General features: G+C 44.8%; 5 protein-coding genes across 9 annotated transcripts; 3 read left to right on the top strand and 2 right to left on the bottom strand.

The window, feature by feature from the left end:
- Positions 1 to 1,309: 1,309 nt before the first annotated feature.
- UBE2B (ubiquitin conjugating enzyme E2 B) lies at positions 1,310 to 10,126 on the bottom strand. The gene is made up of 6 exons (XM_088536938.1): positions 10,020 to 10,126; positions 6,602 to 6,682; positions 5,869 to 5,894; positions 4,769 to 4,858; positions 3,177 to 3,265; positions 1,310 to 2,326 (listed from the first exon to the last, which is right to left on the bottom strand). Exons 1-6 carry the CDS (start codon positions 10,061 to 10,063, stop codon positions 2,198 to 2,200), a joined length of 459 nt encoding a protein of 152 aa, XP_088393064.1. The 5' UTR covers positions 10,064 to 10,126; the 3' UTR covers positions 1,310 to 2,197.
- Positions 10,127 to 13,705: 3,579 nt separating this feature from the next.
- On the top strand, positions 13,706 to 27,643 carry CDKL3 (cyclin dependent kinase like 3). Its single transcript, XM_088536909.1, is given in 10 exon segments — positions 13,706 to 13,885; positions 15,580 to 15,774; positions 16,512 to 16,690; positions 17,077 to 17,189; positions 17,772 to 17,911; positions 20,838 to 20,926; positions 22,752 to 22,905; positions 25,153 to 25,260; positions 26,913 to 27,075; positions 27,438 to 27,643. Coding segments are annotated over 10 exon segments (1,512 nt in total). The 5' UTR covers positions 13,706 to 13,720.
- A 13,848-nt stretch (positions 27,644 to 41,491) lies between these two features.
- PPP2CA (protein phosphatase 2 catalytic subunit alpha) lies at positions 41,492 to 56,230 on the top strand. Its single transcript, XM_088536906.1, has 7 exons — positions 41,492 to 41,793; positions 52,111 to 52,320; positions 53,031 to 53,204; positions 53,368 to 53,457; positions 53,864 to 54,025; positions 54,790 to 54,908; positions 55,480 to 56,230. The coding sequence occupies exons 1-7, from the start codon at positions 41,692 to 41,694 to the stop codon at positions 55,550 to 55,552; spliced, it is 930 nt and encodes a 309-aa protein (XP_088393032.1). The 5' UTR covers positions 41,492 to 41,691; the 3' UTR covers positions 55,553 to 56,230.
- Positions 56,231 to 64,791: 8,561 nt separating this feature from the next.
- On the top strand, positions 64,792 to 73,863 carry SKP1 (S-phase kinase associated protein 1). The gene is made up of 6 exons (XM_088536907.1): positions 64,792 to 64,822; positions 67,159 to 67,255; positions 69,602 to 69,675; positions 70,707 to 70,850; positions 71,545 to 71,685; positions 72,522 to 73,863. Exons 2-6 carry the CDS (start codon positions 67,159 to 67,161, stop codon positions 72,555 to 72,557), a joined length of 492 nt encoding a protein of 163 aa, XP_088393033.1. The 5' UTR covers positions 64,792 to 64,822; the 3' UTR covers positions 72,558 to 73,863.
- Positions 73,864 to 78,546: 4,683 nt separating this feature from the next.
- Positions 78,547 to 124,563, bottom strand: TCF7 (transcription factor 7). Of its 5 annotated transcripts, XM_088536901.1 has the most exons (12): positions 124,309 to 124,563; positions 124,147 to 124,213; positions 123,873 to 123,979; positions 89,427 to 89,559; positions 87,684 to 87,774; positions 85,803 to 85,889; positions 85,019 to 85,129; positions 84,758 to 84,920; positions 84,501 to 84,608; positions 83,653 to 83,701; positions 82,130 to 82,202; positions 78,547 to 78,793 (listed from the first exon to the last, which is right to left on the bottom strand). In XM_088536901.1, the coding sequence occupies exons 1-12, from the start codon at positions 124,507 to 124,509 to the stop codon at positions 78,571 to 78,573; spliced, it is 1,413 nt and encodes a 470-aa protein (XP_088393027.1). In that variant the 5' UTR covers positions 124,510 to 124,563; the 3' UTR covers positions 78,547 to 78,570. The 5 variants fall into 5 exon arrangements, with proteins under 5 accessions (XP_088393027.1, XP_088393028.1, XP_088393030.1 ...); XM_088536902.1 differs by lacking the exon at positions 85,803 to 85,889; XM_088536904.1 differs by lacking the exon at positions 82,130 to 82,202 and having other exon boundaries at positions 78,667 to 78,816.
- Positions 124,564 to 142,218: the final 17,655 nt, after the last annotated feature.

Raw genomic sequence — 142,218 nt, 5'->3', positions numbered from 1 at the left:
GTCGGAGAGCTCGGTTGTTCTTCTCCACCCAGACTGCTTCCCTGGGAAGCTGTGGCTGTTTCAGTACCTTTTCCCAGCCTGTTTAGGGTGTTTGCTCGGGCAGGGGCTGCGCAAGTCCCCGAGCGCCTCCCACTGCACACCGTGTTGGGGACGTGGTGCAGGGTCCTGCGCTCTCCAGAAATCGCACCTCAACAAAGACTGTGTTTTGCCCTACACACAAAGCCCAGGTGACCATTGAAAACTCAATTACCCCCATCCTGGCAGCATTAAGGCCCGGATCCTATAGTCACCGCACAGTACGTTAGTCACCATACAAGAGTTGGTCAGACAAGGGAAGTTTCCCTCAAACACTACAAATGTAACAACCAGATCTGTCCCCAGGAAGTCATCCTTGGCCACCAGCCGGCAGGACATTTTTCATTATGACTTTAAATACTTAAATACTAGCTCTAGGTTCCAAATAGTGTCTGTAGGAACCTGCTGCTCTGCATTCAGACACATGTGCACGTATACACTGGTGTATACCTGGAAAGACCTTCTGTGAACTTTATTTAATGAATGGAAAATCAATGCAGCCCAGCTGTAAATGAAACAAAATTAATAGTAAGGGAGGTGGCAGAGTGAAAAAACTTCTGGAATTTAAGCAATACCTTAAAAGCCTTCTGTTTGTCAGAAATGCATTTGTAACAAAGCCCACTGTGGTTATAGCAATTTATACTTGGTAACACTATTTCTCTGGACTACAGCTTTACTGTAATTGCATCTCAGTAAAAAAGTAGATTAGATCCTGTAGTGTTTCTGTTAATAACCACATCTAGACCATTCACTAAGTCCTCAGAAAACTGACACTTCAGTTTGGTGAAGGTATTTTTGCACAGTGTTAATTGTAAAACCCTTGCAAGCTAGTTTTCTAAAAATTCTCATGTATAGTATGATAGTTTTGTTGCAACAGCTACTACTACAGTTTTTAAGCCTAGAATTTGCTTTGGGTTTACTATGTCTAATGCTGGTTGGAGCCAAGACCAAAGGATTACAGTTTTGTTGCTGGGAGAGAAAAGGCCTAGTTTTTTGCTATATTCATCCACCCTGGCTTTCCACATACAGCAAGAAGTTAGCAAACCAGCATTTACAAGAACAAAATTGAACACCTTTAGAAGCAGAAGCTCCAAGAATGGCTGGAAGCTCTGAGACACAGAGAGGAACCCTGACCACCTGTGTGACACAGGTAAAGCCCAAATAACAACTCTGTTTCAATCTGCAAGCATTTTCTTTTCTTCTGTTGATGATTAATTTGTTCCCTACCCCAAGGGGAGACTGAAGGGAGACCTCTTTAATTATTAGAAAAATATTCAAAACCATATTACAGTATCAGGACAAATTTAGATGACAACATATTACAACTTAGTAAAATACAATCTCCCTGAAAAATAAAAGTTAGAAGAATACATTATTTCAAGTCTGGTGATCCACACCCCATTTGCAACTTATGCCACGGGTTTATAGTGGGATTTTTTAGCAAAACATTTACATCTGTTTCCCCATTTATAAGGTGGCAGCCACCAATACTTCTCTTCCTCATACAACTGAGGATGCATAATCAAGTTAAGCTCTGGTGCAGATGCAGAGAAATCCAGTGAACACGGTTACACCATAAGATTAACTTTTCTGATTGTAAAGTGCACGGTATAATTAGCATGTATCAAAAGGAAAAACAGACTAAAAATGAATCCTATTAATGAGATACAGAGTGAGAGAAGAATGTCTTGCACTGAGGTTATGTATTTAACAGTTTTACATGAAATATTTATATATAAAAACTTTAAGTGCTTTTCTCCAATTTAAAAATCTAAAGAATTCAAAAATAAGGCATTCAGTATTTGAAAAAGTACAGATTTACAAAATGTGTATATTCTGTCATGAAAACTCCACACCAACATTATACACTTGGAAAAAAAATACAAACAGGATATATTACAAATTTATGTAGCAATAACTTAGTTCATACCATGCAATAAAAAGAACGTTAATCAAGATACACAAGCTTTTAAGTTCTCTAAACTGGAGGGCTTAATTTTGTTTGCAAATGAGTTTTTACGCAAATTCTTAGAACTGTGGCACTTGAAATTTCTGGTAGCCTTTCTATTGAGAGTTAAATTGTACATAATGATTATGAGGATGAAGAGGAACAAAGGAACTGTTACGAATCATTCCAACTTTGTTCAACAATAGCTGAAACTCTTTTCTCATATTCACGTTTGTTCTCCTGATAAAGTTGTGCTGCCTGACTGTTTGCTGGACTGTTTGGGTTAGGTTCATCGAGCAGAGACTGTAAAAAAAAAAAAAAAAAAAGTGAGACAAATCCAAAATATATTGGATAAAGGCGGGACAGTTAAACAAAACTTTCAAATGGAGTCTGTAAAGAATCCACTTGAAAAAAACCCACAGCTTAAGCACCGATTAAATTACTGAACCTCAAATACCCATTGCTTAAGCACGAACTCTTGAGTACATTTCCTTACATCCTTCACAGAACTAACAGATGTGTGGTCAGTGCCAACTGGCAGTATGACGGTGACTGACTGTTGGGCAGTTACACTAATATTGTCATTCACATGTATTGAGAGGCTTGATATGCCTCCTAGAGAAATAAAACCTGTGACATAAGAAAAAAAAAAAAAAAAGGATATCAGAAATGGTAGTTGTATTTTTTTTTCCCCCCTCCTCAATTCAGGTAAAACAGATTTCAGCAATATTGTCTGTCTCCTTGAAGATTTCCTTGGCCAGGCCTTCAGGGTAAAATTACAATGTTTCAAACATTATGCTAGGCATATATGTATCTGTGTGTGTGCGTGCATATATATATATATATATATATATATATAAAAATTTTATATATGAGATGCCATATTATTGATTTTAAACAGTTAAAGAAGAATCTAAATGAAAAACTGCCTCCCTACACAAATTCTCTAATGGCACTTTGTATCTCAAAACCAGTAATTTCACAGTGTTCAATACCAAAGTCCTTAAATGAGCTAAAAAAAGCTACCTTTTAGTTCACAATTATTTAGAACTCCCTGCTGTGGATGACTGCTAGCTGTATCACCGAGCTCTGTGTAATCTGTGACAGAGACTCATCACACCATATTCCATTTGCTAAATAAATTCCAAGTTACCTGAATTGAAGTTAAAATAGATGAGACGTCATATGTTGGGCTCCAGCGATTCTGAAGAATATCTAAACATATGCTACCATCTGCATAAACTGTGAAGACAGCATAGATATCACTTAAAAACCATCTGATGTATTTTACATTTTGTTCATTAAATACTGCTCAAGGAAGAGTTGCTATTCCAATTCAGTCTGTGTTTAAATTAATGTTTTATGAAAAAGGACAGCAGTCACTGAAAACATTTAGTTACATCACACAGTCTTACGTAGTTTGACACCTCGTATACATTACTAGAAGTAACACAGCACTTCAGGTGAAAAGGAGGGAGGCACCAGCACAGGAGCTGGATGACCTAGACTCCATTTCTTTCTCCTCGGTGTAACCAGCTCATATTCACAGACAGATTTAATGCCTCCCAGGGAGCAGCGAGACATCTACTGCAGGAGCAGAATGCACAGCAGCAGCTAAGGGTCTCGCAGGCTCTACACCTTGAATGGGCACAGCTCCATATGTTGTTTTCACACATATACCACAGTTGACAAGATGAACAGGAGAGTCACTAAGGCAGGCAGTGGAAAAAGCTGAAAAGTGCCCCTGAAGTCCTACTCCTTTCCAGATACCCATCAGTGGTCTTCACATAAAAACGTACACAAAATTGGGATTTCCAACTCAAACTCCCACAGCCTGGTGTTCTAACTTGTTCCTGCCAGTAACAGTAATTGCACGTCCCTCCACTGCGTAGTCAGAGGTATGTTGGCCTGCATATTGTATGACAAATTTATGGTTCGACAGCATCTAAACAGTCTAAAAAGTCACAGAATTGAAGTCTAGGTCAGTCTCTGTTTAAAGAGGGGTTGACCTGTACCTTGCAAGAAAATCCTCAGGCACCAAGCTATGGTTCCATGGGTTTGTGCTTCAACCTTCAAAATGACTCTATACTCCTTTACAACAGAGAGGCTTGGAAAAGCAAAAGGCAACAATTATAATTTTCTATCAAGAATTAGCACTTCATAGGTTTTATCCAGGGAAATATCCAGTAGGAATATCCAGTAGGAATCAAAGCCTTCTCTCTCACAGGGCTACTTCCTAGCCAAGCTAGAGGCCACATCTCTGCAACTGCCCCAGCTATGACCACACATTCTCACCCTCTTCTCTGGGCCAGTGGGTACATTGAACCAAGAGAGACCATTGATGTGGCTAAAGACTCAGCTGTCACAGAAACGTTTAGCTCGATCAGTTCCCCACTGTAGTGCACGATGTGTCTGTACAACACAGGTGCTGCCACACAGGCAAGGGCAGCAACCCGCAATCAGAACTGCCCTTTTAAGCTGAGTGCAGCTGCTGCTGGAATTGCTCAAGGAACCACAGACTTGGCTACGGAGGCTACACATTGAGCAGAAGATGGATAACTGCTTCTCTTAATAGCATTGTATTTCTTAGCTTTTGATCAAGCAGCTAATGTCTTGGACATCTACTTAGGAAGTGGCAAGGGAGAGAGGGGAGAGCTGTTATGTATCCTGTGAAGCTGCAGAATGCATAACCCTACTGCAGTATCTGTTAGGTATTATGGATAAATAAAAATGAAAAATACTCACCATTTGGATGGAACATTTTTGATAAAAACCTAACAGTTGGAGGTTTATTTGGATATTCTTCTGAAAATTCTATTACTAGTTTAAAAGTACCTGTGCAAACAAACATAAATACAATCAGATAACTAACAGTGATAAAAACGCCTCTAGAAACATAAAACATAAGTTAATTCACATGCTCCACAAGCAGTATTTCCTCCCACCAATACATAAACGTACAACGTTACATCTGGCTTCTTTCCATATATTTCAAGTGGTAACAGAACTACTGTTTACTGCTAGTAGTAAAAGCAGGAGCATCTAGGTAAAAGTTTGGAGATTCAGTGAATACATAGAAAAAGTAGCTAGAGACGACATCAGTTATCCCGCTGCCTCCCCACTTCTTCAGGGGACCAGTGTGTCAGTTCCAGAGACTTCCATGGCTTTTCAGCATTTCATTAAGGTGTCAGTAACTAAAAACTGAACTTTCCTAATCAACAGTCTCAGTCTTCACAGCTCAGGGCTGATCACCAAAAACCTTTCTTAGGGATCAGTGAATAATTTAACTCCTCCATACCAAAACAGAGACAAATGCACCTGCTGCAGATTACCACAGTACTCCTATAATCACTAAAGTCATTATTTCTCATATGCCCACGGGAGGATCATTACACACATTAACTCTCATGTTTATCCACCAATTTGGTATTCTTCCCCTCCTTACTGAGCTTTATATTCAGAACAATTCATGATTTGCACCCGCTCATAGTAAGAAAAACATGCTCCAAAGATGAAAACAGAAAAAAACATACTATTTTGTTAAAATTAACTGTAGGAGGTACAAAAGCATCAGGTCACATAAGACCAACTTCCTCCACTAAGGTATAAACAAATCTAAATATAACTCTTGCTTCATAGCTTTGTAACTAACCGTCAACCACCTTGACAAGAGAATGTTTAGGTCAAAATATTGCATTTTCATAGACAACAAGACTATACTCATTTATTGCTTCTGCTTATTTTGTTTGTTCCAACTTTATAACACACCCCGCCCTCAAGCAAAACAGCATTTATACTGGCAACGTTTGTAGAAGTGACAGAAGTAATAAAAGTTAGCTGCTTACCATCTTCAAAAGGGGTTCCTTCTGGCCTGAAAGGTTTTAAAAAACTCCAGTTAAAAAAAAATTATCAATACCTAATTCTAAACCCATACAGGAAATAAATAATTCCTCCTCCCCTCTCTGCTTCTGAAGACACAAACAGAGACAAAGATTCAGAAAACTATTCAGATGTAATCTCTGGGAATTTGGTCAGATTTAAATTTTCCATAGCTAATCTTTCAGTCAAGAAATCTATCTTATCATCACCCTAAGCAATGAGTATATTATACATAGCTTGATTGGAATTGGTAGGAAAACTACTAGCAAGCCTACTTCAGTTTTAAAAAAACCTAAGCACTACGCTAGTTCCTATTCTATAGGCTACACAGTACTCCTAGACAGAACCTGGATCTAGTTCTATTGGGAATCCATCCAATCACAGCTGATACACCTGGATTTAACAGCCAAGGACAAGCAGTTCTTACCTCCTTTTAAAAGCAACACTACTTTTTCAAAATCCAACACAATCCATCCCATTATGCCAGATATGATTTTGAACAGGAGAGATATAAACTTCAATTCCTTTCCTAGATACTCTTAAAAAAGATTCTCCTATAACACACTTGGCCATTTTGACAATTTTTTGACCCTCTGTATACAAGTAAAGGGAATGCTGTAATGCATGTATATACACACATATATCGTTCTATTTACCCCTTAACTACAGGCCTTTATAGTGAGGAAAAAACCCTCTTACCCAAATATAACTGCATTCCATTGCATTATATTATTCTCAGACGGAGCACCACTGACACCCACAGGAGGGTCTTCTTGCAACCTATGAATAATAAAGAGAGAATGACAAGCCTTATATAAATGAAATGCCTACTCTAGAGGTAAGATACAGAGTCTGTAAATCTTCTAATTCCAAATTTGAGGTTACATGCAGATTAATAATACTACAGAAGACAAACCCCTTGAGGATATACACCAAGCTTTCTTCCAAGCATTACACTGAAGGCTCAAGAGGTTAGGTAAGTGTACAAGGAGCACAGCATCAACTGTCAGAATAAAGCACCACATACACTGGGACTGAGTAGTAAACTATGAAAGAGCAGAAAGAGCCTTTCCTGATGGCTGCGGCAATGAAGACGTAAACAGGTCAGAATCACAAATCAAAGCATTAGCTTTAGTATCAGAAAAAAAAAGAAAAAGGCCACTGATACTAATAGGACACACTTATTGAAATTAAGTGCAAAGAACCATCAATGGAGCTTTCCCTGCATTTTCAGTCTTGCACGTGAGATATGGCCGAACTAGTTATAAACCCATTCTGGCTGGTAGACTGATTGCTTTGAAAGGAATGGGGGGCAAGGGAAAAACCTCTGTGCTGCTCCCTGTTACCAGTTCAACAAATACAAATATTTATCTTTAAAGTAATCATGGAAGTGTTTTACATTCTTTTTAGTCCCGTAATCCTATGACTAGTTTCAAATGCACTACTTACTGAAAATCACAAACTTGGGCCAGGCAGGAATAGTTATCATAACTTAAGGAAAGATCCAAATACTCTCATTCTGCCCATCCTGTGGGCTACCAATGTTGCTACCTAAAGACTTCAAAGAGCCCTGGAAGACTGTAAAGCAGCAAGTCCCAGCCACACCACAAGATTCTGCCGCAGCAAACCCCTTCAGTGACAGCTCCTATCAATCTCATGTACTCAGCCTCACAATTATGAAAGGATAAAGAAAATGAAGCAACTGCCCTTGATTCAAAAGCAATTCTCAAGTAATAACATGAGGTCTAACCACATAACAGTACACTGTTATGGGCCAGTATTCGCTGAGAGGTCTGACAATTTGAGCGACAAATTCCAATTAGATGCATGTGTAAATACAGATTTATTCAGAGCTGACACTGGTCTGCAGTCCTAAGTTATGCCCTGTGTGTGTGTGTATTATACACACACACACATTTTAACAGGTATTTCCCAAGTCTATGATACAAAATGAGCTAAAACTGCACGTGTACATGGGCAGTGAGCAATGATGCTGCCCTAAAACAACAAGGCAGCAGAGAGTCCTCTCCGTTCAGCCCCTCTGAACTCTGTGTTTACATCCCTGTTCTCTGAGCACACACAGTTCAGACAGCTTAATATCAACAGCCTCAACTGCCAGCTATTTTGGTCAGCGAGAGCAGGAATGTAACTTCTCCCCACGCGATAGCCAGACGGCAAGCCAATAATAATGCCTACGCTTTCAGCCTAATAATGCACCAAAAGATGGGTTCGGTTCTTAGATCATTTAAAAAGCTCCCCTGCACCCCACTGTCCAAGAGTGCAAAAAAAGGTGTCAGGGAAAGAAACCAGACTAGGCCGAACAGAGCCCAGGAATATTCAAGAAAATGGCATAATGTCCTTTTCCAAGAGCAAAAACAAACCAAGTCAGCTTATTTTTGTTGCTTTAATAATAATAATAAAAACACTAAAAGCAAGATGGAAAAAAAAATAATCTGCTGAACTGTTCTTTCTTCATCAGTGTTGACGATTGCAGTATGCAGAGGGAATTTATATTTAACACACCCAATTAGACTTCATAGCACACACAGTCTGCTTCTTTCAGGATAAGGTAAGGTTAACATAAGGCTAAACAAAAATATAACTTGAGAGTAGGAGGGAGAAAATAAGAAAAAATGATATGAAAATGTTACATAAATTTTGAGGCATGGAAGTTCTTATAAGTGTATAAATAAACTGGAACTTGTTCCCTGTTTTGCTATATTTGTTTGGTTATACTTTTCTGTGATTTCAAGTCTTCTTCTCAAATTTTGCAGTTATCAAATCACTTCTAAGATAATCCCTTTCTACTACTGACTACAAAAAAATCACAGAAAACATGTCTGTCTGCAATCCTGAAAAATCTTTGTCCTTCACCCTGAACGAAGGACTACTTTGGCATTGGGTTACACAAGTGACAAGGGAAAAAAAAAAAAAAAAAAGTTTGAATACCTCATTTTAGTTCAAGCTGAATTCAAGTGACCTGCTGCTCACAAAGCCCTAAAACCCAAATAAAGCCTGACAACAAGGTAGGGGCCTCTCCTAAAAATCTCTGAGTTAGTAACCTGGTAGATTAAAAAAAAATAAACAAAGAAAACAAAATAAAAAAACAAAACACTTGTGATATTGTGGCTTTATATGGAGTCACATAAAACAACTACATGCAATATGCATGTGTCAACTGTTTACTGATGTATTTTCAGGTTCTGGTATAACATAGCTACGCTAAAAAAAGACAGTATCAAAGCTGACTCACCTCCAGCAACTTAGGAGATTCCAGACCAGGAAAACCATAATATACACCAGGAACCTCGCAAAAAAACCACCCACTATTTTTGCCCCCCCCACCACATTCTCAATTATGAACATATTTACATGGCAGACGAAGTATATTATTCCAGAGTGTGTGGTTCAGCCATTAGCACTTGAAAGCGCTAAGGAAGTAACCATGAGTTGCACTGCTTGTACATATTACAGATTCCTCGTTATGAAGGAGCACGCACAAACAGTGATTTTTGTTTGCCGTGTTGTCAGTCATGCCCGGCCTGGGTTTAGCAGCTTTCTGTGGGTCATTTTCAGATGTCCGCGGCGACGGACCCTTCGTCGGTGCCCGACGACCCAGGGAGGCTCACGCGGGCCCCGGCCGCCCTCCGCAGAGCGGGCCGACACCTCCAGGGCTCCACAGCCGCGTGGGGGGAGAGAGGGGGGCGCAGGGGAAAGGCTGGGCCTCAGCGGGAAGCCAAATGGAAACGGGGCCAAAATAAAAGGGCGGGCAGGGGGGAGTCTCTGGAAGAGACCTGGGCTCCGGGCGCGGACTGAGGGACTCAGCGGGAATGAGACCCCCCCGGGTCCCTGCGGCCGCAGCGGCGGGGTGGAATTCGGGAGGGGGCGGCCCTGGCTCTGCGGCATCGCCTCAACTTTTATCCTGAGGCGCCCCCGGGAGCTGCAGGAAGCGGCTCCCAACAAACAACAGCGCGAGCGGAGGAGTCCGCGCAACGGGGCGGGGGGGGGGGGGGGGGAGAAGGGCGGACATCTGCTTCCCTCCCCCTCCGCACGTAACGGCCGCCCCCGTCACGGGCCGGGCCCCGTCCCCACGCGCGCAGTCCCCGCGCCTCGTCACCTCTTGAAGTCGCGCATGAGCCTGCGGCGCGCCGGGGTGGACATGGCGAGCGGAGCGCGAGCAGCCGCCGCCGCTGCACAAACAAGCCGCAATGGCGTCGCCTCCGCGGGGCGGGGCGCGCACGCGCCGGAGGGGGGGGCGGAGCGGCCCATCCTCAACAGGGGGCGGGGGGCGCAGCGCTGGCACCGCCCCCCCGGCACGTACCATGTCCCGCCGCGGGGGGAGCCGCCTCCGAGCGGACACAGGCGCCGCAGGGCTCGGAGCAAAAGCGCGGCGCGAACGGCAAGTTCTGCTTTATAAATCGATTCCTGCAGCGCAAACAGAGCCCAAAGATTTGAATGGACGCAAAAAAGGTGCCTAGGAATTGAAGTACTTGTCTTAGGATGCTGGAAGGGTGTGCTTGTTTGGCTTAGGGAAATAAGGCTAAGAACAGGCACAAATGCCTTCTATAAATACATCAGAGAGGCTGAGGAGACAGCAGCTAATTTAAACTAAACGACAATACTGGCAGAAGAACAAATGGGCATGGAAGCTGCTCAGGAATCATTTTAGGGAGATGCTTCTGCTCCTATTACTTTCCAAAACAGGGTAGTGCAGAACCAGGAAGTTGTGCTGATTCCCTCCCCACACTTACACTTTTTTTTTTTTTTTTTTTTAAATCCACATTACTCCAGCAGACTCGAGCAGATCTCTTTGAAACCACAACCTTTTTCTTATTTGGAGCCTTGGAAGTCAGCCTTGGAACTGCGATTTGTGCAATTACATGTGCCTCCACAGTTTGCTTTCAGGAGTATTTAGGGAGATCATAAACATCACGAGACTCATAACAAAGTGACAGAAATAAATACTGTCTTCATCCTTTTGCCCATTTCTTTTGCTTACAGAGCACTGACCTTTGGTTTTGGATGGCACACAAGCTGCTAGCTGCTTTTCACTCGAGTGCAGGTTTCAGAACATCACGGACACAGGCTGCAGACTGAGCAGGGCATTGGCCTCAAGTGGTGCTGCCCATGCTTAAGGCTGAGCTTTTATCCTGCAAAAACTTAAGCTTTGAACATGTTTTTAACCCATTGTACCATCTCAGTGAAAACATTAAGATGCTTAAAAAGTGAGGCATAAGAATTCACAAAACAAAGATGATTTTACATAGGAGTGAGCAAGTGAGCTTGAAAGGGTCAGTAATGAGAAACTCCTGTTGGGCTGGTTAGTTCATCATTTTGCTCTCATCAAAACAGTATTACTCCCTGCACTAAAGAGAAGTGGTTCATAGCAAGCAGTCTCCTTTCCTAGATTGCCCTCCTTTGCCCATTACATGCACCCCATGCCAGTCCCCCATCTTCAAGCAGTTTATATTTAGCACTAGCATAAGGGAGATGGCAGACTGTACAAAACAAGAGCAAGCTTGGGCCTGTATAAATCATTAACACAGGTTTAACAGCATCATTATTTCGATATTAACATGCTCTCTGCCACAACTGCACAGACATGGCACTGAAAGCAGCCCCTGCCCAAAGGGCAGTTCTCTCCCCTTTGAAGCCCATGCCACCCACATGCATCCACACCTCTGCTCCAGGGCAACATTCACTCCCTGCACAGAAAAACCCTTATTGGACAAACTGAAACGTTAATCCCGAAATCCTAATACGTTTTATTGAATCACTCTGGCCCTTGCCAAGCCCCTATCCTTCTTTAAAAAGCCACAGGCGCTGGGTTGGGTGGGCAGCCTGAGATGTGTCCAAGCAGCAGAGGGCACTGATGAGCTGCCCAGCTCCGCACTGCCAAAGCAGAAGGGCTGGACACAAATGACGCAAAACAGGATGGTCTCACATGTACTGGCATTATCTAATAATCCTTTATAAGTTCAGAAGCTCAGAAAATAACAGTGAAACAAAACTACTTGCCTTTACATTTGTCAAGACAGTCCATCTTCCTAGTAACTTGGTTATTTTTTTTTTCCCCTTCCAGGTCACTCTCTGATGCTGCAGTGGCCCTCTGGGAACATTTATTATTAATGTTGGCCAAACCCTAGAACCTAAAATTAGAGAAATGAATAAGCCAAAATCTCCGTTAGAATCTGCTTCTGTTCTTGTTCCTTACACTGGCAGCTCAGCAACCACCTGCAGAGCTGCCAAACAGTCCTTAGGAGAGACTATTCTTGTTTCAAAGCTTTCCCCCAACAAAGATAACCCAGCGGGGCCCAGGGCAAAATAGCATCTGACTTGCTCACCCTTATCCCAATACAGGAAGGAGTTAGTATCAAACAAAAACAGATGCCAGAAAAGAAAGGAAAGCAGCTTATTTGGTCCCACAAAGCAGCAGAAACAGTTGCCAGCCTCTGAACCCCTGTAACCTACTGACTAAAGGGAGTTTCTCCATCTTATTCTGATTACCAGCCTTGCCTTTCAGGGTCTCTGAACCTCAGTTTGCCTGGTACTGTTACTCTAATCCTACTTCATTATTCAGGTTCTTAGAAAAAATACCATTTTCAGAAGAAATCTTTGTGCAGCCCTACTTACTGTATCCTCCTATTCTGACAGTAAACAGTTGATAATTCTTCTTCAAACATAATACAATTAGGTGTGTCCTCTCTTAAAAAATATATATATTATTTAAATATTAATTTAAAAAAACTCAAAACATACCACCTAGAAGAGCAGGAAGCATGACCAAAAATCCAGAAAGCAACAGATACCACACCTGCCTCCCCTAAACCAACAACGTGACCAAGATGACTGTTCAATGCTTGCTCATGGTGACTCTGCTCCAGGTTGCTCCCTCTGCTTTGCTCAACGTCCCCCTCACTGCAGTGCCTTTTCCAGAGACCTAAAGGAGGTTACTCAAACTTTAACCTTAGTGCGTATAAAAAAAAAAAAGGCAAGAAGAAAAAAGAAGAAAGAAAAGACAAAAAGCACAAGAGTAACTAAGATGTATATATGTGTTTCTGCCGCTGGGGGGAGCAGAAATCTCTCCTTTCACCCACTGCATGCCTAACGTCCCCGCCCGCTAACACAAGCGCGGCCACGTCCGCCTCATTAATAAGCAATCAGACAATTGCGCCTCATTAATAAGTAATCAGGTGATTACTTTTTAATGAGTAACCGTAAGCACACTTATGCGGTCCTGCCAAGTTCAGGTATGAGTAGGGGCGCTGCGGCCGCGCGCGCCTTCCCTCAGCGCCAACGGCCGCCGCGCGGATCGCGCTGACGCCACAGGGCGGCGCGGGCCGCCGTTGCCATGGGCGGGCGCGGGCTCCGCGCTGCCCCCGGGACGGGGCCGGGCCGCTCGTCGCCCCGCAGCCGCGGGAGGCGGCGCCGGGTCGCGCTGCTGCGGCGGTTTGTGAGGGCCCGCGGGGAGCCGGTGCAGCCGGTACGGCCGTCGCGGGGCCCGCAACTCGCTGTAACTCCCTTTGTGTTTAAAGTCGGGGCCTGTGGGCATCTCTGTGTGAGCGAGCGAGCTCCGGGCTGTTCTTGTACACGCATGTATTAAAATTGAGCTAAGGCTTGTGAGCCTTCACCTTGAGTGTGTGCAAAAATGTTCAGGAAGGGGATTACTGCCGTCTTCGGGAGCTAACCGTCCCCCCCCCCCGCCCCCCCAGAAAAAAAAAAATATATAGATAGATAGATATATACTTAAGAAATTGTGCATACCTCCAAGTAACCCCAGCTTTCTATCTTCCTACAAAGAAGTAAGACCCAGTGAAGATGGAGATGTACGACGTCCTCGACAAAGTAGGAGAGGGAAGTTACGGGACAGTGGTGAAATGCAGGCACAAGGACACGGGGCAGACAGTGGCCATTAAGATTTTATATGATAAATCGGGAAAAAGTGCTAACAAAACTGCGATGAGAGAAGTGAAGTTTCTGCAGGTTTGTTTCTTTAAATATTTAAAACAAATGGCTTGATAATGAGAGCTGCATTGTTAGCAGCTCCAATGTGGTTGCTTGTAGGCTGCTTCATGCACAAAAGAGTGAAAAAGTATTTGTTTGTGAAATACTGTGCTGCTAAATATCTAAAGTAAATCTCAAATGTGAAGATAAAGTTCTGAGATGTTGATGAGAAAAATAGTCTGTGTTTAAGTAGTGGAAGAATATCTGTGAGTTGCAGAGGATTTTTAACTGTTTTAACTTTGTAATGTTATTATTGGGTGTACTTACTTAAAAACTACAAAGTCAGGTGGATAAATCTTTCAGTGCAGTTTATGTGAATACTGCAAGGAAAAACTTGCCTGTGCCTTTCTCATGGCAGTTTTTAACTGAAAACATTTCAACAAAACATGAAACATGTCAACTTTTCCTACTAGTCTATACTTGTGAATGAATTAAATGCTCAATAAAAATGTGTAACTTGTTTAATACCTGGTTGCTTGTTGCATTTGCTGGTCACTGTCTTGCACTGTGACCCTAAGATGTCTATGTTCAAAGAGGTGGATCCTCAGCTCCATCAGGCCACTGAGGGAGAAAGCAAAAATATAAGACCAATTTTGCTGTTTTAAATTGCAGGCTGCTCTGACTTCCCAAGTGGCTTTTTTTTTTTTTTTTTTTTTTTCCTGCAGTTGTGGATTATATCACTTTGGCTCTCTTCCCAGGATACTCCATGCACATTGGCCACAAAAGGGGTGGTGTATTTCTTATACCAGTTCTGTGTTATCTGTAAACAGAAGGGGAATTATCTGCAAATATTTGCTTATAAAGACACTGTAGTACTTCTGTATTGCAGTGGGGAGATTTCCCTTCAATGCCCGGTGGTCATAATGGAGTCTAGACCTATGTCCATGAAGTTCCATAATTTATAGTGAAATTGCAGGGTTGCAAATTTTGATTCTCAGTTTTATGATGTATTCAGCCCCACTTTTGCTCTTTGTGGTCATGGGACACTTTTTAAAAATTCAGTTCTCATCAATTTTTAATTAGGCATAATGGCACATTTTGCCATAATGATGCTTCAGCTTCTCTTCAAGTTAGTCTAAGTAGAGGCCCTTAGCTCTAAAAGTGATCTAATTTCATAGACCTCAGTGGCATTAATGAGACTTGATATCACTGATGACCAGATTCTTTATACAGAGCTGAACTGCTTCCAAACATCAACAGATAGTAATGTAAAAACAAGTAGTAGGTGGAGCAGTTTCTGCAATAGTGCATGTTTTCAGTGTGATTCCCCTTATAAATATGTTGCTTCTTGTCTATGATTTAGTAACATAAAGTGTGCACAAAAGCCTATTTTTAAGCTATGAGAATAGCTGTTCATTCCAGTGTTGTATTTCTATTTTAGACTCCTGCAGGTGATAGAAGTTTTTGACTCAGCATTAATAATCTCACACAAAAGTGGTCAGTTCTGGATATTCACCATCAAAGAAGCAGTGTTTATGTATTTTTTAATTTCAATAACATATGTTGAAATACTGGAGAAAGAGTGAAGGCAAAGAAACAAAGATTTGTAGCATATTTTCAAAATAATGTAAATCTTTAAGGATTGATCTCGTTATGCATTTCTAGAAGAGAAAGCCTATCCAAAGAGATATAAAAAGCGATGGTAGAAAGTGCTTTTCCTCTTTTACCAACAGCAATTTCACCATGAGAATATGGTCAACCTGATTGACGTATTTAGGCAGAAAAAAAGAATTCACTTGGTGTTTGAATTTGTTGATCATACAATTTTAGATGAGCTCCAGCATTATTGCCGTGGATTGGATAACAAAAGGCTTAAAAAATACCTCTTCCAGATACTACGAGCAATTGAGTATCTCCACAACAATAATGTAAGTACTTACTGTAAAGATTGAGCATAAAACAGTACTATAACTTTCAGACCAAAATTATTTTTATAGTGCTTTGTTATAAAAGTATTGATGGTATTTTTTCTTGAGGGGAAAAAAAAAGGTTTTGTTTCTTTTTAATAGTTTTAAGTCTTTCTGGTTGGCTAGAAATTATCTGCAAATTTGAAACAAAGTAGTAAAGAGAAAGCTGATTAGACGATCAGTGTAGTATTTGGGCTCTTTAGTAACCGGACCAATCTCTGAAATTCTGAAAAGCTAAATGTGCTTAGTACTTCAATTGTTCTCCAGCCTATTTTGTTATTCTCAGTTAATCAACTGCCTTTTCAACTGTCATCCCTGGTGTTGCAGTGTTTCACAGAAGCTGAAAGCACCTTCCCTACTCCCACCTTGTCCTTTTCTTTGTACTGGTCTCATTTCTGCTAATCACTTTTGCTTAATTCTGCTGTGGAGAAGTAGGGCATTGTGCAGAAATCTCATTCACCTTCTCTCATCGCCTACATTAAGCAGTTGCTATTTACAGTAGTATTAGCACATGGATGACTTAGGAAAATTGGGGCATTCTGTCTTCCAGGGTCAATTCTGACACAGCAGGAGGGCGGAGGGGATTCAGCATTGGGTTTGTTTGTTTTCATTTTACAGAACAATAAGATACAGAACCTGTTTTATATTAAACTGATTTCTGTGTGCGTATTTTCTTATTTATTTATTTATTTCTTCAGATCATACACCGTGATATCAAACCTGAGAATATTTTGGTATCTCAAAGTGGAATCACCAAACTCTGTGACTTTGGGTTTGCTCGCACGTTAGCCAAAGCTGGTGATGTTTATACAGATTATGTGGCCACGCGATGGTACAGGGCTCCCGAACTGGTTTTAAAGGACCGGACGTATGGAAAGTACGTGGACTTGTTTTGTTTTGCCTCTTGCTCAGTTGGGATAGGGGAAGCATTCTTACCACATGGACTTTTGCTACAGCATAACATGAAAAAAGGAAAATCATTAGAACTGTATATAAACTGTAAGGAACTGTAAAGTAGAAGATACTGTAAAAGTTATGAAAGTTTTGTGCTTTCTGAGGTGTAACTTACGTGGTTGACAATATGATAACTTGGACATATCAGGGTTTTTTAGTGTGTAATTCTTGCTAAGTATTTTACTTTGTAATATTTACTTTTTTTTTAGTAATACTGATTTTTTTTTCTAAATATTTCTTTTAAATACTACTTCTCTTCATTTAACATCTCCTTGTTGCTGAGATCCTTATTCCTTTTTCTGATCATAGACCCGTTGACATCTGGGCTCTAGGTTGCATGATGATTGAGATGGCTACTGGCAATCCATATTTACGTAGCAGCTCTGACCTAGATTTACTTCATAAAATTGTGACTAAAGTAGGTGAGTATTCCTGTTCTGTAAATCAGACAGTATTTAGGGAAAAGCTTTTATATGACATTAATTTGATTCTTGTATAATCTGCTAACATGGATTCGTGCATAGCTTATTGAAGGGTCAGGATTATTAAGTAAACAATTACGTGTTTTTCTAATACAGTCCTGTCAGCAAGACAGATTTGGGATTGTAGATTCAATTCTGTATGTCATGTTGTTTGATATTGGTTAATAATAGTAGGAATTATTATGGTAATGTGAACTACAGACAGAGAAGCAAGTATCTTTTTCATAAGCTGGAACTATTTCTTTCTCAAACATTACATATAGTTTATAGGGCAGTAGAGTCAACTAGAAGGACCTGCTTTTATATTGCTGTTTTCTTTGAATGAGGAAGTTGGAGGAATAGAGCCATGTTTCATGGCTGAATAGATTTCAGCCTTGAAAACTGCCGGCTTTATGATGAGATTTTTTAAAAATGTATTTTAGCCATCTGCATGCAAATAACAGAATAAGATTATGGTGTATAATCTTTAGATCTGTTTTAACCAGCTAATTTATTATCTCTTCATAATGTACTTTTTTACAGGCAGTTTGACACCTCATCTTCAGAGTATTTTTATAAGAAGTCCAGTTTTTTCAGGGATGGTACTTCCTGAAGTCCAGCATCCTAAAAACGCAAGGAAAAAGTATCCCCAGCTCACTGCGTTGCTGGCTGATATGGTTCATGTATGTTAGAGGAGGCCTGAGTATCACACTGGATAATGATTATTACTTGCCATTGTGTATAATTGATAACCTTAACTGCCAAGAACCCTGTGTCTAACATGTAGTCACTGCAATCCATGGTAGCCTGTCTAAATCTGGGACAGGAATCTATTTTGGGGTGTGCAACTCCTCTATCCAGCTGCTGTGCCAGAATATCACTCCAGATAAGTTATCCTAGGATTTGCAGGAGTCTTTTCTGTTTTATAGAGTGATTTTTTTCCACTAAGTTGGAGCTTAGGACCTCAAGGTTTAGGATACAAGAACTACATACATCCAAAAGTACTTGATTTAAGATAATATTTCAGTATGTGTACAAAATTGAAATGAGTGTTTGAAATAAGTTTAACCTGTCAAATATGTTTTTTCTTCCTATCAGTACAACTGCATATGAGAATTCCTTTGTACATTATGCTAATTAATCTGCTCTATGGTATTTCCTATTGGAATTTCCATTCAATTCTGGCCTTTATCCTTAACTCATGAGAGTCAGTTTAATTGGGAATGTCCAAATATCAGGAATGTGGACCATTAGAGCTTGCTAATTAGAGAAGTTAAGATTTTCAGAAGTGCCAAGGAGATTCTGTAGAACATTCAGTCACATTTTTCATAAGCACTTAAGCTTATTTAAATTCATTATTGTTATAATTACTATATTCACTGAAATACAGTTGCAGGCAACAATACTTCAAAAAATAAATAAAAGCTTTGTATTCTGTTTGGTCATGAATCTTGTTTCCTGAAGTCAGTCAGAACAGGAATGGGCTTAGGTTTTACCACTTCCATTAAGAAAAACTAAAAATCCAATAATCAGTCAATTTTCTGTCATATAAAGATTTGAGAGCTGATGGAGGAGGAATAATCTAATTGTGGTGCATTTTCTTTCTCACTAGCTTATTCTGTCTCTTTGACAGCATACCTGAAATGTGCTCTTGCATATAGAGAGCTTGTTCATTAAGTCTTAAAATAACTGACAAGTGGAAAGCTTCTTTACAAACCCATAATGGTAGTGCTGATACCAGGCATTTCTAGTAATCTATTAGCATCATACAAATTTGAACAAAAGCTGTGAAGTACTTTGTTCTGTAAAGACCAGCGAAGCTTTTACTTAGCAGGGTTTCTAGCTAAAAATTCTTTCTTTGGCAATAGAAAAGACTGTTATTTTCAGAGAAGCGAAGGATCTCATTCACTTATTGGGGATTGGGAAAATGAAGGGCTGGCAGCACAGATTTCCTTCAGTGTCTGAACTGCAACGTTAACAAGGGCTGACTGCACAAGTTGAAGGGGACACTGCTACAGTTTTATTCCTTCCTTTTCTCTCTAGCTCTCTTATGTCTTTGCAAACCTCCCGCAAGTGAGGTTTGTACTATCCTGTAGTGATAGGTCTGTTTAAACCTCTCGCAAGAACACACTGATTTTGCTGATGATGGTTTGGCTTTGTGATAAAGGTGTTATGACAACTGGTTTCTTTACATAAGATGAAATGTAGCTTTGAACTGAAATGTATTAGAGAAGAAAGGGGAATTTTTTTTATCTGTGATTTTATTTGTTTCGAGGATTTTTTTTTTTTTTTTGATAAGGGAAGTTGACACTTTCTATGCATTTGGAAGGTATTAACCCATCTATTTTAGACATTGAGACATCTAGCTTCATTTGAAGACTGTTTTTCATCTGAACAGTCAATGGAGACAAGCTAGGGACACGAGGAGTACACTTCAGATCACCTTAATCAGGCAATAATTAAACTCTTAAATCAGAGGTTTTAGATTGCTTATGGAAGAAGCTCTGCTTCTTTTGGTATAGGGCTCCTACCTTTTTTACGCAGACCTTTAAGATGCTAAAGATGAGCAGCCTTAAAGTTAAGCAGTGAGACTTAACGTAATCTAGTTAAGGAAACAAAAGAATTTATGAATGTGATGTACAGTGGATATAGCAAGCTAAGATCTAGAATCACTGATGGCACTGTTAGCTGATTTGTCTACTAGTTGCAAAATTCTTGTATATTCTAATACACTCAGAGAAGTCTTCATATTTTGGAAATAATCTGTAGCCATAGATGCCATGTTCTCCTAAACAGCAAAAAGATCCAAGCTGATAACTTTATGGGAGCTTCTCTTGCATATTTCCTCTTCCATGCTCAAAAATTGCAAGACGGTAAGAACTTCAGGCTCTGTTTGTGTATATGGATAATAAGAAGTTTATAGCACACTTGAGTCCCAAAGAAGGAAGAAAATACTCCAATGAGGGGAGCTAAATGCAATTTGGAAATAAAGATATAGGGACAGATCATCGGCCACTGAGAAAAAGGCAGCACAGGAGTTCAGAGCATCCTGGGTTGATGTATGGTTGCCATGGCTGCACTGATGCTCCATTCATAAGCCCCACCTAGCAAATTAGAAAGTATTTGGGGACAGTTCTCAGCCAGCAGAGTGCTCCTACAGGGAATATTCTCTGCAGTATAATTTAACAAAAACTCTAGGGCCCCTACCTACCCTAGAATTAGGAGCTAAAATAGTAATTCACCTTCCAGCCACCCTCAAATTCAGTCCGGTGAGCCAAAAAAGTGAACTAGATTACACAGCAACAGAATAGGATCCAGACATCCTAGATGTTACTGAAACAGGTTCAATGATTAAAAAGAGATAATTCGAAGACAGAAATTGTGAATACTACCGGATGGAAAGTTTTCTTATAATGTAAGGATAAGTTTTGAAATGAAAACATATGAACTTGTAGCTATGCATACACTAATGTACTAATATTGCCTGTAAAATGTGAACTGATATTGGTTTATTACTACATTTGGTAATGCACAATTTCATATCCATTGTAGCCTACTATCTCATTATGAGATGCTTTCTTCTAAAGTAATCTTCCTGATATGTTGCAGGCTTGTTTACAAATAAACCCTGACGATAGGATCTCCTGTTCGGATCTGCTGAGGCATGACTATTTTACTAAGGATGGATTTGTTGAAAAGTAAGCATTTTATTAGTCTCTAGAATATAAGAAGCTCTGGCTTGCAGATTATTGAGCAGACTTTCACAAGTGCTGAGAACTCAGAAATATAACTAGAATAAGTAAGATACACAATTAAAAACTAAAATCCTGTACACTGCTAAGCACTTGAGAAGCTCATGTCCTAGATGTGTCAAGCACAGAATTAAGGAATCCTGTTTACAGCAATACTGTATGCTTCTATTTCTGTATCTTTTTGTAAAAAAGATACTTGCACTTGAGGCTTCACAAACTGCTACACTCCTTAATGTTATATTTGATAATGCTTGTGAAAAAATTGTGCTCTCCATTGATGAGTATCACTTAGCAATAACTGTTTGCAGGGGAAAAATCCGCATAGTGAGGGAAAATTGAGACATAGGATCATGCTCTGACTAATGAAGATGAAACTGCATACTGCCACCCACACAGAGGCTGTCCCATGCTCTGAATAAAACCTTAGTCAAAATGACATTCTTTGTGCAATTATAATGCATACAGAGAGGACAACAGATTATGGTTGCTCAGAAAATATTATTTCTGATGTTTAATTTGTCAAATTCTTGACTTTACTGCAAAAAACCCTTCATATGGCACTTTGTAAAATAATTTTAAAATATTTATTTAACATTACTCTTAACCTATTTAGGGCATCATAGTGTGATATAGTTTTAAGCATGATTTTGCAGTCATTTCTCTAAAAATTATGACTAGCTTTGTGTGAACAGCACTATCTTGTGTTCAGCTCGTTAGCCACCAGGTGTGGCTATAGAGCCTGGGCTGGTGCTTTGGAAATAGGTGGGATTTCTTTCATCAGTCTATACAGCAACCATTGCTGGCAAGGACATAATACTGCAGGCTTGCCTTCTTCCTTGGAAAGCCCAGGCCCTGCTCAGGAGCTGTAACTACTAACACAAGTGGCTGTTAGTACGTATGGAGTTTTTTTTTTATTCAGACATAGTGTAGGTTTTTCTTGTTTTTTTTTTTAATTTCTTTATTCTTTTTTTTTTTTTTTTTTTACCGCAAAGCACATAGAAGCATTTGCAGGTTACGTGTTCCTTTTTTCTAATTTCTGATCAGTAAGGGAAAGTGTGGCTTGTAGCATTTCCTGTTTTGGCCCCTGATAACCACACTTCTCAAAAATGTCTTCTAGCATGCACAATTTAAACTATATAATAGCTATATATAATAAAATTTAAACTATATATAATAAAAACTATATATAATATTTTGTAGTTAGAAATATTAAAATGCTAATTAGGACAATGGCCATATTAAATGCAATATAAAATCACTGAGACTTTTTTGTGAAATTCCCCTTTTCAGGCTTCATTTGACACTGTAGTGTCAAATATTTAGTAAAGGAGAACTGAAGCATAAAAACATTAGAGGGTGGCCAGTCATTTGGTGAACTGATCAAACTTCAGAGGCATTTTGTTTATATATGAAAGCTTCCTTGCTCTTTAGAGATAAATGAAACAGTTCATAATTTGTCAACATCAAAACTGTCAACATCAAAACTGAATAAAATTTGCATCATTAAATCCTTTTTTATAAGGAACAGAGTATTTACAGGTTTAAAAACATTTTAGCCTATTTGAAAAGCCAAGCATCAGTTGTGTGCTAGATATGTTGTTTATTGACACTCTATTTTTAACACAGACTTGGCATTACCGTTGGAACTACTCGTGAGGTATTTGGCACTCTAAGTTGTTAAATAATGGATTTAGTTTAGATGCTGACAGATTATTTTAAGAGAAATTATTATTTAATATAACTTAAAAGATTTTTTCCTTTTTCTTCTTAGGTTCTTACCAGAACTGAAAGCCAAATTCTTACAAGAAGCAAAAGTGAATTCTCTTCTAAAATTCACAGGGAGTAACAATAATGTTGGACTACTAAAAGATGAAAAGAGAAGTGCTCATATTAATGCCTGTCTGAATGACCCAGCATTTAGGAAGGTGAGAATCGATTTTCTTAAAATGTTTATTGCTGCATAAAATTTTCATTTTAACTACAACACTGTCTTATTAGATTAAATATTTGTCTTCATGCAGTTCAATCAAATCAGTGGCATTGCAGTGGAAAAGTGCATGTTGCTTGATCTGTTTTGGGAGATGGGTATTTCAAAATCAAAGAGAATGAAGGTGCATTGGATTCAAGCACACGCTCATACATTTTTATAGTAAGATGATGGATGATATGTTTAAACATTCTGCTGAGCAAGTGCTGAACAAGAGATAAAGTAGCTGCAGTTAGAGTAAATACAGTGGGGGTTAATGCGTGAAGGAGCAAACTTCAAAGACTTGTTTGGTATATTGCTACTTTCCTGCTTTTCCTGACGGCTGGTTCACTCGCACCATTTCAGGCTGCTTGTATTTTACAGGTGGTTTTTAAACAGCAGACTAAAAATATTTTCATTAGTAACAGATTCTTCCTCGTAGGGAGTATGGAACATTTCTGGTGATTTACCCATTGTTGCTTAGTATCTTGTCACAGTGACAGAACTGTGGCACTTCCTCAGTGATACAATTCTGTATATTCACCTGTTTCTGGAAAATTCAAGGACCAGTTAACTGAGAAACTGATGATGTGTAGTGCCCAGAAACACCACAAATGAGCAAGTGGCAGCACTGAGGTTACGCAGAGGAGCTGCCACGTCCTGGGAGGGACTGAGAACAAAGCAGGAACTGCAGTGATGGTGCATGGGGTTTGCATCAAGCCATTCTTAGCTATTTCATAATTCTAGTCCAACAATTCAGGATAATCCCAGTCTCCATGGTGGAAAAGTAAGAGCATCATACTAAAATTTTTTTTTTAAATACTATGTTAAAACACTACCAGAAATCTGTTCACTTTCCAGGTATAAAGTCCCTTTAGGTTTAAGCTGTGAATGTTGTAAAGCATTTTGAGTGCTTTTTTTTTTTCAACATGCTATCTGTAAACTTCTAAGTATTCTTCTTTATACTTCTACTTTCTATATGTATACTTCTTTATTCTGCAGAACAACCAAAGATTTGATTGTAGAGCAAGTGCTGTCAGATGCTCAAGACTGTTATTTTTTTCCTCTAGTTGCTTTTGATTGCAGGCATGCTCATTATCTCAGAAAACCACTCAAGCAGCACTGTAGTTTTTAAGCTAATAAGATGCTCCTTTAAAGAGTTCTTGGATCTATTTTCCCTTAACTGTGTTTTCTCAATATGAATAGATCCTTTAATTTCAGACTCCAAGAGCTATGTTAGAAGACAATGTTCAAATCAGCAGTGCATGCTGAGGTATTTCATCATTTCCAGGTCCCCATGTACTTTTTGTTGTGTTTTTTTCTTTTTTTGTGTGTGTTTTTTTCCTGCCCCTCTCTAAGACCCCACAAGGGTTAACAGAGAGAAGAATAACAACCCTAGGACCCGGGGAAGGAAAAAGCCAACATCTAGAGGAGCTCTCAGTAGAGTGGAAGTCACCAATAGGCTGTGTGAATGCTTCTCTTCGGAAAAGCATCCGGGGTGGGAACTGGCTTTTACTCCAGAATTGTTCCTTCCCCCTTTCTGGGGATGGCAAGAGTGGCCTACTTTCCTAACCGCTTTCTTCACCTGATGGAAGCTTGTTTGGGGAACATGGAATTTGTTGATGAGTGGAATAAATCTAGTTCTTTGTGAGTTACAAGAAATAGAAGTTTATTTCCACGTGTGAGGGCAGCTGGCAGGTCAGCAGTCCCCTATGCATGTCTGGTTCGTTTGGTCTCTATTCTTCAGCCCAGCTTTCAACTGCTACACCCCAAATGGCAAAAAACAAGACCAAAGACAAGGATAATGGTGGTGCAGAGAGAGGGCTGGCAGGTGCCAGCTTGGGTTAGGGGACGTGGGAGTGTCCCTTGTTTGCAGTGTCCCATGGTAGGACCCGGGGGGCACCAGAGCACCATTGCCTGGAAACCCCAGCTCCCAAAGGGAAAAGGTCTGGGAAAAGGAAAGCAATGTTGCTTATGAAACTATTGCATTTAATACAGCCATTGTCCTAATTAGTATTTTAATACTTCTACCTATAAAATACCATAACAATAAAAGCAATCGTGGTTAATGGCCAATTTTGAGACACTAAACCCTGAACTTCTGCTCTCAAGGAATACTTGGGCTCTAGTATGACTGAAAGCAAGAAAATATAAAACAGTATCTAATTTAGAGTGTGTATCTATTTTGACATAGTGTTTGTTCTAGGATGTCAGAAAGGACAAAAAATCAAGGAATCTAAAAGTAAAAGTTGCCAAAGTGAAAGGTAGGAAAAAAGCAATTGCAGAGATGGAAAAAACTAGTCAAGAAGACGCAGTTATTCAACAGGCTGCTTTCTCACGGCGTGGTTTTCCTGAAGAGGCCAACCCCAACCTACCCGATGTGCTGGGCTCTGCCAGGGCCAGCAGAGATCTGTCCAGGACGGAGGGTCCTCTGTCGCCGGGCAATTGTTCAGCAATGCCACCCATCCGTGCAACCTGCAGCAACCTCACCGCGGCAAACTTCAACTCGCACTTCCCAATTTCTAGTACCAGGTCAGCATCGCTGGGGCCTTTCTCTAAATGAGGCAGCTAGTAGTGGTTTTAACTTAAAAAAAAAAAAAAAAAAAAAAAAAAAAGTGGACTTACCAACTCTATTTTATCTGTTGTTAGGGTTGGCTCTAGGCTGGCTTTGGCAAAAATATCTGATGCAGTTCATGCTGCCTCCTTTTTAATGAAGATGTTCTGCCTGCTGAGATGGCTGGTCTTGGCATAATTGAGATTTCGCTGAAAAAAATGAGAAGGGACAAAAGCCACGTCAGACCACACTTTGCTTCTAAAATACTGTTTTTGCAGAAAGTTATCTTTTCTGAACTTCCGCAAGTGTGTCAGCAAAACGAGCATTATGAACCCTGCTCATTATAATACTCTCTTTCCTGATGTTGTTATGGTCCTGCTAAATTCTACTTCTCACATGTAAATATGGTTCCTTTTGTCTACAGCACTCACTGGCATGTTGGTCAAAAAGCTACAACATTCCTTTGCTCCATTTCACATGATATGTATCATTCTAAATGCAATCTGTTACCATTGGGGAGCATTATTTGAAGTATGCATTTATGTTCAAATTTCAGTATACTTTTATAACTGTGAGGGGGCTATATACTGCTACCTCCCAGCTCTTGAATGGCCCAGCTGTGTTGCATTTGTTTATCACAGGGCATCGGAAAAAACAAAGAAAATAAGTCCCTGGCAGCAAGTGGGACAGATGGGAACCAGTACCAAACAGGGGGAAGAGTCTGGGTGTCAGGTATGTGTATTTTCTTTGTTTTCTCATTTTGATTGACCTATATATTTTGAAATGTACCAGCCGGAGGTTATTTAAGGAGAGTCACAATGATCCTTATAGCTTGTCTATTGGTGGTGACAATTGTAACATGTTAGGTCCACCAAGAAGGAAACTGTAGTCCAGTAAAGCTGTTGGATTTTCATCCTGGACTTCACTGAAATTAGATATAGAACAAATCTTTCCTCACTGGAGTTTTTTTGGAGTGATTGTACAAACTTGGCTGCAGCTTCACTCTTTGGCATGTGCGAGCTCTCAGCGCATTCCCTGAAGACCTCCCCTCTCTGCTTCTTACTATTTTTTACTTCTAAAACTAAGATGATGAACAATGCAGGGTAAGAAGTAGCTCCATCCTTTCATGGCTAAGTGCACACTGGGGACCCACAATTATGACAGAACTTTCTAAGATTTGTGAATTATAAACGCTCTGGAGGTTCTCAATGGTGTTCATTTACGGTGTAAGAGAGCCGTATGTCTGGTACTTCAGAAGAGTGGATCTAGGGCCCCCACTGAAATATGAATTCTTAATATATTTTACTATGCTTAGCTGGCAGGAACCTTTAGAAAATAAAGCAGTAACTAACAGGCACACCACGCACACCTTCAGACATATTCTGATTTTTTTTTTTTTTTTTGGTATTTAGATGCAGTCGGGAAAGGTTGCGGCATATGAACCAACTGCTCAGATTGATCAAACGGTCAGCGTGAAGCAAAAGAAATGTGGTGTTGCAAAGCCAGAGAAAAAAGACATCCGCTTCCCAGAACTGTTAAGAACATCACAACACAAGGAGCTGAAAGGCCTGGAAGGTAGGAAACTCAAACTGGCTTTGCAGGTGCGCAAATTGGAAGCTGGTTCGAGCAGAGAAGTATGAGTGAGAACTAAGCCCTAAATAACCAATAAGAAGCTTTGGTAGAAAGTTCTTAGGTGAAAATATGCATCAGATTAGACAGGAAAAAAAAGTGTGAGTTTTTAGGCTTCAATAATATTTCTTGTAAACACATGAAAGGCGAGAAAATTATTACTCTATAACAATTATTTTTTAAGTGAAAAATCTCTAAAATAGTTCAGTTTCCAAATCAATCTATTTAGGCATAGAATTTGAAGGTAAATGGAGAATGTAGAAAAGAGGACAAACCCTAAAAAATAATTATGTATCTCTTTGTGAAAGCTAAACAGGTAAAAATGCTGAAGAGGGAGGCGAAGAATTCTGAAGTATCTAAAATACCTTCTTTACTCAATGCTGATCAGTGCTAAGAAAAACAAGAGGTAAATGAGCATGTTAGTGAAAAATATATGATGGATTATATAATTGTAGATGTAACAGTCAATCCACTAACTATCTGTTCTCAAAATGATTTTCAGACTGTGGAATAAAACACACAAAATAAACTCGAGCAATCTTTCCTGGAATAAGCAATGTACCAGCATGTGAAACTCTAGAATCTTTGTTCTGAATCTTTGACAAGTTAATATGTCTGTTTAATGATGTGGGGGATTTTAGAGGTTTGCTGTGGTATGTATGCATTCCGCAGGAGTGGTTTCAATGTGATCATGAAGCAGCTGATTTTTATTAAAAATCTGTATTTCCAAAGGTTCTGTTGCTTATTTCTCTTACATCTCTTGTATATTCTCTTGCTAATTTGTTGTTAGCTTCCTTCTAATGCATCTCCCAGCTGGTCCCTGGCATTGCTAGGAAGTTGTTAAAATGAGTACCTTGGAGATGAGTTTGGATTTGCATTTTTTTCCTATTTTCCTGTTTTATATTTTATGGTTTTATCTCTCTCTGCAGTAGATTTATGAGGAGCTTCTTTGCTTCCTCCCACCCTGTCTATGCAAACTGGTAAGTTCACAGTTGGAAGTCTGTTAAGTAACAACTGTTTTATCACAATAAATGTTTTTAGTTTATCCCCTTTCATGGTATGGAGAGAAGAAAAATATTCTGCATCTAAAGATTGACTCCCTCAATTTTTATTCTCATCAGTTGGGAAAAATTACAAACCACCTAAGATAGTAGGTGGTGGAAAGCTATGCAAAAGTAAAAGAAAAAGACTGAGTGTCTGAGTTCAAATGCTTTTCTCTTTATGGCTCAGATAGCTACTGAATGTCTTGAAAATATAAACAGACTTTTAGATACTACATTTTGTGTCAATAAAAAGTCACACCATCAAAAAATAGAATAATCTGTACATGGCTTGATTTCTTCATATTTAATCTTGCGTGGTTTATTAAACTTGTGAATATTGTGATTCATTCCCTTTTGCTGTCTGGCCTGTGATTTGTTGCCAACATGCTATGCAGGAATGATGCTGCTGCTGTTGGAAGCTCAGTAGAGTGTTGACTGATGTAGACAGACTGTAATGGATGTTTTAGTGGGCTATCTAAGCTTCACAGTGCACATGCGGAGGGGTGAAAAAGCAACGTTAGCCCTCTGAACAAAGCAGATTTACTACAGATAAATCTGTAATGACCTCAGCCGGGCATAACCAATTTACTAGTTAACCAGAATACTCCACAAATTTGTGTTTCAGTATTTATAAAGGGTATTCTATACATAGCTCTTCCTCACAGTAATAAACTAGTACATCTGCCTATCCTATATCCTTCAAGAGTGGCAAGAAGGAGGATCCAGGCAACTACAGGCCAGTCAGCCTCACCTCCACCCCTGGAAAATTGATGGAGCAGCTCATCCTGGCTGGTGTCTCCAGGCACGTGGAGGACAAGCAGGTGTCAGGAGTAGTCAGCATGGATTCACTGGGGGGAAATCATGCTTGTCTAACCTGACAGCCTTCTGGGATGGAATGACCGGCTGCATAGATGAGGGGAGGGTGGTGGATGTCACCCATTTGGATTTCAGCGAGGCTTTTGACCCTGTCCCTCACAACATCTTCCTGGGCAAGCTGCGCACTGTAGGTTAGATGAGCTGGACAGGGAGGTGCATTGATGATCTCCAACCTCACCCATTCTGTGATTCTACGCTCAAAGAGCCCTAAGAGATTACACTGAGATTTGGATGCCAGACTATTTCTAAAATCTTGTCCTCTGCCTCTTCTAATTCTCTTTTCCATACAATATTCTGTTAAAATCTCTCTCTATATATTCCTTATTACTGGAAGTAGGGAGCTGAGGTCTTAATTTCATCAATTTCAGAAAACAAACAAAAAACTTTAGATGGGCTAAGGGTTAATTACAGCCACGAAAAGTAGATTTGATTCAGTGCACTGCAACTCAGAAGGTAAAGATGCATTTCTTGAGGATCTCAAAGAAAAAAATGGTACCTACGAGGCTTTAAAAAAAGTGTAAAAGGGAGAAAGGAAATGCTTCAAGAATAAATAGTAAGGTATTTTCTATTTAAAGTGCCTGGATCTGGCACTAGTCTGGGAAACATCTGGACTGTGTTCCTTGCTGTGCTGCTGGCCAAGGTGATCTCAGTAAATAATCTTATTGCTGAACACTTCAGATTCCCCTTCTGTGAAGTGCTATCAACTTTTGAAAAGTTCTCTGAAATCCTGCTGATGGAAAACACTATTTATTTGAGTGTCTTTTTGGTTTTTGTCTGTGAGCTCTTTTAGAAATGTGCTAAGTCTGCTCATGTACAAGGTTTAAAAGGATGGTCAGAGAAGATCTAATAATCAACTAATCTCTGCTGTTAAAAAAAAATGCCCCAGGAAATGAGCAGGATTTTTCTCTTTTGGTCTGTAAGCCTCCCTCCCTCTACAGAGCTAACAAACCTAACACCGCTGAAACAAGAAATCACAACACAAGCAGGAACCTCCCGCAGGAGGACAACAGAAAAAATAATGTCTCTCTGAGTAATATGGAAATAACTCAGCTACTCAGAATTATCTATTACGCTTATTATTGCAGCTGCAGGGGCACGTTACAATCACAGGACTTCAGCCATGGGCTTAACAACAGTATCCAGCAGCTTCAGAGCAGTCATGCAGCGCTAACATTTTTGCTCTTTGCTATCTGCTTCATGGATCTTTCTGCTAAGGAACTGTTATGTGTTTTACCGCATATATGAATATGTAGATATGTATTTTGAAATAGAGTTGCTTAACTACAGAAATGCAATATAAATCACTATTTGTATGAGACAACGTAAACCCTACATCGGGCAATATGCTGAAGGGTTGCAAATGTTTTATTTGAGGTTGTTGTGGGAGGGTGAATTTCTGATGGTAACAGTTGTATTTTTTAAATCTTTGTCAGCATTCTTTTAAATTTAATGAGAAAAGACCAAGTTAGAATAGCTGTTGAAACAAAATAGTTATTTTCCAAGCATAAGTATTTTGGACTCATTGATTAATCCTCATCTTTGTTCTGTTGCATGGACAGCTCATACAGACTGTGATGATCCAAAATTGCATCAGATACAGAAACATCCCCTCAAAATTCAGAATTCGAATCTTCCCTTAAGCCACTTGTATACAGATGCTAGTTAGCTCATAGAATGCTTTTTATTGCAATTTGAAGAGCATCTTATGGCAAAGAAGGAACTGTTTTAGTAACACCACAGTCTTCACTTGATCTGTGTGGATGCTTCTCCCTCTCCTTTTAAGCATCCCTATCTCTTAAGTGGAGGCTAGTAGGTACAGAGGTTAGAAACAACAAGCACAGGTGACATTCCTGCAGTGAGAGTTCATAGGTGAGTGCAGATAAAGTTTCCTGACAAAGGAAAATGGGGAAGTGACTGATTTTTCCAGTTTCACGCAGTGGTAGATGCAGACTTAGGCACAGGAGAGGTCTCCTGACAACCCACTGCCATTAAAGCACCGTGTTCTGACAGAGATACAATGTGGTACAGGCTGAAACTATTAACCATCCTATTCTTTATTTCCATACAACGTGTAGAGAAGCTTCATTATGTCTGATATAATGTAGCAGTGTTTCAATGCTAGAAACTTTGAAAAATGGAGATTTTGATAGGACATGATAAATAGGTGTAGCTAATAAATTTATTATTCTCTCATGAGTCCTACAAGCAAATGAAGCATTACTGGGGATGGAAACAATTTTGTTGATATCACTGGAGCTAAACACACTTAAGCCAGAATGAAACATAAATGTCCACATAATCCTCTGTGACCTCTAAATTATTCCCCTGCAGCACAACAGTGATTTCAGATTACACTGAAGGGAAGTGTAATTTAAACTTTCGGTAGCATGTGTGCTCGTCCCCTTAATTTCCTTCTTCAGTAGTCATTGAGACAAGTTAATCTGCAGTGTGTTTTAATTGGAGGAAGGGTTGCAGCAGAGACACTTCGGCCCATTGTGAGTCTGTGTTCTTTCTAATACTGTTTTCCATAGTGATTTCATCGCTGTCCCAGGGTCTAATTACTAGAGGAATAGCCTTTGTGTGCAGAAGACAATGGGCTTATTGCTGCTCCTGGTGGAGCTTCCTGGGAGACAAATATTCTGTATTTACAGCTAGAGCTCACTAGAATTAAAGAATCAGTGGTACAAAAAGTTTGCTGTAACTTCCTACAGATCAAAAAAATCCTAAAATACAGGATTCCCAAAATGCAGCTCAGACAAGTTTCACTCGAATATTTAAGTATAGAATATTTTTTGACATTAAAAAAAAAATCCTAGAAGTGTTCCACTGCTGCGTATAAAATGTATGTTTCTGCTGTCAGAGTTTCTTTCCCTGTGTTAACCATAAAAATTGAAAACCCTGTCTCGGTTGGAATATTTGGGCAACAGAAAGCTTGTTAATTAACTTTGGAAGTTGCTTAGCATCCAAAAGTAGCATCTTGAGTCTTGTTGATTTTTATCAGTATCAGTGTTTGGTTTCTATTATCTGCTTTAACTCTGCTTTTGAAACCATGTCAAACCCAACTGCTTTTGTTGCACCCCTCTTAATACTAGGCCAGCTGGCTTGTGCTTTTTAATATCTACCCTGTTTACTTTTTAAATATATGCAGTCGGATGACATTGTCTTCCTTTGGTGTTACATAAAATCTGCAGGTGTAATAGGTGAAGAAAGGTTCATTTCAGAGTGGCATATGAGATATATTGACATGAAGAAACACCCTTTTTAACTGGCCTGGTCATATGATTGGTATTTGGCAGAGACTCAGAGCATGACTCAGTGAAATCTTTTAACAGTGAAGCTTCTCGTATAGTAAACATTCCCAAACAGTAAACTCTATAGTTTTATTTCACTTAAGTAAAATCCTATTATATTAAATTATAATGTGGAAACATTCTCTAGGTTAATTTTATGGATGAAGCTGTTTAAGTCTTCACCATCTGCTGCACCCTTTAATTACAAAACCAAAAAAGTACAATTCATAAACTCATCATAAAAAGAAGGCTAGAAGTGATTTGGATACATAGGTATATGTTATATCCAGACTGCTGGTACCTATTACCTACATGGTTTCACTTGACAGTAGCTGTATTTTGCTGGCAGCATTCCTACTTTAAAAATATATATTGGTAGTTTCAAGTGGATAAAGGGTTAGTCACTGTCTCACCTAGAAACCTCATTGTCCACTGGAGTGGTTCTGTTGTCATCTTAGATGTAGCTGGTTTTAAAGGGAAAGGAAATGATCTTTGTGCCTGCAGGCCATCGAACACTGCAGAATCTTTCTGCACAAAAGAGGGTACAGAAATATAGTAGATGAAAAGCCACATTATAGATGCACTTTGTTAGTGCTTTTTTATATCACAGGCTACTTTAAGAGTAATATTCATTTTTTTTCTTCTGGATGATATGTGGAAAGCATTTACGCTTAAAGTAGATGAGCAAAAGGCAAGTATTTGCATTCAGTGACACTGCCCCAGAAGCTTCTTCACTTATATCATAAACAGACGTAAGAAAGTAATTAGTTTGTTCACCTAATAGTTATGAGGATGGCTTTGCTTTCTATTAAAGGTACTTTGAATCAAATGTATTTTAGTCAAAAAACAAAAGAAAAATCAGCAGTGAATGTAAAACTAGCAAAATCTGTAAGAGCAGCTGTAACACTTCGCAAAAGGGAAGCACAAGCTGCAATGAACAGGTACAAGAGACATCTTCTGTCCTCTGATCTGTTCTCATCCTATGCTGCCTCTTGCTCTACTGGTTTCACAGTATAGAGTAAGAGCTAGAGTTATTTTCTTCAACACAAAAGTATATTAAATAGTCACATAAAACCAGAAGAACTTGTTTTGGAAGAAGTCAGCCCTATCTCACGGCTACTGTAATGCACACACCTTTCTTGTTGAAATTCTTTCACTGGGTATATTATCTACACATGACTAATTCCTGCCAGATTTGCCCAATTCTTTCTCCAATTGGAAACCATCAAAAATGAGAACACTTGTGTCCACAATGATTATATTTTTGGAACTACTAGAAATATGAATTATTTTCCCTTAATTTTTTTTAATAGAAGTGTAACTATATTTGGTAGAGAAAAGGTAAACATGAGAAGGTGCATTGAGAGACTTTATCTAGAAAACAGTTGCAACACAAAACAAGTAGATTTAATACTTAACGCTCTGTTAAGACTTTAATTTGTATTATAGCTCTGGTGCCCTGGAAGGTGCTGTCTCTGAATGAAACAAATGCATTCTTTGTAGGAAGTTCTGTCAGGTTTTCATATGACTACTTTGGTAGTAAAATGAGAATCACAGAGGTAAACTTTCTATGCAGTGTCCCAAAGCACAGGGCCAACGCGTTTTGTGGAGGACAGACACTTCTGTCAAACTGGCAAACCTCTCTTGTGCTGGGCACCAGACAATAGAGTTCAAATACTGCTAAAATGGTTCCTGCATCACCTCTCCGCTTATTCAGTCCTCTAATAAATATACAATAATTATGGAATGGAAAAAGATGACAGAGAAGCCTAATTGCCCAAGCTAATGACAGTTTTCTGAAACCAGTGCATTATCTGATAGTGCATTATTTAATTATGGAATGACTATTCGCCCAGCAAAAATAATAGTCTTAGAATTTCATTGATCTTTTCAGTTTGTAAATGGAGGAAGAAAACCACACTGAAATATCCAAATTAGCATTATACTTGTGCTAGATACGTACTCCTAGGAGCACCTCTGTGTGCACCATGGCAGCAAGCAACGTTAGGATTAACTTCTGGGTTTGATACATAGAGGCTGACAGCTCTCGGGCACCTTTACTGCCTGTGAGTGAAATTCAGCTGCTCGAGGAAGCCAACATAGCTCAAGTTCAGTGTGAACTTGCGTGTCCTTGACCAGCGTTTTGGCTTCAGCCAGCTCAATGTGTGTAGCATCTGTGTCACAGAAATGCTATACAATGTATTGGCACGTATCTAACGGAATATGTAGAGTTTGATCCAAGAGGGAGGACACAGCAAGCAGCAAGACAGAAGTTCAGTAATAATATGTGTCATTCAAATATAAGATATTAGGATTTGCTGTTACTCTGATCATCTGGGGAACTGGGGAGTTTATTATAGCTTCGGGGAGATTTTTGAAATTCCCTGGATTAACCACTGCTCCTTTCTGGGTATTTTTCATCCTTCCCAAATCATGTGATTTTGATGGAGATGATACAGAAAAGCAGGGGAAGGTGACTCGGCTTATGGCTGAAAGGCGACATAGTGTTACCTGTGAGAAACAGAGCCTGTACTTTGACTGTGAGCACAGTGCTACTAATGAACAAGCTCAGGTTTATATCAAGCTAGCTCCATCCACTTGGAGACACTCTCCTTCCTGATAGTTTACCATTGTTATTTCATTTTGAATATTTATTATTATTACACTCACAAATATTTTGACTGGCAGTGAGTTAGCATGACTAGTAGTTTCTGCTTGGGTAATATAGCATTACCAAGGATGCTTACAATTGAGGTGTGCTGACAACACATGATTTTACAACGTCAAAGCTGAGTCAGTCTTTACATATTTATTTTCATGAAAATTAAACTGTCTCAAATTTCTCAAAAAACAACAACAAAAAACTACCTAGGCTCTGCATAGCCCAGCTATGTTATCACAAATAATTTCAGGTTGCTACAGCAGTTCTTCCACTCCACCCTTAAAATCAGGCTTTTGGTGAGAACATTGTTATGTAAGGAAGCAAACGAGACTTGGAACAATAGTAATTATCCAACTTACCACCTATTTTTAACATCTAAGATGGAAGGCACTGAAATTCAGAATGATAATATTCAAAGAAGTGAACATAGCAATGAATCTGCCCATTACACTGAAATCTGACTCAATATTGGGTTAAAAATAAGGTCAGGTTATTATTTGTAGCTAGCTATTACTAATAATACATTTGTTAACCACAGTGAAATGAAATCATGATCTAAGAATAAGTGTTCCTGTGCAGCCAATATATCCAGGTTCTCCTTTGTCCTTTATCACGTACACAAATAGCTTTTGATGGAAATTTTCCCTGTTCAGAGAAAGCATTTGAGCACTGCATGGAACCAGCCTCGTGAACTGTTGCTGAGCCAGACGGTAAAGCAGTGGTTTAGCCAGGGCATTTTTAGCTGAGCTGGTGTGCGTCTCCCATCCCAACAAAACAGGGTTTTGCCATACAAAACCTGACTGTAACATGGTCAGAACAACATGGATATTAACATGATTCTAGAAGTCAGGGGTGCAGTTCACCCCGGCAGGGTCTGTGTTCACATCCTGGCAGAACTTTGAAGGAAACGTGCATTTACCTGTCAGGAAAGCAAGGGAGGAAAACTTTGCATTTTCTTGCTCCATCTTTTTATGCAGTCTCACTCCAATTTGACTCTCCAGCTGCTTTGCCCGGATGAAGGTCACTATGACAGTGACTGTGATGCAGAGGGCATAAATCTGGAAAAAAAAAATACCGTAATAATCAGAGAACCTCATCCACTCATAAAGAAATAGAAGACAAATTGGTTATATTAGTAGGATATTGCCTAAATTAACCATAACAGAAACTCCAGTGGATAGAGGAGAGAGACACAGAAATGAGTCCTTTTTGCTGCCTGAACTTCAGTGTGTTTTTCCATTATCCGCAGTACTGGATGCACAGCAAGGCTACAGTTACAGAGCAGAAACACTGTGAGGTGCATGGGCAATGTCTCAGAGAGCTCGAGCAATAGCATCCATAAGTCTGCACGTGCAGTACTTGCTCCTCCTAGATTTATAGGCATTTAATAGGACTGTGGTCTTGTTTCGAAGAAAACAATCCTCCTTGTAGCCATAAAACATCCCAGGGTATGTTAGCTGCCTTCTTTTTGATCAGTTATTGCGTTTTGCTCTGTCTATGCACTTTTCTTTCCTAAGTCTAGGAAAGAAAATATGTCCTGCAGAGGTTTTAGCCATAATTCGGCCATCACATTTTGTTTGAGATTGAACAGCAGTGAGCAGTGCTGTTACATCTTGAAAAAACACCTCTTACAAGCACTACATTTTGTTTGATTCCTAATCCTAACTATCTGAAAGCTTGAAAGAGCGGTGACTTCCTAGAGAACAAACAGGTAAAGCAATGATATATCCCCAGCCTAATGCAGGGAATGTTACATTGGAATTGGCTCCACAAGGCACGTGGGATGTGCCAAGTGTGCGCTAGTTACAGTAAAAAAAAAAATCCTGTAGCATATTATTTCCATGACAACTGCTTGCATTTACTAAGGATTTATTTTGTGCCTGAGTGCTTAAAAGTAACTTGTGGAAAGGAAAGGCTGAACAATAGGAAAGCTTTTCCAACAACAGTACTTGTGATGTGCAGTGCATGCCGAGTTGGGCATGATACCAGCAGTCAGCAAGCCATAAATTTCCTAGCACAGGTTTCCTTTCATCTGTGCTCTCACGAACCAGAGCGGAGGCAGCACCAAGTGTTCTGGATGCCCAGGCTGGAGGCAGCGCAAAGCCACGTTACTGCCTGCAGCTGAGTGTGCAGCGCCAGGAGCACACACTGCCACGTGCCCCTGCTGTCACCGCGGACAGTACGGGGCAAACACAAAAGTACGTGGTTCGGAATATTTTCCACTGAAAAACTTAAAGGATTTGAAAGATCTCAACAAGTGTCAAAGTGAGGCTTCTTCCCCTTGGAGGGCAGAGCGTTTATCTTTAAGATTTTTAAGTAATTTTTATACTTGGCGTTCTCACAGGACTGCATCTTTTCAGCTTTCATTTTACATAGCTTTAAATTTTATCTGCACTCTCATGGACAGATAATACCATATTGTGAAAAAGAATATATAATTACCTCTTAAATTACTGGTCATCTTAAATGTTAGTCCAACACCATTAATATGTTGAAAAAATATTGACATTTCCACAGCAGCACATTCTGTAAGGTGTGTTCAGTGCTCTACTAAATGGTTTGTGCAGGTAGTGGTGCATTGTCCTGCTTCCTTCAATCGTCTGTTGCTTCCAAGTAAAACAAAATCCCACTTTAATAGTCTTTGCTAGATGCTTAGAGTCTTTTTTTTTTTCTCTAAAGTTTCATAGTTCTCATCATTTTAGCAGGCCCATGTTTTTCTTTCCTGTGCCTAGAACATTTTTGATAACAAATTCACTGACTTCAGCTGTCAAGTCCATAGTTATGGAATAAATGTATTTCTAACACAGGCCACAGTATCCCTCCTGAAAGAAAAAAAAAATGTAACCAGGCTCCACGTGACATTTCTGTTCGTTACAACTATCGGTAGCTTCACAAAATATAAATCCAGAAAGGACCATTGGATCATCTAGCTCACCTCCTGCACATTATGGATCAGGGAATTGCCTGCAGATATTTCTACGCTAGGCAAAAGGTCTTAACTGAAGACTTTGGAGAGTTGATTTCAGTTCTCAAGAGAAGCAAGGTGAATTTGGGGTTAAATTTAAGACCTTATGATTTGTTTTTTTCAGCCTAGGGTTTTTTCAGCCTAGGAGGGATGCAGAGCTTCACACATTCTCCCTTAAAAAAAAATTAAAAAAGGATTTCAACATACTTTTTAAAGTGGAAATATCATTACTGGGCAGGAGTATGGATAACAGGCTAAACCCAATCAGGAAAGTCCCTTTTCTCACATGTGGCCGACTTACACCAAAACATGATTGTTTATATTCTTTCCTACAGAAGAATGTATTTATTAAAAAGAAGATAGTCCTACATCAAATGGAGGCAACTTAGAATTACAGTGATATAGTATGGCTATATTAGCATTTATTTATTTATTTAGCATTGAAATGCCATAGCAACAGGCACTTCAGGCATGCATTGATAGATAATTTAGAAGTAATAGGATATTTACATACATAAATACAAGAAAATCAATATATGCATTTCTTACTTTATGAAGGATATTCAGCACTGCATTTACTTAGTCATACAATGCCTAAAAATATAAATGTGCATAGTTAAATGCTAACTGATGTCTCTTTTCCTAAATGGTGAATGTTAGTGTTACTGCCATATCTGATGAAATTACTGGAAGTGCAAATACACCACCAGGGACTTTCAGATTGCTTTCAGAACACTAACACAGATTAGTTAGCATTAAGGGTGGTTTTGCCAAGAAGCTGAATAACCTACTGACTTGGTGCCTGCAAAGGTAAGCAGCTCGAATAGTCAACCTTTTTAAAGAATGCCATAAATATGAAACAGCTGTCACTGAGTCAGGCATTAGGATTGTGCCTGACTCAACCTCACAAACACACCCCGGTCCCCTTCGCTACGTAGCACTCACAAAACCCTGTCTTACATTCACATACTAAATATTAACTGTTATTACAGTTAATAGTTAAGACAGCTGTCCTCACACCTTAGGGTTTAATTTTACTGTCTATGTAACATACTGACAAATCCCCAACTGATGCAACCTGAGTATTCCTTTTTCACCTTTCTTTGAAGGTTCAGATAACTACTTGAGAAGGAAACGGAATCACAGCTCTCAACTCCTGGATTATGTCACTCAAGCAGGGGGAAGTTTAGATTGGACTTCTGATCCAAATACAGTGCATAGATTTTATTTGTAACAGTTTGAGGATAAAACACAGAGGTAATTGTCTGGGATGGAGATAGGATCCAAAATTTCCCCCTCCCGTGTGAGTGTCCAAGTAACCAAGTTACTGAATTTTGACTCTTTGTCAAGTCTTAAATTCTCTTCTGGTCAAGGGCCTGGTTTCAGCCACAAGCAGGGAGTGGTGCTGATCCCCCACCCCTTCTAAAGCAGCATTTGTTCTTGTGGTTAAGGGCTGTGTCCTTTGAATCTTCCCAAAAAAACAAACAAACAAAGTTCATTTCTTAGGTGAGCACTCTAATACCAGGCTTCTGCGAAACAAGGAAGATGTGGGAACCATCACATTTGCTTTAAAAGGACAAGAGTGATCATTACTACAATCCCTCAAGAGCCTAATCTGTGCTAACATTCACTTCTGCTACAATGCCTATAAGTAAGCAATTGTTTGATAATAAATTAAAGAGCAATTGAGGTTAACAGATATTTTACTCCTTCCTAAGACCTTGCAACAGTGAGGCCACAAACCCTTGAATCACACTACCAATGCACCATATGTATCCTCCTGTTTTCTTCTTGCCTTTGGCTTATGAATTTATTCACAGGGAATAATGTGTTTTTCTTCTCCTTCAGAAAAAAAATCTGAGAATATTGTGGATGTGCTTGAAAGTAAATACTATTTTATACTTTTAATGCTTTTTCTTAAACAGCCCTTACATGGATTTTATAGGCAGAAGCATAACTAATTGCAAGATGGTCACCAAGAGCAGTACAGAGACCCATGAAGTGAAAATATATTCAGAACTCAGGCCAACAGCTGTTAGAGGAAATAAATTTTAAGTTGGTGGGTTAAACAGGAAATGGCATTTTTGATTTATTTGCAATTATTTAGGATATTAATAAAAGACATGCTACAAGGTAAATTCTTGCAACTTATCATTGTTCAACAGGCAACACGTTTCATTCTACATCATAATCCAAGTACCAAACTAAGGACATTGGAAGATGCAAATCTACATAAAAATGTTGGGATATCTTGTAAAATGTTTTTGCCAGCATTAGTATATGCAACACCCAAGTTCGATTTTGACTTGCTTGACAACCGTGTGTGAGGAAATTCTGACGAGGAGAAACTGAGGCTGACACATGGGAACTAACATTCTTTCCCCCTTGCTCACTGTTTAATTGATAGTTTACTGCAGTAGCAGGCTAAGAATTTAACAGTTTAGGCTCCGTATTGGGCAATTTCTGCCCAAGACTTAACACTTATTAACTTAAAACAGGCTTCGTCAGCCTGAGAGTTACAACAGGGTATGTTTTGTCCAAACTTTGACCCTCGCAGTGAGGCAAAGACCAGGTTTGTGCGCTGACCTTTTCATGCCTTATGGAAATTATTTTGGAGAAACCTTGTAATAACTGGCATTGCTGGTAATAAAGATGTAAATGACAGCAAAACATGTAATATATCCCCAATTACAGAACTTATTTCTTTCATCCCTTTTTAAATGCATTTTCCTTTTATCTTACTATCTTAAAAGAAAAAAAAAAAGAAGTTCATGTGCACTAAAAAAGAACCTTAAGGTCACCCACTACTTCTCTGTATTTTGCCAAAAACTTCCTTTTTACCTCACTTATGCCTAAGAAAGTCATTAATTTTCCCAGGACTCTTAAGCATGAGCTGTTCTAAAGGAAAGAACTGCAACACAGCTCCAGCTACATCTTTTCTAACAAAGCACTGCACGGTAGCAAACCCAACCTGCTATTTACCGTTTATTTTTAAACTGAAAGGATTTATCTCTAAGCATTTAACACCAGCAAGTGCTCCCCCGCTTTTTCACAATTCGAATAGAGGGCAGCGCAGAGAAACTCCATTAAAACAAAACAAAATCAACAGCTCACAGATACGCAAGGCCTCTCACCCAGAGAGGAGCCCACAGACACGGGGAGGGGGGTCTCCTTCCCGCGAGAGAGGTCGCGGACCCCTCCCGATCCACCAACAGCTCAAAGGGGCCGCCGCAGCCGCCTCACAAAACGGGCGGGAAAACTCCGCGGGCGCCACCGCCCCCTCGCGCGCATGCGCGGTGGCAGCCGCCCCCCCCCCCCGCCCTCGCTCGCGAGCCGCCCCCCACCCCCAGCCCGTTGTTTTGCGCCGCGCAGGCGCAAACGCGCCCCGCTGCCCTCCCACCCGCCCGCCGGGTCCTACGCGGCCGCGGGCAGTGCGCATGCGCGGCACCGCCCGGCTTCTGCGCGTGCGCCGTGGCCGCCTCGGCGGAGTGGAAGCCTAGGTGGTGACGTCAGGCGCGGCGGCCATTACACGGTGTGGTGCGAGGGCGCGGGCGGCAGAGCTGCTGCTGCTGCGGAGAGCCCCGTTCCGGCCGCCGCCCCCGCAGCGTCCCGGGCCGCCCGCGCACGTCCCGCCGCCTCGTAGCTGCCGCTGTTGGGAGTGAGTCCGCGCGGCCGCCGGGGCGGTGCGCCAGGAGGAGGAGGAGGAGGAGGGGGCGAGCGGGCGGGATGGAGGAGAAGGTCTTCACCAAGGAGCTCGACCAGTGGGTGGAGCAGCTCAACGAGTGCAAGCAGCTCTCCGAGGGGCAGGTGAAGAGCCTCTGCGAGAAGGTGAGCGGGGACGGCGCGAGCCGCGGCGCGGTGGCTGCTGCCGCCGAGGAGGCAGCGGCGGCGGCCCTGGCGGGCGGGACGGCGGTTGTGAGGTGGCGGCAGCGGCGTTGGGAGAGCGGCGCGGGCGGCCCCGCGCCCCCCTGCCGCGGCGCTGGGCGCCGGGCTCCGCCTCCCGCCTGCTCAGCGGCCTCCTAAGATGGCGCCGCCGCCGCCGGGATGCTGGGCGAGAGACCCCCGAGCGCCGCCGCCATCCCGGGGCCGCGGCGGCGCCTTCCCGCCCGCGAAAGCGGCTCCCAGCCACCCCGGGCGGCCGCCGCCGGGACGCGAGGGGCCTGCGGGCGCCGGGACGCGGCCTCCGCGGTGCGGGCGGCTTCGGCGCTGCCGCCTCCCCTGGCGCCCCTCCAAGCGGCCCCCAAAACGAGGATGATTGCGATAAAAATAAAGTGTATGGGTATCAGCTTAGAACTGCTGCGGACGAAAAGCTCGATATTGCCTATAACGCTCTTTTATTTATATATGTATGTACATATAACATATATAAGTAGAAGCTTATTTATAACTGTTAATTGAAGCATAGATTAGCTTTCGGATGAAGTTTCTGTAAAGAAAATTGCTGGTTGCATGAAATAGAGAATGGACAATTTAGATGACATGTAGCTTTTTATTTCTGTGGCAATTGATTAAAAACACTGGGATTTGGTGTTGGAATACTGCATTTTCTGCTCTGCGTATCATTCAGAAAGGTCTTAATATCAGCCCAGGACAAATCATTTTTGACTAAGTTGGTGATGTAAGTGCTTGCTTATCTGTGTCAGTGTTTGTTTTTGTGAAGGTGAACTTGATTAAACTATTAGGGCAGATGGCCTTTCGATTTTCCTATTTAATGAAAATTTAGATGTTAATATTGTGTGCTAACAGCTGTTACTTATTTTGGTATGTCTTTAAAATAGTTTTTATAGTGTGTTGTTCCTGATCAGTTTGGCTGTGGACCTGAAGGAGAGGCTCTCATGTATGAAGATCTGTTCATTTCTCCATAATATCCTCTGCTCTAATAAAAGTCATGACCTATCTCTTCCAGCATTGCTTTTCTAATGACTGTCAGGCCACATTCTTGGACCTGCATGAATAAGGAGGTCTTTTGGATGTGTGGAAACACTTAATACAGCTCTGAGTATAAATAGCTTTGATTCTAGGAATGGAAATTAAGGGAAAATCAGTTCTGGTGTCATCAAACTTAATTTTCCAATTGAATTTTAATCCTGAATGTGATTAAAAATTAATAGCTGAAGACATGTCAATTGCTGGAGGTTTTCTGTGCTCATGTATTTCTAGGTAGAAGGAAGTAATAGTTGTGGGCTGTGTGGGAGCTAGAAATAGGGGAAGTCATGGAGGTACTCAGTTCTGAAGAAGCCTGTGTACCAACTCTGAGAAGTAATGAAATATTTTAAATTTGACATTGCATCCTCAAATGCTGTAGCATGCTGTCTTAGCATCAAGTCATTTCTATCTGGTTTGTTGCTTACCATTTTTTTTTCTTTCCTCAAAGAGGTAATTCCTTTTACCATCAGTTATAAGCAGATGTTCATACAGGTACCTGACCACTGCTTTAGTGGATATTTTTGTAAGGTTTTGTGATAGCTTGCAGAAGTGTGGGGCATATGTAAAAAGCTTTCAGTTTACTGGAGGCTTTGGGAAGATGAGGCAAGGCACACTATTCGAAATCGGAGACAAAAGATACTATAGTCCTATTCACTGTTGCTGTGCAAAGAAAACAGGCTGAGCTTTTTTTTTTTTTTTTTTTTTTTTTTTTTCTCCTTCCCCCCTCCCAATGAAGAATGAAAGTTAAGTGTATTTCTGGAAAATATAGGATGCTCATCACCAAAATAATTTCTTGACAGCAGGTAAGCGAAAGGGTCTAATCTCTGAAAGACTCAAGGGGTCATAAGACAGGTGTTTGGAAGAATCACCTTTTGATATGTAGATGTCCTACCTATTAACATCTGACTTGAAGACACAAGGAATAGAGAGTGGAGAAGGAAATGGTTTCTATTAAGTCTTACCTATCCTCTTGAAGTGGGAAGCTATTTTCTTGAAAGGGAGGCACCAGTTACGTTTTTCATTTCGGGGGAGGGGGGGGAAGGAGTTTAAGACACGTTTCCACTCTTCCAGATTGGGTCTGGAGTAGTTGGATGAATTGCACCCGGGGTTAATGTTTTTCTATAAACAGCTTGATGTGTTAAGGATAATATCAACTATTTTTACTATTCCAAGGGACAGATTAAAAATTCTACTAACCATAAATTGTTGTTTCCATTTCATGAAACTGTAGCTTGGACTGTTTAAAAATTCTTGTGTGATTGTTATGGGGGGGGAAAACTACAGACACTTCTGTTGAATGATCTTCCTGAGACTGGTATTTCAGGATTTGCTGGGCCTTTATGCCTGTGGACTGGTGCCTATCTAATAAGAATAAGCCTAAGGGCTCTGTTGCATTTCAGTGTTGATATCTGAAGAAGTTAACAGCTATTTACAAACTCTATATAATGTAGCATGATAACTTAAGTATGGTCACTTAGGTGTCCCAGTTACTTTGCTGATGTATTTCATGTTTTGCTTGGTTGCCTAGGTAATAATAGCAATGTTGTTAACTTGGCAGAAATGTCTTCTAAACCTAGCAATAACTTGTAACCATATCTGCTTTATACATAACTCTCTGCTTTCGTAAATGAATTAACAGCTGCACAGAAGTCCACATTAAGTTATTCTTAAAATATACAACACACATTAAGCTATCTCATTGGCAAATTGTTTGTTCCTTAATTACTTGGTTAGTATAAGTTCTGAGGAGTAAGTTCCAGATTTACACTATATAGACTGTGGATAAGTAATAGGGTGTTGGTAGTGCAGGTTCTGTAAAGCTTATTGCTGAATTCCTTCATGGCTGCCCTTTTCAGAAGAGAAGGGAAATCTTTTTTGCCAGGTGAGATTTTTTCCCTTGTTGATAATTTAAAGAAGGGGGAAAAATACTGTTTTGGAATGCTATCCTCTTTTTGCCTTGAGAGGGCAATGATCTCGTCTCCTTTCTCATCCTTTGTAAGTGCCCTTTATCGCAAAAGAGGTGGGTGTGTTGCATTGCTCAGGAAGGTAGGATGGCACTCTATGGATGCACAAAGGAATGAATTGAATTTGTGGATGGAATATCCACTGGTTGTTTTTAAAACTAGTTAGTACAGGTGGATGGAGAGTTAACAATCTTCCCTTGAAATATTAGTCTGTAATTGAGTGGTCTGAAGATAACAGTTTTTGGAAAGAGATATAAGCTACTGGTGTATGCTGTGTAGAAATCTTTTACTTTCCCCTGTTCTTGAGTTACTAGCAAAACCCTTCTGAATAGATACTATTGCCATCTAAAAAGGTAAAACTGAATGAAGAGCTGATACTGTCAAAGACTTCTAGAACACTTGGTTCAAACCTTGCTTTCTGCAGCTTTTGATCAATAACAAAGTTCTTGGTTACTCTTGCTGTTGGGCTTGTCATCAGTGTTAACTTCTGTAGCTTAAATCTGTTTTGAGGCTATACTGATCTCTAGCACATGTCTTATTAATGATGTGTTTCCAACTCTTGCACCCTCAGCGGCTTTCCATTGCTTTCAGGTCTGTAAAATTCTATATGACAGAGTTGTGCTGTTGCTTGTAAGGCTTTTTTCTTAATAAATTGGAAGTGAAAGATGCATATCTCTTAGTCTTGTTTTAAAGGTCATTTCAGGTGTAGTTTTAAGATAACATCGTTAAGACGAATACCCACTTGTTGTTGTTGTTTTTTTTTTTTTTTTTTTTTTTTTTTTTTTTTTTCTTTCTAGTTGAAGTCTAAAACCATGTTCCAAATCTACCTGTGGTAAAGCTATTGCCTCCTCAGGCCTTGCGGTAGAGCTGTTTCTATTATTGCTCCTTAGCCATTTTTGATTAGTCATCTGTCTTACCTTAAACAATGTAATAACACAACCTGTCTGGCTTTGGCTGTCCAGTGTCAAGGAGGACTCATAAAACAGCTGAGCTAAAAACTGAAGGAGCAATGGCAGAATTTTTGTCTTCATTTAGGGACTCTTAACCACTACCCATATATTCAATAACAATCGTTGCTGTGTTTCATTTCTTCAAGCAGTATACTAAGCTGGAAAAACAGGGAGTGTATTCCTGATCAAGGATAAATACTGGGGCTTGACTACTCAGTAATCAGATCTTCAGTATTTCAGCTGTGTGTATATAAAATACCATTATATAAGATTCAAGTACATTGCATTACATGCTTGCTAGTTAGTTTTGGAGTATACCTCTGTATTTGGAACACATGCCTATCCTGCAGCCTTCTAGTCAGTATCCTGGTTGTGCTTGTAACATAAATGTGTTTAGCTGTTTGGAGTTTAGAGCTTTGTGCAAAAGACAACCTTCTGAACTTACTGTCCCATGAGTACAGCCTAATGAAGCTGCACTGTAAAACCTTTGTTACTGCTAATGCTGTGTTTGATGAACATGAAGCTCCTTTAGTAAGTAGCTGACCAGCTATAGTAGTTAGCACAAATTCTTCTTAACCATTTTTGGATCCATTAGCCTTAAAACTGTGGTATTTACCTTCAACTAGGAAAGGTAACAGAGCTTGGGCACAGCTGGCTTTGAAATAAGTTTAGTCGTCTTTTTTTTTTTTTTTTCCTCCTTTCAATAAAGAATTCAAGCAACATTAAGCGAGTCCAGCTAACTCCTACAGACAGGACTTGAAGACCATCCCTGCGTAAAGGGTTGGCTTTGTGTCATCACTGTTATGATTCTTTAGAACTTTTGTGTAGAAAGAAAGGTATCTCTCTCTTCTGAGCATCTCCACAATTTTTAGAAAGATTTTTCTAGATTTTTTTAAAAAATTTCCTTTAATTCAAAGTTGAAGGCACCAGGATCTCTTGTATGGTCAAAAATAATGATGATGTTGAACAGAGCCTACTTCTGTCCCTCATATTTTCCATCTTGTCTGATCAGCTATTGATACTTGGCAATTCCCTTTCTTCTCCCAAGTCTGACTCCAAATAGCTCTGTATTAGAAAGCAAAGTCCACTGCCCGTTACTTCCTTTTAGAGCTTCTAGAATTCATGGGGAGAGAAGAAAGGCAGTTCTGAATCTTAGAACACTGGTACTAGGATTGATCTTTTGGTTACAGCAAGATTTTGTGTTTAATTGGTTTCCTTTTTAGCAATTTCTATTTTTGTAAGGTAGTTAAGGCTGTTGCTAAGTTGTGGAGCACTGCAGAAGGTAGTTATGTATGGTACAGGAATCTCATTAGATATTATGCACTTGGGGAGTTGGCCTTGTAGCACTTGCAAATAGTCAATGATGTATCTATAGGTCATTGTACTTCCATTTTAAATTGTTAGCTCTCTTTGTTACTTTGTTATTCTATTTTATTCCAGTCTTAATTACTGTTTTCTTTAGCATATACACCCCATATTTCAATCAGTATATTCTTATCAATACTATTTAAGAATATAAAGGGCTACAGATACCTAGGTACCACACTGTGACGCATGCATTCTCAGCAGCTGTATTGTGATGTGTTGTTCAGACATTCTTTGTTTGACTTCGTAGACTTCTAAATTTTCAATATTACTAGCAGTGAGCATTTTTTTTTTCCAGAATGCAGGCACAGGTATTGCTTATAAGCCCAGAGAAAAAGCAGATCAAGATATCTTCTAGTTCAACTCCAGTAATTTTTTTTTTGCTGCAGTTGCTCCTTCTATGTCTGGTGAAAACCTATTTTTATTATTCTAATTAGTAGTTAAATGCCAGTGTGGAACTTTTTGAATATTAATTTTATTCCTACATTCATTTTTTTCATTCAACTCTAATACCTTAGAAGATTCTGATGTTCAGTGCAAGTTAATTTCCTTTTTTTGTCTCATACGTAATTTAACCTCTTGCTTAACATCTTCTCAAAAGGGTGATATTGAAGGCTTGATTTCTCTCTCTTTTTAAGACATAAGGCTAAAGAAAATACCTTTTGCTTTAAAAGCAGGTAATACAGGCTTTGGTTTTAACATGGTTTCCTTCCTTCAGATGTGAGGAAAATAAGTTTTATGTTGAATGCATTTGTTGGCTTCACTTTACAGAAGACTTCCTAAGTGTAATGGGATGACCTCTTGTTTGGAATTGGAATCCATTCCAGGTCATGATTTTTGACCTGGTAAAACTAGTCTTCATCCCAATTAGCTGATCACTGTGGCTTTAGTCATATCCTGTGCACCTCAAATACAGGAAATTAGGGGTGTGGTTGAAGACTTCAATCTAGTTAAAATATGATAACTGCAAATACCTATTTTTTCTTTGCTGCAGCATGACGCCTCTCCAAGCCTACTTTGAGATAGAGTGGCAGTTTGTAAGTGTGAATTCTGGACTAAGAACAACACATTACAGATTGTAATTCTGAATTTGGAGTTATGTTGTATAATTAAAATAATGATATCTTCTTTCTTGAATTGCTGGTATCCCACCATTAACACTAAATCAATGCTCTAAAACACTTGCAGAGCAGCTTCACACCCTCTTTTACATCCCCACAAAGTCAAAATGGTGTTTATGAGAAGGAGTAGAAACTAATCGAGAACTATCTGGTATGTTCTGGCAATACAAAGGAGTTGGTGCAGAGGTGGATTTAGGGGAATTCTTCAGAAATGATCAGTGTAAACACATTGAGGTGTAGTGTTGAGGTACTCTGAGACAAATTTGCTTGTCCGCAACATGCAGTGAGTTGGGAATGATAGTGTTACTGCTAGATTGTAGCCCTTAAGGCCCTCGGTTTTGAGCCTTTAAAATCTCTGCCATATTAGCTAAAAATTGAAGTTGAGAACAAAGGAAATAGGAGGTACCTCTGCATGCGTGAAAGTCTTACCTTTTATTAAGGAAAACTGCAGAGATGAGAATTGCATGGTAGCAGCTTTAAAAGTCATAACTTTTTTTTAAAAACAAAAACAAAAAACTTCTGTTTACATACTATAAAAGGTAGAGGTGAATCCTGCATTGTCTAAAAATAATGAAGGTAGTCTTTTTTGTAGAAAATGTGATGGGCAAAGTCAACAAAACAATGCTTTGCTGCTTGTCCTATCATTATGAAATATGCAGCAGTTCAGGAACATTTAAGTACCAGATTGTGTTTTCATCCAGGAATACTTTAATTATAGTAAGGTGAAGATTTGCTGTTTTCTTGTCTGTTTAAACCATTGTTTTTATTATTGCTGTGTCTTGGGTTGCTCTGGGGTTCTATGAAGTCATGGTTTTTTTCCCTCAGAAAAAATGGCTGAGTAAGCAGATGTCTGGGATGGTGTGAATGAACTTCAGGTGCTGTGGCTGAGCTGAAGAGTATTTGATATGTGCTTAGTGCTTGAACTTTCAGGTTGCTTTGAGTAAAATGCATGGCTTTCCACCTTGGCGGTGATTATTTATGCTGACATTCTACTTGGTTCTGATGCTTACAATTTCACAAGAGAAGAGCATCTTCTCCAGGCATGTTTTTTTCCTATATTATGTATAGAACTTTGTAATGTAAAGTGTATGCTATTAATGTCAAGTTCTTGTTTAGGTTCATTCAACTTCTTAAATTTGTAGAATATTATCGTAAATGTGTGGGTCACTTACCAAGATTAGAAAATATTAACCAATACAGATATTCAGTGCTATCTTACCATTCAGAAATACGTGAAAAATGTTTAAGAAATGAAGACAGTGGTAAGTGCTCAAAAAAAAAAGTTCAGAATTGCGTAACTGTTTATCTAGTGATAGGCAGTGCAACTTGAATGTTGCAACATGCCAATGTCAAAATTTTGCTAAATATTGCACTGTTACCCATCTTGGCAATAGGTCACTGAGTCTGGGGTACAAGGAATCGAGTATTTTCTCCCTAATTCTGTCTCTGGAGGACCTGATCAAGGAGTACTTGTCTGCTGTGAAGGCTGCTGAAAGGCTATACTCCTTCCTTTCCATAGGGAAATGTAGGGGAGCTGCTGGCAGGGGGTCCTGTCGGTTTTGGAAGGAGACCTGACAGGGAGTTGGGTGAAGTGGCTGGGCAAGTTGCATCATCCCAGTGCTCTGGAAAAAGATGGGGAGAGGAGTAGAACCAGCTGAAGGTTGCACAGGGTGGTGTGTGATCCAGTACAAGGTCAGTGCTGCTGGTAACCCAGTTCAGTGTATTAACATGGGCTGTTGCTTTACCCCTCTGTAGGAAATGATTTACAGTAGAGATTGGGTTATGCATTATAAGATGTCATGGTAACTTGTTTTCTAGGATTTTTTTTTCCCTGCTTTCAGGTGCCGTAACATTTGTTTTAACAGGCAAGTACACTGCTTAAGCAATCCAGTGTAGCCATTGTTAATGGCAGGACTCGAATGGGCTCAGCAGTTCATGCAACAGTATTTCATAAGCTTTGCTTCAGAACATTAAAATATTTCAATCGCTACACTAACATTCTTGTGTTGTAGGATTTAAATAGATTGATATTTGCAAGTTGACCTGGAACAGTCTTTTTCCATCAGAGTAGCCGTCTGATGTAAGCATATGACCATATGTGTAAGATATCAGAGTGATTTAATTTTTCAAAAGCTGAGGAAGTGACAACCCTAATGCTGCAAGCAATGCCAGTCTAGTCCCTGTCAACATGAAAGTTGCATACCTTCGAAGATAAAAACAAATCTGTATTCTTTGTGCAGGGCTTCCAGTGTGGCAAGAGAATATGGGAGTAGAAAGCATTCTAATTAAACATTTTTTCCTACAGAGGTGCTGTAGGTGTCTACCTTTCTCTGTCAAAAGAATCACTATAAAAGCTTTCATGGATTCAGGTGGCTAATGCTTCTGTATGTGTATTAGGGGAGTATTAATAATGCTGAGAATGTTTTAACACCTTCAAAACATCCGGTGAGTGTCACTGCATTAAAATGAACTTAAGTCAGACTATCTTAAAATAAAACTAGGTTTTTAGTGTCTACCACAAGTCAGCAGTGACCTATCTTTAGCACTAGGCACAGCATGAGTGGAAACTGTCATCTGAGATTGACTTTTAATGTAAATATGTCTGCAAAATGATTTAACTGCTACTCATGCTTTAATATGTAAAGCTCTGTGCTCTACAGGATACTTACCATGATAGTGTTTTCTTCTCCCTTCCCCCAGTGTTGAATGAATCCCATTGAATTTCTTGCGTTTTCATCATTAAGTATGTGTTGCTGGCCCTTTCCTTGTTTGAAATAGTTACTGTGGTGGAAAACCTGGATAGTACCTAGGAAAAGAGATATGGGACAGGGGGGAGGACCATCATTCTCCAGCTAATGGATAGAATGGAAACTTGGACACAGCAGCATGGTTCATTCCAATACCCAGTATTTAATGGACTGATTAGATTTTAACTTCCAATGTTCCTTTCCTAAACTTTAAAATCTAATGCTGTGTAAACAATTCTGAATATATGCTACAGTTCTTTCGAAATACTTTGTGCTTGGCTTAGGAAAACAAAACCACAAGGTAGTATGCTGCTTAGCTGTTGCATTAGCTTTGAGAAAGTATTAAGAAAACTGACCCTAAAATGAATGTGACTTGTTCACGTGGCTCTTCCATCAGTATTATAATACTGACACATACTTCAGAATATTTTGGATTCAGCATGCATTATACATCGGTATGTGTACATACATAGGTATTTATTACTGTTTCTGGGAGCCTTGTAAACATCTTGGGTTATAAAACAGATTGTAGCTTTATGTATTCTTTTGTCATTCCAGTAATATGGTAAGGTTTTTTTTAAAAAAAAAGGTTTTTTGGGTAGGTAAGCTGGTGATTAAGAGACCTGAAAATCTTTGTGGAGACTAACCCCGAAAGTTGCTTCTATTTATGTTTCTGATATCCTCTTGATTTACAAATTTACTTTGGTATGCGTTTGGTGTCTGTTCTGAGAACAAACTAACAACCGGCAATGTGATGATATGATTAACAGGTTCTTGTGTTATTTTAAAATTACCTTTTTGATGCTATATTTAGCTGGTGCCTCTTCATCAAATTGCCGTTGTCTGCAACTTCTATGTAGGCAGTTTCAAAAAAAAAAAAAAAAAAAAAAGACAATCTGTGTCTCATAGGTATCCATTCAGCTTTTAAAGGCACAATACAGTTTCTTGCATGTACTTAAACTCGACTTGTTTCAAAAGGCTTTTGCAGATAATGTTTGGCAATTACTAATACCAGTCAGTGTAGTTTGCGTTCTGCTTGTGCTTTATTTCTTGTCTTTTTTTTCTTTTTCAGGCTAAAGAAATTTTGACAAAAGAATCTAATGTACAAGAAGTGCGATGTCCAGTCACAGTCTGTGGAGATGTCCACGGACAGTTTCACGATCTCATGGAACTTTTCAGAATTGGAGGCAAATCACCAGACACAAATTATTTGTTTATGGGGGACTATGTTGACAGAGGCTATTATTCAGTTGAAACGGTCACATTGCTTGTAGCTCTTAAGGTAACTTTTCCTCAACTGTATGATTCTAAATGACACTTATAACTACTTTGCTCTTTTAAGAATATACTATGCTTATTTTATAGATAAAATGAAATGCTAGCTTTCTTACTTTTCTAAAATATTTCTGAAAATATAACTTTCAGGTGCAAGCATATATAACTTTCTAAAATAAGTTCTCTGTATATATATGTGTGTGTTACTTAGGCTAGTATAAGTAAAGAAAGATACACAAACTTTGCATTCTAAGAAATATAGAAATAGCAGCTTTTTCAAACTTACAGACCTTGCCTTACCAAGCAAGGAATGCTGCATGGTTGTAGTGGGTGTAGATGTTATGCTTGGAAAGAGAAGCATAAGGCCTGTGGGATAAAAGAGCTGAAATATTTTAAGGATAAAGAATTAGGAGTTCTGCAAATGAGCTTCCACTATATACACAAGCACAAATGTAGTGTGTGTGTGTGTGTGTGTAGATATATAAAAAACATGGGAAAGTTTGCAATTCATCTCCAAGTACATGATATTAAATGTATTATTCTATTTCAGAGAGACATTGTAATTGAATCTTTATCCTTAAAAATATTTTTTGCTGCTTTATTGGCTTAACAAAGGGGAGAAAAAGCAAACTTGTTTTTTGGGGGGCTGGGGATATAGAATGGACTGGGCAGGGGTATGCCTGTTTTGCTGCCTCTAAAATAACGTGTTACGTTTAGGTCCGTTACCGTGAACGTATCACAATCCTTCGAGGGAACCATGAAAGCAGGCAAATCACACAAGTATATGGCTTCTATGATGAATGTTTAAGGAAATACGGAAATGCAAACGTTTGGAAATACTTTACAGATCTTTTTGATTATCTTCCTCTAACTGCCTTGGTGGATGGCCAGGTATGTTGAAGTTTAGAAATTAAATGTCACCAGTTGTAAAGGTAGCTGTTACTTTAAAGCTGTTAGAACACTGTATTAACTTTGCAGTTTTTCTTCTAATTGTTCAGTAGCTAAAATAGAGTAAATGGATTGGATAAATTCTCTCTGTATGCAACTCTTTCAGATTTTCTGTCTACATGGTGGTCTCTCTCCATCGATAGATACACTGGATCACATCAGAGCACTTGATCGCTTGCAGGAAGTTCCCCATGAGGTACTGAAAAAAATAGACTGTCTAAACTTGTGGTAGGACTCATGGTTCAGTGTATATCTTAATACATATGCAGGTTGAAAATGAAATTCAAAACAACTTAGCAGTATGAAAATGCCTATCTTCCTGTTTAGTTTTCTGAAGGAAACTTAAGAGGCATGTTCTTGCCTAAAATAAGAAACATTAACATAGCTGAGATCTCAACAACTAGGAGGTGAGAATGACTTTTTCACAGATTCTCCATTAACTTCCTAGTAGTATCTCAGGGGTTATCTGCAGTAGTTGTAGTTGATAGCCATTCTGTTCATTACTGTCTTAATGAGATGGTGTAGTAGGTTTGTTCAGCAGCACATGTGTTGCTTTTGATTATTTTCATGTTTAGTTTCTGAAATAACTTGCATTCTTACAGGGTCCAATGTGTGACTTGCTATGGTCAGATCCAGATGATCGTGGTGGCTGGGGAATTTCTCCTCGAGGTGCAGGCTATACATTTGGACAGGATATTTCAGAAACCTTTAATCATGCTAATGGCCTTACATTGGTTTCAAGAGCTCATCAGTTGGTAATGGAGGTAAGCAGTGTCACTGTCAAACTCTGGGTTCATTGGTTGATGCATTAATGCCATGTTTGGTATGTGTAAGATGTGCACGTGGGCTTCTGTGACAACATCTCATGATACAGGTGAGAATCTTCCTGAAACTCTTTATTTTGAAACTGTCGATTTCCTACTATGGGTTTCGCACTATCGGAGCTTCTCAACTTGGCAGTGGAGCAATTTCTTTTTCTTTCAAAAAGTTACCATGACATCACAAACTAGACTTTATTAGCAACTCTGGTATTACACTTCTATGCAGGTAGAAGGGCTGTTAGTGTTCAGTCTCTTGTTGGGAAGATACACCCAAGCATGTGTGCCTTAAAGACATCTTTATCCTCTTTAGGTATGGGCTTTTTGCCCTTAGGCTTCAGTTACACTCTTGACAATTAGTATTTTTAAATGTATCTGGGTTCTGGTTTTGACTGCAGCTTAAAATTGCAAGTGGGTTGTGCATTTTAGAATTGCTTTTACAACAGCAGTGCAACCAAAAAATCTTTCTGTCCATTTCAATGAGCTGAGCTTACGCTTGCTAATAAGCAACATGCATGGGCTATTTTCCCTACTCTTTTCCTTTCAATAAACGAAGACTTACCCTTGATGTTCTTTTTAAAATGGTGCTACAAATGCTACTGAGGATTTTGCACATGTAATAACCTATTAAAATGATTTTATATTAGGTAGAACAATGTGGCTGTCATTATCTTCTCCTCTTCATTTTCCTGTGCCCTCTCTCTCTCCAGGGATACAACTGGTGCCATGATCGGAATGTAGTAACAATTTTCAGTGCTCCAAACTATTGTTACCGTTGTGGCAATCAGGCTGCAATTATGGAACTTGATGATACTCTAAAATACTCCTTGTAAGTATCTTTAAAGATGAGATTCATGCTGAATGTGGTTGTTAGGACAGTTGTTCTAGCAAAATACCATTCAATTACTGTGTTCAGGTGTGTTTCTTCCCTATATATTCTTGGAGATTAAATGAGTATAAAACTGTCAGATTAGTCACATCTAAAATGCTACAGACCACCAAATCTGTGGAAGTGTTGAAATCTCTTGCTTGTTGAATTAGTGTGTATTCTTACTGAGTTTAGTGAAATTCTGTAGAAGTCTGAAGAAGAATTTGTAAGTAGGACAACCCTGTCATGTTTGAGATGATGCCAGTCTAGGGCAAGAAACAGTTCTTCAGACAAGGATTAATTCCTTTCCAATCAATAGTTCTTTGGTAACAATCATAAAACTAGTTTAAAATACAGGGATTAAAAGTACTTACTATCAGGAGAAGTGGAAGAAATTGTGCACTTGTTCTAGGAAATTTTTTGTTTGAAAAACTGACCTATATGTTAACACCATTGCTAGTGTGATCACATAGAAAATACATGAATGCAAACAGAGCTGTTGCAGTTTCATTAATGTTGGTGCTTTTTTCAGTTTGCAGTTTGATCCAGCACCACGTAGAGGTGAACCGCATGTTACTCGTCGCACCCCAGACTACTTCCTGTAAAGAGATTTTAGACCTGTACAGTATTGCCATGAACCATATGTTGACCTAAAGAAAATGGGAAGAGCAACAGTAACTCCAAAGTGTCAGAAAATATTTAACATTCAAACTTGTTTTCACATGGACCAAAAGACGTGCCATATTCAAATACAAAGCCTCTTGTCGTCAACAACTGTGACCACTTTAGAATGAACCAGTTCATTGCATGCTGAAGCAACATTGTTGGTCAAGAACCCAGTTTCTGGCATAGCGCTATTTGTAGTTACTTTTGCTTTCTCTGAGAGACTGCAAATAATAAGATGTAGACATTAACACCTCGTGAATACATTTAACTTTCCATTTAGCTATAGCTTTATTCAGCATGACTGTAGATAAGGATAGCAGCAAACAATCATTGAAGCTTAAAGAACATTTTTAAAATAAGTACCAAGGCCTCATATTTGTTCTGAAACTGTTTGTTTGTTTTATTTTCAGGGAATACTGTTTAATTTAATTGTATTGATTTTTTTTGTCTGCACTCAGTTCCCATTCCCATTCTCTGCCCTACCATATTGTCCTTTGTAATTGTCCAAGCATAGTGAATTACTTTGAACAGAACTGTTTTTTTCTGTAAAACAATGTTACTGCAGGAAAGAGCTGCAGTGTTTTTCATAATAAACTTGTGAACTAAGTATGGAAAAATGTCAAATTCTAATTGCATCTTAGGTCAGATCTGGTTTAATAAACTAGCACTTTGCTTGATGAGTTTTATAAACCCATCAATTTCCACCTTAAGGTAACTAAAAATGAGAAGTTCAAGTATGCTGAGAAACTGATTTACTGAATTTTATCCCAGGGAGCTGTCTGGTCACCTGCTGTCAGTGATGTGAGGATCAAGCTGGTTTGTTACTGGAATGTTGTTTAGTTTTCCCTCTTGGTGCTCTCTTCAAATATTCAGAAATAGACATTATCCTATATTCTTCTCTGATTATTGAAGCTTTTTTCCAAGTGTAAAGCTAAGATTGAGATATTTCCAATGTAGGTGCTAATACTGGATTTTTTTTCTGGAAAAAAAAAAAACAAGAATAAATCAATTTTCTAAATATTGAAGGAATAACTTGAAACTCAATAGTATATGTATTGCCCGAGCTTCCATTTTGAAACATAATGACATGGTTTATATTTCTGTTTAAGATTCTTTTACTTATTTCATGATTTGAATCCTGATTTATTTTAGTTAAAATGGTATAGAAATTTGAAAAGTTTGCGTTTCTAAAGCTTGCACTCTTATTGGGTGTATCTTCAAGAGACTTTGCAGGCTGTTTTGATGGAAGACTCGATATTCGTATTGCTTTTGAAACTTTATTACTCCCTTGGGCACAACGTAGACTTTGCTACAGGAAGGTTATTTAGCTGTATTTTGGAATTAAGCACTGTAAGCAATTTTGTGTATGTCTAGGTTACAGATTAAAAACATGGAGACATTATTGCAGACACACAGACACACTCTGGGTGCTTTCTTGCTTTTCTGCTGAAGGAACTGCTTCATTCCCTAATTTGTAATGAAGTTGCTTAGAAAAAGAGTGGTGCTTCTTTGTTCCGTTTCTGAAAATGCTGAGTGTTTACTTCTCTTAACCAAAAAAAATCTGACTTGTCCTGCAGGTTGGGCTCCAGACTACTTCTCTGGAGCCCTTCAGTCTTCTAAAGCTTGATCTTTTAAAGGAAGAAGCACCTACTAAAAATAGGTGCATTTGAGATCACCTTTTTTTAGTATAACAGGAGCTTTGCTTTGATCACTCTTTAAAAAAAAAAAAAAAAAAAAAAAAAAAAAAAAGAAAAAGTCGTCAGTTCTTCACTGTAGAAAATAGTTCACTCTAAATTGCTTTTGCTTGCCATTGTCTGTATGCATAAATATTTTTGTGGATAGAAGTTTGTGTCTTAATTGACACCACTCCTTCAAGAGCAGTTGCTTTGTCCCATTTTCTGTTTTCCTTGTTACTTCAGTAGGTCTGACTCATCTTTTCCAGTGGGTCAGCATGTAAACATGTAAACAGACAGTTTGTTACACTTCTCTGCTCAATGCAAGCAATTTTTAATGAAGTCAGAGGAAACTGTGCTGAAAGTCAATCCAATCTCTGCACTCTGCTTTTTTCCACATAATTGTGTTTGGATTGGCTGCTTGAAGATCTCATGGAGAATATGGCACTGAACAATGAATTTTCACTTGGATGGAGTTTGGCAACAAGCATTCCTAACAATTTGAAAGCATATCTAGAAAATGCTGAAGGAGCAGGTTTCTTCTCCTTCAAGAATAGAAGGAGAATTTAGGTGGTAATATTTCTTCAAGTAAACATAACTGTCTTGTTTCTTGGTAGCAGATTAAGTAGAAGAGCCCATTCATGTGCAAAGCTTTGCTCCCTTTAAACTGATGACACCTATGGCAGAGAAACCAGCACATGTAGGGTTTGTATTTCTCTGCTAGAGGTCCTTTTTTGATGGTTAATTAGTTTTCTTCTTCAGTGCAAAGAATAAATAATTCCATGAAAGGTGAATAGGGGCAGCTAGAAAGCCAGTATTATGGTAGCTGGTGTTGTGGGTTTTCTTTTTTAAAGAGGTTATTCTAGTTTTGAATGAGGGCTAACATTTGGTTTTAACTTGTCTGAAAGCAGCTTTCAATAAAACAGGATACTCTTCTACAGACCGATGTAAGCATTTACAGTGCCTTTTACCTTTCAAAATTGGCTGATACTGGAGAGGCAAGGGAGACTTTCAAGACTTCAGTATTGCATTTTACTTAACTCGACGTCCTGTGATCTGGACGTGTATGTAAATTCATGTGTCAGACAAGTAGATGTCTTTCATTTGTGGACACCTGCCCTTCTGGATTAAGGAGTCATCTAAGTTAAAAACAGTGAAGTTTTAGTTACATGTACTCCTTACAGGAAACCATTCAATAACTCATTGAAAGAAAAACTGGAAAGGATCTGGAATGTATTTCCCTGTCTTTTTCCTTCTTTGTGTTCTTTCTGCAAGCTTCTTTCCTGTCTCCTGTAAAACTTGGAGCTGTTGCCTCCTTCCCCTGCCTCCTGCTTCTCATCAGGTTCTAGCCAGCAGCCCTGAATTGTTTTTCTGCCGGTGAATCCAAGCAAACTGCTGTAGTGTAACCTGTTCTGCAGCGCTCATGAGAACTGGGTTGGCAGCTGCAACAGCACGTGTCGGGATATGTAAATATGCATTTTCCCCAAGGTAAATCAGTGCATATGTTTGTCAGTTCATGCTAATATCTGATTGCTTTAAACTGCTGGCCCTTGCACACAAGTCGAGGGTCACTGCCGTGAATGTTTTGGCAGCGTTACCCGTTCTAGGTTTTCTAATATTTCTGGAAGGATTTTTGACATGCAGACACGTGAGAATGAACAGAGCCAGTTAACTTATTACTCTCTCTTCTCCTGGATGATAACAGGATAAATTCTGCCTTGGGAAGAAGGCGACAAGAGCATGTATGTGTTCCTGAGGAAAGCTTTCCCGTTTCGTCTCACTGTTCCAATCTGGTTGCTGTCAAAGTCTTATTTGAAAACATTTACAGGTTTCTGGCTTCTTAAAGTTACAATTCTTGTTAGCCCATGTTCCGAGTTTCCAGTGACTTTAAAGAGTAAACCTTGAAACACTGACATCTAGTTTCATAAAATAATTGTGTGGTAAGACTATCCTGGGCCTAATTGCTCTGTCAACTAGCAATTCAGCCTTAATCGTACAAGCAAAGCATTTCCCCATGCAAATACAAAAATAAAGCTAAAACACCAATGTTAGGTTTATTTGGCACTTTTCATCGTGGTTCAGTAAATAGGCTACAATTCTTCCTGTAACGGTAATGTGTTTCAAGTGTTAATAGTATGGGAATAAAAGACTAGATGGTGGTGGAGGGGAAACAGGGATGTAAGAAGCGAACAGGGCTGCAGGATAAATGTACTTGCAGAGACTACAGTCCGTGCAACTGCTTAGCAGTGACATTTTTATTGCAACTGTACAGGTATGTAATTAGACTTGTATGTCAGGCCCACATAGGTTGAGGCAAACCTACATGACAGAAATGTCTCTAGCACTCTGCAACCACATCCCTGGGTTACAGAAACACAGATTGTTGAGCAAAAGTGCATTTAAGCAGTGAATTAAAATTCTTGTTGAATGCCTGTGCTGTTTGCTAAAGGGATTGTTCTAGAGAATTAACAATTCTTTGTGAGTTTCAGGAGAAAACAATTTGAAAGCAGATTAAGTTTTAAGCAAAGATTTGAGTGGATTGTGTAGAAGTATCTTTCAGTATATGTGAATAGGCATAAAAAAGCCACGCAGAGTAAGCAGTTCATGACTCTGCCCGCTGCGGTTTTCCAAAATGTTATTTTGGTGCTCTAATTCACTTGGCTGTGTTCCTTTTGGATGAGAATGAAGGCAAGTTGCTCTCTTGAGCAAGGGAGCAGAGTTCTTTGGCATATGTTCAGGAAGAAAAGGCTGAAACAACAACTCTGGCTTAAACCAAGCAGTGCTTCATGTTCCAGCCTTTGAAAACCTGTCCTATGGCTTAAAAGCATCATTACTCTAGATGGGGCGAGCTACAGTTCTTGATCTCATAGTTGTAAATGGAACCGATCTGGGATGAAGATTAAACTGATGGCCTATCCCATATAAAACATCCATCACATAGTACCTGAATACTACTTGTGTATAATTAGTCAACATGAGGGAAAATACTTGAGAGAAAATAAAAAAGACATAATTACATCTTTAGTGCTGTTAGTACTGCAGCGGGCTGCTAGAGAGGCTATGGAGTATCTGTCCTTGCAGCCTTCCAAACTGGGCTCAGCAGAGTCATGGCTGAGCTGGGACTGCTGCTGTTTCTAGCAAGAGATTGGGCTAAATGACTTCCTGAGGTCTCCTCCAAGCAACGTTTCTGTGATAAAACAAAATCCTACTGGGTTATAGTATACTTGAATTAAAATGTAGTCTTATTGTGGTAGCTTGCTAATCAAACTGAAGCTGTTAAGACTTCTTGATTTGTAAAACATGTAGAAAACAAAGGGGGAAAAAAGCTCAAGTAACTTCAGAGGGATTTCAGTCCCTTTTTGCTCAGTGATGGCATCGTGCCAATTTATTCTGCTTTGGGGTGCTGAGAAGGGAGCAATGGTGCAATTAAAGGTGAGTAGCCCTGATGACAACTTGTGGGCAAGTGCTTTTCATGAGGTAAGTGTAGATTTTTGCAGATACCTGGGTCATTGCATAAGGTTGTGTAAATCAAATTAAATGTTTGCTGTTTGGGCCTGTCACATGCAAATGTCTTGCTCATCTGATTTTCCTCATACTGAGTTGTTGCTTCTAGATAAGGTGTCTTCTGGATTGTGCATTTAAAATGAAGCGCTGAACTAGCACATGGGGATGTGCAGTTCAAACTCACAATCTCATGGTCGATTTGGACTGAAAGGCATTGACATGAGGAGGAAAGAAAACTTAACCATACAGTTCTTCATCAAAGAAAACATACTTTACAGTAGATTCTCTTCCTTTTGTTTTTTAATATGTTTTGTACTTTTGATGCTCATTTGACAGTTGAAGTTCAGTGAGTTGATACGAATTTCCTTGAAGTTAATGCTCACGGGGCCCTTCTGCATTCCCTGCCTAAAGGAGACGGCAGCGTCTTTGCCAAGGATGCTCACATCCTTCAATTTCTTTCTATTTCTTTGGAGATTTTTTTTTCTGTATTTATTTTTCCATCTTTAACTCAGTCATCTCACTTTGGAAAAAGTGGGTCCAGAACCCACTGAAGCCCTTTTTTTTAAAAAAAGTTGTGATTTAGCCTGACACCTGAACTGCAGCATGCTTATATCTCATGAAATTTCCTTTGAAATACCAAAGCCCTCGCACTTTATTGTCCATGGCATCAGTACCAGCCCAAGTTCTGTTCCCACTATGTAACCCTAGAAAGAAAACCTGATTTCACTAATACCACAATAGGTTATCAGGGATATTCACAATTTTATAAACAGCCACTTAGGGTAATTCTCAACTTAAAGCAAGTCTATTTGTATTTTTACTCGGCTCATAGAATAGTGGGAATGTTCTACCGTTCCTTCATGGAAGACTTCCCTTTGTTTGCAGCAGCTTTTTGCTGACGGCTCCGTATGTTCATTACGCTCATCTGCTATATCCCCTGGCAGAGACAACTCCAATTGCTGCATTGGAAAGGAGAACCCAGAAACAGGGCATGGATTTCAGTAACGGGAGCTGCCCTGATGTGCAGGGTCTCCCCTCTCTGGAGAGAAGTCCCTGAGCACCATGGAGGGGACAGTGATCCAGGGACTTGCCCGGAGCGTTTCCAGCGCTCCCTCCGGCACCACTCCCGGTCCTGCTCCGGCAGGAATGAGGCCTGGCACCATCTCGTGGCTGTGCTTGTATCAGGTGCTGCTCCTCTGCCTCGGTGCCCTTGCCCATCTGCTGCTCAGGGGCCCTGAGGAGGAAGATCACAGTGTTTCCCCTCTGCAGAAAAGCTCTTTCTACCAGAAAATATCAACACTGAGATCTGTGTTTTTACAGTGAACCAGTCCTCATTTTTTCCTGTTGATATGCCTTCTGGTTTTTGAAAACATTCCTGTTTTTATTCCTGAACAAGGAGCATGTTTTCCTGCAAGTCCTATCTCCCCTTTGTGTGGATTAAGTTCGTGTTGAGCTCTGACTCTTGCCTTCTCCCTTCCTTTCTGGCATATTCCACCTTGCTGTCCATGGATCTTGGGACTCTTGAGTTTGCAGGTCTGCCTTCTGTTCAGGATTTTATGAGCTTGGTATCAGAAGAATAAAGCTGAGATTCTTTAAGCCTGGTTCTGAGGCTTTGACAGCCTTGTGCCACACTCTGAATATTAAAAATAATCTTTTTTGCATTGTGTGAGCTCCATTGACTGTGAATTGCCAACAAAAACCAGTTCCTCTGCCTGTAAAAATGGATTTGGGGGCAGAGCCTTTTTTTTTTTTTTACCTAAGAGAAACAGCACTAAGAATAGAAGCCAGGGTTTTGGAGGAAATGCAGAACCCTCTCCATGAGGCTGCGCTCGTCCCTAGCACTGTGTCCGGGAGAAATCCCTTCCCCCTGCAGCCGCCGTGCTCGGGGATGTAGGTCAGCGCCGCGCGGATCTGATCAGTGTTAAATCGAGCTCATCCTCCTCTGGGTTGCTCCAGTCCTCTCAGGTATTTGCATTACAGCTAAGCTTCCCTCATCCCCTTTCCAGATCTGGATTCTCTGTGGTAAAAGGCCTTTAATTTTAATCTATCTGTGGCTGATACGGAGCACGATTATCTACGTGGCTCAGAATGGCAAATATTAGGTTCAGGATTATTTGCTTTGGGAAGATTACCGATCCATCTAACAATGGAAACTGGTGCTCCCACCCTCTGAAAAGGCTCCTTATTGGCCTTGCAGCGGGATGGATCTTTTGGGTTATTAATATTGACTCACATTACCTTACCAGTCAGCTCCGCAGCAGCACCTTCTTTTTCAGGGCAAACACGACGAGCATCCTGGCTAGCTTGGGAGGTTCATTCCGAGCTATGTAGGGCACAGTGGGAGGCAGCCGTCAGCGCGATCGTATCTATGACAATTTTACACCCCTTTTAGGGTGTGTGTTGTTTTTGTCATTAACTTTCCCAGACTTCTCATTCAACAGCAAAATTCAAAGGCCACGTGGATGGGATTTTATCTGTCACATCTTTAGAGCAACTGTACCAAATACAAAGCTCATGACCAGTATCACTCTAAATTTGTAACTCATTCATAGATTGTAATTAAACATGGGATTTAGCTTTCTGCCTGCTCCCAGATTTGTTTAGATTTGTCTTATGTAGAGAGCAGAAATCATTTGTGTTTGGTTCCCAGTCTGAGTGAGCCTGTAATTACCGATGACGAGCTGAATTAGAAACACTGATCTCCAGCAGCATCAGGAATTAGGATTACTGCTCCTGCAGATGCGTTGGCCCCAGACCACCTCCCGCCATCATGCGATCCTCTTAGCCCAGCAGTTTTAATGTAAATGAAAAAGAGCATCCAAGGGAAATGTTTTTAATGCAAATATAGTTCTCAGCATTGCTGTACAAGGAGTGACTGACGGGCAAAGAGGTAAGTGTGGTGTAATCAAAGATCACTTAAGGGTGAGATTGGAGGCTTTTTTTTTGGTTGATTAGGTCCTAATGAATTGTTAGCAGTTTGCCCAGTTACTAACACCAGGATATCTAGGAGCCCCCGTTAGTATCAAACGACTCCTCTGTAAGTGTCACCTGGTGCTTCCAGGTGCTCAGCCAGCTGCTGGGAATTGCGTTTCCCAGGTATCCTAGAGCCCTGCTGGTCCTCTGGACCAAGCTCCTGCTCAAAGCAGGGCCATGCCTGAATTTAGATCCATCCCAACAGCTGGAGCAGGTTGCAGAGTCATCTTCAAGTGCCTCATAACACCCTGAGGCCTGTACTTAGCTTCTCCAAACAGGCAGGTCCTCTCTAGCTCAACGGACTTTGTATAAAAACCTACATAAACGGTATGACACAGTACAAAAATAGCCCTGTTGTCACCCAGGCTCCAAAGCGTTCTTCCTGGTTGAAAATCCAACTTCATGAGCCTGCCCTCGGGCCCAGCTGCCTTCAAGGAGCACCGAAGCACCCCTGCTTTGGCATCGAACACTTCCACTACTTCCATTCTCCTCCCTTGCTGCTTTATGCAAAGCTGCACAGCTCTAAGAACCAAGACTCGGATCTACACTCCGAAATGAGCAAACATTCTGGGAATTTCCTTCGTTTATTAAGTGAAAGGCGTTCTCTGGTGCTGTTTTTAGGGCAAAACAGGGGCCAAGAAGCCAGCGGGGACCTAACACCCGCCCCCCACCCTGAGGGGCCGCGCGCCCCCGCGCCCCTCAGGGCGGGTTCGGCCGTTGGAGCCCGCGCGAGGCCCCCGCGGCCTGTTGCGAGGCTGCCGGCGCGCCTGCCAGAACGGCCCGCCCGCCGCCGCTCCCTGCCGCCTTCTTTCGGCTCCCTCCCATCCTCTAAAGAACCAGCGCGCGGCCGCTTTTATTTAACAACCACCTCCCCGCGCGGCGCGGAGGTCAAAGCTACGGGGTTCGGCTCAGGCGGGCGCCGCGGGCAGCCCGGCGGTTGCGAGGCAGCGGGAGGCGGGTCCTTGGCCCCCCCCGCCCTATAAAAGGCGCCGCCGCAGTCGTGCCCTGAGCGCTGCTGCTGTCGCGTCCTGCTCCGCGCGCCGGAACCGCCGCCTCACGGTGAGGCCCGGGGAGGAGGGATGAGGCCGTCGCCGCTGCGCGGGGAGCGGCGGCCCCAGGGAGCGGCTTGGGCCCGGGAAGGCCGCGCTGGGCACTGGGGGTGTTTGCGACCTGGGGCCTCCCCGCTCATGTGGCCGCTGTCGGCCCCGGGCCCGCGCTGGGGCCGCTGCGCGAGGCCTCGCGGCCTGCCGAGCTCCGCGGTTCAGCCCCCGCCGCGGCTCCGGGCCGTGTTTTTGAGCGGCTCCCGGCGCGTCTCGTTGTTGTCACCTGCTTAGTCACCCTGCGCCCTGTCCCCAGGATTGGGCTGCGGCTCCCCCGAAAGGGGCTGTTTGCCTGCGGAAGACTGGGCTGTGGGGCGAGAAACAACAACATGCGCGTGTTATCTTAGCTGTTACCAATAATAATGAAAAAAAAGGCAATAAACCGGCTTCCTCCTGTCTTATTCGTGTTCCTCACGAGAGCATTAATGCAAATGCTCTTGGGGAGGTTAAACTTGCCGGGGCAGCATCCCCGTCTCGCTGGCTCCGTTGTGTAGCATTATGTAATCCTGGCCCCACAGGAAAGCCAGAGCATCAAGCTAGATTTGCTCTTGAGGGCTCGCAGGGTGTCCCTGCGGGAACAGCTATGTTGGAGCTGAAATCTGCACCCAAGCTTCGCCTTTTCACAGTGTTCTTCAAGCTGCAAACTCAGTGCTCTGTGTTTTTCCCTGATTTTATTTATGTGTGTGTGTATATATATATAATGTACATATCTGGAACACTCATGACTGCATTCCTTCAAAATGTATATCTTAATTAGAAGAAGCACTGTCATATAAGGTTACATTACTGTATAAACATTAACTAGCCCCTGGCTCTGCCAAATGGAAATTAAAGCAATGAGGACTTGAAGCTGGTGTGAGCTGCTTAATAATGCTCCTTGGCTGCTCTCCATGGGCCTGGGCTCCTCGCGGTCCTGCCCAGCTCTGTGCTGCGAGGAGCTGCAGGAGGCTCTCCAAGGGGGATAAGGGGAGTCACCAGAAGGGGATGCAGCTTCCCTCAGGTTCTGTGGGTCAGGTTACAGCTCTAAGGAACTTGTGTGTAGAGATCTTCAGTGTGGCAGGGGATGAATGTATGAAAATGGTAATTCTTTGTACCTGCACTCTTGTCTTTAAAAGTGACTTGCAGGTTATATTTATAAATGTATATTTTAGGGACTTTTAAACAAGCAATTTGGAAAAGAAAGTGCTATTGTCTGCAGCTAAGAAATATTTTGAATAGTTAAAAAAAAATAAAATAAAAAATGCGTTACAGCATGCCTCCTGTTAGTCTGTCTAGATAAGACTTATAAGTTTTTTGTAACCAGGCAGTCATGAACATCGTGCATCCCTCTAGCCAGCTGAGTCAAGCGCGGTGATGGTTACACTTCGATGTGAAGCTTCAGCCAGAGGCTGTAACCTACTGGTTACTGAATCAAGTCTGTTAGTTCTGGTTTTGATTTGTGGAATATCTAGGAATATCTAGGAAGATGCATTTCAGTGAGACTCGACTGCTGTTTTAGCCATGGCATAATCTTCAAAGCCTGCTGCTGTTTGCATTGCAGCTCTTATCACAGTTTTTTCCTAAAAGCGTATTAAAATACTCATTTTAATGTTTCTTAATGCTAAGAAGGTACTGATGTAACTTTCTACTTCATAAAAGTAGTATAAGGTGCTGAAAGCCTTCCTGGTACTGGTATATTGTGCGAGTTCTGTTTTTGTTTTTAATCTCTCCAGAAAGCTAAACGTCCTTCTGAAGGAGAACTGTTGGATCCCAAATAACTGTTCGGTTGACCCTGCTTTGAATAGAGGTTAGGGGCTCCAGCCTGTCTTTGTAGGTCCCTCCCAACATCAAGTATGCTGTGATTTTGTTCCAGGAACTAGAAATTGAAAAATGCTTTTGGATCTGCGTTCAGCTGAGTAATTATGATGAGTACCAGCTGTTTGGATTTGCAAACAAGTAGTGTGCTTGTGTCACATAAAATCAAGAGAAAGATAGCTCTAGTGTTAGACTGCCAAACTATAAGTGTTACTGAGGCTAATCAGTTTTATGGCACTCATGCTTTTAAACTGGAGAGCCTTTTTTTATTGGGTGCTGGACTTCTTTCTATTTAATTCCATAATCATCTGAATTAATGAATTTAGTCCTGTTGATGATCCAAACACTGAATAGTTGAGCATGCATGAGTGACAGTGCACTACTCGCTGCAAGTAACAAGCAATATAAATAAGAAAGATAACTTACAGCCAAGGTAGTTAAACTTTGCTCTATAATGTGCCTGCAGTATGTCGTTCTAAAATAACTGTCCTTCTCTTGTAGATGCCTTCAATTAAACTGCAGAGTTCAGATGGAGAAATCTTTGAAGTTGATGTCGAAATTGCAAAGCAGTCTGTGACTATAAAGACTATGCTGGAAGGTAAGAGGGAGTAGCTGTGAGGACCACCAGTTTGTGGTGAGGTACCAGTGTGTTTGGGGAAGAATTCGGACCAAAGAGGACAAAGTAGTACTGTGCTGAATTGAATTCTGAGGATTATGAAATAGCTTGCTGTCTCATGCCAAAACAGCTGGAACAATCGCTGCTGTAGCTTAAATTTTGTTTTGAGTAAATGTGCGCTCTCAAAAACCTTAAAGTTCGTCTGCCTTGGTAAGTGCAATTATAGGGTGGTTGTTAAAATGCAAATCCTGATTGCTTTGCCTGCTTCAGTGTTGTTAAGCAAACTGAGCAAGCTGTATGTATATTAACACTTACTTAAAAATACAAATGAGTCTCATTGTTTCCACCTCTTTTCTCAAGTGGAATTGGGGGGTGGCCATAAACTAATGCGATCAATAAAGAACTGAAGTGAAACCAGTATTGTGAACTTATGGAGGCAGTTAAATTATTGGAGGTAAATACTTAGCGCTGATCTCTGTCTGACATAAATTTGAGACAAAAGAGCTTGTGGTGGGGGAGGGGAAATCCACCAGATGGCTGCGATACAGAGCAAACTGTGTCTAATCTGGCTAGTGCAAGTCCTCTTTGTTTACTGTTTTTTTTCAGTTTTTGTGTATATTCATGCATTAACAAAAAATCTTTCTGTAAATGTGCTGGAGTGTGAATCCTTCAGGCTTTTGGGGAGACTTAATACATTCAAATGGTAATAAAATAAGGTTAAAGTACTCCATCCGTCTGATATCTTCATTCTGTACCAGCATTTAAACCTTGGTTAATAAGGTGCTGTTGAATATGACCACTAAATACAGGTAGGCTGACCAGGAAGTGTAGCAGGCAGCTGGAACACGTTCCGGGGTGCGGCTCCTGCTGGGTTTCTTGGAGGAGCTGTGGAATGGGCAGTGTTCAGTGACACGCAGGTGCTTGTGAAAGGGAAGCTGCATGTGGTAAAGCACTGTAATCCAGGCACCGAAAGAGCAGTGGGACCTGCTTTTTGCATTGGATACAACAGCGAAGAGGAGCAGGGTTCACGGGTGGGCTTGTGTCGAGCATCATGACCTGACCCTTAAACTGTCAGCTTTCTGGTGAAACTGCCCTTTTGGAGGGGATGGGGCAGAGTGCAGGTACAGCTGGCTAAATTTCAGACATTGCTGGTGTTATTTCCCTACACCAGACAGTTGTGGACAGACCAACAGGTCATTTCTTATGGTGGTATCTGCCATTACTTTTGAAGTACCCATTTGAAATTTCCACTAATCAAGTAGTCTTTAGTGTCAGCATTTTAATCTGTCAGCCTTTGAAATTAGTTATTCCAAACAAAAAATAACACTAATTAATATTCTGCTAGTGACAGCAGTAGTGTACTTCTGTATTTAGGCAAGTCAATGCACTTTTGACTGTTGGAACAAATATGATTAGTTGTGTGGCAGTTGCTCTTAATTCTTAAGTTCATGTTGATGTAAAACTGGCCCATCCATGTGTGTCAATAAATGTCTGTTGTGCAGTTACTCCCTTTCAGAGCTGGTACAGTGTGCTCACCTAGGGCAGGTAGGGTCATATCCAATGACTAGCACATGTGTAAAAAGACTTGTGTGTTCCTACTGCAAGATAGATCCAAAGCACAGAATAAATAGTACATTAGCTGAATCCTAGTTTTTAAGCTTACTTCTCAGTCTAGAGTCAAAATCTAAACATTTCAATTGTCAAGAGGGCAAGCTGACAAAACTTATGCAGTTTTTCTTTAGGATGCTGACAGGCTTTTAAAATGGAAGTTATCAAAGCTTTGCTTTAAGTGCTTTGCTGCCTTAGCTTGTAAACTTACGTGGCTTGTAAAGCTCAATACGGATGCTTTGGAGGCCACATAATTAGCATCTTTATGGCTGCACTGTGTACTGTTCTGCGGGGACAAAACATTGTGCTTGACTCAGCAGCTCTAAGTGCCTATTTAATAATAAATTGAATGGGAGGTCTTAGCTGGAACGCTTGGTTTTAACTCGCGACTTGAAATCCTGAAAATGGTAAAAATACTTATATATTTACCTTCTAATTCTTCAGCACATTTGATTTCCAGAACATGAAACTAGGAAGTTCTACTTAAGCAAGTGATTGCTTAATAGGTTGCGGATATTCAGAGTATATCAACATCTTATTCACTTGGGTAGCCTTGTGAGTTACTCTGCTGCACTGAGGTCAGCCCAAAGTATGTGCAGTGCAGCCGTGGCCCTGAGGCTTTCAGAGGGATCCTGACTTCACTGTGTTAGTGAAGCAGTCCAGCTTGGAGAAAATAAATGGTTTAGCTACTCTGTTGCTTAGTTGTCTTTCCATTTCCAGATCTGGGAATGGATGATGAAGGTGATGATGACCCAGTCCCTCTTCCGAACGTTAATGCTGCTATTTTAAAAAAGGTAAGGTCCTGGAAATGGTAGTGTTGAATGAAAATGTGGAACTAGTGGCAGAGTTGCTGTTAAGGCATATTAGCATTTCATGATATTAAAACACCAATTTTAATTGGATTCTATGAATTGAGGTGGCTGTTCATGAGATCTGAATATTAGGAGAAAAGTTTAAGGAACAGACAGTGGCGAGTGTCACTGGCACTGAGTGCACAGTGTGGGTGTTGTGCTTGTGCTGCAGTTACAGACTGTAAATGCTTGCCTGTGTTAAATTTAATAATAGGCCATGGCTGCTCTTCGGTCAAATGAGGAAAGCAAAAACAAGAATATTGCTCTATTCTGAGATGCTTTTTGCTCTGTAGTGGAAAGCTTTGAGCCAAAGTAAATGCTAAAATGAATTGGGATAAGTACAGGGTTAAGAATTATTTTCTAGTGAAAATGTGCATAAATAACTTGGCTTCTGAAGTTGTGGTTTAGTTTGGCAGAATGCAAGAGGACTTTCCTTGGAGCTGATCCCTTGTCCTTTTAATTATCAGGATGATGAGACAGTGTAAAAATAAATACAATTCAAGTAACGTGGAAACATGCAAAGTTTTGTCAGGTGTCTTTTGTGCTGGAGTAAATGTGTCCTGCTGATGTGCTGCACCACTCCATGATCTTTCCATATGTAGTATTTTGCTTAACAAGAATTACTTGTTTCTTGTTCAGCAGACAGTTTAAACACCTCAAAATGAGGTTAAAGATTCATTTGCACACTGCCCTGTGTATTAGCCAGGACCTTTCCATCAGCAGCTACCTTTAGGATCCTAAGTAGCTGCTGTCTCCAGTGGGATTCTTCAAGGCCTGTGCATTCCAGGATTGGAATATGGAAGCTTGACTCTTCCAAGACCAAAACCGGATAAAGATAATAGAGCATGCTAGTACATCACTTCTGTAATACTAATCTAGAGAAAAAGGTGCAGTTCTTCTAAATCTGGAGTTGTGTTTGCATGTTAATGGTAGAATCTCTGGGATCAAACTTTTAATATTAATATCAAAATCAGGTGATTCAGTGGTGCACCCATCACAAAGATGATCCACCTCCTCCTGAGGATGATGAGAACAAAGAAAAAAGAACAGATGACATCCCTGTGTGGGATCAAGAATTCCTGAAAGTAGACCAAGGAACACTCTTTGAACTGATCCTGGTACGTGTGTTCAAGAAGTGTCAAGACAATATCTGCCCTCCACTTGTCTGCTTTAGTCATTAATACTTTTTAATAGTTTCTTACGGGGAGGATGTAGCAGGGGGAGGAGGGACACGTAGTTTTGGCAATTTCTATTTTACAGTTCAGAGTGGAATTGTTGAAGATAAAATGCCTGTTGACTTGATGCTAAGCGTTATTCTATGTGTTCACCTACCAATTTTCATTTCCTAAATTCTTTTGAATCTGGGAACCTACAGCTATACTCTTTTTATTTTTTCTACCCCTCCTTTTCTAGCTTTTAAATTTTAGTTGAGCACTTCTTTCTTGAAATTGAATCTTCAATGGTGATCTGAATATGAATATTGAAATCATTTTTGATTTTTTAAATGTGCCCCTTTGGTAGTACTATGACTTGTTATTACTTAGCAAGCTGACAGCATTTAAGATCGTGGGTGCTTGAAAGACTGAAAGCCCTTTCTAAACAGGGATCCCTTACGATGCAAATAACTTTTTTTTTTTGTTTGTTTAGCAGGAAGCTCTAGATACCTTTTATTTTAAAGTTATTTGAAAAAATTTATCAATGTGGAAATGGTCTGTTCAGTTTACAGCATTCTGTGCTCTCAGCGTAAGCATTTTTTTAGTAAACATCCAACATTGATATGAAGGCTTTAGATTTGGATTTTTTCCCCTACAGGCTGCAAATTACCTTGACATCAAGGGTTTGCTTGATGTCACATGCAAGACAGTTGCAAACATGATCAAGGGGAAGACTCCAGAAGAAATTCGCAAGACATTCAACATTAAGAATGACTTCACTGAGGAGGAAGAAGCACAGGTACGAGATTATCTGGGTTTAATTACAGTTTAGCTGGCTTACATAGTGAAGATGTAGTTCCAGCATACAGTAGTGAACATGTATTGTGCTTTCCAGACAGAATGAGGGCCTTAATTTTCATGATGAATTAATACATGGTGCTACACAAAAACTTAGTGTCTGATGCAACCAACGTGCTATTAACAGTATAAGCAGACTAATGTATTAATTCTCATAATTCAGTTGTAATTAGTAGAAGATCTTCTGGTGTCTACTGTGCCCATTACCTGAGGAAAGTCAAAACAAGCCCTTTGATTTCTTAGCTCAGATGTCTGTCTTGTAAGAAGAAATGCAGGATTGTTTGTGGCAGCCTCAGGATGCTGTTTTTGGAGCCCTAGTAACAATGCAGTGTCGTGTGAGGCTGCAAAGATGAGGTGCTCAGATTATACTCTTTAAGTGATGAACTCATTGATCCTACAGCTTGAACAAGGAAACAAATACAAACTGGCTAAATTGGAAGATCAGACCAAGACATTTAGATGGAAAAGGCAGTGGATTTTAGGCTTTGGTTTGTCCGCTTCATGACAGAGCACTTGAGACAATTTTTCAGCTGGTCATTTGCTTTTGACAGTTATGATGCCCAATACAGCAAGAGGCATAGCTTTTTCAATTTATATTGATAGAGGCCAGTGTGGAAGTTTGCTTTGATTGCTCATTTTTAAGTTACAAACACTGGGGAAAAAAGGTGCAGCCAGCTTCTAAGTCAGTGCCATCTTGCAGTATGTAATCCTGAAAGAGAACTTACAGCAACTGAAACTTAGCTGCAGCATAATAACTGTTAATGTAATATGTTTCAGGTACGTAAAGAGAACCAGTGGTGTGAAGAGAAGTGAAGAATTGTGCCTGATTCTCAAACACTGTAAGGATTGTTCCAAATACTAGTTGCACTGCTCTGTTCATAATTGTTAATATTAGACAAATGCAGCAGCAAATGAAGTTGTGTTAGCAGGATCTTGTTCCCTTTGCATGTGTAGTGTTTTTTGGGTACAAATTTAAATTCTCTGAGTTTTTACTAGTGTAATTGGATGTCTTTTTACTTTACTCTGCAATGAATAAAACTGAATTAAGTGTGGATTCTCTATGGAAAGTAGCACTTAAGGTTGTCATTTTCATTACACTTTTTAACTGTTCAAATCTAGTTACAATGTTAAGCATTGAGACCTTCCATTGTAAATAAAACCACCTGCATTTTTTTCCCTCAGACAGAACAAAACATTTTATTCACAGGGTATTGATAATTTTAAAAAGGCAGAGCAAAACTAGAAAGTGTCTCGGGGAACTAGTCAAAGTAAAAATGTTGCTGGATTTCTTCCAAAAGGATTACATGAGAGAAATAATCTTACTTAAAGTTTTGTAACTCTCAAGAGGGATGTTCTTCTGCATTTAAAAGAGTAAGGAAGGTGGAAGGAGGGAGGGAAGGAAATCTTTGACCACTCTCTTGTCGTGTTAGTCTTGCCTGATAGACTAGCAAGAAATACAGTCCCGAACGGAGCGAGCTCCTGACAGATACGTTGGAGTCTTTTGACCATGTCTTGAAGACCTGCCTCTAGCTGGTAGCAGATAAGTGCTTTGCTTTGTGCACAGGACAGGCTTGTTCTTTACACCCTTTAATGTTAACAGTGGAATCCAGGCTTGACCAAAAAATATGACTGACATTACCAAAGTTAATATTATTGACCTGTGCATGCCATTAGTGGCTGTTTTTAGGCAATTTTAAACAACCCTTGTGATGTAGCTCTTTAAAACATGGTTTCATGTGTCTACAGGAAATCCTTTTGCCTCTGTATGTGATATTTCAGCTTGTAGAGACTTGATTATTGCATATGAAGCTAATGCAATATTGAGCTTGACTTCTTTGGACAAAGCCACTTGCAACTAGTTGAATAGTAACTGGTTTTCTGATTATTTTTATTCTTTTTTTTTTTTTTTTTTTTTTTTTTTTTTTTTTTTACAGTTCCCTTATAGGGAGTATGGGATGGTTGTGTGGTAGATCTTTGAGGTGTGCTCTTAGCTTGTATTGCATTCCATTCTCTGTATAAACCTTAGAGTAGAATGAACCTTAATAAACATACTTATCTCACTTTAAATATCAGTGTTTCACTTTGGAATTAATAAAGGGCTTTTAAACTTGTATTTGCACATGGTTCTAGTTATTTGAAACTAGACAACCCAATTGCTATTCGTTACTGATTGTGCATTAAAGTAGCACTGAAATAAATGGATGTAAACATTTTACTGAACTCTCATGGAGGCCACTACACAGCCATAGATGGCAACTTCTCAAACTAATCCTGGAGCTGAGTAACATGAAATCCGGATGGATATTTACTCTTTTTACTGCCTTTCTAGCTTTTAGGTAATCAGTTTCCTGTGACTGCACCCCTTAGTGCTCCTGACTCTTCTGAAACTCCCCTGGGAACCACGTGTTGGATCCATCTGCCTGTTACATCTGCTTATTCATGTGGCTGCTGCACTTGTGTTTGTGCTGCTGTTAGCATTGGCAATGGCTTAAAATACGCCAGTGTTACAGATCTGGCTATAGGATGGAGCCTCTAATTAAAAAAAAAAAAAAAAAAAAAAAAAAACTTCATTTTAGAAGTACCACTAGAGAAAACTCATCATGACTGATCTTTGTGCTGAGAATCACACAGCTCTGACCTTGTAGCTCTGGTAAGACTGATTAGAGCAGCTTGCCTAGGAGAGGGCTGGCTGTGTCTGCTTTAACCACTGGTGGAGCAGGGGCTTTTGCCTCTGCTCCAGCCCCTGCATCCAGTCGCTTCCTCCTGTTGGTACTTCAAGCTCAATTCCATAACTAGGACAGTAAAGCATAGTAATGTGTTTATTAAAATAGCCTCTGCACTTTGTAAACCAAAGAAAGGATTTTAAAAATAGTTAAGGGGTTACATAGCTGTGACAAATCTCCGTGTTCTTAGTTGTCCTAGTAATTATGACTGCATACAGCATCTGTGCTCTAATAGAATTCCCACCGCAGCCTCTCTGAGGTGATACTGGATTCAAATCCTCAAGCTGCATGAAATGTGTGGGGTTAAAAAGAAGAAAAAAAATATCTGAGGAGCTGCTGGATAGGGGGTTTTTGCTCACTTGCTCCCTTCTAGCAACATTAGCCCTTGGCACCTTTCACAAAGGATGGATGTGCAGCTGACCATGGTAGCTGGCTGCTGCTGCTGCCATAGGTGCTTGGAACCCTTTGGAAATCCCTGGAAATCTCTCAAGAGGTGAGAGGCTGCCCTGTCTTCCATCTTGTTAAAAACTATGTCACCATTTAGCTTGAGTGCTGCTGCCTCATGTATTTCCACATCATGGCATGATCAAGGCAAAACCCATTAGATGGGGCTGGGGATAGACTGTCAGTAGTGATGGTTTTACCTCAAAGATACTTTTCTTAATCTTGACTTATGATTTTTAATTTATGAAACTTACCATTTCAGCCTTTCCTATGGGAGGCTTTGGGCAGTTATTCTGAAAAGTATGTAACATAAAACTGAAAAAATGTGGGACTCTTCTTCAATTCTATGAAATAATTATTTGACAGTGTTATAGGATTATAATTTCCAGTGGCCTAATTTGAACAGCCAGTCTGGCAATTACTTTATTTATAAAGCTATAAACATATTTTGAACATAAAAGCCAAAAAATACAAACTCAATGAAGTAAAAAAAATTACAACAAATGATGGATAGTCATTGGACAAATGAAAGTACAGCTGCAAAACATTTATCCCTGCTACATACATACAGTGGTTTTGCTTGGTTTAATGAAGTGGTATTTCCATGACTTCTACATTCAAACTGGTTTCAGGAATCCAAATGTGTAATTCTAAAGAGTTGAAAAGGCTGTAAAGGAACTTTAAAGAAAAGATTTTGTTGTGATAACATCTAAAGGGCAAAGTTTTCCTTCTATTTTTTTTTTTAACATTAACACAAAATAGTAACACTTCATATAGTATTTCTAAAGACACTTTTTTTGGTATTTGTAATTTTCTCTGTTTTGGTGTTGGTTATTCACAAAAGGCATGTGGAGAAAAAAAAAAAAAAGGAGTCTTGCTCCCTACATTGCCTTTGAAAGGGGCAGCTTGGAGGTCTCTTTATTGCATGTTTTGGAAAGATTAAAGCTGCACCAGTATAACCTGGCCAGGCTGTGTTATAGCAGGAGGCGTTGTGAGCTTATACGGTGGCAGCTGAAAGCGCAGGATAAACCTGGCCATACCCTGTACGGGCAGAGCAGAAGGTCGGGACGATGCTGCCCGGGAGCAGCACCGGGATCCTGCAGCACCTGGATGGGACAAAAGCGCCGAGAGGAGCTGCAGGGCCGTGTCCAGGTGAGTCTGCCTGCAGCATCCCGAGCACTGGGAAGCGGCTGGGAATAGCCTGGAAACAAAGGGATGAAGGTCCCAGCAACCTGAAATGAATGGCTGTTCTGTTTAGGCTAGTGCTGCTTGGCCCTTGGTCAAGGAGCACAGTTTCCATGCAGGATTTTCCCCCCACCTTCCTGTGATGTTATTAAAACACATCTGCTTTTTCTTGCATACCCCCCTTTGCCTTGCCGCCAAGTTGTATTTGTTTCATGCAACCACAAAATACCAAGAAGGTGCAAGTTATTCCTGTTTTAAACAGTTTTTGAGTTATGCTAGACCTTAATGGACATTATTGCTGCTTTGAAATCTGCATTTTTCCCGGTAGTTGACACACAGCACCTTACAAAGTGAAAAATGGTGAGCTGAGACTTTATTTTTCAAGACAGTTTTTTTTTTTTGATCAAGTCATAGAAAGTCTGTCAGACCTGGGAAGTCTGCTGAATTCCTCCACTTGGCACTAGGCCATGCTGTTGTCTAAACTTGCTAAAATAATTTAAATGCTAGCAGATTGCATATGGATCTAGTGCTACGTAAGGAACCCTCTGCGTGCGAGAAGTGCAGGACTTCAAACACGCAGGTAGCAGCCTCTTTGGATAATGCTGCTGCTCTAAGGGTTATGCTCTGAATTTGTGCACATAACTTTCTTTCAGTGCTTCTGCAGTTACGTTTACCCAGGAGAAGAATAAAAGCAATTGCTTTAGATCTTCTAAACTAAAACTAGAATTTTTTTAAAAAACTATGCTACTATAAGCAAAAATACCTAAAAGGAATAAACCCAAAGCTGCTCTACAGACTAATCAGGGTTTGTTGCTTTTTTTTTTTAATCAGAAAAAAAAATTTCGTCTTTGACACATAAACTTGTTTAAAATATTTAGTCCAATGTAAAAAATTAGGGAGTTGTAGGCTGTTTTTTTGCATTAAGAAAAAATATAAAAATATTTTGTACATTATAAAGGTCATCTTAAATTTCTTGCAGTTCTACAATAATATTACTACATTGTTTGTATCCAGTACTCTAAATTCTATTCTGTAAAGTAGAAAAAAATAGACCCCTCTCTCCCTCCATGTGTTATTTTTCTCTTCAGCAGTCTAGGATGTATTTCCTTCAAGCAGGAAAAAAGTATGCAGAGGACTAGAGTGCGATCTCTGTGACAAGTGTGTAAATCTGGAATAAATCCAATAGTTTCAGATTAAAATAGCATTTACGTCAGTTTACGGAGATCAGAATCTGCCCACAGTGTTTGTTGTTTATCAAGCGCAGAATATAAATAAAACATCAGAAACCGGTAACTGTTTTTAAGCTGGAGAGAAGACAGGAACATTTGGCATCATCACGGGGTGGAAGGAGGATCTTTTAGAAAAAGCTAGTTTTTTTTTTTCCAAGTTACGCACCAAATCGTTAAAACTATATCTTTTTTTTTTTCCAGGAGGAGCATGGACCGGGGTGCGAGCAGAGAGCAGGGCCGTGCTGATCTGCTTGCAAACTACCCCTGAGGAAGGGGAGGCCTGAGAACGGTGCCGAAGCCCGTCCCGCTCTGTCCTCCACCCCAGATTCGCTAAGAAGAAAAGTTATTGGAGCTGGAGCGGGATTCTCCGTCCTGAGTGACCAGCCGGGTGCCCGGTACAGAGCTGCTCGCAGGGAGCTAGGCTGAGGCTTTAGGAGCAACCTGAGGCTTTGCACAGGCTCTTTTAGGAGAATTGGCTCTCCGAATCTGCAGTGAAAAATCCCTAACAGCACCCGGTGCCCAAGCGGGGCAGAGAGCGAGGAAGAGCTGGGCCCCGCGCGGCTGCCGCGGGCTCCTTAGTGCTCCCCGTTCCCTCTGCCCCGCTCGTGCTCGTGGGGTTGGCACGTCTGCACGCAGACCTGCTACCTGTAAACAACGTTTTCCTGTTCTCCAACAAGAAGTTTTTTTTTTTTTAAAAAATCACCTCATCTGTATTTTGTCTTTCCTGTGAGCCGGTCGGATCAGCAACCCAGCATCGCTACGTGTCGTCTTCAGGCGAGAGGGCTTTAAACCAATGCTCCCACTGCAGCTTTTCCAGCGTCGCGGGGTTGCAGCTACAAGAGGTCTGAGACTCCCTGCGATCGCGAGCAGCTCCCGCGCAGGGAACGGAAACCAACGGGGTGATCGAAAGCACCTACGAGCTACTGCAGCAAGCGGGGCCTTGAGCTTTGCCGTATGCAGAGGGGATGCAGTGAAAAACAAAACGAAAAGCAGCACAGGGCAGGGACAAAAGCCTTGTTTACTCATCAGCGCTTTCAAATTTGGCAAGTACTTTTACCTTTTTTACCAGCTTTCTGACTTTAACCCCCTCCCCCAAACCAAATGAATTTCCCAGCATCCTCAAATGCTGGGAAATCCTTTTTTTTTTTTTTTCCTTTTTTTTTTTTTTTTTTTTTTCTTTTTTGCCAATGCCAGTTTTTACAGGGAAAGGGCCTCGGGTCCATGGCAGCGGGGAGGGCGGCCGGGCTACGTCCCGGCGGCGGGTTTGGAGCGCGCGGGGCCGGGGCAGGGGTCGCTTTGCTGTCGGGGGGCGGCGGGGACGGCGAGCTTGTCCGGAGGCGACGCGGAGGGGACGCGCTGGAGTGCATCCGGGGGAGAGGGAGGGGAGTCTATAGCACTTCCATCGGAAGAAACTGGGCTGGCACAGCGTCCTTCTCCTTGTAAGTACCGAATGCACTTCTTTTTCCTCCTAAGAACAGTGGAGAGAGTTATCTGTGAATAAAGGGTGAACGCACGGTCATATATAACACGTAGGAGAGCACGGTGCTCAGCGCGGCCATGGGCGCAGCGGGACGACGCGCGGGGACCGCGCTGCCGCCACCGGGAGGATTCGCGTGCGTCTTCCTGCGTCAGGAAGCACCCAAAAAATCATAGGGCCCCCGAGGTGACTACGTGCCAAGGCTTAGAGCTTCTGATCTGTAACCTCCTCCATGACATTACCCTTCAGAAAGAGCCACGTGCTGCTCCTTGCAGAAAAATATGAGCCCATGTCTGACTGCTGCATGCCCAAAAGGTGCCTCTGCATGTGGCTGGGTACGTGGGGACCATCCTGGTGCGGGACTAGGTGCGACTAACCCATCACAACACGTGGGCCACCACCTATGCGCCTTCCTGCAGGACCTCTAACGGCAGTTCAGGGATGGGACTGGCTGGAAGAAGCCGTGGTCTGAGGCTGAGATCCCTTGTTTTGGACATTATCCTCATGGTGAGATTCCTTGTGGATTCCTTATAACTCGTTGCTATTTGGAGGGCAGATCGCCTGCTAAACTGCTCCTCTGTTGTCTAAGCAAAGGATAGAAGATATTCACGGCAGTGCCCAGGGCTTTTCTGGGCAGGATGAGATTAGTGTGAATTGTCCCTTAGGTGGCAGATACAAGTACAAAATGCGACATGGACAGATCCTAAAGAGAGGGAGATTAGACTGAACAAGAAGTATCCGAATGAACCTATAACTAGACCTGTGCTTCAAAAGCCTTTTTTCCATACTTTCTTTTAACAGAGCATGACAGATGGAGCTGGGGGAAGATTTATTAAAGATTGTCTTTATGTAATAAAGACCGCATAGCTAAGTATTCAAATGATGGCAACTATCTCCAAATCCCTGCTTTTCTAGTAGCAAGTCCTGGGAAGAAATCCGACATCACCCTTTCTATACCTGTATTTAGGAACAATTTCACCACATCCCTTGACAACTCCATTGTTCAGGACTCTTGAAAGCAGCAAGATTTAGGCTATGTTTACCCATGTTCCAAGTGTCACCTCATACACTGAGATGACTTCTACTTTTCCTTGGTATTTACAGCTAGCACATTGTCTCGTTCTGCATTGAGCCGTCTGGTTTCCCTTCTCTTCAGGGGACAGATCTTTTACGTCACCTACTTTGAATCCTCTACAGCCTCTCAGCACAGAGTTATGCACTCAGGTTTTCCAGATGTCCCTTGAACAACTTCAAGGGGGGCAGGTCCTCCCCTGGGGTTGACCTGGTGTCTCTACAGCCACCCAGCTTGATCCATGAGGAAAACCATCCATCCTCCTATCCCGCTTCTGCCGCAGCATCTCGTCTGAGGAGAACGGATCAGACGGGGCCCTGCTCACGCAGGCATGTGCCCGTCTGAGCTCACTGGTGAAAAACCAGACCGCGTGGCCACGTGCATCAGCTGGTGCCGTATTAAATGTGACTTTGTCCTGGATGTGAACTACAGTTGTAGTATCACTAGGGTCAGTGTCACAGTTAGCCGTGGTGACCCAGTTAATGGGATAGGAAACACGACAGCCCTGCTATCCTGAACACTCAACACTGATGTCCTTTTATGTTGGCTGTAATTTTACAGCGTGGACAAACCCTGGGAGAAGTTGAGCTTTCCCCGGGCATTTCAGAAGTGGGTGCTGGAAGAAGACCTTCAAAAACCTCTTATAAAATGACAGGATGTATCTATCAAGACACAGATCTGGTTTGGTTTACAAATACAGACAAAAAGCAGACCTGATGTTTACAAATTACTGACTAAATGAGCCCTTTAGTGACCTACAGTTGACATGTCTACTATTCAGCTTAAAGAAGATATCCATCCATCCATCCATCCATCCATATCTCCCTGGTCTCCTTCTGGACCATTTTGGCCCTGGGAGGGAGAGGCAGGTGAAACTTCCAAGGCAGAAACACTCTGTTTCAACCCGTTAAAGGTCTCCTGGCCTGGGAGGGAAGTTCTCAGGTGGAAGGTTTTCCCAGCAGGTGCCAGGACCAGCACGTACATGGCAGAAGTCCTTGTGCTGGCAGCAGCACATTAGTACTGGAAATTGCAGAACAGCTGTTACTAAACAGTATTTGAGTGGCAAAGGTTGAAAATAAAACCCAAGAAAGCATGCTGAGGTGTAAGAGCAGTTCAGCCGCCGTGTTACGGGGGAAGCAAGGCGAGGGGTTAGCGCTGGAGCTCAGCGAGCAGAGCTCAAATGAAGCTGCCCAAAGACGTGGAGCTGCCCCCACGTTGGTCTTCATCTAATACGTGAAATACTTGCAAGACATTAGCACTTTGGGGGAAATTGTAAACGAGGCATTCGGGGAGTTCTGTCCAGTCTCCTAAGTAGGAAAAGATGATGCTTGAGTGGCATCATCCACTGTACCCAGTGCAAGTGTGGGGTACTTCTAAGCTACTAATAAGTAATAAAAATACTCTGGAAGAAAGATAAAGCACCTGCTGGTTCAAATCACCCAGAACTACTTGAAAGACCTTGTTCAGCCTCCTTCTCTGGCCTGGTGACACCGAGCTCATTGCCAGGGCAGTGACAGACCTCCTGCAGGCCTGAAAAAAAGAGAGGCTTGTGGAGGGTTGCTATTCTTAACCAGTTTGGGTCAATCCCAAGCAATCTGGACACTGTTGCTTATCACTTTGGTTGCTGCTGAGATCAGGGACCAAGCAGTGTCCGGACCTGAGTGACTGACTGCATTCCTGTGATTCAGATTCAGGGAGAATAAATAATTTTGCATCCTCTCCTTGCTTGGGGACCTTTCTCCACCTGGGTCCATTGGAAGACACTCTGAACCAGGTCATATTTATTTGGCTCGAGCTTTTAGATTTGCCCTTATGGGTTCAGTCCTTTGCAGGTGGAGGCATCATGGAGCACTCACCAAACATCTCCTTGCTGGAGGTCATCGTACCCCTAATGCAGTGAAAGCTCCAGGCCACTTGCAGAAGCAGCAAGAGCTGGATCTCTAGGGCAGGGCTACTCCCAGGTAAAACTAGAATAAAGAAGCACCTTGTCTGCTCACTACCGGCCCTACAAGGGTATTTCTGCAACAGGGAATCATTGCAAGGAGATCCCACAGGAGGACTCTTCTCGGAGACACAGCAGGGAGGAGAAATGACATCCCAAAAAAGAGAATCGTCTACCACCAGGCATGGCAGCAACCCCCCAAAAAACATGTAAGACACAACGTGCCTATGGCTGCTAGGGCAAAATCTGGAGCCGGCCCCTCGGAAGGCGCCCCGGGAGAAGCCGCGGTGCCGCGGGGGATCCCCATACACACCTGCACGGGCCGCACCAGTCCGTTTGTTGGTTGAGGCCAAAGCGGGCTCTGCATTTCTTAGGAGAGGCAGGATCTGAGCAGAGAGGCATGCGGCGAGAGCAGGCAAGCAGAGGCACAGAGAGAGCCGCGGCAGCGGGAGGGAGAGAAGATGCAACGTCATTTAGGGTTTTTTTTAATGTAACTACCAGGCTGCACCCGCGTTTGGCTGCGACGCCGCTACGCGGGCACCACCTCTCCTGCAAGAAAGGGAACGTTAGGCAAATGTCAAGCTCATGTCTAGGACAGAGGAGAGGGAGGGTTGGAGAGCTGGAGCGTTTCTTGCTCTCACTTCCCTAGCTCGGCCATCGCCTTCCCATCCGCAGGCAGGAATCGTTCCCGACAGCTCCGGGGCCTCCATTGGGAGCGAGCTACCGAGCGGCCACCGAGCGCCTCCCGCGTTGCAGAGAAGAGGAGGAAACGGTGCAGAAGCAGGCGGAAAGCAGAGGTGGCACCAAGGAGCCCAGGCAGCGCTACTCTGCCTCCCCAAAAGCCCCTTCCAGCTGCGCTCCGCGGCCTTTCCTAAAATGCTGCGGTGTTGACGTACAAATACAGGACTTATCACCACTTATACACTGCACCTGCAACATATACACGTAACCCTAAAAGCTCGTAGCTCCTGTATCGGCCTGGGCACTTAACAAGAGCAGCAGTGTCACCTAAACTGAAGATCTTCCTGGGACACATCTACAGAGCTGCATGGACATCTCACAGCAAAGAGGTCACTCGGAGAGGATTAATCAGCTATTGACATAACCTGAGTTTGACGCATTAGCACCAGCTGCAGGATTCTGGGCTGCATGGATGCAGCCCACAGCTGCAATGTGCAGCGAGCATCCAACGGCCCAAGGTCTTGGCTTGCTGCCCTGCATGGCCACAACACCGGACATCATGAAGCAGGAATGCTTTAAAACTCCGCGTGGGAACAGTCTGGAATGAGGCCTGGGGAAAACTGCCCGAAAGTTTCTGATAAACAGAATTTTGTAGAGTGGAGGGACCTGCCATGCTGCTGCCGCGTTTTTACTATCACCTGACTTGAACTGGGGGTTGCTTTGAGAGGAAAAGTGATTTTGGGGGGCATTCTCCTGGGTAACCTTCATGTCTTTCACTGCATTTGGTTCCTTCCCACAATACTCATGTACGTCAGAGGAGTCTTCTTCAACTGTGTCAAAAATGCAGGACAGGGACACTGCTTGGAGGGAATTAGCTTGACAGCTTAAATGACGTTACGCTCTTGCCAAAACCTCATCTTTTTGTTTTTCCTGAACTACCCTTGTTCTAATGCAGACACATGCTTGTGAGTAAGTCACAGAAATGTGAATAGACTCTGCCTTAAAAAAAAAAAAAAAAAAAAACATATTCCTTTAGTTAAGGTCAGGAGAATAAATAAAATATGGCAACTGCTTTTCCCTTGGACAATCCACTCCGAGCAAAACCAAAGTGACAACGACGGAGCAACGCGCTCAGCTTAGCACCAGGGCATTTACCTGAGTTGGAATCTTGCTGCTTTTCCCGTGTCCGCCTTTTCTTTTTCCCCTAGGATGCGAAAGGAAAAGACCGTTAATCATTGCATCATTTCCAGCATCCCTGAGCCGCACACCGTGGGGGCTTTGACTAATCCCCAGCATCTGAGCCATTTTTGCTCTATTGACTGGAACTAAACAAGATTTAACCCATGAACTCACTGCCCTCAGGCCCATCATTTTGCCCCACACCGGATCTGGACCCTGTGTGTGGGTCTCCATGTGGCTGGAAAGCACTCGACACATTTAGCGCCTTCCACCTTCCCCTCTCCTGATTTTAATGGAAAACAAGTCTCTAGAGACCCCCCAGCCTGGGAACACTCATCTCGGCTCTTTCCCAGCTCTGGACCCACCTATCACTCCTCTGTTTCCTTCCCTCATTAATGGGAAAACACAACTTTATCCCCAGACTGCTTCTCCAACCCAGAATACATAACAACGTCCTCCACATCCTCCTGACTTATATTAATGGGGAGCAAATCCAGCCTGCGGGGAAAACATCCCTGGGAGAGCCGGCTTCCACCTGTGCCTTTCCATGAGAATTCCTGTGGTTTGGGTGAAGGTGGTGGGAAGCTCCTGGTGCAGCGAGCTCCTCCATAAACATAACGTTCAGGCTACAGTGGTGCAAAGATGCACAGCCGGGGGGATGTTCACAGCATCGCTGATATTTCTACGCATGCGATTGCACGTGTGTCCTGGGTGGCGCTACTGCTGCACAGCACGAGAAAGCCCCAGAAATCACAGCAAGAAAGAAAGCAATCAGGGCGGCAGGGGAGAGTTTGGCGATTGCCGGGGTGCCGCTCGCCACTCACGTAGTTATCCCTGGCGGACCAGCCGGGGTAGAGCTGCATGTGCAGTTGCCGCTCCTTGCGCGCCAGCTCGTAGTACTTGGCCTGCTCCTCCCGCGACAGCGCGTGCCACTGCAAGGAGAAGGGAGGGATAAACCCCTCTGCCGCGTCCCCCCTGCCAGCCCCCAGCGCCCGCAGGACAAGGGGCTGCCCGGGACGGGCTGCTCCATCCTTTGGGATGGACGGGGATGGTGGCGGAGGTGCCGGTCCCCTGCGCTCACCCTCCTGCCCAGGATCTGGTTGATGGCCGCGCTCTCCTTGAGGGTGCACTCGGCGATGACCTTGGCCCGCATCTCCTTCATGTACAACATGAAAGCGTTCAGGGGCTTCTTGATGGTGGGCTTCTTGGCTTCCTTCTCGCGCTTTGGTTCGGGCTGAGGTTTCCTTGGTGGGAATGCAAAAGGAGCAGTTAGCGGGGGGAAGGAACGGGGACAAGCATCCGAGGGGACAAGCATCCACGGGGACAGCGCTCGCGGACTCACATGTTCCGGTCGTAGTGCTCCATGTCCTGCTTGCCGGAGTGGGGCACGATGGCGGGGTGCGGGATGCCGGTGGTGTGCATGCCGGAGCCCAGCATCAGCGGGTGGGTGAACCTGCAAGAGAGCGGCGTGAGCGCGTTCCTAAAAGGCGCTTTCGCTGCTGCAACAACTCACTAGCGCTGCACGAAACAACAAGCTCTTGCCGGCGTCTGGATGTGAGTGACTGGGTTCGCTGTGCTTTTTAGGCAAAGAAAAGCCTAAGTCTGAACATGAGCTGAACGGCAGGAGCTGCACGCGGGGACCGGCGGCTTGGCCTCGCTCACAGCAGCCTGATTGCCATCGGCCCTGGGGCGCTCGGGCTCCGCTGGCCCTGTCCTCTGCGGGGCCGTTAGCTCCTTCCTGCCGTCGAGGCCGGGCGAGGAGACGCCACTTCCCGCCGACCAGGAGGAAATCCATTGGGAAAGCGGCTGCTCGGCCCTGCGGCAGGACGAGGCGAAGCGGAAGCGCAAGCGGGCGCGCGTTGCTCGCAGGGGACGGCGCTGGGAGGGAGCGGAGGCTCCTCCTGCCGCCCGGCCGCGCGCTCGGGAGGCCGAGACCGGGTAAATCCATGGGTCTCGGCGCAGCAAAGCCCGAGGCAGCGGCAGGGTCCCGGCAGCGGCTTCTCCGGCCCCGTGCCGGCCTCTCCGATGGCTCCGCTGCGGCGGCGAGGCCGGCGCTGGCTGCAAGCTCCGACCGCAGGCGCGGCAAGCGGAGCGGAGCGGCGGCCGGCCCGGCGGCTCATACTCACCTGGAGAAAGAGGCCCCAGCGGGAAGCGCCGACGAGTACGGCTGCCTAAATCCACATGACGGCAGCGGATAGACAGACTGGCTCTGCCTGGGAGCGGGAAGAAAGAGGCCGTCAAGGACCTTTAGGGAGTGCGGCGGTTCCCTTCGCTGCGTGCGGAGCTGCGTGCGGGCATCCCCGCAAGGTCCCCGGGGGTCCCCCTATCCCCATCACGGCTCCGAGTCCCACCAGAGTGGTGGGAGACATGGGCACAGTGAGGATGAGGCGGTTCCAGCCCTTGCTCCTGCTGCAGCAGCAAAAGGGGCAGCAAAAAAGAGCAAAATTGCTCGCTGCTCTTGCAAAATGGGGAAAAGACCCAGTCTGCTTCATTTTTGCCTGGACACAGCTCAAAAACGCTCCTCCAGCAGAGAGGCTGGAAGATGCTCGTCAAGCAGAACCAGGGGCCACCCCTTAAGCCCCTGCAGCACCTCTAGGCCACCGAGCATGGTATCACATGAGCTTTTTTTGGGGTGAAAACACCCGTTCTAGGCTCTGCCCGCCTCCCCGGCATGGGGACGATCCGCACGATCCGTCTGCAGGCAGGTGACAAACGGCCAAGTTTGCTGGGAAAAGCTGAAGGGCCTTTGAAGTCTGACATTCCTGCCCCTGGGCTCGGGAAAACCCATCCACAGCTGATCCAAAAGCGACATTCGCTGATCTGGTGGGCCCACGGAGTAGAGTATTAAAAGGACCATGGCGCTCACGGTTTTATCCAAAGCGGTTCTGACACGGAAATTAATTTGATTGCAGAGTCAGCCCCTGATTGCTGGGAAAGTGCAATTGGGGCTTGCACCGCCCTGGGACGGGGAGCCCTGATATTCCCTTGGGAGAAGCTGCTCTTGAGCCGTAAGCGGCTCTTGGCACATCCCTGCGGAATGGTCCGCCCCGAGGCACGTGCTGGGATCTTCTCTGAGCACTTTGGACGCTGTTTCCTGCCTTTTTTTGCCCATCTGAGGCAGTAAAAGCAGTAAGGGAGGTACATGGTGAAGGGCTGTCCGCTCCCTGCTCTGCTGGGAGCACTTCGCTCGCTTGCTCCAGCCTGGCTGGGGATGCCCTGTCCGACGCTGGTCTCCCTTGTCAGCAAACAAGCAGAAACACTTCCAAAAACAGGATCTTCTCTTTTTTTCTTATTGTTTTCCTTCTCCATGTAGCCAAGGCTGCTTTAACAGCTCCTCATCCCAGAGCATGGATGTGGCCTTTGGAAAGGGGCTCCCTCCTTGCCCCCCGCTCCAGTGCCTGCTTTTCCTGAGGATGAACCACATCGTGTGAGGAGTTAAACCATCGCTCCAGAGGAGCAGATTTAGCATGGAAAGCAGCATGTAATCTCTCTGCAGCCACGCTCCTTATCAAAGGCCTCAGCCTCTGCTTCTCTGTGGTTAAATATCTGGAACGCAAAATTCATGAAAAAAAAAAGGGGTAACTTTTCCCTCGGTGTTTTCATATGTTCCACGTCTTCTGTTTTGCAAAACATCCTCATGTCCTGGCCCCATGACGTCCTCCTTGGCCATGGGTTCCTGACCCGGATTCCTCATCCATGAACTCCATCCGCACTCCTCCGCGGCACGGAGCCGGCCTGGCGGCGCTCCTTGCTCCGGTCGCGTGCACACGGGATTCAGGGAGCATCCAGACCTGTCTCGGATACCCAGGAAGACAGCAACCGGCCACGCTCTTCCATGGATCGGCTTCCCCTTTATCCACCTCTCCATCACACTAATTGTGGGAGCAACGCGGCCAGGATGGGATCTCCGTCAGGAAGAGGTTCAATACCCATCCCGGAGCGGAAAGCGGGAGTGAATCCCATAGGGAGCCAGCGAGGCCGGGGCAACGCGGAGCGGCTGCACTCACCATCCCATCGAAGGAGTGATCTGTCCGACTCCGCCAGGAGGGAGGGGGTAGAAACCGGGGATATCGGATGTCTGGGAAGGACGGTGCACTCCTAGGAAAAAGGGGAGGGAAAGGCATTGGAGCAAGCGGCAGGCTGGTGGGGAGCAGGGATAGATCCCAAATGCCTTGCTTCCAAATATTATACATGTATACATATTTAGAGGCAGGTCTCCACTGAGCCTCTGTTAAAGCAGCGTTTCCTGCTGTCCTGCTCCTCTGCGGACCCGGGTGTCGGGTGGGAATTCGCCTCTGGCAAGGGGGATCCCTGCGGGATGTCCCAGCCCCTGGCTCAGCAGGCAGGGCCAGGGGAGGAGGGAGAAGTCAGAGCATCCATCGTTTTCCATTGGCTGCAGCACCAGGATGCGGTAGCTACCAGGGTTTCCTGGGATTTAGCTTTCCAATATAAGAGCTACATAAGGCAGAGCTCACATTTTCCCTGGAAGCTCAGCAGGCAGGGAAAGGAAGATGTTCACGCAAAGGCTTTGCTCTTATTGCACCTTGTGGAAGATTTTCATCTGGACTGAACCGCAAGTGAGTTATCACCGAGGTCTCTCTAGGACATGCTACCAGTGACCATGACGCGTGGACTGCGAATACACTCAGATTGATGAGATCCTTGGTATTAATAAAGCACTGGCTAGAGCGGGACGAAGCTGTGGGGTTTCTTTTTGTTTGCTTTTTGCATATTCAGCTACTATTCATGTCATTCCTCTAAGGCTAGGAAAATGAATTGAAATGAGTGTTTAACTTCTCTTCATATTTTTCTACTGAGTTTATTATACTCTAGTGGCTGACAAGCAATTTGTTGGCTGGCAGCAACCCAGGATGTGCCTGGGTATCTATTACCCCAGACATAAATCCTTCCCTGCGGCATTCCCGATGGGCCTCCGGAGAGCATGGAGGCTGCCAGCGGGTCCCGGGTGCCCGGTGCTTTTAGGCATGCGGAGCGCTTGGCAGCACTGGACAGCCTGGAAAAGCGAGCAGCTCCCGAGCTCCTGCATGAAGGACTTGCCCAAACTCTCCGTTTTGTGCTGTGAGTTCTGCACTGATTTCTTTGCTCGGGTGAATCCTGAGTCCCTCCCCTGGTGCATTTGCTCAGTGCACAGGAATTGCTCAGTGACATAGGAAACCAAGACTGGGTTGGTGCAAAAGCTTGGATGCTCCGAATAGATTGTTTTCAGACCCTGCTGTACTACCTAGAAGTGACAAGTTGGACTTCACAGTCCTCTTGTCCTTCACCCCCAAAGAAAGATGCTCTGTGGTGACTTCTTGCATCTGCACCCATATTTTAGAGCTCAGAGTTTAACCTCTCTGTACTTTCCTTTGCAGCCAGAGAGTGCAACAACCACATAACGTGTGGCCGTGGACTGACACCCAGATATAAAAATCCAGTTAGCTATTAGACACCAATCCTATTTAGTCAAAATATTTCCTGTTTCAAACATTCATTTTCTCAAAACGACAGCCTGACAGCAGTTTGGGTATGAGTCAAAGGAAAGATTACTTTCCATTTTCTGGTTGACTCTTGAGCATCATCTCTCCGGCTCTGGTCTGCAGGCAGCTTGCACAGGCAGCTGAGCACATTTGATGAGCAAGGCTGATGCTTTTGATATCAAACGTCACTGGCCAAGATTATAAAGCGTTGCAGGGAGCTAACAACCCCCAAACAAGCCCCGTTTCCTATGTGCATCCCGCCGCTGTTACCTTGCTTCTGGTTGATGTCGGCGGGCAAGTGGGGCGAGTGGGAGCCGTGGCTGAAGTGGTCGTTGCTGTAGGGGATGAGCGGGGTGAGCGGGTGGACTCCGTGCGACGGCTGCACCACGGGCACCTTGTTAGACTGCAAGGCACAAGGACAGGAGTCAGGCACAGCGCCGGGTGAAATGCAAAATCACCCATTTCAGGCTTTTCCAGGACTTTTTTCCTCCAGGAGGAACGCTGCAAGCACACGTGGCGTGGGCTGCTCCCAAGACGCTTCCCAACCCCACAGTGCATCTCCGACGTACATTGGCGAGCAAAGTCAGTGCTTAACAGGCATTTTTAGGAAAAATAAAACCAAAGAAAACCCCAAACCCACCAGCCTCCCTCTCTCTTTTGCATTCCTCCTGGTAGGGAGCACACACACATGCTTCGCCGTCTCCCTCCAGCCTCCGCGCCCGGAACGCCGCAGGCTGCTCCGTGCGTGCCCAGTTTCACCCGCGACGCCTTTCAATCCTGTCCAGCTTCACCCGGCCATCAGAAATGCTCGGATTTGTCCCAGTAAAGCAGGAAGAGAAGCAGGCCAGATTGCCCTGCAAATCTGGCAGAAAACCGGAGCGGCGCCCACGGGAAAGGCAAGCGGGCAGGCGGGAATCGCAGCGGCGCATCCGCGGAGCGTGCGCTGCCCGGCACTGCCAGCTCATTCCAGCCGCCGCGCTCGCTCAGACGCTGCCTTTCACTTCGGTAATGATTGTGCTGGGTCTCAGCGAGCGCCTGCTCTGCTGGAGCCCCGGCGGCTGCTCAGGGACCTCCTGCCTTCTGCATTGCGCCTTGGGGCGGGAAACCCGGGAAAGGGAAAGGAGAAGAGGCCGGGAGCTGGAGACGCTGCTTTACAAGCACCTCTGCACAAAGATCTGCTCATGTAAATGCTGTTCCTCGCCAAGAGCACCTCCAAATCTCACGCGTTGGTGCATGGGCTGCAGATTTGGCACCTATGGGGGATGTGGGGAACATGACCCTCCTCACCAGTGCAAACGTGGGGTTGCTCCATGGCGCGCGGGCAGCCCTGACTTAGCTGAATTCCCATCCGGAGCATCCGTGCGTCACCTCCACAGTCCTCAGGAGCAAAATCACAACTGGATGCTCAGGAACAAGTGCCCCCTTCCCCGCTGCTTCCCCGTGTCCAATCTGCAGTGTGCAGACACCACCATCATCATTGCTCATCGCTGCCCCTCTTCCTACCAGGTCCAGGTTCAGTTTCTGCAAATCAGCTGCAACACGTGAGCCCTGAAGAGAGTTTTCAAAGCCAGGAGTTGCCAGCTGATGTCATCATGGGCTGTAAAATTAACTCCTCCGTAAGCGTTTTCCTGCTGACTGCGCCGGATTTAATGTAAGGGCATTTACGTGTTTTTAAATAATCTCTCCAAATTGACCTTTATTTAGCTCCCAACCTAGAGGTGGGAGGAAAGAAACCCATTGGGGGAACAAAAGTGGATGCTGAACTTGTGCTAAAGAACTCATGCTGAACTGCTCTCCTGGGGGCTCGTTTTTATGCATTTTAAGTATTTTTTATGCATTTAAAATTTTCCCCCTGGAAGAACACGCTGCAGAATCACTGGTTATGGGATGGAGATGATGTCCCATGTACAGGCTGGCTCTTCTCCATTTCCTTTGCAGGGCCACGGAGGGAGCACATGAGTCAGGAGGATGCGCGTTTGCAGCAGAACCAGCCCGATTCCGGTGGGATGGAGCAGCGGGATGGTTAGAAAATGGTGATCCATCACAACCAAAACCTTCTGGAAAACACCTGGTGTTAACAGGCATTTTGACTCATTTTTTTTTAAAAGACCGATATATTTAGTCCTGGCTTGCCAAAGATGAGTAGTTTTACATCACTGGCTCGGTTTTATTTTGACATTTTGAAATTTTTGTTTTGTTTTGCTTAAGAGCTTACCCTTAATCGCCACGCAACGCAACACAGGAAGTCAAACGCCAAAATCAGAATGAAATGATCAAAACTAAAAATTTCCATGGACGCCACAACTCTGTGGGGTTTTGGTTCTGAGCATAGCATTAGAGAATACTTTTTTTGCCAAAGAAAAAGAATAATAATAAAGAACAAATAATAATAAAAAGAAGCGGAAGCTTTGAAGAAGGTGATGCAGACGGCTGCTCAAGAGCCCCACTCTGTTTTGCACATGCCTTTCCCTGAAGAATTTCCGCGTTTTCCCCGTGCTTTGGCCATGGCACCGTGTCCAGGTCCCAGCACCCCTGGGGACACAATTCCACGGGGCGCTCGGCTCTCTGCAACATGCTGGGATGCGGAGAGGGGGATGAAGTGGGGCTGCTGGGCTCCGAGCGCCCAGGCTCCGCGTGCAGGAAGTGCTGGGAAACACCTGGGGGAGCGGAGGCTGCTCTGGTGGCCAGCCCCAAAGGGAAGGGAATGAGGGTGGATGGCAGGAAAGCTCCTGCTGAGGAAGCCGCTGGCCCTCCTGGAGCAGCCTCCCATGGAGCATCACCAAATCCCATGGAGCATTGCCGCATCCCATGGAGCATTTTCACATGCCATGGAGCATCACTGCATCCTGTGGAGCATCATGACATCCCATGGAGCATCACCGCATCCCATGGAGCATCGCTGCATCCCATGGAGCATCACTGCATTCCACGGAGCATCACCACATGCCGTGGAGCTTTGCTGCATCCTGTGGAATATTGACACATCCTGTGGATCATTGCTGTATCCTGTGGAGTGTCACTGCATCCCGTGGAGCATCACTGCATTCCAAGGAATATCGCCGCATCCCATGGAGCATCGCCACATCCCATGGAGCATCGCTGCACCCCATGGACCATCGCCGCACCCCGTGGAGCATCGCTGCATCCCGTGGAGCATCACCACGTCCTGTGCACCACCGCCACATCCCACGGAACGTCATCGTATCCCGTGGAGCACTGCTGCACCGTGCGGAGCACCGCCACACCTGGCAGGGCGTCGCTGCCTCCCGTGGATCATTGCTGCATCTCGGGGAGCATCCGCATCCCGCACGGCATCGCTGCTCCCCACGGAGCATCACCCGCCCCGGCTGGCGTCTCCACCACGGTCCCGGCCGAGCGCAGGGCCCCGTGCGCTCCTGGCTGCCGAGCTCGGTGCCCGGGGGGCCACGCAGGAACCCCCCGCTCCGCAGACGAGCAGTCCCCACCGTCCCCAGCGCCGGTGCCGCGGGCTCGCCGCCCCGGCCGGCGCTCGCTGCGGTTTGCAGCTGCCGCCGGCGGAGCCGTGGCGGCGGTGAGGAGAGATTACTCAGCTCACTTTCAGATTGCCCCACACCGCCGGCCCCAGAAATAGCGAAATGAAGAGGCCGCGGGGCAGGGAGCTGCAGGGGGGGACAACGAGGCGAGGGGCGCTTGTCCGTGTCCCCAAAGCGCCCGCTGAGCACCGGGGTGGCATGGAGCCCTCCTAAGCGAGCCGGCCTCTTGCTGGAGGGGAGCCTGCGAGAAAGCAGCCCCTGCAAGGCTGCAGGCTCGGCGAGGAACCAGCCCTGGGCTCTGCAGAACCAGCCACGGGGGAGCAGGGAGAGGAGCGGGCGGCCCTAACGCAGGTGACACCGCAGCTGTCCCCGCGCCGCGAGGTGCCGCGGAGCAGGACGTGCCCCCGGCCGCCCCGCGCGCCCGCGCCGCGGCCCCGTCCTCCCGCCCGCCCGCCCGCCGCGCTCTCGCTTTTCTCACTTTTGCTGCATCCGCGCAGCCCGCGGCGGCGGCAGGAAGCAGGGAAAGTCACGGCCGCCCCCGCTCGGCCCCGGCCCTGCGGCGCTGCCTCTTCGCGTTTTGCATTTGTGTTTTTTGGGGGAAGAGGGATGCGCCCTGACGGCGCAGGGCCAAGGAAGGGTCGGCCGCCCCATCCGTACCCTGCTCCACACGGACACGCACCAACATCCGCAATGCCAAGGCAAGGGCAAGGCCTGCACATCACGACAGCCAACCTGTTTCAATCACACACCGCATATGGGCAAGCGGGGCCCTATTTCAGCCCCTTACCCTGTGCGAGGCCAGTCACAATACAAGAGGATGCTCCTCACTCCGAGAACAGGCAGGGAGAACACAGGACTTTTCCCAAGTTTTTGCAGCTATTTGCAAGATCCTTCCAAGCTCTACCCACTCTGGCACCATCATCTATATTCCCGGCCCCATCTAGAAGCTAAGAAGCTCCAAGAAGCCCCAAGAAGCCCCAGGACATCCCAGCCGGGCCGCGAGCAGACGCGGGGCAATGCACGAGGCTCCCCATGCTGCTGCCACCACTGCTGGTTTCTGTTTTTAAGCGAGGATGGTTGTAATTTTTAAGTCAAGCTCTGCAGGAGAAATAGCTGATCTTTTTCATCATTTACGGGCACAGGAAGAGCTGTTTCACTTCTTGAGTATTTATCTGCTAAGAGAAAGACGTAGGTGGTTCTTCGCGAAAGAAGAAGAAAAAAAAAAAAGCATGGAAAAATCAAGATCAAAAGACCCTCCTGAAGCTATTTCGCTTACAGTGGCCGAGGACGAGCGCCAAAATCACTGTGTCCCCCTTGGAGAAGGGACAGCACAAATGGAAAGGCCTCGCTTGAGCCCCTGACACTGACAATATTTGACCTCCTTTCACCCATTCCGCTTCTGGGTGGAATTCCCAGCAAAGCAAAAACTAAGTGAGAAGCAGAGCCAATTGCTGCACCCACTACCCGGCATCCCAAGCCCATGGCTCCAGACCCACAACGCTCGAAGATACAAGGATTGGGCAAAATGCAGGAAAGGAGATCCCACGGGAAGTCCTGGATCCCACCCTCACTCCCGGGACAGGTAGGGGAACAAGACCTGCATCTGCAGGAGGACTTGGAGCTGAAACGAGGTTGTGGCCCTGGCGTTTGGCTTGTGGGTCTGGCCCTGGCTGGGATTTGCCACAGCTGGGAAATTTGGTGAGATTTCTCAGCATATCTGCTGGCAATAAACCCATCAGGAAGCCTCAGGGTGTCAGTGAGACCCATTTTCAAGCAGCAAATGTTTGCTCAGCATCCCCAGGGCTCCATCGGGAGCCTTGCAGCCACTCAGCCCCACCGCCTTCCTCCTCCTTTTTCTTCCCATCTAAAACAAAAGCAAAAATATCTGCCCACTGACACAAAAGGGCGCAGGGGAGCTAGGAAGGAAAATACAAACAACACAAAACGAGGAGCTCCAGCTCGTCTCGGCTTAGGGCCCTTTCTCTCCGCGGAAGGCAGCGAGCGGGATCGCACGCCGGGTGGAATAAACATTTTAATTAAAACGCGGCGTTTATCTCGCCGGAGTCCCGGAGAGCCCCCGACGCCGTGTCAGCCGCCGCTTCCCGTTCTGCATCTTCCTCTGATCTCTTAATGCGAACGGCTGAATTAAAACCTGGGCTTGGCGGATTTGCATATAATTAGACAGCGAGGGAAATTAATAGGGAATTGGATGGTTTTCTCCTCTGCCCATCTGATGTCTTTAGTAGATTAACACCAAAAGAGTTTTTTTTTTTTAATTACTGTAAGATGTATTAAATGTTATTTAACCTTTTCTTTTTGTTGCGGGGAGGAGGGAAGCAGAGGGGATGGGAGAGGGGTAAAGAAACAAACTTGTCCATATGGTAATGCATGCCTCCTATCGTGGGAAGCAAGCAGCGTCGTAATTAGGATTAGAAAGGAATCCTAATTAATCTTGTCCTGCCACTTGACTTCTGCAAGTTCCCGAAACGCTGCCTGCAATGAAATGTAAAGCGAGGAGCGGTCCCAGGCTCAGGGGCTAATCCCCGGCCCCGAGCACCGCGGCAACGTGCGGCTCCACATCCATGATCTTTCTAGACCTTTTGTCATGTTTTATTCCTTATTGCCTATGGAATCTGTTGAGAAACACTTAGCAGGCTCATTTTGAGGGTGGTAGTGCTGCTGAAGGATGGAATAATCAGGAAACTTAAGCTCTATTCCCATCCCATGCCTCGGCTTCACCTTCAGCACGTCTGGGATGCGAAAGGTGGCCTATCACACTGCTATTAAGTCATACAGATTTTAACTCAGCTCTTGTCATGTGTCATCAAATCCTGTTCTTCAGGTATTGAGATTCATACATTTAATTGCATAATATTTTACTATGTGAGTGGAAAGTAATATGCTTATTTTTGTCTTTGCGTCTTCAATATGGAAGGCAGATTTGGGGGAGCCGGTTGCTTCTAAACTTCATGCTTTGTCTGAAGAGTTTGATTTTCTCTCTCTGATAGTGCAATTAAACATAACACTAGGCCATGCGGGCCACAAAGGGGGGTTATAACTTGGACTAGTCCTGAAAAACAGCCAAGTGCAACTTCTCTTTTTTTTCTGCTAACTCATAAATGACCAGGGCTACAGCTAGGGCAGCTTCTTGGTGTTGCTTTTTCCAGCAGCTCCAGTAAGTTTTCGGCTGCACCCAGAGAGCACACGAGACTCACCTGGGCTTGAACTGCATTTCAAGCCAGGCTGACGAAAAGTTCACAAGCCAGGAGTGATCAAAGGTTTCCCACTGAGGGGGAAAAAAAAAAAAGGGAAACTCATCATTTCATATGGTTTTGATGAGGAAAATCATTGATGAAACTTTGCCCTTTCAACTTGGTTTTGCTTTGAGGCTGGTGTTCACGCAAGCATGAAAACCAAAGGGTGCCAACCCGCAAGGAATGGAATCATGGAGTTTAGTAAGGTTTGAATGACCAGAACATATAAATGTACTACTGACACACTATACATGATGGATCCATCCAGATTCCTGGCATTCTGGGTTTCTGCCTAACCAGGAGGTTAACTAACCACCACATTGTCATCCCTATGCTGGTAGTATTTTTTCTTAAATAAAAGTCCTCTTGTAGCAAATGTGTGGTGCATTTGTTAAAAAATGCAACTAAAACTATTTCCATTGCTTTACATTTCCATTTTTCCCCCCTGTAATGTTTACAATTCAAAAATAAGATATTCTCTCTTACGGTCATCCCCTAAGCTACTTAGGGTGCACAAATTAAAAAACAGATGGGTTGTAAAGGTTTGCACATATTTTACATTTCTTCTGTTTTTAACAGAGGAGCTACAATGAGAAAGTAATTTATCTTTAAAAATATAATTAATAAATAGTGTTCCCTCAATTTGTTGGTCGCCTTCCTCCACTACTTCAGAATACAAAAGAGCATGGGGCTTTCTGAAGAAATAAACCCTCCAGTATCACCGGGACCTGGCTGAGGGGATTTAGGAGGAAGTATTGCCAAAGACACGGAGCTCCTACCACACTGGGCAACTTTCCTGCACACTTTTTGACACTAAAAGCATGGAAAATGGGAGGGATGCACACGCGATGCTCACGGATGGGACCCCACTTAGCGCGCGCCCGTCCGTGCTCGCAGCCTCCGCGCGGTGTCCCGGCCGTGCAGGATGCGCATGCGGGATTTTCCAGCTGCATTTCTGGCCTGCAACACATTTCCAGGCTGCAGACCAGCAATCCACATGCACAGGGTCTGGCCTCGGCAGACTTGTTGCGGGTTGTGACCCCTGCGATGTCGGTAAGGAACTGTGTTTAGAGCAGCCTGCTGATGAATGTCACCCTCCGTACAACGCCTCGTCATGAGTGCAATTTGCTGCCTGCCCAAATGGGGCTGCGGGGCTCCCTGCACGCTCTCCCAGAGGACGCGAGCAGGAATACTCCCTTGCTTTGTGTTCAGGATGGGAATGGTGCACGGAGAGGTTTCCAGCGGCCGGGAAGGCTCCCGTGTGCGGGAAGCGGGGACCGGGGCTCGGCGCCATCCAGGCAGGGCTGCCGGGCGGATCGGGGCCGCCCGGCCCTGGCAGGTCCCGGCTTGCCGGGTGCCTCTGCCCCCGCGTCCCGGCCGGGATGAGCAGCGGCTCGGGAAGGCCGGCGGGGCTGCCAGGCTCCGTTCCCAGCGCCCGGGCACCTCACCTGCAGCTCGGCGCTACCCGGGAAGCGTGAAATTGCTTCCAAGCGGTGAGAAAAGCGCCGTAAATCACACGCGGGGCGGCCGCGGGCAGGCGGGCACGGCGACCCCGCAGCCGTGAGCTGCCGTGTGCACCAAAAACGGCCTTTCCTGGCCCAAATCCCACGCACGGCAGCGTCAAGCTGGGTCAGCCGGCCTTGGCTTCAGCAGCACCGAGCTGCCCCCCATGGCTGGTGCTGCCCCTTGCTGCACCTTTGCTCTCTCTTCCCTCTTTTTTTTTTTTTTTTTTAGGTATTACTATTTTAAATGACTATAATTGGCACGAGGGACTAATAAATCATAATTACCCGCGAGAAAACAAATTGTAGCGCTAGTTGAATCCCTCCTATCTGCTCCATCTGCTGCCAACGAGCTCTCCCGCTCTGAGTGCAAGCTCCCAGCAATGGGAGATCACATGATTTATCTTTTTTTTTCTCTAATTTTCCTTTTCCATTGGTTATTACGGGCCCCGCACGGCCTCCCTCCTTGCCCGCCGTGGCGCAGGCTGTGTTGGCTGCGATGACATCTGCTGGCGACTGCTCACTTTGCCATCCGCCGAAAGCAAGAAGTATGTGGGGAATTACTTACGTTATTTATTTTATGTTATTTTACGTTATTTTATGATATTTTATTTTATTCCTTTCCTATCAGCTCAGTGCAGGCGTTGCATCCGAGCTCCGGAGGGCAAAAGCCTCATCCCAGCACTGCGCTGCCCCTTTGGGATGCCTTTCTCAAAATCACCCCAAAAAACTCATTTGTGGAGGTTATTAAAGGAGGAAGGGGAGGGTTTCGCAGCCATGGGAGAGTCACTGTGATTATAAGCTACTTGCTGCTAGTTTTGCATGGCGCTGGCACTGGGAGAGCCCGACTACGAGCTTGGGAGCTTTGAAGAGCGGCGCTCTTAAAACTGAAAGAAATAAAAATAAAATAATGAAATAATTTACATGGCAGCCAGCAGACTGCTCACCCAGCATTTTCCCACCTCGGGCAGGAGCTCTGATTAACGCTCATCAGCTTATCTGCACGTTAGATCCTGATGATTCATCACCCACTACCCCAGGAATTATGACGCACTGGGGAGAGATACATTTGCAGATGCCATGGGTGGATGCCATGTCTGGAACACTTAAGTGATTTTGGCATGAAAAGGGACCAACCACAAGCCCAGCTAATCAAACCAGCATTTCTCAACCCACACCTTCCAGTAGCTACAAGGAGATTGGGCGCGAAGACAAGGCGATGGCACTGAGGACTAATTTATCGGCCCCATCGGTGGCGCGCAATCGCTGCAGAACAAAGCGCGGCGCGGGCCGCCCGCCAGCAGCCTGTGGCTGCTCCTCGTTTGCATATAAATTTAAAAAGAATTTTAATAAGTGCTAAGCGCACATGATTATTTTTTATTTATAGCCGAAAGTAGGTGTGCGCGGCCCTTTTATAAGGCGCGCAGAAAGAAGAAAGGGGCACTCGGGAGTCTGAATGGGAACACATGGAAAATCTTGTGACGGCTCCTCCTAACTAGTCTTGATCCAGGGGTGGCCATGGGCATGATGGAGAGGGATGTGAATCCACAGGGCGCTCCTGCTCCTTCCTACGCGCTCAGACGTGCGCGCTTCCGGAGGGATGCATGCAGATGTGCCGCCCGCTCCCTCGCAAAGCAATTTTGGAAAGGGAACAGCATTGCTTTGGGAAACTTGGACAGGCGGCCGGTGACACGGAGACATCCAGCTCCAGGCAGACACGGCCCTCGAGGGTCCTCACTCCTGGTTGGGAGCCAGTAACTTCCCTCGCTCTCCTGCTTGTAACTGTTTTTCTTTGATCGTTGCTGAACTGTGCATTGCATAAATCCCAAACCTGCTCTTTTTGCACACATAAAACAGGAGTAGCCCATGGTGCGAGCGGACTCCAGCACCTGGAGTTTTGTTGTGGGCAGGAGGAGCGAAAGGAGCTGGATTCTCCCATGGGGTGAAGACTTGGTGCTCTCCAGCTCCGTGCAGTCAGGAGGCAGTGAAAATCCAAGGAGTTACTGGGAACTTCGGAGCTATTGCCAGGTAAAGGTCTGCGTAGCTAAAGCATCTTTACCTCTTCTGTGACCCAAAAGCATTTCCTGGGAAATCTCTCTCTGCTACAGGCCACCAGAACACCTTATTGACAACAAAAAATACAAAATATCCCAGCGATGCCATCATACTGTGATGTCATCAGATATTTTTCCTTGAAATCTCTTTTCCAAGGGGACCTTTTGTCCCAGCGTGCAGCTACAGCATCATTTTTTACTTTATGCAGGCAAGGAAAGCGGGACGGCAGGTCTCCCACGCACGAGTCCAAGGGAGCAGCAGCAGGCAGGCCACGCTCTCGATGCTCAACCACGTCCTCCTCACTCACAACTCCCCAGGGCAGCAAAACATGAACCCAAACTAAACCCTAACCTTGCTTGGGAGGACAGCACTAACCTCAGACCTCAATGCAGCCAGCTGGGACCTTTTGATATTCTGTGAAGACATAGCCCTGTGGCCCTGTGGCCCCATGTGAAGCCTGTTGAATTCAGCTTGTATCTCTACGTCTCAGGCTTGGGTTTTGGGTAGGGGTGGTGTTGAATGAGGGGAAAGCCATGATGGTGAGGCTGGAGTAGGGCTCAGCATCATAATCCAGGCCAGGGGGAACAGATAAATTTGTACAACAGGTTTCATGGAGGCTGATGAGTGAAGCAAGCGGAGAGGACATAAAGCTCCCCGAGCTCATCTTCTGGTGATGGAACCATGAGTTTGCCATGGGCCAGAATCACCATTTTATCAAGAGGAACTGCTCAGCTCGGATGATGAAAGAGATTTGGGGGAGATGGCACCAAGCTGTAAACTCACGGTGAGCAAATCTGTGACTCTCTGAAGTTTGAGGTGACCAGGAGCCACTAGACTAGTGAAAGGGCTGAGGTTGAAGTTAGGGTAGAGCTTGAGTCCGGCAGATTATATGATGGACTCCCATGGTGCTGCCTTATCTGGAACCATTACTAGTCTCCAAGTACATTTAGACTGAGAACAGCGAGAAGCTGCTAGGGCTGGGCTGACATTGAGGGTAGGATTGAATCAGGAGAAAATGAAGAGTTTGCAAAGGACAGGGTTTCTGAAGAGGTCACCACACCAATCTGAGCACTGCTGATGCACTGGGACCACACTTGAACTGCAGCCTACAAGGCGCTGCTGAACAAGGCTCCAGTGAAGCTTGGAGGGAAAGGGATGATTTAACAGTGTATCCTGGGGTTTCCCAGCTAAATCCTAATCCTAAACCTTCTCCCTCCTCTCTGGTGCCCCAGCAGCCCCAAGCCATCGGGCAGGCTGGTGCTCTGTCTGGCTGATGTCACTTGTCCCCGTTAAGTTCTCCTGTCTCCACAGCCCAGCCCTCAACCCCAACACGTGCCTTCTCTCACTCGAAAACATAGACTTTTTATTTTTTCTTTTGCTAAACCATGCATTCAAGCAAAAACGTCACAGAACTGTTGCCACGAGCAGAATAACTAGGTCACGGTTCTTTCAATGGCTGCTAATCTTCTGTATTTGGTTCACTGGGGCTCTTTGCGCTAATGAAGAATGTAAAGAGCAAATGAGAATGAAAAACTGCACATGAAATCCATTTCCTCTCGGGGAAGTCTAGTGACCCGCACGCGTTACGTGCCCGACTAAGTCGTCAGCACACGAGCAAAGCAAAAGCAAAAGCAATTCTGAGCGCTGGTGGAAACTCTTGCCCTTGTCATTAATGCAGAACGATAAACACAAGGAGCGCTCCATGCACTGGGTCCCTACTGGGAGACTTCTTTTTTCCCCAAAGCCAGATCTGAAACTTGACGTTTTAAATGTTCTAGCATAGAACTGGTCCAACAATATTTTTTTTTCCCGCTTTTCTTTGAGTAACAAATATTTTACAAATAATAACAATAACATGAAGATTCATGCTCTGCCCTCCCTGTCGCTGGCATGAGTCACTGGAGACTGGGAAGCAGCTGCAATTGCGCTGCATGGGGATAAGACACAAAGGTCTCCCCAGCCTCCCTGCATTTTGGGGCTTTGCTCCATGCACCTCGATCTTCAGAACACTTGAGAGCAGAGGAAGAGATGCCCTGGGGAGGGGAAAGGGGCTCCTTTCCAGCCCAGGCAGCTCCAGAGAGGTCCCAGCCGCTCCTCTCCTGCCATGTCCAAGCTGGGAATACTTTGCTCTCCAAGTGGGAGGTCTTGCAGGAGGGACAGCAAGGGAGATTCTTCTGCTTGAATGCCGGGAAAGCGCTCATAAAGATTTATAAAGGCTTGACCTTATCTTAAGCTTGACCTTACCAACAATTTCCAGAGCATTGCTACCCATTCGGGTTTGTACAGACGATGGCTACAATAATTTAAATAATCTCCACCTGAATGTGTTTGTATGGGCAGAGCTCGGTCCTTGCCCGTCACTGCAGCGAGCTCTTCTCATGTAAGGGGTTTATTCCACTTTTGGGGGCAGAGTGTCCTGCTCAGCTCACCCAGAGCAACCCCTGACTTGGGCTACTCTAAGGAGGCCCCAGGCGCTTCTTCACCACCAAACACAACCACTCTGCAAGCAAAAATGGTGCTAGAAAACGACTCGAGAGGAGCTTGCGGGTGCGCGCCCGTGTGCGCGCGCTGCTCTGCATCGGCCTGCGTGCACGCGGAGGAAGTTAATTTTAGTTTCGTATCTCAGGCTCTTCACTGCTCTGCCTTGCCGGGCTCTGCTGTCCTGCAGGGCCTGTCACGAGGTTCAGGTGAAAAACACCCTGTCTGTATTTTCCATGGTAAACCACAAGGGGTTTAAATTCACATCACTGTATTTGCAAACAAGCAGTTTGTGCATGCACAGGATCCTGTCTCATTTGAAACTCGTGCCCCCAAACTGTCTTCAGTTAAAACGCTTACAGAAAAAAAAAAAAAAAAAAAGAAAGTTGACTTCTCGACCACAAGCAAAAAACCTCACGCAGATCCCCCTGTATCCTGCGCACCATTAACCAGAGTTGCCTGTGTTTGGATTTCCATGCTGGGCTGTCTTTCTGGTCTGTCTGGGTCGGTCTAGACTGTATTCTGAACAGCACCAGCTGGGTCCTCACCCCCTTCCCGGTGCACCTCTGTGACATGGAGCGAACCCAGGCGCAGGAATAATCACCCTCCAGGACCAAACTTTAATTTGTTCTACTCTGCTCCCAAATTCAGGCTCTCCACTTCAATTACCACTCTGGGTTTCCACCCAACCCGCAGCGGGAGGTTTTGCAGGCTGGGTGTTTCACACACGAGGGACCAGATCCTGATGGGCCATCTCTGCTCTTGCCTCTCCACAGTTCGGGAATCTTCTCTTCACTCTACAGATTGACTGAAGAACAGGAAGCCAGAGCAGGGCCCTAAAAACACCTTTTTATCACCCAGGCACTTCATTAAATTGCTCCCTTTTTAGCAAGTGCCCAAGGCAGAAACATTCAGCCAAGGGAGAAGATGCAACCATTAGGGAATGACCAGCTCCTTGTACCGACGAGGTTGCACCACTGGCTCTGGCTTGCCCACATTCTTCACAGGTCCTGTAATCCTCATTCACAGGAGACTTTGGGACTACCCAACGCCGCTTGTCACCTCCCTTCCTCAAATAGGCCTTTACTACTGAAAGCAGAGGGAGAAATGAGACCTTCTTGTTAACCTGTGTGCGTCACGAGAGAAGTGAACTTAAATGGGGCCAGATAACCCGAATTCCTTGTCCCGGCTCCCGGAGTGCCAGCAGTGCTGGTTCCCAGTGGAGATGCTCCCTGCCCGCGCTGCCCTGTGAGTAATGCGCGTTGTGCCCTGCCGACTCACGCGTTGCTCACGAGCAAATCCCCGAGCGCTGGCTTGCGGATGAAAAATTAAAGGAGATTTTACACAAACGCCTCCTTAAACGTCCTGCTGAGACCATTAGCTGCAGTGACGAGGGACGTGCTGCACAAGCCCATGATGGCACACGCTGCCAAGAGGGTCCCCATCATTAGCCAGCAACCCACCGGTAGCTGTTCCAGACATCTCCACTGCCACCTGCCATCACAGCGGCCTGAGCTTCTCCTCTCCCTCTTTCTGGGACACCTCTGGGTGACCCAGCAGGAGTTTGTGTCCCCAGACCTGCTGGTGGCCCCAGTGCTTGAGGAGGACACGTTACCCATGCTCTCTCCACACCTGGTTTCCCTCATTTCCAACTGCCCTTCCTTGCAGGCAAAAACCCAAAGATCTGTGAACAACTCGTGTAAAGGCGCAGGGAAGCAAGGACAATATCCCACAGCTCTCCGTAAATCCAGCTCATCACTTGAGAAGCAGTCTTTAAAAATGCATCGTGGTAGCCCCATTTGGCCACTTTTCTGCTGTCTCCTTATCTGATGCTCGAGGAACGTGTTCTGTCTTAACCAAATACGCGATGGGCAGAGCGCTGGCAGCAGATGAATCACCCTAAATGGCACAGGGGTTGTACAACCCCGGTTACGCATCCTGCAGTCATTTCTGCTGCGTGTGGAAGTCGCGACATTCCCCACACCTGAAGCATCAGCACTTACAGAGTTGATGTAACACTGTCCTTCCCAGAACGCTGATGGGAATTCCGTGCCATGCTGCAGGCAGGGAAAGGCAATGGAAGCAGCAGAGCCCTACGTGTACGTGGCACCCGGGATGCTGCAGTTCTCCTGCTCTGGCCACAGATGCTCCTTTGGAATTTGGTACCCAGGACACTGCTAGGAGACTCGTTTAATTCCCTGTTTCACAAGCACCCGTGTCATGGGGATGCTGCATTTCCCACCTCTCCTGTCATTTCCATGTCTCCAGGAAGAGGCGGAAGCACCAAAGAGGTCCATAAGACTCCAATTCCCCCCTAAACAGGGTCCTCTGCCATGGGACCAATTTGCGAGGACAGCAAAAATCTCACAGCATCCCTGCAGTGCCTGGAAAAGGCAGAGGAGCGAGAGGCACCACCTCTGCTCGCGTCTCCAAAGCCCATGTCAATGGCATGGGATCATTTGGGAGCATCGTGGTCCCTTTTCCTACAGGTGCTTTGAAAAAGCTGGCTCGCAGCATCCGGCAAGACAACATAATCGTGTGAATGAAAGGTTTATCTGCAACGTCTTCAGCTGCAGACGAGGTGCTCGCAGCAAACTGAAATGATGAAAAGTAAGATAAATGTGTAGTTGGTTTTCAAAAGAAAGCAGCTAATTTTTCTTTTAATTCAGGTGAGTGAGGACTGCAATCACAGTTCCAAAAAATGCCCATATAAGATCCATGGTTGTTAGCCTACAATTACACGACGCAATTTCAAGATTGAAATTAAATGTCTGTTTTTTTTAAGATTAGTCATGCGACCTTCCCCTGAGATCTCAGTGTCAAGCTGGGTCAAGCTCTCTCTTTCCTCCACATGATCATCAATTCTAAGGTCAAATTTTATGCAGTCACTCCTCTAGGAGCTATTATTTCAAATTATATGTCAATTATCTATGCCAAATTTAGCAGCTCTTCCTTTTTAAATCCAAGTCTACTTAAAAATCCTGGTATCTGCATTAAAATATTTTGTATCACAGTCATGCTCCTGAAGCTGGAGAGGACCAGAAGTCAAGGAAAGTTGTCTTCACCAAAGAGTTGCATAGTGGCTTTGAAATCAAATTCCAATAGCGACAAAAGCTCATTGTCGGAAAATCTCAGTGCCACATTTGCTCCTGTGGAGGAGGCAGAGAACTGAACAAGTAGCTATGTTTGCAACCTAAAAAAATAAAAAGGGGGCTAATCCCCATCCTATAGCCTATAGGCTTTCCCTATCTTTAGCAATAACTGTTGCCGCAAAGAAAATTATCTCAGCATGTAACTCAGGTGGAGTTGGGGAGGCTGAATTTAGGTTATGAGCTAATGAAAACATTGAGAATCATATTCCTTGTTTTGCACAGGGACATACACACAAAAGCACTCAGAAATCATCTGAATTCATTCTCTTTCCTCTAATCTGTCCCTCTGTGAATATTGCTGGGTACCAATCCACGCGCTGCAGAGCCAAAGTGCAAGAGCTCGAGCTGAACAGTGAAATGAAGAAATTCAAGCTGAATTAGATCAAGATGAAAGAATCTCTGAATGATGCCTTTTAGACTCTTTTTGTAGTCCTTAGCAGCATCATGTATTGGTTAGCTCCAAGAGCAGCAGGATATGAGATGTTATCAGTTCTGCATTTTTTCCTTCATAAACCAGAGATTACAGACTTCCAGTAGGACTGCAGCTGAGGCTTCTTTTCTTCCAGAGTGCAGGGACAAATCAAGTGAGAAAAAAGCATCTGCAATGTGGACAGCGTCAAACTGGGGCAAGGGAACCTCTGAATTCCCAGACGAAGATTTTCCTTGGTTTGATGGTATAACACGTAATTTTAAAAGTTGCGTCCTGCAAGAAGCTTACCTCCTGGAGTGTCCCTCAGTCTATCATAAAGTTTTAATTTTTAATGAATACCAAGATGTGCAGGAGAGGCATAGGAGTGGTTCCCACTGAAGTTCAATGGGGCCCAGGCAGTCGAGTGCTCTGAATACCCATCAACAGCGCTTTCATGCATCCAAATGAAACATTTTGCAGAGTAAAAGTCCTTGATCTTGCAAACACATATATATACAAATAATTTCATGCACAAATTGCCAGGCTGATTTCCACAGGACCATCCACACATGTGAAATAATTTCCTTAAATGAGTATTTGCAGGATTGAGCTTTATGCACAGTGAAGACCTTGGGAATTACATTGCCCATGGAGCAAGCAGTAACCATATTTAGGAACCATGGGCCTTTTGTCCTGATCTCTACCATAAACCTTTAGACTCTAAACACATCTGAGTTTTTAATAAGAAATATATAGGTTGGGCTGCTCGAGTCCCAGCAGAAGGGTCTATGTGGGGCCTTTGCCACTGATGCTAAAGTCACACTAGTGAAAACCTCTCCTGGGGATGATGTGCAGGGTAGGCCACAACCTGCATCAAAAACCTTGTTCCAGAGAGCTCATGTCCATCATTTAGGAGAACTCAACAGGGATTAAACCAGCAACCAAACAGATATTAAGCAACCCTCTTCAGAACGTTATCTAAAACATGACAGCGTTTGGAGAGAATGATCCCCTCTGTGCCATGAGCATGTTAACTACGGTCTGGAAAAGAGTGAAGAATTGTATCTCAGCGTTACATGCAGGAATTACACTCCCTGCCAAAGTAATCTGTACGCCGGTTTAAAGGGAAAGAAAAAGAAACACTGTAAAAAGATTATCTTGAGGATTCTCACAGAGGGCCTTGCGCTACGCGGGGACATGGCTCTTCTCCAGCGATAACGGCCCCAGCACTGGGAAGAGCCAAAAAGCAGGAAGAGCTGCTGCTGGGGAGCGGATCCTGGGGAATGTCAAGCCCGGGATGGGGAAGGCTGCCGGGCTCAGCTCCAAAGAGATGCAGCCCAGGATGCCCTCATGCAGCTTGGAGCCTGTGCAAGCACATTACCCACCCCAAACAGCACCGTTTTGGGCCCCGCCGTGTTTTGTGAGCAGGATGCAGTGCTGCCACCTCCTGCCTTTGCTCCTTGTCACCGGGTTGTACCGCACCAGGCCCAATCCTTCCCAGGGAGATAAAGCCCTTGTGTGCAGCACTTGTTTCAAAGGCAAATTGTGAACGCAAGAGCTGTAATTTATTCCTGTACATTAGAAACGGGCTAATTTGCACCAGTGACTAGGTACCCTATTGGAAGGTTTTCACGTCTCATGAATCAGCAAGCGAGCTAATGAACAAACAATTAGGAAGCGAACAAAGGCACGCACTTTGTTTGTTACTTTTAGCGAGTCCTAATAATATACTCTATTAGCAACTGTGTTTTGCTAAAGCGATGCAGTCTAGACAGCAACCCACACCGCGCGCCGAGACTCTTCAGAAGGGAAATGTCGGCGCGCTGGAGGGTAAGGAGCCGGTGAGCGACGCGGGGACAGCGCGAAGCCGACCCCGGCGGATGGGACCAAGAGCTGGTTTTGCACCCTGCAACACAACCGCGCGTCAAGTCGCCGCCGGGTTTTGTTTGCATGGAGCAAAGATGCGTTTAGAGGAGGCAGAAGAGAGATGAGGGGTGATGCTGCGTTGCTGGTGCAAGCAGTGCCCGACGGGGACCCCTCGCCCAGGTCCTGCCGCTCCCCACGCGCTCGGGGCTCGCCCGACACAGCGCTCGAGCAGGAGGAAATGGGGTGTGTGCTGAAATGCTCCATTACATATTGTAATGGCAGACATTAATTCAACGTTAATAACACTTTGCGCTTTTCAATCACGTCTTCCAAAAGCCCTCGGAGAGGCGGGGAAGCATCTGGCTGACGACGGCTGGGCAGAGCCCAAAGGTGTATCCTCGCTCCGGGCAAAAACGAGGAGATGAAGTGACTTGCCGGGGTGGCAGAGCTGGGAAGGCGATGTGCGGCTCCACGTTTCCAGACCTACATTCCCATCTCCTTGCCAGAAAGAGGAGCTGGTTTAAATATTACCGTTCGCTGACCTACTTACAGCGCTACCGTCAAAACTTGGAGGTGACGACTGCACCATTTCCCCTCTCCGCTTGGCCTTTTTGGGGAAAATGCCATCTCTGCAGCAAGCCTTGCAGCTGCATCTAAGCAGACAGGGCGCAACTCCTTGCTCCACTTTCTGATGAGTCCCCAGTTGCCGCAGTGCAGCATCCGGAGAGCTCGCAACACCCAAAACGCGTGTTCCGCGTGGCTTTTTTGGGGACCTGCAGCATGAGCTGCACCTCGTCCAGGAGCTGGTGGCAGTTAGAGGCATGGAGCAGCCCCTGTGCCAAAGGTCCAGCCCATATCTGCTCCTGCTTGTCCCCTTCATGGCCTTCAGCGTCTCGTCCCCCACCATCTCCGGGGTGCACTGGGCTGCGCTGTGGCCGTTTGTTGTCAGTCAGAAAAAAAAAAAAGCAAAACTACCAAAAAAAAACAGAAAAACCCAAACCCTTTCCTGCCTGCACAGAGCCCCGGCACGAGCTAACATCAGCGCAGGCGGCATGCAGGCACGAGAGGCCGGCGCGGATGCGCGCGCTCCATCCCGCGCGGCCGGACCCCGTGCCGGGCAGGAAACGCTCCGGCAGCCCCTCGGCCCGTCCGGAGATCAGCAGGGCTGATAGCGGCCCCGGCTGCCCGGCCGAGACGCTCCCGGCCACGGCCGCGTTTCGGGGCTGCCTAAGTAGGTCACATCCTGCGGCGCTAAATCACGGGGATGCGCGGCCCCGGGCAGCGGCTCGTCCATGCCCGGCTGCGCTCCGGGCATTGCGGATGCTGCCGACCGAGCGTGCAACAACGGCCGGGCATGCAACGGGGCGGAATTCTGCCTTTATTTCCCCCCAAAAACATCCAGAGTGCAAAAAACATCCCGCTGCAGCAGAGACGCCATCCCCGGCGCTCCGGGTCCCCGTGCGCTCGCGGGGCACCTGGCAGCCGTTACACGTCTCCGAGCTCGCCGGCTCCCCGGGCTGTTTACAGGCACTTTTATCGAGGTGCGCCAGGTGGGGATGCGGTTACCGCCTCGGCGACTGTTCACCTCAGCCTCCTGCTGCATCACAGTGTCACCGACTGTACGCACAAACATCAGATAACAGCGGTGCTTCGGTCACAGCCCGCTCAGCCTCTGCACCCTGCGCTCACACAGGCACTGGAGGACGTGGTTCGCGCACAACCCTCGCAGCAAACCACACACGAGCTGGTGCGCTCAACTATCTGCCTTATCTCAAGTTTTTTTTTTTTTTAAGTAAATTACACCAATTTTTTTTTTTACCGTTTTCAAAGCTAATACACAAATGACAGGATGTTGTTGAAGGAAAATATGAGCTTTCGTAAGCTATTATTATTAGCACATGCGCACCTCCGCGCTGCTTTGATCTTACTGTAGCTTCGTTGTTTACCCCTCCTGACTCCGCACCGGCTGCGCTCCAGCCCTGGCGCCTGCTCCGATGGAGCCCGCGAACAATCGGAGCGGGACCCGCTGGCCACAACAGCTCGGAGCGCCGGGATAGTGGCCCGGGACCGTCCTGCGGGGCGCACTATATATAGTTTTCCCAAAGGCTCTCAGCTGTGCCGAGGTGTTGGCTGCTGAGCGGAAGGGCGGTAATGTGTACTCAATAAACGCGCTTTGATAGCTCGCATGTAGGCTGGAGCGCGCAGGTTTTGTTTGCAGCGGAACCCGGCTTCTTCCATTGTTTTATGAGCAAAAAAGCAAAAGAAACAACGGCAAAGAAAAGCAGCGCGGGCGGACTTAAAAACAGGGCACATTCGCTCCGGGATTTGCAGCCGCTTTGGCTGGTTTCAGCGACCAAAATAAGTTTCTGTACATTGTTATGTATATAATTTCTTTAGGCTTCCATTAGCATGAAGTTGACCCGCTGCAGAAAAGTAATTTCCAGGCTGTTTCTACTTCTGTCATCACTGGAATTGTTGACTAAGTTCCAGTCAGCGGCAGCTCTGCAGACTCACGGAAAGCAGGGGCATTTTGCAGACAACGCTCAGGGTGTAACTCGGCCATGATGCACCAAAATCATAATCTAGCTCGGCTCTTAGTCCCTGGCCTAGATGTGCAAGAAACAAGCAGGTGGACGGTTAGCAAATATGGCTCTATTATAAAAATCTCATATATTGCTCTAGTAATAGCCAGCAGAGTCCATTTGGGCCCAGTGCTGTATGCACACACAGGGCCAGAGACCTTCCACTCTGGAAGGGCTGCAAACTTAGCCGAAATGCAAGTTGTTTTATCAGGGCAAACAGAGGCAAGGAGTGAAGGAGAATAATGCAACAGGAACAGAAGAAGTGACTGTATCAACGGGCTGCATGCACAATTAGACAATAATTTTAAACATCCTGCTTTCAAAACTGAGCCGTGCTCTGATACAGCAGCAGGCCAATTTTTCTGGAAACGCATTGCAAAGGGTTCACACGCCGGCTTCAAACGGCAGTCACCAAAGCAGGAATAAAATCCTCTGAGCACAGGAGCCCTCGCTGCAAAACCCGCTGCCACTCAGGTGTGAGGTTGACGGGAGGCGACATCCCATCAACCTGGGGTAACTGCAACATCAGGAGGCTGGAAAAAACAAAGTTAAAAAATATCTATTTTTTTTAAAAAAAAAAGTCTTTGGAAAATATCCTAAAAATAGTTTGCAAAAATTTACACGTTCTTGGTGATGGCGGATAGGGAGTGAAGGACGGCGGCGCTGCCGGGGACACGCGGCTGCCAGTTTCGCTGCGCAATCACTTCCACCCGTGTCCTGCCAGCAGCGCCAAGGCTGGATTATCAGGGCGGATTAAACCTCCAGCCAATTTCCCTGCCTGGAAACTTGTGGATTGTCTAGACTTCTCTGTGTTCAACGATATGCTCAAAGTTCGCCCTTTATCGCTGCAGCATCGCCCGCCGATCCTGTGGGATCTAATCCTGCAAGGCACCCGCGCCGCCGTGGGAGCTCCAGGTGAGCTCCACTTCGGGTGGCCCTGCGCGCCGACTGGTTTATTTCAGACGGAATTCGCATAAATTCAGAACCGCTTCCAAATTTCTTGACTGCGAGATCAAAGAGGCAAGAACTTGCTCCGTGCCATGTGCGGAGCTGCTCGACGGGGCAACGCGGGCTGGGGGGCGGAGAAGGCGCGGAAGAAAGTCTCGGAGATTATGCCCTCAAAAACAAACCCAAATGCCACCCTCACATGAAAAAGCATTGCTTGGCAGTAACAATTAATTTCTTAACTGAAACCCGCCCAACTGTGTCCAAGTGTTTTAATTTGCCTATTGCTACAATATGCAAGGGAGCTGGCAGTAATGGATTTGCAATTAAAACTAAAACTGGCAAAGAAATCGCAAAGCTGGCAAAAGAGCTAATCTGCAAGCCATGATCACAAGATTACAAAGTGTTTATGCACATGCTAATTACCGGAGCATGGAGCTGAGAATGACTGGTAGCCGAGAACGCTGGGTCTGCGCGCTCCAAATCCCGACATCCCTACGGCCGGCCTGGGCTGCACCCAGGCACCTCCTGCATGGAAAATGCAGGAGAAACGCCGAGGTTGGGACTCTCCTGGCACCGGTTTGAGTGCAGGGAGTGCTCCAGACTCACCAGAGTGCAAGGAATGGGGCAATGAGGCAGAATCCAGGGGTGATCCCGCTGGGATCATGCTATTTCTCCCACGCTTATCAGCAGGACTGAAAGCAACGCTCCAGCACATCCACTAACACGGCATTCCCTGGAAGCCGCTGCCTCATCCTTGGTTTCAATACGGGAGCAGTGAATGGGAAATGGTTATTGCCCTGAAGGAATCAGCAGCCCCGTATTCACCGTGCCACCCTTCATCCTGTTGTCTCCTGGCTCTAAAAATGGTTGTTCCGCTCGATCCCCCGGGATGAGCGAGTTGTGCCGCATGCTGCTCTGCTTGGGCAAGAACGTCCCCATCGCTACCAACACGAAGCCCTGCAAAAGCAGAGGGTGGAAAGGAGCTAAGAAAGGCTTCCAGGCATCAAACATTGGTGCCAGCAGCTAATAACGGGGGCGAGGGGCACCGTGAAGGACGATTCCAAAACGGAGGAGAAGAATTCAAGGAGAAAACCAAGTGGAAGAGCAGTCTCAGAATAAAAGGCTGCTGGGAAAACTGTGATTCTTTAATATGTAGGATTAAGGATTGCCAGTATCCTCAGGGAGGAAATGCAAATGGGGTTCAGACCATTTTTTCCATAAAAATTAGGAAGGAGAAAGAATAGACTTTGAAGTTCAACATGTTAGTAAATGAAAGCAACAGCAAAGGAGACACAAAGAGAAAGCAAGCCCTGGACGCCCAGAATTATGTCTTAAACACTCAGTAGAGAAAGACAGATCCCGAGGTGATGATGAGGCTTCCCTTCATGCCGTGCTCAGATCCCAGAAAAGCTCTAGATTAGAAACTGCCTGAGAAAAAAAAGAGAGTTACACAACAAAGGTAGGATGGAGCAGAGCATTCAAATGGGACGCTTGGAGCCTTATTCAGCGCGCTGGGGACGACAAGGCAGCGAGGAAGACGGGATGGGAGCCCATGCACACGCCAGCACTGAGCACAGGGAGGGTTTCTGTAGGGGATCTTTGCCTGGGAGGTGGCAGCGGGAGCCACAGAGGAAGGAGGTGAGAGCAAGGAGGCCTATGGAGAGGCCAGAAATGGTGCCCACAAGGGAAGTGTCCAATCTGGCTCGAGGAGTCGATCATTCCCTCCCAAGGGCAGGACAGTTCAGTCCAATGCGCACGGTGGTGGTGGTGAGAGAGCAGAAATGCCTTGAAAGGACAAGCAGCGACTGAAATTCAGGTCACTGCTGCGCCTGGTGGGGCCACGGTGCCTGTGATGAGCTTGGGGAGGTCCCAGTGGCCGGGCCAGAGCCTGGTCACCCACCAGGAAGGGCAATTTGTCTTTGCTGCTGGTCATTCCCACCTCTCTGCTCGTGCAAGGCAATTACGGAAGGAGTTTAAGGCATCATTAGCGGTGGCCATGCAGTGGTGTGTATCAGGGCATGGAATCCAACCATCACCTGAGCAGATGAGTGTTACGGAGCTCGTTAGAGCTACACAAAGTGCGATTCAAAGAAGAGCTGCTTCAGAACTTGACTTGGAGATGAATTTATCCATCCTTACAACACTGTCAAGCAATTAATGGGACATCCAGCTATTGCAGTAACCAGGTGAGAGCAGTTGTCCCAGACGTAGCGGAGATGAAGCACCACGATAAGGAAGAGATGATATAATGCTGGTTCCATCTGACCATAAGCTCTGTGACTCCACAGTTGTTCCTCGTTCCAAGTGAGATACGTGGAACAAGAGTTTACAAAATGCAACACAACTACAGACTTGCTGGGTTTCTTCAACACATTTGGGAGAAAACTACTCTCATTTCCACGGATTTGGCAGGTTGCTCTGCACTTTCCAGCAAACATCTCCAGCAGGTCCCACTGCTGGGGTCCAACACTCTTGCCTGGCCCGTGGAGAGACCCCCACTCAAGTGCTGCCTATTTAAAGCCATCTTACAAACCAGTTTAATAAAAGCTGACTGCATCTGCTTCCATGTTATTAGTTCTGCCCCAAAACTCTGTTCCTGGCAGCTCAATGTTCCACGCTAATGAGCCAAACCTTCCCCTCCCATGGCAGTTCTCCTAAACCTCCACACCATTCAGCTCTCAAAGTTACCACCCTGTTTTCCCCTCGGGGCAGGGAAGGATTGCAGCTGCAGAGGGGGTTCTTCAAATAATACGGAGGCCAAAGATCTGTGGGAAAATCTGCTCTCAGACAAATAGCACTTGGGGGCATCCGCGCCGAGAACCAGCCCCTCTCTGCCTCCGTCTGGGTCCCACGTCCTCCTGGCAGCAGTTTTCCCTGCCCTGCGCTGCCATTCATCCCACGCCAGGTCACCCACCCAGCAGAGCAGGGTGGCAGAGCCCGCGCTCATCCCGGTGCAGCACGCGGCTCCGCGGAGCGCTCCGACCCGGAGCGTCGCCGCTCACCTGCTCCCGGTGCACAGAGCAAGGATGCGCCGCGCGCCACGGCAGCTCCCCCTCTCTTGAGGATTTCGAGCCATTTTGGGGGGTTTTTTTCTCTCTGCCGCTCAGCACCTTGCTAAGTGCAAACTGCAACGTGGGGTTATCGCTCTGAGATGCTCGTTGATGCTGCTGAGATTGAAAAGAGATGAGATTAGCCTGATCACCTCGCTGAAACGAGCTGCTGTCTCTCATTTGGAGCGATAAGGGTGCCTTGCGGGAGCCCCTGCTGCGCTCGCCCACACGAGACCCCAACTCGCAGCCCCCGCGATGAAAAATGCGTCTGTAGGACTCATCACAGCCACAATCCATGGCTCTAATAGTGTCCCAACAGGCGCACATGTCCCATCACTCCCAGTTTCCTCGTGCTTCCAAAAGCTGGCTCTCTGACGGGCTCCTCTCATGCGTCTCGTTATAAACCTTTCTGCACCGCATGCGACAGCAACCTCTCCCTGCACAGCTTCCACTCGCTGCTGACTTCGCCTCGAGCCATTAACTGACAAACTGGCAGCGAACTGCTGTTAACAAATGATTTCCTAGAGATTACTGTTTAAGTAAAAAAGGTTCCAAGATAAATAGACTCGCTCTTCATGACAAGGAATTTGAGTTACGCATCCAGGGGTTTTGGTGCATGTGTCCAAAAACCATGCCGTGCAACCCCCGCGGTGGTTCTCATCGGCATGGCACGAGCCCGTAAAGCAGAAATGACACCGTGTCCTCGGTTCAGCACCGCAGCTCTGTACAGCGTGTGCATTTTGGAAGACATTTCGGACCGTCCAAGTCGATGCTCCCATCCGGATAATGCCATTCTCTGAAATCACAGTTACAGGCTGAAAAAAGCAATTTGCTTTTGAAGGCAGAAAACATGCCAATCGCCTTGGAGGGGCCACCTGCAACTTGCTACATGATTATGAAACTGCAATTTGTTGAATATCCCAGAGTAAATGCTCCAACAAAGCGGCACGGCCTCTTTTTTCCTTTGGCTAGTCCTTACGGCAGTCGTTTCTGACCCCCGCCGTCCCACAGGAGCCAGTGCTGGCTCTGCAGCCGCAGCACCCGGTCGTGTTCACTGCCTGCTCCCAGCACGGCCTGCACGGGAAGCCAGAGAGCTTCGCAACGCGCCCGGGGAAACTGAGTCACGGCCAAACGCGCTCCCGGGGCGCTCGGCGCGGGAGCCGGGATGCAGCAGCGGCTCCCTCCGTCGCGGCGCCTACAAGACTATCCGGTTCCTCGGCTCTGAGAGCTCCAGCATGCCCCGCTTGTACCTGATTTTGAGAACATCCTGTGTTAACACATAAACAACCGGTGTCGCTACCGCCGGATGATTCGGCTGTTCCCAGGCGGCTGACGCTCCCTGGGAACGGGCTCGCGGGGCTCGGATGCTTCCAACCCCGGGCAGCATCAGCACGGCAGTAGGGCATTTACCAGGCACTGCTTTTCTTTTTTAATTACTTTGCACAAATGGTGCTGCTCTTAATTAATCTGCACAAACAGCAATGCTTTTGGAAACAGCCGCTCATCTTGCAGGGACTCATGCTCAGCATCACAGCCTGCCCCCATCCCTTGGTCTATATTTATATGCAGATTGGGGTACTAGATTAGCAATAATAGCCTGTGAGAGCTTAAAAATACTTTTTTGCAAAGCTTAAGCGCATGCATCGAGTTATATGATGTTCTCAGTTAATGTCAACATCCAAGCAACTGGCGCTGATAATTGCAGGTAATTTTCTGCCTTTCTGAATGGAGAAGTGGAAATTTTCTCTAAAACTCTTACGTTCAAGTGAGATTAAGAAGTCTCAAAACTCCAGCCTACCCATATAAAACTATTGTTATTAACTGAATTCTGCTCCTTGTGGGAAAAGTGCAGAGCCCAGCGGAACAGCAGAAAACCTACACTGCCAGATAGAAACCTGGTTTCAGGCATCGGATTAATTACGGAAAACAGCAAAAGGCTTAGGCCAGAAGTGTTCAAAAACTTCAAGCCAGAAGTGTTTAAAACTTTTCCTGGCTGTTTCTAAATAGAAGAATCTACAGCATGACACAGACCAAATAGGCCAACATGTGAGCCAAAACTTCTTAGAACTGAGCTGGAATCACAACCTTAAATTACTTGAGATTGTGTTCAGAAACATGCACATTCACTCTCTGAGGTTTAGATAAATTCAAATTATTAATCATTTCACCAGGGTGTTTGCATGCCACCTCCTTTAGGGAGCTAAATTAGCAGCTGCTCCTGTGTTTCTGGGTTACAATATTTGACTCCAAAGCGGCTCGCAGCCCTCAGGAATTCAGCAGCTCGATTTAGCCGACTGAACGTTAGCACTGGGAAAGGGCTCCGGAGCTGGATGCGGGACAAGAGCTGCCCTTTGAGCTAAACCAGCGCGGAGAAGGGCTGGGGCTCTCGCAGTGAATCACTCCAACTTACATTTCTTGAAGCGCTTGTGTACGACAGCATCGGAACCACAGCTACATCTGATTTGAATGAAGCCTCAGCCTTAATGATGTTCATGCCAGCTATGCAAGAAGCAACACAGTTTTCCTGAACGCCCTATTATTTTGTTTGATATCTCCAAAGATTTTTCTCCCATTCCCAAAGCATTTTTACCAAAGCTCATTTCACGGAAATAAACCATTTCCAGTGGATTTTCGAGAGGGATGCACTTAAAACTCTAGACAGGCCAAAACTGCAGCATTCAGACCTCAGAGTTTGGAGGCGTTTGGCTCCAACATCCAAATCTCTACTTAAAAAACAAAAATGCAAACAGAAATCAGCACTGAAGATTCTTCTTCTTCCTTTTTTTTTTTTTTTAAAAAAAGCTCTCCCTAAATAATGATTTCAAAAAAATAACAAGCTAAAAACAAAACACAACAGCAATAAAATAAAATCTGATTAACTCTTCAAAAAGATCCTGCGCGATACCGCTTGGCGTGCCGCTGTTGCCTATCCCAGAGCTACAGCAGTTTACAGCAGCCAGGGCTCTGCTGCAAACACCCCGAAACGAGGACGCTCTCTCTTTTCATGTTTCAAAACAAAAGCCAAATTCTGACTGCTGGGAGGAGGAAGAATTTGTTGTTGTGCCTACGTTACTGTGTAATTACCCCCTGCAATTTCGTTTACGTTCCTTTGAATGCTACAGCAGACACCAGGGCTGGGTAGATGCGGCAGTTCCTCCTGTCCTTATCTAAGGCTCCAGGTTTGCATTTTCACTGCAAGCCTTCCAGTTTTAGGGATGTGCGTGTCTACTGCAGCAAAGAGAAAGAAAACATTTACACGGAAAGGAGAAAGGGGAAGGCAACTGATTTGCCAACCTTTCAGGCTGTCAAATGAAGCCAAGGAAAAAGTTTAACATCAAAAAAAAAGGAACCCAAAAAACCCAAAAAAAACCCCACCAAGTTTTCTCAATAAAATTGGAGTCAGAAATATGGGGATAAGATCAGGAAGGAACACCAATGGATAAGAGACTGTTCATGGGATCAGAACATGGAAAATTCCATAAAGCACAAATGTTGCTAAGAATATTCAAAAGTCAAAGCTTTCTGTGGGTGTGCATGCATAGAGATGTCAACACAACTATTTCACGATCACCGAAATTGCTACTAGCCTGCATCCTCTCTGAATGGCTATTTTTAGGACCCGGCCTTTCATGTGGTATAATGATGTGGATTTTACAAGAGCATTTATAATGTGTTTCATATGGTGTACAGTCCTGGAGAAATTGCTTTGTATCAGAGAAAGTTAAACAAGAAAGGTTTGAGTTTTTTTTTTCCTTTCTTATTTTATACTATTGCTTCTGTTTCAGATTTGGGGTTAATGGGTTTGGGGTTAATACTTAAATTTACCCTCCGTGGCGGCCACAGCGTCGCACCTCTGTGTGCGACGTGATGGGACCCCAGCACTCGCTACCTGGATTTCTGCATCTTTGTGCCACTGGGCTGGTTTCAAAGATCACCACGCTGGGTTTTGTGAGTTACAGCAGGAAGTTTAAGTTCAAAGGCTAAATTTCTATCGCACTTCTAGAGCTGCCAGGGGGTGCGCACGGTCTCCCACATTCAAACCTGGTCCTTTTTCTCTAAGGACAAAGTCACAAAAGGGCAGATTGGTGGAAGTAGGAGGCTCCAGTTGCCCTTGCTTTGGTGATACAACCGCACGCGCTGGTAATTGCGGGGAGGCGATGGGTAATGAGAACCAAATCGTCAGCCCGTCCATGAGAGGAACAGCAAATCTTCATGTGGTAGATCTTACGAGGGTTTATTTCCTACACATGAAAGCAATACCTGCCGTGCCATCTCCGCGCTGGTAGGATACGCGCTCCGCATTTCTGACCCGTTCCGAGCACTTCATAGGGAAGAACATCCCCTAAACAATATCCCGCAACAGTGTTCATGATTTTATCCCCCCCATTCTGAGCCAGACGTGCATTACAATCCTGGGCTCTCACGTTTGCCTTTTGAACAAGTCACATCAGAGGAGAAGCTCTGTTTATGTCCATAGATGCTATTCCTAAGAGCAAACCACAGCAGAAAGCAAACGCAACATAGAGCAGAGAAGGTTGCAGCACTTTAAAACTTTTTTTTGTTTCATCGTCCTTCAAGACGGACGTGTATTCAGTATAGTCCCAAATTCTCAGTACAACAAAGGAGATATTACTGATTTTTTTTTTTTTGCCTATCATTTCATCAAACCCGAAGTTGTTACAATCAGAGGAGAAAAGAGCTCTAGGCTCTAGTACCAGCTTTGCTCTGGTTTCGAGGGCTCCCCACAGCTTTGTTGGCTTCATTGCTCCCCTTGACAAAACACTAATTTGGGGACCCCACGAAGCACAAGGAGCCGCTGTGGCCGAGCCACATCCAGCCAGCGGACAGCATGGGAATGCTTGGGCTCCCCTTCCAACCAAGAGGCACGTGGCATTGCAATCGTTTCCCTTCCCATTTTCCAGGCTTCTGGCACTTTGTTATTCACATCGCGATGTCCTTGCTCTGCTTGGGACCTGCCTCTACGGCAGAGCTGGGACAAGCATCTGATGGCAGCAGGCGCTGGGGCTTTACTGATTCAGCGGGATGAGCCTGGAAAGGAGGAAACGAGCAGCCCCGTATCCTGTTTCCAACCCTCTGAGTCACCCAGTCCTCCGACCGGACCCTTGCCTCATCCTCCAGGCACGGCGATTAGCAAGCAAGTGCACCTGAGCCTCATTTTTTTTCAAGGAGATACGTGAAAGAACATGTATCCCCTATCCAGAAAAGCCTATATGGGGTACTCCAAAGTACAAGAAAATGCCAGGAACACCCCCTTCCTGCCATGGCGAGTAACCAGGACTCATTCTGCTCCTCTGCGCCCAGCCCAGAGGAAGAGGATGGAGAGGAAGGAGAAGCTGAGCTGACCAGCACCTTCTCCAGATGGTCCCACCTGGAGCCAGCACAAACACAAATGGCCGCTGAGGACTTTGGGGAGGATTCGGAGGGGTTTAGCAACCACGTGGCACACGCTTGACTATAGTTTGCCCCAATCTGCTCTGTCCAGCCTCAAAAAGAGGCATTTCCCATGAGCATCATCCCAGCACCGCTATCCCCGCAGTGCTGGACCGGGAGCTCCAGCAGCGGCCCCGGCTCCGGCCAGGGCTTCCCGCTTCCCTGCCAGGCCCGGGGCCAGCGGGGCCAGCGGCTCCGCTCTTTTCTCTCAGACACGTCGTGTGCCTGACCAGCCCCCAGACCGCTACGTTCTTCACGGACCAAATCTCAGGAATATTAACCATTAATCTCAATGGGCTCTGGGTGTTCACGTTTCACCTCCTTTCCCCCCCTCCAAATTCTCCAAATTCCTGACCGGACAGACTCGCCCGGCTGAAGGAGCATCATCTTTGGCTCAGTGTGATCCCCTCAGCAGAGGCATCCCAAGCTTGGGAAACCCGGGATTCACAAGCAGCCCATTTTAGTTCCTCCCCCACGACATTCTCCTTTCTCTTCCTTCCATTCCCAACAATTTTTTTTTAATAAGAAAGAAAGAAAAAAAAAATCGGCTTATGCTAGACCACACACATGCAGCGCTGTATCATGTCACTGCTGCTTGGGCAGAGCGCTCTCATTTATTTCAAAGGCAAGTTCTGCTTCAAAATTGAGGGTGTGATACGAACTCCGAAATTAACACAAGAATTTTCCTTGGGGGGGAAGCGGGGCTGAATCAGACATGCAATAAATGACCTCGGAAGCCCTGCGCCTCAGCGCATCCACCTATCCGGCGTGAGGCTTTCATGGAAAAAAACCTCATTTTCCCCGGGATCCCATTTCAAGCCAGGTAGAAGAGCTGGAAGAAGTGGATTCGCGTTGGTCACGAGGGAACGAGTTAGTCACACGCCTGTCTGCTAGGATGGCCACCGACACGCGCTGCACTCCTCACACTTGTTTTTTCCCTTAAATACAAGGATTATGAGTCTGGGCAGCATGTTGGTGATGGCCACCAGCGCATCCCACTGTCAGGGCCCAGCTGGGATGTGAAAGACAGAAATGTGGCCCTGATTGCACCAGTGAGGACACAAAACTCTGCTCTGGCTCTGCCCCACACGTGGATGGGGATCAGCTCCATGTGTTTCCACCCCACAAGCCCCATCTGGGACCCATGGGGCTGTTTCAAACCCACCAAGTCAAGGAAGAGCCCCATGGGGTGCAGGCATCAAGCCCTGGGCATCTGCCCCACGTCCTGCGCTTGCCACCTCACTTGGACACCCAGGATGGGCAGAGCTGGGGAAGCTCCCACCACCCCTCGCTCCCACAGCAGCTCCATCTTGAGAACTTAATTAGCACGAAAACGAGGCGAGGGCTCCATTTTCCGAAGAAAAAGAGGCTCCCAGGGCTCTGCTTCCTCGTGCAGGAGGGGGACGGAAGGCGCAGAGCGTCAGCATCGCGTGCAAACCCGTTTGGCTCTCCCCAACCACGAGCAGGCGCGGAGCGACCCCAAGGACGCCGGCGTGCGCCCCATGCACGACACAGCCCCCCTCGCTCCCCTCATTTCCAACCCGATTTACAGGAGCAACCCAAAGGAACTTATAAATTGCTCCTTCTACTGCGTAGCTGCCACATGGTACAAGATATAACAATGTTCAGAAAACCCCCTCAGGTCCCAACGCAATTATACAACTGTAGCAAGAAAAATATGTTAATCTGATCAAAGTGTTAACATGTTTGACCATGTCTGACCTCTAATGTTTGTAACCACCTAAAAGGCCGATGTTCTTACCAAGGATGTACCTTAATTTGATTTAAAGTTATTTGTACTATTTAAAAAAAGGATATAGTTTTATGATTTTATATTTCACGTAGAAAAACAGCTCCTCGGCTTCTTTAATATTCTCTGGACGTTTCTTGCAGGTTTTTAAACCAGCAAATCCTATATATCCTCTCAGGGAATAACTGGAGTTTTTCAAGGGTGGGGAAGGAGTCCCGCAAGATGCTCCTGTGTCACCCAAAGGTGCAAACCCTGCTCCGGTGACGGGTCAGGATCAGCACCAGAAGAGCATCTGCCACCGCGGCACGGGTGGCCGGTGCTGTGCCAAGTATCTGCTGGCCATGGGGCGGCCCTGGCCACACCGTGCGTCGCGCTGGGGACACGGGCGCCGCGCTGACGGCGATGGCCGGCGCCGGGACATTCTTCCACCCACCACCCAGCAGCGACACGGGGAACATGTAAACAGCGCGAGTGGGTGTGTGGCGATAAAACACGCGGCGCTGGCCCCGGGGGACGGACCCTGGCAGGACCCAGCGGGGCGGTACGATGGCTGGCGGGTCAGGAGCAAAAAATAAATTAAAAAAATACTAAAAAAAAAAAAAAAAAATGCAGAAGCGATGCTGCTGCTAAAATGCAAACAAAAAAAGAAAACACCAGTAGGAAACTGGTTAAATGCAAAACCTGAAAGTTTGGGAAAAGCACCTCTAGGCTAATCTTTATATTTTATATACTCATATATACATTATATTTTATATACTTAAATATATAAAATACATAGATCAAGTTGTTATTATGAAGTTGATCCTAGCTGCACACCAATGTTTACAGGAAGCTCCAGCCAGGCCAAACGCGATTTTTACTACCAAGTGCATGCACGATGGCGATATGTAATCCCATTCACACCGTCCTCCCCCTCGTTTTGTGCTGAAAACCTTAATTAAACACGCTTTTATGGATGGCTACATATCCAAAGCAGATTTGTGACCTCCTCAAGTCCCAGGAGCAGCCTCCAGATTAGAACCCACACTTGTATCATATGCACAGCAGCATATGCATGAGAGCAATACAGAATACACCACGATAACCTCTACAGAAAGCAAGCAAACACAGGACAAAACTGTCTCCCCTCCAAAATATTGGAATAGCTACCGAATCATCTTAAAAAAAAAAAAAAAATGCGAAGGAAAGACCGGCCTTCACTTGAGGAAGAAACGTGCCCATGTTTGATGGGAAGGTAACAGATTTTTTTTAGGGGAAAACACAAAATCAGCTTTCTGAATCATGAAGCACGACACAACCCAACACGGCCTGAAGCAAATCCCGTGCGGCCAAGGAGCGATTTCCACGGGCCTCGGTGGGGTGGAAAGGGAATTGTCCCTTCTCCGCCACCGGCTTTGCTGCCCAGGAGCTTTGCACAGCCCATGTGCTCGTCCTCTCATTGCAGCCTCCCTGCGTTATTAACTGCAAGGAGGATTCGTAACCCAAAATCTACTTTTTAGCCTAAATGCTGATAGAAAGGCTATCCTGCCTTCTTGTCCCATACGTAAGGGTTTAAGATTAACAGCAAAACCCACTACAACGAATACCTGTCGGCTCGGTGTAACTTACCCAATTTAACAGAACTTACTCGAAAATTCTCTACCAGGGAGTAAACTAAATGATTTTAAATAAACAGATTTCTAGAGATTTCTTTATAGAGATATCTATATGAAGATTGATATACTTATAAAGCTAAATAAACGGCTGCGCGTGGGTGGGAGGCCTGGGCTCCTCGCAGCCTGCGGGTGGTGGGACCCGGCCGCGGCTCCACAAACAGCCTCTTTTAACTCCCCCTTTTATTCCCCTTTAACTCCAAGACTGCTTCACACCACTCAGTCCAGCAGTTTGTCATAGCACCAGGTCAGCACCCCTCTTCTAAAGCACAAACGATTGAAATGGTCACATTAAGGAGGCCATTATATATGTATGTATTTTAAAAACTTTTTACCCTAAAGGTCAAAAACTAAAAGTGAAATGAAATGAACATTATTCTCATTCAGCCAGCCACAAACGCAGGAGGGACACGGTGCTGCTGGCTCCCCCAAGGAGGGGGCACAATTTTGCTGGATTTGTGGAACTCTTTCCCCAAGTTCGGACAAGAGCCGTGGGTACAGAGAGCTTTTACAGAGAACCCCTCTGCTCCGGTATTCGTCCTGCCACGCTTGCAATGAGCACCAGAGCGCACAGGCTCATCAGGTTTGACCCGAGCAAGTAAAACTCCACACAGGAGCAAGGCTGGGAGAGCCCGAGATGCCTCCAGCAGCACCAAATGTTTCCTTAAGAGCCTCCATTGCAAACAGAAAGCGCCAGACCCCCCTTTTGGGAGCGCAGGCACCGCGGAGCCTTCGCCGTGGGGAGGCCGAACGGGTGCTGTGTCGCACGCGGATGCATGGAGCAAGATCTAAACCCTGCACACAAACCCCGAAAGCTGCTCGCTCCGCCAGCCAGGACACCCGATGCTGGAGCTGGGTCTGCCCTACGGCTGGAAAAGCGAACTTCGAGGATGAGGAGATGCGAAGAGCAACTTTGGGGAGGCACAAGTGCTTTCTCCGAGCATCGCTCGTGCATCCCGCTCCTTCTCCCACACAGGATGGCCCCACCGATGCTGGGAAAAGCCCCCGCGGATGCCGGTGCCCGCGAGGCCCCGACGCTTCCACGCAGCACTCACCAGAGGCGACATGGAGCCGTTGGGCAAGTAGGGGTCGGAGAGCATGAGGAAGGGGTAGCCGGAGTACGCCGAGCCCTTGTACATCCCCGCGTCCTGGTGCTTGATACCTGCGGGAGCCAGAGCCCCCGTCACGCTGCGCCCCACGTGCGCCTGCGGCGGGGGCGCGTGGGGACCCCCTTTGCCCACAGGGAGGGGGCCCGATCCTAGGGAGCTGGGGGGGGGGATGCAGGGACCACGGACGGATGGATGGAGGGGGGGTCCCGCTCCCACTAACCATCTTCCATGTGGTCCGGGAGCTTCTCCTGATAGACCCTCTGCGGCTCCTGCGCGCGGCGGACGCCCTGTGCAGGGAGGAGAGACAAGAGCAGAGTCGGGGGTGGCGGGGGGGGCCCCGCGGGGCAGGGCGGGGGGGCGGGAAAGGGGGGGTCCGTCTCACCTCGGGGTCGCCGGCGGCCGCGGGGCTCCCGCTGCCCTCGGACTCGTTCACGAGCGACGACTTGAGGTCGGCCAGGTCGCGCTCGGTGAAGGCGTGCGCGGGGATCTTCTCCTCCTGCTCGCCCTCCTCCTTGAAGGCCAGCAGCTCGTCCGTGGCCCCCAGGTCGTCGCCGCCGCCGCCGCCGCCGCCGAGCTGCGGCATTTCCCGGCCGCGCCGCGCACCGCACAGTCCTCCGGCCCCTGCTCCGCGCTTGCCTCCGCTCTTGCTTTTTTGTTGTTGTTGGTTTTTTTTTTAAAAAAATTGCTCTTAAATTTTTTTTTCCTTCCGAAAGTTTTTTTTTATACCCGCTTTTAAACTTTTTTCCCCTCTTTTTTTTTTAAACCCTCTTCCTTTAAATTCCTTTAGGGATTTCCTCTAAATCCTTTCAAAAAAAAAAAAAGAAAAAGTATCTTTTTGTTTGTTTTTCCTTTCCGAATCGTTTCTTTCCCCCCCCGCCTCCCTTCCCCGCTGTTTCGCGGCGGGGCAGGCTGCAAGAGAGCGAGCGAGCGAGCGAGGAGCGCGCTCCGCGGGCGCGGCGGGCTCCGCGGGCGCTGCCGCCCGGCCCGTGCCGCCCCCCCAGCCCTCGCGGAGCCCCGGCAGGCGCGGAGGGAGCAGCGGGCGGCGGCGGCGGCGGCGGCTCGGCGCGCCCGGCTGCGGAGAGCGAGCGCGGCGGCGGCGGCGCGGCCCACGGGCGCTGCCGGCATCAAAGCGGCCGCCGCCTGATTGACGGCCCGGGGAGGGGCCGGGGGCGGCCCCACGCGCACGTTGCACATTGCACACGCTCGCACTCGCGCTCACACTCACACTCACACGCGCGCCTTAAAGGAACAGCGAGCCCCCCCCCCTCCCCCCCGCGGCGCGGTATAGCGAGGTGCCCCGCGCCCCGCTATAGCGCGCTGCCCCCCGCCCCCCCCCATGCATGGAGGGGGTTTGGGGAGCCCCTCGGTTTTTGAGGTGTCACGGGTGGTGCGTGTGCGTGTTGTCTGCGTGGACCCCCCCCCCGGTCTCTGCTCGTGTGCAGCTGTGCATGTGCATCGTGCACATGTGCTCTCAGGCATGTTCACGCGCACGGGTGCATGCACACGCGTGTCAGTAAACACGCCAGGATCTGTGTGCATGCGTGTGTGTGGGCATGCGTGCACCGCGCTGCGTGTAATATCCTACATGCGTGCACATCTGTAAATAGGTCTGCATGCCGACAGCTGCACACGCATGCACTCGCATGTGCATCAAGACGTGTGTGCGCGTGGCTGTGTTTGCACACCTGTGTGCAGGCATGTGCACACGTGTGCATACATACGTGTGTGCATGCAGGCGCCAGCACCCACATGGCCTGTGCACATCCACACCTGCACATGGGCATCCCTACCTCTACACACGTGTGCGCGCAGCAGCCCATATGGGCATGTGCACGTGTGTACACAAACACACCAGCACACATCAACACGGACATCAGCACATACATGTGCTGTGTAACTTGTGCACAGGCGTTGCATGCCCATCTGCAGACAGGGAGCAGTGTGCAGCCGCCTGCGCCCACGCGTGGACACCCAGAGCGCACACGGAGGGATGTGCACACACGTGTGCAGCTTTGCAGCTGGCCTGGTTCCACTCAGTTTGGCTTGGATGGGCCTGGCCTGGCTGGGCTCGGCTCTGCCCGACCCGGCTTGGCCTGGTGCAGCTTGGCTTAGCCCAGCCTGGCTCAGTCTCACCTGGTTCTGCTCTGCGCAGCCCAGCTTGACCCAGCCCAGCCCAACCCAGCCTGGCTTGGTTTAGCTCTACATGACCCAACTTGGCCTGACCTGTCTTGGTTCTGCTTGGCCCAGCTTGGCCCAGCTCAGCCCAGCCCGACCCAGTTGAGCCCATCCCAGTTCAGCTGATCCCAGCTTGGTTCATCCCAGCTCAGCTCATCCCAGTTTGGCTCATCCCTGCAACTCGCTGCCTGATCCCCAGCCCCTTTGGAAGGAGAGACGTGACGTCGGATCGCAGAAAATTATTAGTTTTCCTGACTGGCCCCCAGGGTCAGGAAACACAAAATTAACATCTTCGCAGGCCATTTCGGAGGCACTAGACACTTCTGTGTCGGCGTCGTTTTTTTTTTTTTCTGCAAGCAGTTCCCATGGAAAAAGAAACTCCCCATCTCTTCTGATCACATACGACAGGTCCTGTGCATGTCTCCGGTAGCTTAAAAAAACACACCGATATTTATTTTCCTTAATTAAGATTGCATAAGATAGCCCTGGGTCCTGGAGACTTTTCTACAGACTGTAATGACGCCATGTAAATTGTTTTTTATGACCCAATATACTACATATTGTCACATTCAACACTTGAATAGGAAGCTAAAAATCTCGGTCCCTATTTTTCTTGTTAATTAGGGTATTATTACTATGGATATAATCTCATTACTTTTTGGGGAGGAGAAGAACTAGTTGGAGCCACTTTGAAAAGTACCGAGTGTATTTAAATGAAGCAAAATCGGTCTTTCTGCTAATTGCTGGTTTTGCATGACACAGAATTATTGTTCTTCTTTAGGGGGCACCGTTTTCACGGTGCCCAGGGAGGTGGGAGACGTAAACGGCCGCTCACTATTTTCCTACACGGCTCTTCCAGCCAAACGCAGGAGCCGGCTCCCCCATAGGAAACTCCGTCTGCAAATTTCCATTCTTTTAAACATCACAAAAATAAGCTGCAGCCACTTTGAGTAATAATCATTTGAATGAAATATTTGCTACTTTAAGATTTTTTTTTCCTTTCTTTCAGATGATCCTCTTGTTTTGCATGTGAAAAAAATCGTCTGAGATTTACAGCCCTCCCAAATGGAGATAAAGCCTTGGCAATGAGTTGGAAACCTGTTGTAATCTGTGATCCAGGAAACAAAGAGCCTCATTAATGCAGAGACTTTGGTGAGCCTTTGATGTTAGCTAGCATAGCATTCACTCTCAGTGCCATTTGCATTTAAACATTCATAAAAACATCATCTCTGCTTCCTTTGCCTTAAGCAATTTAGGAGTAAAGTATAGCTTCTATTTAAAGAAACCCACTGTGGTGAGGCTTAGAATACAAATATCACATAATCTTCAAGCAGAGCAAATATTTTATCCTACATTTCTGGTGGGCACATTTAATAATATTATATTTAAGACCCAAAATAAAAGATCCATCTTATTTTCATTAGCCTTACACCACACATCCAAGTGAAAAGAGAAAAAGGGGCCCCGTTAATTCTAAATATACTATGTACAGATTTGTGGAAATAAGACAATCCAGGGGATTTTACATTATTCACCAGAGCTGAATTTTAAAAGCATGGATGCCTATAGCAAGGTGCCCAAATATGTATTTAGGTGCTCAACACTTAGTTTTGTGAATGAGGTTGTTCCTTTCCGGGGTCGCTTTCTGGACTGCAAAATCTTCATTCTGTTGTTAGGATGGAGGGAAAAAGAAGATTTTTTTTTTTTTTCAAACAAAAATGAAAATAAAAGTAACGCTCATGTTCAGTAAAGCCACTAAATCAGATTAAAGCCACCACGGAGCATTTCCCTACCAAGAGAAGGCACTGTTGCATGTGGGGAATTTGGGAAACCACTTGGAAAACAAAGGCCTTTCCATCCTCACCGTTCTCCGGACTGTTATTCACAAACACACCTAGGGGAAGTGCAGCAGCACTAAAAGTATTCAAGTCAGGTTGACTTGGTGTTTGGAAATGTTCAACTTTGGGCGTCCTGGTTCAGTGTACCATTAAAAATAACAGGGAGTTAAAGCTGATCCCGCATCACACGGGGAGTGCTTGGTGTATTAAATTTTAGCAGCAAATATAGGGGAATCTTCATGTTTAGGGCTGTGAGTCAGTTTAGCCAGACTAATGTTTTAAGCATCAGAGGCAAGTTTCCTATACGATGAATATCCAAAATTAAAAATTGAAATGGAAAACACTTAAAAACAACTTTACCTTGGATAAAATATTTCTGGAGCTGGATCAAAGTAAAACAGAAAGCCTGGCTTGCCTGTCAGATCCTATCTGCACTGAACTTCAAGGTTTGATTTGTATTATTTACATGGAAAAGGTCTCAAGAAACCAATTTGGCACTAAGTATCTTCATTACGTTTTTTCGCTTGTATGGGTGATTAAATCAATCTAGGGTTCCTATTTTAATTTTTTTTGAAAGGTGCAGCCAGCTGTGAATTGTGGAACTTTTCTGATGTCATCTTTGTGCTGCAGACATGCATTTTTTTCCTTTTTAATGAGGCATTTAAAGAAAAGGAGCACATTTGTTTTCACAGTTCCCAACTGTCCTTCCAGGAACTGTTTAGAATTAAAGCCGCACAGTAACTTTTTAGACCATTTTAACTGTAACAGCTGCAGATAAGAGTAAGCCAGATTAAGCGATAACCAAATCTGTCTGTTTGTCCATCCATTCATTATCCTGCATTTATCAACAAGTTGTCTGAAGTCGCGTGCGAAACCCGGCACATACATTTTGGTATCACTATATGCACAACGGTGTTACGGGTCCTCACCATAGGCACTGCATTAAGTGAAGCCTCTGCTTTGAGGTCACCAAAAATTTTGCCCTAAGCTTCTCCTAGGCCAGAATTTCACGTTCCGTTTAGTCGAGAGGGGCTTCTAGCAGATGCCCTTGACTTTCTATGTAGCTTTTGTTTTCCATAATTTTGTTCACTTAGCAGAAACAGTTGGGATTAGCTTTTGTTTTGCTCCCTATGGACACACTTCACATCTCATACAAGTCCCTGTAGCCCTGGCAGGTTGGGTGTCCTACACCTGTCTTCCTTCTCCATTGTGTTTGCGGCAGATACATGTTTCCGAAAAATCCAGACCTCTCCACAAAATCCGGACTTCTCCAGCATGCTTTCCACACCTGATGGGTTGCTTCTGTGCTCCATTTGCATGGAGCCTCCCAGGGATTTGCCATCGTCCTGCAGGAACATGTGTCCCGTTTTGCCGTAGCCATGTGCAAATGGGCAGGGGGTGGCAGGAACATCCCATGTGGACACCCCGGAGCCGCTCCAAGCTCCCGGAGGACAGGCTGGGACCAGCTGAGCGGATCCTGGCAAGTGACCAGCGTAAACCAGGCCACCGAAAGCTCTGTTTTGCCCAAAGGGGTTTACGCTGGGGTAATTATCTCAGTGGAGTCATAGCAGGAACATTTCCTTAGTCTAGACAAGCTCTAATAGGTAACACGGACCTATCGTACGCAGCCGAAACATCCCGACCTGCTGCGTCGAGCCCAATGCGCGCGGCCTCCGCGCTCGGCAGCCCCTTGGGGTGGTTTGGAGCCTCCTCCAGTCCCCAGCTTGTGGTCTGCATGGGAGAAAGGGCCACCTTGTCACTCAGCCATTTCCCCACCGTCCTCTCCCTGCCTGCCTGAACCTTGCACGATTTTAAGCATTTATTTGACTCCTGCGACGAGCTCTAGGACTTGCATTGATCCAGACGTACTGGAAAGATGCGCTGACGGAAGCCCAAGGATTGCTTTTAAAAATGCGAACGGAGAATCGACCTCCTGACGTTGCAATATTTAAGCTGCTTTCTAATGACAACGTGCTTTCCCGGAAAAGTTCCTAGCTGTTACGACCAGAGTTTCTCTTTTTCCCGCTTGGGAGGCAAGTAGTGAAGGCACCGCAGCCTGACGGCCACGGCCGGAATCACATTTTCTCCAGGAAATTCTAGTGAAAGAGGATAATCACTCTCAAAAGTCATTATCAGATGTTAAGAACCGTAGTGTCAAATCCATTTTGGAGACTGTGATCTTTGGAAAACTGCCTGCATCCATTGCACAACCTGGCACAAGCTCTTGTCAAATCTCCCTGCTGCAGTTTTAGGTGTTGCATGTGTTAGAAGAGTTAGGTTTTTTTCAGGTTGTCGCACTGTCTCTTCAGGCCATTCTCACTTAAAAAGTCATTTCTTTGTTCCAGGTACAAAAAGCACTTCAGATTATGAAAGGATTTTAAAAGACTCACCTATTTTCCACTCTGTGTGTTTTGCTCACCTCTTGGTTTTGGAACTGGACCAACCAACTGGCATCGTGTTTAGTATTTCTTATTACTTTCACTGGCAGGTTCTCAGGCGCTTGCCTGATGCTGAAAGATTTGAGTTTCAAACAGGAAGGAGCATGTTTGTTTGTTTACAAAAACACTTTTCCAGTGCTGCATCCTGTGGTCATACAATCCTCCAAGTAGTCCTGCTCCAATGAGTCATCCCTCCAAATTAAAAGGACCCATGAAGAAGATCTGCAGAATCGTATTAATTGCTTCCACAACCCTTTTGCTCTTAAACCATAGGGAAAAAATCAGCTATTTTTTTGTTTTGGGTTTTTTTTTTTGATCTATAAAGCACAATTTTTAACAAATTAAACTATCTTATTCTTTTATTTATTTATTTATTTTGGCCCAGCAGAGCTCTTTAGAGTTAACAAAGCCCATGGAGGCAGCTCTTGCTGTACATTATTGGCTTGCTTCAGTTCGCACGATGTGCACTTTGTGCTGGGGTTCCTGTTTGTGTGCTGGACGGAACAAAGTACAAGAGAAATCCAAATATTGTCCTTTAAGTTCAGGCTCTGCTTGGACGTGCTCCCTAGAGGCTGTTGGTCAGAGCAGCCTCCAACTTCTTCTTGCTCCCTGGCACCTCTCCTAGCCAAGGTGACTGCGCTCCATCATGTGGACCCCCAAAATGTGACACAGAGCCATTCCCTATGGAATCATCCCATTTTTAGTTGGGATGCTCAAGAGATCAGTGGAAGGAGCAAGGCTCGAGCCTTGCCAAGTGCCACCCGCGGGCACTGGTGCTGTCAGGGGAGAGTGAAAAGGGCTTGGGGTTGTGGTGACAACCCCGGCTGCCACCCGTCCTGTGATCCCCACATCAACCTCCGGCTCCAGCAGTCTCCAGCCCTTCCTGAAGGCTCCTTGGAGTCATGCGGCAGGAAGCAGGAACCAGGTGGAGAGAAGGGGGAAGAAATGGAACCATCTGGGAGGAAGCGAGGCTGAAGGGATGATGCTCCGGGTGGAGGTGCTGGGGCAGGATGGGCAGCGCGGAGGCCAAGGGAAAGCGACGGCAGTGCCGAAAAGCCATCCATGTCACTTGGGGTGTCACTGCTACTGCATTTCTCCCAGCACTTCTCCCCCAGGCCCATAGCAAAAGGTGTCTTTCTGGGCAATTTTGATTTTTTTTGCATCATTTTTAGCTTGTGACTGTTGCTTGTTGCAGGAAAGAATTTGAAATAAATGGAGATCCAGAAAAAGGAAACAGGAGAAAGACCGTGAGATTCTGTCCAGGAATCTAGGATTGCTGGAGGGGAGGTATTATGTTTATGAACTTCCACAATGAGATTATTAAAAGAAGCAGGAGGAAAGATCTCCGACATATTTACAAATCTGAATTCAGCCAGGCAGTGCTTTGTGATAACGAATGTGGAGCACTTTCATTTGTCTTGAAAATATTATTTCTTTCAGTTCATTACTGCTAGTTTTCTCAAGGCACAGTGACCCACAGCTTGGGCAGCTTCCTACCCTCTGTGCTGTAGAAGGAAAGAGAAGGGAGCAGAGGTGGGTGCTAATGGTTGGTTTGTGTCCCCGCATCATTCACACCACCCCCTGTCCCTACCAAGTCCCCCTTGCTGGCACCGTCATTGCTCCCCTTGCCCAGCAGGACGTCGGGGACTTGGCCATCCCCTCACACGCATTTGTACAACACAGCTCTTAGCTACTTACTTAAAGAAACCAGATTAAAGGAGCATTAAAAGCCGTGCTACAAATCCTACCATATTAAGCAAGGCAATTCCCGTAGCTCTTTGGGGCTGGGTGAGCACAAGGGGTGCCTTGGAGTTGAACTACATGTTTCAACAGTATGTTGTTCTGAAAAGTGTTGTATATGTGCCGACATCCGCTGCTGGCATGCGTACAGAGCGGCGCTTGCCAGCTCCTCCTAATCTGGAAAGAGGAGACATGCAGTGTTAAATACATGTGTCATCACTAGCCTTCCCCCCTGACAGTTTTATCATTTGGTTGTGCAACGCATTTGAACCAAGTTAGCCCATTTAGTTTAGATGAACTCAGGCCAAGTAACTGTACTGACTTCAGAGGAGTTGCTTGAATAGCTCGTCCCTAAGGAAATGCAAGTGCTCCCTTGTGCTTCTCACACAGGGACCTCTTGGTTGGGCTGTGTTGGAGGGAGGGAGAGCCCCCAAGATGATGAAGAGACCGTGCGGCTCGTAGCATCCTGCGTCCGCGCGCTCGGCATGCTCAGTCTCACCAAGGGGACTCCAAGGAGACCCTGTGCCACAAGGGATGCTTTGGGTGACTCAGGAGGTGACACGGGTCCTGCTGAGTCAGGCTTAGCACATTTGAGCTTGGGACATCCTTTAGACTGGATTGTGCACGGCAGTGACTGTCCCAGAGGACACACACACTCTCATGGATGGGATGCTCCCTTGCAGCCCAGGCCTCGTGATGGTCTTTCCTCCAACGAGCCCTTTGCTTGGTGACACTTGCTGTCCCCTTTAAAGCTATGACCCTGGTCTATACCACAGTCCCCTGGTGTGACCGTAGCTGCTCGTGGCTTGTCTTCAGCTCATCAGGAGCTCACACCTGTGTGTTAGCATCAGCTGATGGGTATTTAACCGGGATCTTCAAGCTTACACCCCTGGTGCTGAGAACCTTCATCTTTCCTGTTGCTTTGTGGTCTCTGGGAGGTGGTTCTGTGTTGTGCTACCGGCATTTCCTTGCTCCTTGGGTAAGTCTGAGAGTTTCCTGGCTCATAACAGAAGTCCAATATGGCCTCAAGGTGCCCTGGGAGGGGGCTTGGTCCAGGTTCCTGCTCTTGAGTCCTTTGCTTTGGGGCTGAGGTGCAGGGCAATTTGTGTCCTTGATTGTGTGCTGAGCCTGCCGGTTCCTCGGGTGTAGGGTCAGGAATGATGTGGTGGTTGCGAATGATGTGTTGTTGGAGAGCTGAGCAGGACCTGGTGGCCATGGGCAGCTTGGGTATAGGCAAACAGGAGCTGCTAAAAGACTTTGCTGACCAGTGAAGAAAACGCGGAATTAGAGGCTCTAGGAAGACAAGAACTAGCACATAAAAATGCAATTGCCCATTTTAATGGCTAAACATGAATTATGTTAGGAGATGCTTTCATCTTAGTATAGGTTAGCATTCTTCTGTTATTTATATACAAATATATAAAAAAAAATTCCTGAAGTCAAGCTGGTCTAATGGGAAGCAAGAGCTAGTAGATGTCATTTATTTTAATGCTCTAATATATTTCCCTTAGTTAATCATTGCTATTTCTAAATATAAATTTCCTTTCCTTTTCTTTCAAGTCACTTAAAATGAAAGGGCCTGTTTTACTCTTTGACCTCCTCTAACAAGCAGACCCTTGAAAGGCAGCGGTTGCAGGGAGCAAGCTGTAGGCACAACAGATGGATTGAGTAAATTACAGCCTGCACATGAGCTGTGCGAGGAGTAAGTTTGGGATGGAGGCTTGAAAAGCCCAGAAATTTTCTGTGCTGTAGCTTGTTTCTTGCTGTCAAGCCCTGACTGTTAAATGGATGTCGTGTGATGTTGGCTCGCGGTACTGATTGATTTGTAGCAGTTCAGCCCCAAATTACAAGTTTGCTGGGGCTCAGCCTGCAATACGGCTCAGCCAGGAGACTGTGTCCTATAGGTATGTGTCTGTATTTTGCTTTTTTTTTTTTTTATTTTTATTTGCTAAAGCTATTCTGATGGATTACTTATTCTGATCAGCAAATTCAAGAGCCTGTTTATGGTTTCCCATGAGTTTTGTAGACAAATCAGTTCATGTCTATTTGCAGGACAGGTGACTCCTAAATGATTTTAAAAAAGGCAGTATATAATCAAAACTAATTGCTTGTAACAGTAATCCTGACTTAGATATTTGCTTATCTTCCTGAGTATGAATCCCTTTGGGGTTTAACAGTTTATTTTAACAGGGTGCCCATGGCTCTACAGCCCTCGCTGATGTGGGGAACCTTTGCAGAGCTCGGGGTGCAAGGGCTGCAGAACAGACCCTCACTCAAATAAGCTTCCTCCTCACTCAAATAAGCTTCCTTGCGGCAATTTAGCGATTGCTGCGAGGCTGGAAGCTTCGAAATGCGTTTGATAGAGAGGAGCGGCAGCGCGTTGTCGTTGTGATCAAACACAGACCTGCTGTGGGGAAGAATAAATTATTTGCATGGGTGTGATGGATGCTTGAAGGGAACTTGAAAAGTTGCACGTCGAGCACTGGGAAAATTTCTGAAAATGATCTGTGCTGTTCTTTGCCGTGTCAGAAACTTAACATTAAAAAGAGATTGCTGGTTCTGTTTATGGCATAGTATTAAATATTTGCCAAAAGGAATATGTCTAACATAGCATAGCAATCAATGTGAGATCAGGTGAGTTCTTTCTTATGTGAGTATTTGCATCAGTAATGAATTTTTGGAGAAGCTGTTTCTTATCTTATATCCCTAAGAACATCAGTGCTTCTTACAGCTTGTTCTTATGCTGTGCCCCAGTTTGCAGTCCTTCAAGTCACTTGAATTTAGATCAGTTGTGTGATAGACCTTAATGAATCTCTGCATAAGGGCTGTGTATGGGACCAATGTGGTTCAACAAGGGGCTTAAGGGAATCATGTCTGCTTTAACAAACATACAGTTCCCGTTTGGAGAGGAAAAAAAAAAGATGCATATGGTAATGATGAAGATGGCAATAGCAAGAGTCTTGTCAACACTTGGGAAACTGGTGCAAAATATTTTTAGTGCTGCTTTCTGCTTGATCTCGGAGTGCAGTAAGAGCAGCTGGGGCTCGTTACTGCCCTGGTCCCCTGTCACTGCTGCCTGGGGACTGCTCAGCATGTGGCCTGGCTCCCCTCGTGCAGAGCCCAGGATGCAGGGTGCCCTGCATGGAATATCTGTGTGGATCCTGCCGCTGGGAGAGCATCTGGCACTGCAATAGCTTTGCTTGCCAAGCAGGTCGTGGTGCTGCGGAGCGTGGTGTGCCGGCAGCATCCAGTGGCCGGGCTGCAACGGGATGCCCTCAGCAAGAGTATTACAAGCCTGCAAAACTGTCCTGTAAATCACTGATCCAAGCAGGCCTGCTTCTATGGGAAGCAGTTACAGAACACAGACATTGATTAACTACAGCAAAACAGCAATGCTTGCCTATGTCTGACTTGTTTTTCCCCCCCCACCCTTTTCCAAAGCAGTGATTATGAGCAAAATCACCAGCTTTTAACCCTTTTCAAAAGGTTCATCTCCCAGAAGCTATCTGTGCCATAGATTTCACCACATTCCCACAGCTGCTCCTGTGTAAAGGGGCTGCAGCAATGCACACTAAGGGGAATAGTTTCCCCAATGCACTGTGCCAGTTTTTGCAGCTCCAGGAGAATTTCGTGCAGAGTTTTGGCAAGCTGTCACTGTGATCGATCAAACTGCTCTTCCTAAGGCCCTTGCAGCAAGCCCATGTAACAGTCTAAGATCTGCAATGTCCAGCTGAACCTCTGCAGAGGGTGGCTCAGGGAGGCAGCTTGTAATTACCCAGGCTGGAGCCCCGCCAGGTTTCCAAGGTTAACACCTTTCATCCTGACATCAAATCTTTAATGACCACATGTGGTATAGGCGTTTGTTTAACATCACGTATGGGAATATAATGTATCCAGAGTTACTGCTCTTGTCACATTGGACAAGTGTGGCTCAATATTGGTCTGAGGGAAAAGGACTTTCAAAGATGCCCGTGATATTTCATGGCAATCGTGTATTTCCTCTGGTGAACTGTATCCAGCTATAACCAGGACCTACTGTGTGTTGTTTTGTTTTCCTCTCCAGATCTGCTCCTCTGTCTTCCTTACCAGCTAACAGCAAACACTGCAATTACCCTTATTTCCAGGTTGCCAACTAAAATAATTAGAAAAGTAGGCAATGTGATTTTTGGAAAGATACATTAGGAAATGAAGGGGAGAGCAATGACAGCATGTTCTCATGGTGCCAATTAAAACACCACTGAAGCAGAGAGCCAAGCAGACGGAGGAGATTCACGGGGATTCACTCAAACAGCAGAATCCCAGGAAGGCTCCTTTCTGCTTCTGAGCATACGGCATATGGAAATTGTCCAGGGAATGAGAGGTAGTCTGGCTTTCCCGAGCGGTGAATATTGTTTAGAAAGTGGCGAGAACAATCTTGGGCATCTTTAAGGATGTTTATTGTGATACCTGAGTCAGCCTGGTTGAAACAGAACTGTTAGCTGTATTTACTTATTAATTACTCCTGCTTAGGTGCTAACACTCCTGATGATGCTAAACAGTTTAGGCTTTCTACTTTATGTATGCTTAACTGCAACCTGTGCTTAAAATCCTAGATTATGGGGGTTCTATAGACTTGAGTAAAAGTGCAAAAAGTATGTATGCATGGCAGAGGAGAAGGTAAATATGTTTATATGTTGAGTACAAACTGTATGCAGGCTGGAGTCCCTAATGGGCACAGAGAAATAGCTCTTGCTTGGCAGCTGTTTCAACAGCTGAATGTCAAACTGGAGCCTGTTTTTTCTTCTGATAAGTTAGGTGATTTTCTTCATGTGCAAAGGTGTCCTTGTCCTTAGGAAACAGGATTTAAAGCCCAATAAAACTCTCAGTTCTGAACTGAAGCAAGACAGGCTAAAGTTGGGCTGAATTCTTCCCTTTATAAGGCCATTTTCTGGTCAGTTTATTGACCTGTATTTGTTCCCAGTTGGTCAAATTCATAATGTGCTAAAATAATTCATCCTATTCCTGCTTTTTCTCCCATATAACATTCAAACATCTATCTGCTATAGAAGGAGGTCAAATGCTCACAGGTGTTGTTGTTAGTTGTGTGCTTTTTTTGATTATTTTTATTTTTTTTTTAAATCTGTCCCCATCTGCCCAGTTCTCTAGGCTTTGTGACGATCTTGCCTTGGCAAGCATGAAAGAGCAGGAAGAGTTTGGTGTATTTGTCGCGTGCAGTGCGACCATGGCAGTTTCCTCCAAGTGTTGCAAGCCAAGAAGGAGCAGAAGTGGGAGCAGTCTGGGATATATTAGAAAAGGATTTGTCAGAGATCCTTTGTGCAAGTAAAATTGTGCAAGTAAATTTATCCCTTGTAAAAGCTCTGGCTGCTCCCCCTTGAGGCGTAAACCTCGTCTTTAGCCAAGAAGAAGCTGCAGCAGCTGTTTGCCCGTGAGGAGATGGTCTTGTGTTTGGATCAGGTCTTGCTGGAATATGGCTGGGCCCACCAGACCCTATCTCTGCAGTGAGACTTCAGCAATTTCAAATGCTTGAAGTGGTGCCCTTGCAACTTTTTATTAAAGTAGTAATAAAAAGAAGCATATGCTCTTATTTAGCTGACTTGATGCTGCAGCTCAGTAGGAGCTTGTGTATGAGCATGTGATGCAAGGCAAAGCTGGCCCTGCTACCTGATCCTCTGAGGATGGGGAAAAGCCTTGTAAACTGCTGTTTTAAAGTGTCAGAAAGTGCCATGTTTACAGCTGGCTCTTTCTCTGATGCTGGAAAACCTCCTGGCAGCAGCGAGGTGGTTGGGAACCAAGACCACTGCTTGCTGCTTGGATGGGTATTGCTGTCTTGCTCTGCTCCCTCCCATCTTGTTAGATAATGAGCATTTGGGACATTCAAATACCTGTTTGCTCTCTGCATCAGGGTTGTCTGTGTTTCTTGGTCCAGGACTGGAGCTTCTAAACATACATGCAATCCTAATCTCATACAGTAGAATAGAGCAAATGCAAGTATAATTTTCACTGTTTAATGGTGACTTTCAGAGTTATAAGTCTTTGAAACGGAGAAGGCAAATCCATAGCCCTGTTCTTGGTGTTTTGCAGAGCTAGCTCCAGCTCAGCTGCCATGCAGGGTAGCTCCCCATGGGCCTCCTTCCTTCGTGCTGCTGTTTGGGGAGGAGAAGGAGCAGCAGAAGGTGAAGCACCCATGGGTGCTGCAGCAGGGCCTGGCCACCCTCTGCCCTTGCACCCTGTGCTCAGGGGCTCTCCCTGGGGTTCTGCAACGTGCAGGGAGCTTGGCTAAGCACGGGAATGTGTCCTGTGGCATGTTGCACACCGAGCTGGCAAAAGGCTCTATGACTATGGAACAATTCAGAGGATATTATTTTTGGGCACTGCTACTCTTTTTCTCCCTCCTACCCCTCCATGGTACTTGTGTTAGGCTCTCCAATCATCTCCTTAGAGAGCTAGAACAGCTACTTTCACCACCTCTGTTTAAAATACAGAGCCAACTTTAACACAACAGTTTTTATTTTACAGTCTGGTTTCTATAATGCTGCATCTATCATAAAAGGCCTGGAAACTTTAGAGTGGGGAATCGGTAATTGTCCTTTTTCTCAGATGAAAAGAAGCAAAGACAGTAATGAGAAAACAGCAAGAACATCCTTCCTTGTTTTCTAGGGATCTTTGGGAGCCAGGAGCCTGGGGTTTTCCTCTTCATATTCATGGGATTTGTAGGGATTCTTTGACCTAAAGCCAGATCTCTGCCCTACGCTTGGCTTCTTTCCCAGTTCAGCCATACCCTGCTTTTGAGGGCTATTAAATCCCAGTGTGCTCCCAGCTCGGTGGTTCTGCTGGCCTTGGTGTGTCAAGGTGGTCTGGAAGGGCCAGCGGGAGCTCGCCCGGCGACACCGTGTCTGGGTGACACCGCAGCGGTTCTGCAGCGCCTCTTGGAGAAGATACCACAGAGCTACTTTAAAATCCTATTCCAGGTCTTGTGATGCTCCCTAAAGCTCTTGCTCCAGGAGTCATAAGGCTTGGCTTTTTCTTAAACTAATAAAATCTAGTTCTCATGACCCAAAGAAAATTGGGAAAAAGGACCCTGATGCCTTAATCAAAGGGGTAAGGGGGGAAGTCTGAACATCTCTTCCTGTTTGTTTCAGGATTTTTTTTATTTCATGATTTTTTTTTAAAAAAAATTAATCTTTTTCTCTCTGTACAGCCAGCCTAATGACTTTTGTAAACTGCTGTTGGCAGAGCTAACAGCAGCTTAAATAAAGTGACTAATTGTTTTCATTCATCAGCCATTCATTGCAAGAGCAATTAGAGTCTCAGCGTTCTGCCCCCAAATGAGGGCCAGATCCTGCAGTCCTGCATTGCTTACATTACCTGGCTCTCTATTTACATTCGTCAGTACAAAGATAGCCCCCCCTTTTTTAAATCTGGCTTTCAGATGGGTTTCAAATCAGACTTTGACCAGAGTGCTTGCAGCTCACCTTTTCAAGCAAGGGGTAAAATAGTCTATTTTCCTAATTTGATCTGTTAAAATGGTAGGTGGCAACTAAAATGCTAAGAAGCCCAAAGTCTCTTTCTATTAAACTGAAATCCAGCACCGAGGGGAACTGCTGTGCTCTCGGCAAGATGCCAGGTTCATCCTGTGAAGTGCACTAAATATTTCCAGCTTGCTGGTTGCTTCTTGCTTTACTGCAAAAAAGATTTGGGGAAATGGCAGGCAAATCTGAGCTCTCCCTGTCTAAGCACTCAGTGGTCAAAAGACCCAGCAACAGTTAACTTTTAAATGACTAAATAGCACAACCATCCTTTCACCCATGCATCCTACACAAACTGTAGGAAAGATGAAGAGGTGACTGGAAGCAGAACTTGTGTTCCCTGATGCCCAAGGCTGGGTTGATGGATAAGTCTGAATTTTCTGGGACTTTTGTCTTAGTTGTAGGATTTAGAAATCATATTAGATGCCCAAAACATGTGAAGTGTTTATCCTATGGGCCCTGGAGCAGTTATATACTCTCTTGCCAGACAGCAATGGTTAGGAAGTGGAGAAGTATTGTAGGTACCTGCAGCAGTGGATTGATTTATTCCCCCTTCTCTCTTTCCACACCATTCCCATGCAACATGGAAGGACACAGAAGATGTCTTCAACTGGAATCAAACCAAAAACCTAACTAGATTCTTTTTCTGCTGGATTCTGCAGACACAAAGTCTTTGTAATCCTCCCTTGTCCTTCCATACAGCTGAAGGGAAACTCTGGAAGACCTTTATGTCTAGTTAGGAAGCTGCTCATCTATCCAAACTAGCTTGGTCACTATTCTCCTGTTTCAAGCTGCATTTATGTGTGTGATAACCCAAAAACTAGGGTGAGGTGTTCACTCCTAAATTCCTTATACATGAAGCAGCTGTAACTGGCAGCAAGGGGCTCATGGTGGAAAAAATCAAAATGAAAATGGTAAACTTTGTACGCTGCAAATCCCAAAGCGCTTCCTCTCGGTCATGCGGTGGGCTGATTGAGAAGAAAGCAGAAAACTCTTTGGTAGTAACTGAGCTAGTAAAAGTAAGATGTGCATGTTGCAAAGTGGCAGTGTTGCCTTTCAAGGCTGATCAGGAATAGTGAAGAGACCAAGCCCTTGAAGTGAATGTGAAATTCCCACTTCAGAGGGTTGTTTCTGTTCCAGGATCTTCCCCAGTGAGTGTCATGTGTTGTTGCCTTGAATTGCACAAATATTGTAACCAGGTTTTTAATATTTTCAAAGCAAGCCTTAATGCTAATGGATAGCAAAGTGATACAAGAAATGTGAATCTCCCAACAATTTAAATTTAAACACAGTATCTTAAAGCAATGCAACTATTACAACATCAAGAGTACTTTGCATATATATATATATTTCTCTTTTCCAAGGTGCTCTGTATGATTTATGAGCGGTAATTAACTAAGCCTTTTAAAACCATGTGATGGAGGTGTTGCTGGGCCTATTTAGGAACTATGCAGGCTGAGCACAGAAGTGTCAAGTGCAGCCTGTCAGAGGGGGTATTGCAAAATGCAGACCAGAACCCGAGGATCCTGAATGATTGCCCTGTTCTAAAAATTGCCTCTTTCCTAGTGAAAAGGAAAAGATGATAATTAAAATCCACTGGGCTTGCTAGAAAGTCTGGCAAACATTAGGAACTTACAAATGCTTTTAAATGCAGAGGGGTTATTTTTATTAAATAATGAATGTAGAGGGGCTTTAACATAATGTTGAGGAAGCATATCTAAACCATGAAGAAATAAGAATCAATATAGGTCATTAAAAATGAAGAAAAATCCTACTTGAACTGATTTTTTTCTCTTTTTTCGTCATTCAGCACTCTTTATATTACAGGCTCCCTTTATGCTGCTACATTTTTAAAAGCATTTAAAAATGTGTATCTTGGTAGGCCTGTAGACTACTGTATGTTATAGTTGGTGGCAGATGGGCTTCCTTCCACTCTTTGGTCAGTGGTCCTCTAAATATCAGCTAATACTGGAATTGGGATAATGCCAGCTGTGAGTCACCTTTAGAAGCAAAGGAAAAGGGAATGGAGTTATATAAAGAAAAAAGAGAATAACTTGGGGGGAGGGGGGGAAAGGCTGAAACTGTATTTTACAGCAGTGCCTACAAAAGGAGAATTTTAATAAATACCTTAGTTTCTTACTTGCAAGTACATTCATATTAGTAATGGGGCAAGAATTCCAGAAGATCCACCTTGCTAATTGTGGAAGTTCAGAAGCATGTAAAAACTTGATAATATAGCATGGGGACTTGCCATGTGTTTAAATCTTGGGAAAGGCATTGCTTTATTCACCCATGAAACTAGCAGTTATGTTGTAGAGGAGATACAGAGGTTTGTGCTGTATGGCAGCTGATTTAATTGGGGGATTTCATTTAATAAAAAAAGAAAAAGTAGAATATAGATGTGGGTAATTAAATATAGGGGATCCTATTTCTGTTTTTAGTGTGAATGCCTTTTTATTTGTAAACCTGAGTCATTTGTAAAGATATAAAAAAGATATGGTCATGCACAGAGCATTGTTCAGGTTCTTGTATGAGTGTGAGCAGAGCCTCATGAGCTGGTGAGAGGGTGTTCTGC

This window comes from Tinamus guttatus, unplaced genomic scaffold (genome assembly GCF_059628265.1).
Source record: "Tinamus guttatus ecotype Peru unplaced genomic scaffold, ASM5962826v1 Tinamus_guttatus_pri_ptg000710l, whole genome shotgun sequence".
In the NCBI taxonomy this organism is placed as follows: domain Eukaryota; kingdom Metazoa; phylum Chordata; class Aves; order Tinamiformes; family Tinamidae; genus Tinamus; species Tinamus guttatus.
The sequence above is the reverse complement of the archived record's forward strand: the minus strand, read 5'-3'. Positions and strand labels throughout refer to the sequence as shown.

Coding starts and splice junctions, on each gene's coding strand:
- UBE2B (XM_088536938.1), bottom strand. CDS start 10,063: ATGTCCACCCCGGCGCGCCGCAGGCTCATGCGCGACTTCAAGAG. Junction 6,683..10,019: donor CTCATGCGCGACTTCAAGAG/GTGACGAGGCGC, acceptor TATTATTCATAG/GTTGCAAGAAGACCCTCCTG. Junction 4,859..5,868: donor AGGAACCCCTTTTGAAGATG/GTAAGCAGCTAA, acceptor TTGTTTGCACAG/GTACTTTTAAACTAGTAATA.
- PPP2CA (XM_088536906.1), top strand. CDS start 41,692: ATGGAGGAGAAGGTCTTCACCAAGGAGCTCGACCAGTGGGTGGAGCAG. Junction 53,205..53,367: donor CTGCCTTGGTGGATGGCCAG/GTATGTTGAAGT, acceptor CAACTCTTTCAG/ATTTTCTGTCTACATGGTGG. Junction 54,909..55,479: donor GATACTCTAAAATACTCCTT/GTAAGTATCTTT, acceptor TGCTTTTTTCAG/TTTGCAGTTTGATCCAGCAC.
- SKP1 (XM_088536907.1), top strand. CDS start 67,159: ATGCCTTCAATTAAACTGCAGAGTTCAGATGGAGAAATCTTTGAAGTT. Junction 67,256..69,601: donor TATAAAGACTATGCTGGAAG/GTAAGAGGGAGT, acceptor TTCCATTTCCAG/ATCTGGGAATGGATGATGAA. Junction 70,851..71,544: donor CACTCTTTGAACTGATCCTG/GTACGTGTGTTC, acceptor TTTCCCCTACAG/GCTGCAAATTACCTTGACAT.
- TCF7 (XM_088536901.1), bottom strand. CDS start 124,509: ATGCCGCAGCTCGGCGGCGGCGGCGGCGGCGGCGACGACCTGGGGGCC. Junction 85,130..85,802: donor GCTGGGGCCTCTTTCTCCAG/GTGAGTATGAGC, acceptor GCTCTCTTGCAG/GTTCACCCACCCGCTGATGC. Junction 82,203..83,652: donor GCAGCAAGATTCCAACTCAG/GTAAATGCCCTG, acceptor CTCTCTGCTCAG/ATCCTGCCTCTCCTAAGAAA.